At 41.0% G+C, this 144,179-nt stretch overlaps 2 protein-coding genes and 1 long non-coding RNA gene across 14 annotated transcripts; 1 reads left to right on the plus strand and 2 right to left on the minus strand.

The window, feature by feature from the left end:
• Positions 1 to 23,939: 23,939 nt before the first annotated feature.
• FCRL5 (Fc receptor like 5) lies at positions 23,940 to 62,270 on the minus strand. 6 transcript variants are annotated; one of them, XM_063624908.1, is made up of 18 exons: positions 62,068 to 62,251; positions 59,250 to 59,270; positions 58,486 to 58,541; positions 57,789 to 58,043; positions 55,715 to 55,966; positions 55,146 to 55,430; positions 53,761 to 54,039; positions 49,988 to 50,266; positions 45,508 to 45,786; positions 38,188 to 38,466; positions 34,843 to 35,121; positions 31,580 to 31,855; positions 30,994 to 31,110; positions 30,295 to 30,322; positions 29,253 to 29,335; positions 28,983 to 29,041; positions 26,401 to 26,432; positions 23,940 to 26,323 (listed from the first exon to the last, which is right to left on the minus strand). In XM_063624908.1, exons 3-18 carry the CDS (start codon positions 58,496 to 58,498, stop codon positions 26,161 to 26,163), a joined length of 2,958 nt encoding a protein of 985 aa, XP_063480978.1. In that variant the 5' UTR covers positions 58,499 to 58,541; positions 59,250 to 59,270; positions 62,068 to 62,251; the 3' UTR covers positions 23,940 to 26,160. The 6 variants fall into 6 exon arrangements, with proteins under 6 accessions (XP_063480978.1, XP_063480979.1, XP_063480977.1 ...); XM_063624909.1 differs by lacking the exon at positions 58,486 to 58,541 and having other exon boundaries at positions 28,983 to 29,051; positions 62,068 to 62,270; XM_063624907.1 differs by lacking the exon at positions 58,486 to 58,541 and having other exon boundaries at positions 62,068 to 62,264.
• Positions 62,271 to 62,432: 162 nt separating this feature from the next.
• Positions 62,433 to 81,868, plus strand: LOC134733940 (uncharacterized). The gene is made up of 3 exons (XR_010117423.1): positions 62,433 to 62,549; positions 77,708 to 78,613; positions 80,484 to 81,868. It is a non-coding gene; the product is annotated as an uncharacterized lncRNA (long non-coding RNA).
• A 1,579-nt stretch (positions 81,869 to 83,447) lies between these two features.
• Positions 83,448 to 107,471, minus strand: FCRL4 (Fc receptor like 4). 7 transcript variants are annotated; one of them, XM_063624915.1, is made up of 12 exons: positions 107,267 to 107,471; positions 105,684 to 105,704; positions 98,172 to 98,426; positions 96,834 to 97,088; positions 96,253 to 96,537; positions 95,148 to 95,435; positions 90,477 to 90,590; positions 89,306 to 89,333; positions 87,734 to 87,816; positions 87,438 to 87,506; positions 84,669 to 84,700; positions 83,448 to 84,580 (listed from the first exon to the last, which is right to left on the minus strand). In XM_063624915.1, exons 1-12 carry the CDS (start codon positions 107,295 to 107,297, stop codon positions 84,470 to 84,472), a joined length of 1,572 nt encoding a protein of 523 aa, XP_063480985.1. In that variant the 5' UTR covers positions 107,298 to 107,471; the 3' UTR covers positions 83,448 to 84,469. The 7 variants fall into 7 exon arrangements, 6 of the variants coding, with proteins under 6 accessions (XP_063480985.1, XP_063480984.1, XP_063480983.1 ...); XM_063624914.1 differs by having other exon boundaries at positions 90,477 to 90,605; positions 98,172 to 98,423; positions 107,267 to 107,438; XM_063624913.1 differs by having other exon boundaries at positions 90,477 to 90,605; positions 107,267 to 107,438.
• Between the last annotated feature and the right edge of the window lie 36,708 nt (positions 107,472 to 144,179).

Consider the following 144,179-nt stretch of genomic DNA (forward strand, 5'->3'; position numbering starts at 1 on the left):
ATCGCGCCACTGCACTTCAGCCTGGGTGACAGAGCAAGACTCCGTCTCAAAAAAAAAAAAAAAAAAAGCTCTACGAACAGCACAACACACAAACAACAGGGCATCTTCTACTCCCTCCCTTCCCCCATTCTTCCTAGGAGAGACAGGGCTGAGCCATAGTTGGACAATATCGCCACTTAGTGGCTGTGATCAGAATTGCCCAAAAGACCAACAGTTTCTGGATTTGAGGAAAAAAGGGAAAGCATTTAAAGAAGAGGTGTTGGGATTCTGAGAGGCCATTTGGCATTATGGAAAGTGACTGGGCACTGGCACCCAGAAAACCAGGTTCAGGTCCCAGCCTTGCCAAATATTAGCTGTTTGATCCTAATCAAGTTATGTAACTTCTCTAAGCATCAGTTTCCTCATGTATAAAATGGAGACAAGAATTGTCATCTCATTAGATGAATGCTGGGTAAGTGTTTATTGCCTTTATCTTGCTCCCGACCCTCTTCCAGCCCCCTCTCCCATCCTGATAAACATCACCTTCCTGGTTCCTGACCCCCTCAGTAGTTCTCCTGGCCACATCTTTTTGACTTTATTTTTCAGATGTAGAACCTAATTTCCCCTAAACCCTTTACCCCTCATGGGGAGAACCTCAAAGTCTACAGTTTTTGTCCTCAGTATCTTAGGTTTAAAAACTCTACATTCTTATACTATTTATAACAGACTCCTGGTGACACATTCGTGGTGACAAAATTATGTGGACAATGATCTGTAAAGCAGAAAGCAAGTTATTCATTTATAATAGAAAAGATACTCCTGTCTGGGGCTGGGCACCAAGTCAGCAAACCAAGATACTCCCCATTAATAAGGGAGTATCTTCCAAATAAGAAGGGCTCTTGCTGGACACAGACTCCGAGATGGTCAGGGTGAGGGACTGTTTCTCCCACATTCAGGAACACTCAGAGACTCCGTGACCCCGGCTGGAAACACCTCCCTGGTGGGCAGATGCCTGTGACCCTGCCCCGAGGACACGTGCCCATCAGCCTCGCTTCCGAGCTGACCAACACCTTCCAAGTATTGAGCCCTCCCTAGATGGGCCGAGCCTTAGTCAGCTGGTCTGGGAAAGCCCGGGCTTTAGAACTGCACGGAATTGGGTCTGAATCTCATTTCCCACTAATTACCTTGGTGACCCGGGACAGATTGCTGAACTTGCCTGAGCCTGTGAGCTCATCACAATGGAGCACAAGCACCCACTTCAGGGAGTGTCTGCGTTTAGTAAGTGAGGCCCTGTGCGTCCCCAGTGAGGTCCCCGGCAGATGTTCAGCCAGTGCTCCTATTTCATTCTGAACTCCGCATCTAGGAGATCCTTCCTCCGTTTTGAAGGTGCTGGCTTTACCACCAGGCCAGAGTCCAGGGCGCCCCCTCGTGGCTCTGCATTTTCCAATTTTTTTCTTCAAAATAAAGCTATTGGACCGGATTGGTGGCTCACACCTGTAATCCCAGCACTTTGGAAGGCAGAAGAGGAGGATGGCTTGAGCCCAGAAGTTTGAAACCAGCATAGGCAACACAATGAGACCTCGTCTCTACAAAAAAAAAAAAAAAAAAAAAAAAAATCTAAAAATTATCTGGGCGTGGTGGTGCACACCTGTGGTCCTTGTTACTTGGTAGGCTGAGGTGAGAGGATCGTTTGAGCTAGGGAGGTCGAGGCTGCAGTAAGCACTGATAGCACCACTGCACTCCAGTTGGGGCAACAGAGGGAGACCCTGTCTCAAAAAAAAAATGTCCTTGAGGATAGGAGACACCTGAGGATAGATACACACGAATTCTTTTAGTCAACTTATTTCTGCATTTTAAAATATGAACCACTGAAACCCATTTACAATGAAAGAAAATTTTAAAAGTGTATATTTATAACACTGCCCTTCACACCCCCAGTGGATTCTTCACTCATCAGAAAGAAATGTCATTAAACCTAAGCAAATGGATAAGCTGAATAGATTATATATTTGTTTCCAAAGGACTAGAAAGAACAGGTTATGATAAAGGCTATTATTTCAAATGAACATTAGGAAATCAAGGGGAACTGTATAAATGTGTGCCCAGGGTCACAGCATCTGGGATAGAGTTAAGTGTGTGGCATGATCCCAATCACCTCACCAACCAAAATACCAATCAGAGATAAGACAAGGCTAATAATGAGGCAGAAGCCCTCACTCCCGTCTGGGATTTGGTTAGAGAGTGCAGCCCTGTTCTTGCCAGGACCCTCACTCGGCACGAGCTCCATCAAGGAGTGGATGTTTTCTCCCTTACTGGCCTTCAGAGACCTTCATACCCCACAAATGATGTTGGCTGCTGTTGCCAAAGTCCTCAAAACCTCCCTACACGGGAGATGGAAGAAGCTCTCCTGTGCAGAGATGGCTCTCCTGGGGCTGAACACTTCCATCTACTGAGATCTGCCCTGAGTGTCCTCATGACCTGGAGGGAGATCTGGCCCCTGCCCATCACACCCATGTAACCACTCTGCTCTCTGTCCACCCCTTCTTTCCCCTGGACCTTCTGGCCAGGGAATGTGCAGAGGAAAGGAGGGAAGTACACTGTCCCCATTCTCTGTAGGGTGGGCAGAGGCAGGAGGGCCCACTTATCAGAATCTAACCATGCAAAGAGCATCCCCACTCCCACCCAGAAAAAATGTCTACTACTAATTGATTGGCCTGGGTGTCCCTATCCTTGGGGCTTTGAAATAGGTTTTATCCCTTTTGGAAAGCTGTCCCCACCAAAGGACAAAATCTGCTCCTCTAACAAATGTATTTGCAGGCTTCTGAATAATCTCTGGGGGCCCTGGGCATCTGCTGTACGTGTTTACATCTGGCTGTGTGTTCCCTGGCATACTTCATTCAGTTAACAGTCATTTAGTGCCTACTATGTACAAGGATATGAGGCTAAGCACTTGATGTGCATTATCTCAATTCCCAGAACAACTCTTTGTGGTGGGTATAATCAATGTATTCACTTTATAGATGAGAAAAGCAAGGTTTAGAGGATCAAAGGGACTTAAGACCCAAGGCTGGTAAATACTGGAGCAAAAATTCAAACTCAGGTCAGTCTGGCCCCATATCACTTGTTCTATACTTACAATACAATCTTTAAAAAGAAAACAAATTAGCTTGGACATAATTTACATACCATATATTTCCCCCTTTAAAGTGTACATTTCAATACTTTTTAATATATTCACAAGTTTGTGCTGCCATCAAAAGAGTCCATTTTAGGACATTTTCATTACCTCAAAAAAAGTTTGTATCCTTCAGCCATCCACCCATTTTCCCCTATTCCCCATCTTTCCTCGGCCCTGGTTAACCACTAATCTAATTTCTCTCTATATAGTGTTTCCTATTCTGGACTTTCATAGGAGTGGAATCAAATAGATGTGGTCTTTTGTGCCTGGCTTCTTTAATTCAGCACAAGATTTCAAGGTTCATCAGTGTTGTTTTATGTATCAGTACTAATATTTCATTGAATGGATATATAATTTTTTAAATCTATTCACTCATCCATTGTTTGTTTCCACCATTTGGCTATTGTGAACAATGCTGCTATAAACACTCATGTGCAAGTTTCTGTGTGAACATGTGTTTTCATTTCTCTTGGGTATATGCCTAGAAGTGGAACTGCTGGATTATATGGTAAAATTCTATGTTCAATCATATGAGAAACTGACAGACTGCCTTCTAACACAGCTGCACTTCACCATCAATGTATGAGGGCTTCAATTTCTCCACATCTTTGCCAGCACTTGTTGTTATGAACTTTTTGATTCTAGCTATCCTGATGGATGTGAAGTGGTATCTCAAGGTTTTGGTTTGCATTTTCCTGATGACTAATGCTGTCAAGCACCTTTTCATGTGTGTATTGGCCATTTGTATATCTTCTTTGGCGAAATGCCTATTAGATCATTTGCCTATTTGTAAATTAGGTTATTTGTCTTTTTATTGTTCAGTTGTGACAGTTATTCATATATCCTGGATAAAAATACCTTATCACATATACAAATGCAAATAATTTCTCCCATCTGTGGATTATCTTTCCATTTCCTTTTACAAAACTATGTCCATGTTTTATTGTATTGTTACATTCTCTACCTTTAAAAAAGTAGTTTGAACATAAAGGTCTTGAAGGCTCAAGGTGGGGACCCTGGTAGGGACTGACCACAGGTGCCAGAAAAGGATTTGCTCAGAGTCTTCTTAGAAATCTTCTGTTTTTCACAATTCCAGGATGGGGTAAAAAGTGATAGTTTCACTCCACATCCCCAGATGGGCTCATCTGATGATGAGAAAACAGCCCTTCATGGAGCATATGTATGCAGAGAGAACCACACGTTCAAAGCAACAGGCACACGTAACTTTTAATTACAAATAATATATGGTTCAGAAGCAAAACAGTGCAGATGAGATGTAGTATGAAGGAGCTGGGAACCGGGAGGAAATGGACGTGACATTCCAGGCAGAGGCAGTGGTGTGTGAGAAGGTCTGAGATAGGAGGGAGCAGGTGTGATTCAGGGGCTGATGGCTTCTATTGAGGTCCAGTTTACATCCAGTACAATTCATCAGTTTAAAGTATATTAACAAAGTTTCCTTGTGTTTCTTAGAGAAAAATTTTAACTTTTCTACAACCGCGTATTAGATTCATGTACTGTTTTTCTTCTTACATGGGAATGGGGGACAGTCTGGCCTGGTCTGTCATTTTTCTGATGATATCATGAGTCAAACCATGTCTCCCCTTTCTGTTTGCATCTTCCCCCTGGAACTTAAGTTGAGAGAGACACATGTTGATGTTGATGTTCTCTGCTTAGCTACTGTGTAGACACAGATGGGTTTAGAGGCTGGACTGTGGGTAGCTATCTTCTGAAAGCTTAGTTTCTGTGGTCTTTCTCTGAATTTTTTGGAAACATTTGTACTTCAGGTCAATGTCCTGGGCTTATGCAGTATTTTCCAGCGACAGCAGTGCCCCATTGATGTACATGTCTGTGAGTGTGCATGTGTATTTTAATTTCTGAAAGACCTACCACCTTGGTATCCAGTATTATTTGTGTTACTATGTCTGGGAGCAGAGCCTAAAGAAAACAGCAAGGGCCGGGTGCAGTGGCTCACGCCTGTAATCCCAGCACTTTGGGAGGCTGAGGTGGGCAGATCACAAGGTCAGGAGTTCTAGACCAGCCTGGCCAGCATGGTGAAACCCTGTCTCTACTAAAAAACCAAAAATTAACCAGGCATGGTGGTGCGCATCTGTAATCCCAGCTACTCAGGAGGCTGAGGCAGGAGAATCACTTGAATCCAGGAGGCAGAGGTTGTAGTGAGCCAAGATCATGTCACTGCATTCCAGCCTGGGTGATAGAGCGAGCCTCTGTCAGAAAGAAAGAAAGAAAGAGAGAGAGAGAGGAAGGAAGGAAGGAAGGAAGGAAGGAAGGAAGGAAACAGCATGCTCATTGCAAACCCTTTTGGGGTAAGGATAAAGAGCTTTGCAGAAACTACAAAGTTTGTTTCCTGAAACAAAAGGCAGAGTAGGGTATCTTGGCTGTTATAGGGCTGAGATTTGGGTTCACTTGGAATTGAGCCATTCTTCACTCTTGAGATGCTTACTCAGTGCAGATCAGCTCTCACTGTAGATGTTAGAGAGACCTGTAATTACAATGGAATATTTGGGAATTTTTCTAACAGATGCCTAGTTGCATCCTCACATTTCTTGGTGTGTGCAGCACCACTGTGGGAAAGAGCTGGTAGCATGGGTGAATTAATGGGACTCTTCTCCTTATCTGTTAATTTGCAGAGGCTGGGGAGGGATGGAACCCACACATGGATTCCCAGCTTCCCAGTTGTGCTCCCAGGATATGATGCTGTTCTGCTTAAGACTCCTTTCAGAACTTGCACCTGAAGGCCCGGACCTGCGATGGCTGAGCTGAGCTGAGCAGGGCAGGGCAGGGGGGGTAACCCATGTATTTGGCCTCATAGTTGAGATCCAGTGTCAGCAGCTGATGGTTCTGGAGTATGTTGCCTCTGATGATAAAGCTGGTGGAGGCAGGTGTATTGGGGCCTTAAGACCACAGAGACCTACAGGGCAGAGGGGAAGCAGCTGCACCACTTGACCCAAGTTGCACCTGGTGGCGGTGTCAGGAAGGATGGAGCAGACCTGGTAGTTTCTGCTCCACAAGGTCTGGCTAGCTCTCATTCACGGAAGGACACAAAGAAAATATTAATAGCTACTGCAATAGTTTGTGTTTATATATAACTCCTTTAGGGAAATATTTCAAAGGTAATTAGCATTACAATGAATCAATACAGCAAAGGATTGTGGAAAATGGGGTATAAATGAATTGAATTATTGGAGTTGTATTATTCAATGTATTGGCACATGAAAAGGATGGGTTGATGATTTTTAAAAGAGCTAATGTTTAAGTAGGAGTTTTAAAAATTACTGAAATGACGGTCCATCATGTGTACAGTAAATAGACTTAAGTCCATGACCAGTAGATCAAAAAAATGTGAATGCACATTAGTAATGTTAAAAAGTCCAAATTATCCATTTAGTTCCAGTAAAATAACATTACCTAGCACATTATATTAACTTGAATTTTATTGCTGTTTCTATTTCTATACTTTTAATTTTATTGTTTTGAGATAAGCATACGGTGTATAGATTTCGTGTTTGTATGCCTTTGAGTAATGTGATAGTAAAACAATTTAAGTCAAAATTGGGGTTCAAAGGGCATGATGTTTCACTTTTAACAGGGGACTCATTCTCAGCCCTCACGCTAGTGTCTGCCACGCATAGTGTCAGTGACACCTAGTGGTTCAAGCAAGAACTGCAACTTCATTGAATGGTGGACGATTTCAAAGAAAAACAGGTTCTCTTCTTGGATAAGCCTGTTGATCCCTTTGATGAGGTGTTGAAATGAGGGACTACCAGTCCCCGGTGTCTCCCATATTGGCCTGTTCCACACTGACTCTTCAGCTATTTGAAGCAAATTTATGGAGGAGGGAATGACACTTCGTATACTAGGAACAGAATGTAGAAACTAATGATGACTTTTAGAGTGAGAAAGTTTTCAGGAAGACATTTCTAACAATTAGAGTGGTTCAACAATGTACACCACGAAAGCCACTAAGCCATGATTTTAGGATCACTTGGCAGTCTGCTAGGCTCATTCACTAGCTAAGCCATCTACATCACACCAACCTCGTAGAACACACAATTCAATTTTTTTATATTTGTAAATTTATGAATTGCTACGTGCTAGAGAACTTCAGGCAATTTATGAATGATCAAATCCACTGATTACAGAATTCCAAAGGTCATCATGGTCTTTACAATGATCTGTCCTCAGCAGCCTGTGCCTGACCCATTCCCATTACCATGCCTGCTTTCCCACCCAAGTTCAAAGCCATTCTGAAAAAGTTGCTTGCAGCATCATGGAGGCACCAACACCTCTGAACTCTCATAATTGTCTTTCTGCATACTGGAATTGGGGGAAGGGAGAGGAAGAGGGGAGAAGTGAAAATAAACCAAGCTTGCAGCACCTTCGGCACTAATCATGAGGTCTGCTGCTCTCTAACTGCTTCCCCACAGTTGTTTGGTGCCTATGGCCTCAGAATCATGTAGATCCTCTTAAAAGACTATAGCTCCTATCAACTGTTCTATAAATAACAATTTGAAATGTTATGTTTTCCCTTTGAGATATTCCCTCAGGTCTTGCATACTGATGAAACTACTGACTCAGTGGGTCTGAATGATTCCAGGAGCAGCTGACTCATCAAAATATGCAGTTTCCAAATGCTGATTATTTCTCCCCTCTTACCCCGACCAATCAACAACCCCAATTTTCTGGCCTCTCACCCCGCATGATATCCTTAAAAACCCCAGCCCAGAACTTCTCAGGGAGATGGATTTGAGGATCTTCTTCTATCTCCTCACTCAGTGCCCTGATCATTAAACTCTTTCTCTGCTGCAAACCCTGCTGACTTAGTGTAATTGGTCTGTTACGGCACAGCAGTCATAGGAAACTATTGGTCCTTTAACAGTAGGTACCATTAATATATTCATATTTCCATTTTAGAAAGATGTGAAACTACTTTTCATAAGTTGTCCAGGCACACCCAGTAAGAAAGTGACAGAACTGGGCATCTGTCTGCAGAGCCTGCACACTCAACTTCTGTTCTTAGAGTGTGTCTCCAGATGGTGGTCACAGTTATGACCCACAAACTTGTCATCATTCCTAGGCCACATGAAGCCCTTCCAATCTTTGCAGGATATTAGACCCACCTGTGTCTCCAGACAGACCATCCCTACCTTCAAATGGAATGCCTGGAATTTCATTCAATTGTGCTCTGCAGTGTTGCCAGAGGTTCCCCAGATTGGCCCAGAGGTCAGCATACTCTCAGGCAAAAAGGATGCAGTGTCACTTGATTCCAAGGAAACTCTTGTCAAGTTTAGGCAGGTCACACATGGGCAGGAAATCAAACATGAAGAGGATGGTCAGGTTCCCCAGCACAACATGCCCAGGGAGAGAGCACCTGCCACAAACAGCTCAGGGCCAGGGGAATCATAGCTGAGAATCAAAATGCAGAAATCATTTGCATCTGATCCTTCTCAATTCTGGAAAGCCTGGAATCCAGAGGCGTCATGATCCCCTTAATTTATTAGGCTGCCTCCTTCATTTAATGAGAATTGTCTTGTTAACCCCATTCTCAGGTCTGTAGAACCATGACAGTTGTTTTCAAATATCTCTCTTGAACACAGGTTCTTCTTATCTCAGGATCGCCATAAATCTCCTCTTTGTAAACAGGACTTTGGTCACAATCATACTTGGAATGAATATCTCATAACCTCTTAACTGCATTTTGCTCATGACCTTGATAATTTTATCACATTTGTTTGAAACAACTTTATATTGCCATTGCTCTTCTTCCTGGCCTCTGTGGATTTTTCCTGAAGTCATCATAGTTGAAGGGCTTCACCCTTGTGAGGGTGTTTGTGCGTGCTACGCCTCTGTTATCATTGAGTTTGCACTGTAAATCTATAGCTCAAACTCCTATGTCTCCAACTGCACGTATTGTGACACATTAAGTACAAGGCCACCTTTGACTCCTTCATCGTCACAAAGGTGCAATTCTTTCCCTATCTGTTTGCAATTTGGAGCACATCTGTTCTTTTCTCCAGGGCAATGACTCTCAAACTCTAGGCTGCATCAGAATCACCTGGAAGGCCTGCTGAACCACAGATTGCTGGGCCCCACCCATAGAAAAAAAAATAACAGAGAGGGGGGTGGGAGGGGATAGGATGAGAGGGAAGAAAAAAAAGAAACAACTAGAGTTATCACGTCATAGACTCAATGGTGAAATATGTATTTATTGTCTGTCAGTGGCAAAAGCTTTCAGGACTTCTGTCACTTCACTGCTAAGAGTTCCTCCAGCCTCTGCTTGGTTAATTCCAGGGAAGGAGAAACCCACTGCTTCCCAGGCTGGCACCTTCAGCCTTGGGGAGCTGAGACGAGTCACACCCCATGAGGGATGCAGGGTGACAACCAGGAAGTCAGAGTTACCCCTGATGACAGCTCCTTCTCTTATGTCCTTTGGTTGTGAACCTCTTTTCCTACCATCATCTCTGGCAGCCACTGATGTGTTTGCTGTCCCCATAGTTTTGTCTTGTAAGAGTGTCGTCAAAATGTAATCATGCAGTTTGCAGTTTTTTTTGAGAACAGCTTCTTTTGCTTGGCATAATGCATTTGAGAGTCATCCATGTGAGACAGCCAGGTGGGAGGGGGCTCCTCAGAAAAACTCCTACCAGCCTGCACAGTAGGGTGGAGCCACAGAAGTTTGTGCTCTTTCCAGTGGGGAGGAGTCAGGCCCCTCCTCTTCCTTTGTGGAACCTGGGATGTGAAGGGTGGGAAGGAAATGCTCCAGCAGGGACTCTGGCCTTCCAAGAGTCCTTCTTTGCCCTTTTCCTTTCTTTTTACCTAATACAACCCTGTCTTACTCACCATTTAAATTGTCTGCAAGCCTGAATTTTCATGGCCATGGGACAAAGAACCCTGTTTTTAGCTGAACTAAGGAAAAGTTCTGCAACATTTTTGGCGCACAACGTTGGGCCACAAAAGCAGTGAGTGAAATGCGGACTCAAAACCTCTCAATGTTGCTCCTAAGCCTTTTCATCCTTGGACTTCTGAGGGTGGGGGAAAACACGCCCCCAACCCCCTTAGCTCCTGGGACTTTTCATGGCATTTCCCTTCCTTTTCAGGACCCACTGGTGAGCAGCAGCTCCCCGCTGCTCTCCCCTCCCTGCTGGGGCTGGGATGCATGGCCCAAGGGTCCCACACAGCCAGTTGGCTGGCATTCTCCACCACAAGCAGCTGGAGACTTCCCCTTCTCTGTCCAAAGGGTTCAGCTCCATTGGACACTAATTAAGCTTTTCTCTTCGTGGGGAAACCACTTGCCTAAGAATAAGAGGTTCCTCCCAAGATTTTTAAACTATTCTCTCTTTTTCCCTCTTCTCTACCCTATCAGCAGTTAAGTTTCAAGCAAGTTTTTTTTTTTTGTTTGTTTGTCTTGTTTTGTTTTAGAAGACGTTTTACTAGGCTAAGTCCCCCAACTATCACTATCACTGTTTGTACTCTCCATAAAGTTTTGGTTGTGAAAAAGAATCTCATGGAGACTGGGTTTTCTTCTGCCTGTCTGTGTATTGTGTGTAATGTCTAAGTAATTTGTCCTAAAGAAAGACAAGTGCTTGAATCAAGTATTTTTTTAAGGGAAGTTAAAAGTTGCGGTACCTTTCAGTTCACGTGACTTTAATCTTTGAGAAATAAAAGCAGCCTTAAAGATTATTGGTAAAATGCTGGTGTCATTAAAATGTAAATAGATGAACTAAATTATGCAGGTCAGATGCAAGGTTTGGTAAGTGTTTTGAGGTTACAAACTGCTCTTTGGATTTTGAGAACTGTGCCTTTCCTGCTTTACAATTGGTAGGGCCTAGGGACATATGGAACTAACCATGCCCTTAATTTAGAAGGCAAACCTTGGCTGCAGTTAGCACACAATTAAAGCAATTTACCAAGTTTTACCTTAAAGTTAAAAATGTCTAGGAGTTAATTGAAACTACTAGAAATAGATTTACATGCAAGGTGTGTAAGAACAGTAACATTTGTTTTTTAGTAAAAGGTTATAAGAAAGCATGGAAATGTAAACTTTTGCCTAGGGTTAAAGGATTGTTTTGAGTTAGATATGAAAAGCTGAAAGTTCAAAGAAGTGGTGAAAGAATTGTGGAAATTAATCTTGCAGAAGAGGTTCTCTGTGTGAACATATTAATTAAATTCAAAGGGGTTATAAAAAGTTTCTGCTTCTTTAAATTTCTAAGTCATCATTTTGGCAAAAAGTTTATGGTAATCTAGAACTTTATTCAAGTGCTTTAAACACATTTAACAGCCTTCCCAAAATCAAACTTAAGTTTCAAAATTGTCTTTCCTGACACCTAGCTTTTCAGATGCTTCAGAGCACCCCTGAAGTGTCCAGAAAAGACAGGTAAACAGGATTATTTGACATGTTTAGGTACATGGGGTTGCCAAAATGATGTTCAATTTTCTTTAGGTTATGTTCTTGGAGAATAATGCTAATATATGTTCCAAAATTGTGTGGAATTTCTAAAATTCTAATTTCTGAATTCTGAGTATATGCTATCAATCATAATTAAAGTTTTTTATATTAAGTTATTGTGAACCACGGAGATAACCAAACCTCTTTGTCAATTATGTTTCTAACTGTAACTGCCCTAGACATTTTGCTATTCACAGATAATTGTTGTTTTGTTTTAATCCTTTAAAAGACGGTTTATAATGAACTATAGAATTTTAACAGGTACTCTCAAATACAGGCTTCTGATAACTTTAGAGATTATAATACTAGAATAAAGGAAAACATACAGGATTCATGAAGAGCTGAAATGTTCATGAATGTCAAGCAAAACAAGAGTTAACTAAATGGACTGAACTTGGAAAGCTGAAGCAACCTTTTTGACTTTTGCTTAGAATATTGCTGATCCTTGTTTTGTTTTTCAGAGTCAAGGAAACTTATTTTGAAATATTTATAGCCTTTAGTAATTAAGTAAGGTATGTTGATGAAAAGAGTCAAACTCTGTAAAATATTTTAAGAGATTTATTCTGAGCCAAATATGAGTAACCATGGCCTGTAACACAGCCCTCAGCAGGTCCTAAGAACATGTGCCCAAGGTGGTTGGGGTACAGCCTGGTTTTATATATTTTAGGAGGCATGAGACATCAATTAAATACATTTAAGAAATACATTGGTTTGGTTCAGAAAGGCAGGACAACTCAAAGCAGGGGCTTCCAGGCTATAGGTAAATTTAAATATTTTCTGGTTGACAATTGTTTGAGTTTGTCTGAAGACCTGGGATTAATGAAAAGGAATGTTCAGGTTAAGATAAAGGATTGTGGAGACCAAGTTTTATTGTGCAGAGGAAACTCTCAGATAGCAGACTTTAGAGATAGCAGGTTGTAAAATGTTTCTTATTGGACTTAAAAAGGTGCCTGGCTCTTAGTTGATTATCTCCTGGGTCTGGGAAGGAAGGAAAACAAAGGGGAAATGGGATTTTCTATAGAATGTGGATTTTTCCCATAAGAGACTCTGCAGGTCAATTTCAAGGTATGGCAAGAAAATATATTTTGGGGTTAAACATTTCGATTTTCTTCCTTATTATGCCAGAGTCAGATTGGAAAGTAAGTCATGATATACAGGGTTAAAATAAAGCCCATCTGATGAGAATTTATGGTTTGTAGGGCATGACTCGTTAGACCCTTTGGGTAGGAATGTGGGCAAGATAAAGAATCAGAGCTTAGTCCTCAGGTATATACATGTTTGTTTCTCTCTGCCTGGTTCCTCTAGACTTTGGAAACTATCTGTGAGTATTTTTATGGCAATATAGTTTTTTTCATCAGTGCACCAAGAATCCATTTTTCTTTTGCAACAGGACCCAATTAGAAAAAATGGTTATTCTACAAGGGTTTGACTGGAAGGGCATACTTCCCTTTAAGGAGTCAAGCTTGACTTACAGAGCCAATAAAAGCCTCATGGAAGAGTGGCCTCACACCTTCCCCTACACAGTCTCTGTACAAGGTTCCTGACCTGTGGTCAGTAAAGAATGTGACTTTCTAACAAGTCTAGGAGCTCCAAGTTTATCTTGGGACCTTAAAAGGAGAGGACCGTGCAACTCACAGGTATTTGAGGATACAAACCCATGGCTGGGTTGGTTCAGCTTTAAAAGGTCTTATCTGAGATGCCTTGTGGAACAGAATTCCATCAAGGCCAATCCAAAAGTCCTATGTAGAAATAATTATTCTTGTTGCACTTTATGGAAATAATCAGGCCTAGTATAAAACCGAAGTCTATTTTGCAAACCCTCAGTCCTATGATGATTTGTTTTTTAACAAACATGAGGACTACAGAGAGAGAAATTATGTTTCAAAGCTTATCATATATTTGTCATTAAATTCTAAACACACTAGTTGTTTGTAAGTTTTCGCCTACATTTTAGGATAACCCTGCTTGTTCCTGTGAACCAGCCAGTAATCTCTAGCTGCAGCTCAGAAAGAACAGGAAGGATGGGTAATGTAGAAATCTGGATCGATATTCTAGTTCTGAGCAATTATCCTGCAAATCCTGCCAGGTGATGGAAATAAATAGGATGCCCATCATGTGAAGGTTTCTCTTTTGGGAAAGTAACACCAAGGGAGCTAACCAAAGCCAAGGACCATGCATCCAAATCCTAGCAAGCATAACTGTAGCCACCAGTTATCTGGGTGTGTCACAAGACATCCTTTTCTTTCCCATCTTGGAGGAGGACTCAGTTCCACAGTTTCACCTTAGCATTTGGCTTATGATAAGGAGTCCATGCAACCCCCTGAAAAACATTTTTGTCCCAAACTCAATTCCAAGCTTCAGGTCAATGCTATAAGAAAGAGAACTGGGCCAGGCGCGGTGGCTGACGCCCGTAATCCCAGCACTTTGGGAGGCCGAGGCGGGTGGATCATGAGGTCAGGAGATCGAGACCATCCTGGCTAACACAGTGAAACTCCATCCCTACTAAAAATACAAAAAATTAGCCAGGCTTGGTGGCAGGCGCCTGTAGTCCCAGCTACTCGGGAGGCTGAGGCAGGAGAATGGTGTGAACCTGGGAGGCAGAGCTTGCGGTGAGCCGAGATCTTGCCACTGCACTCCAGCCTGGGTGAGAGAGCAAGACTCTGTCTCAAAAAAAAAAAAAAAAAAGAAAGAAAGAGAACGGGATCTAACAGATCTAGAGGCAGGCAACTACAAAGGTTAAAAGGCACAGCGCAGGTGAGCGTGGCTAATTCCTGCCGATTAAGCCAACCCCAAGCTTGCTATTTCATGGATAAAGGCCACGTTAACGTCCATGCCATAAATGAGATACAGGGAACTCCAAGGCTAGCAACAGCAGGGGCGATACGGCATACATGGGTAAGAGTGGATGATTCCCACCCCTAAGGGCCCCCTGCTTCATGGGTGCAAGCCACTTTGGCAATCATGCAGGACCCGCCTAGGTCGTCGGGACTTGGGGATGCAAGGACGGAAGAGGAAAGAGGACACTCTTCCTTCTCTCCGTCACATGCCCCAGGTATCTGCTAGGAAGAGAAGGGAGCCAGGGATGTCTGCTCCCCTCTTTCTAGATGGATAGCCATTCATCTTCAGTCTATACCCCTTTCAAATGCGCCCCGAACCTCTGGGACTCCTTTAACAGGTGCCTCTTTTTTTCCTTTCTCCTTCTCTGTCCTCTCTTCACTAATAGGTAATTGCGTCTCTGTACTACAAGACACTCCCTTCAGATGCATCCTACAAACTGGAAAGAGTTAATTTCCCAAACCTTAAACTGGTTGGCTTAGGATTGGGCTCAGGGGAAGGGAACCCAGAAGCCCAACATGCTGGCAAAAGGGTAAAGTATTTTAACCAACTGGGCTTTTGGCCTCCCTCTTCCTGTGCAAACTGGTAAAAGGCCTCAGAATTTTTGAGCTGTCCTTAACCCTCCCCTTGTTTCATATTGATACATGTTTTCTAATAACATAGTTTGTCTCTTCTTGCCTTCAGGCCATCAAACTCCAAATAGTCGTGCAACTGGAGCCTCTGACAATGTCCCCTTCTGCTGGGAAACTTTAAATAGACCTTTGAGGGAGCTCGGACTGTTGTTTCCCCAAAACAGCGTCCCCTGTCAGCAGGAAGCAGTTAAGCTGGGTCTTCATCCTTATCCTTAATCTAACAAAAGTTTGATGTACTTCTTTAGAAAGGGGAATGAGACAGCCGGGTGGGAGGGGGCTCCCCGGAAAAACTCTAACCAGCCTGTGCACTGGGGTAGAGCCACAGAAGTTCACACCCTTTGTGGGGAGGAGTCGGGCCCCTCCTCTTCCTGTGTGGAACCTGTGATTCCAAGGGCAGGCGGGAAGCGCTCTAGCGGGGACTCTGGCCTTGCAAGAGTTCCTGTTTGCTCCTTTTCTTCCTCTTTACCCAATAAAAGCCTGTCTTAATCACCATTAAAATTGTGTGTGAGCCTGAATTTTCGTGACCATGGGACAAAGAACCCCATTTTTAGCTGAACGAAGAAAAAGTCCTGCCACGCATGTTGTTGTGTGTTTCTGGAGTTTGTTCATTTTTTTAGTTGCTGAATAGGATTCCATTGTATGGAATTTGTCCAATTTGTTTATCCATTTCCCTATTAAGGGGTATTTGGGTTGTTTCCAGTTTTGGGTGACTATAAACAAAACTGCTAAAAATATACATGCATAGGTTCTTCTGTAAATCTTAGCTTTCATTTCATTTGGGTAAAACCTAGGGGGGAATTTCTGGGTTGTACAGCAAGTGTATGCTTAACTTAATAGGAAATTGCCAAACTGAGAAGCAGTTTCTAAAATGTTTATGAATATTTTAGTCTTCAGAACTGCTCGGGGTGGGTACTGCTATTATCCCACTCCCAGGTGAGGATGCTCAGCTCTCCTGGGCTGAGCAGCTTGCTGCAGTCACAAAGTTGGCACTCAGATCTAGGGAAGGTGGGCTCAGGCACTCTCGCTTGATGCAAGTACTGCTCTCTGCTTCAGTTTCTGTTTTCTCAGGACTGGCTTCCTTTGCTTTCTCACAGTCTCTGCCCTCCTAATGCAGGCTGGCCCAGCCCAGCCTTCTGTGAACCTCCTCCATCAGGACATTTTCCCCGTGGTGGTGCCATTTGGGGCTGCCCATGCCCTGAGAACTGCAGCTGTGTGCCGAATGCCAGCTCTGCTGCTGGCAAGCCACTGGCCTCCAGCTGCTGCTTCCCTTTGCCCCATTCCCTGTCAGGGTCCCAGAGAAACAGATCAGTCATCTCTCCTGGCTACTCTGCCCAGAGCCCCGCACAGCCCAGGGACCTAGTGACACCTATTGGCCATTTGTTAGAACTGTGGCTGTACTTGAGTTCAATGTGCAACAAGAAGGCTCTGATGCAGCTTCGCATTAAATAGGCACATACGTGGCAAAAGGATACGTGCTCGTGTTTAAAAATTCAAATAGCTGGTACAGACATACAATAAAAAGTAAAGTTTCTCCTCCCTATAGCTCGCGTTTACTCCTGTGATTAGCGTTTTCTGTTTTTAGTTATCTGGTCAGCACACAAATATAAATAACATGATAATACATGTAAATCCTTGATTTATGCACTTTAGATAGCGTGTTAGTCCATTCTCTCTTGCTATAAAGACATGTTTGAGACTGGATAATTTATAAAGAAAAGAGGTTTAATAGCTCACAGTTCTTCAGGCTGCACAGGAGGCATGATGCTGGCATCTGCTCAGCTTCTGAGACGCTTCCGGAAACTTACCATCATGACCGAAGGCAAAGTGGGAGCAGGTGCATCACATGGCCATAGCGGGAGCAAGAGAGAGAGGGAGAGTGTAGGGGGAGGTGCCACACACTTGTAAACAACCAGATCTCACAAGAACTCACTATTGTGAAGACATTACCAAGGGGGAATGGTGCTAAACCATTCATGAGAAATCTGCCCCAGAGATCCAATCACCTCCCACTGGGCCCCACCTCCAACACTGGGGATTACATTTTAGAATGAGATTTGGGCAAGGACACACATCCAAACTATTCTAGATGGTGTCTATTAACTACATTGTAGGAAAGATCAAGAATTTAGGGCATTATAAGGCTTTCCTGTCTTCCTGTCCCATTTACTTCCTGGATTCAATCTGTAATACGACTAGGTTTTTCTAATGGCTAGATTTATGCTGTAAAAAAAGTACCTAAATTTCAGTTTCTTTTTCTTTTCTTTCTTTTTTTTTTTTTTTCTTGAGACGGAGTCTCACTCTCTCACCTAGGCTGGAGTGCAGTGGAGAAATTTTGGCTCACTGCAACCTCCACCGCCCAGGTTCAAGCAATTCTCCTGCCTCAGCCTCCTGAGTAGCTGGGATTACAGGCGCGTGCCACCATGCCTGGCTAATTTTTGTATTTTTATTAGTGACAGGGTTGTACCATGTTGACCAGGCTGGTCTCAAACTCCTGGCACAAATGATTCACCGGCCTTGGTCTCCCAAAGTGCTGGGATTACAGCTGTAAGTCACCACACCCAGCCAAATCTCAATTTTTTGGTGTATTATTTTTAGAAAAAGTCTATATTGATTCTCCACTACACACACACACATACACAAAGTTAGTGCATGTAAACTTTCCTCTGTTCTCCACCTCCAGATTTCTGTGAGCCATAATATTACTTTTCTGTTGCACATGTTTATAGAATTTGAATACTGAAGTAGCCATAATTAAGTGTTCTGCACTTGAAGTTGATTCTAAAAATTGAAAACCCTTAAATAGTATTTAAGGCATTATGATTATGTAAACACGATTCACTGCAGAACGAAGTACTGTGATTAGGCCCACAGAAAAGGAAATAAAATACTATGTAATTAAACCTTGGGCACTCAAAGGAGAATGTTCTATGAATAAAGGTCTCTTTTCTCCACTCCATTAATTATCCAGTTACCCACACTTCAGTTGCTTCAAATTTGAACCACGACTTTCTTAGACTGCCTTGTTTTCCCTGGATTTTTAATTGTCATTCTATTTGCTGTAATTTTTATTGAAGAATCACATATCTCATCTGATTGTTTAGAATTGACTTAGACCTGCTTAGAATCTTTATTCTGTGTTCTTATTTCTATAATTTCTGGAGTGGAAGTGACTTGCTCTGGTGGAAGTGGCACAGTTTTCACCGAGTCCTCTGACTTTTTGGATGCATTTTTTTCTGGGGCTGCTGTGTAGCTGTCAGCTTGGATTTTTTTCTGGCACACCTGAGTCCTACATTCTCATGGATCTTGTGACATTTTCTTTCTTGGATTTTATTTTTATTGTTAAAGTTTAGATTTGCTGGAACATGTGCTACATCAGTATAACATGGTGGTTAAGAATGGGCCTCCTGAGTTTAAAATCTTGCTTCATATTAATCCTGTGGCCTTGAATAACTGGATCTCAGCACTGTGGCATCTTCAGCTGTAAAACAGGCACAATACAGCTCTCTTCTAAGTTATTTTGAGATGGAGTGGGACAATATGTATAGTACTGTTAGGACAATGACCAATAAATGATATATCTAATATTTTGGTGGATTTTGCAAGGGAGAGAAGTAAAGGGATGTGCTCATTTGGCCATCCTGAATTGGCAGACAAGACATATTTCTGAAGAAGTCAAGAAGGCCCACCTCGTCACTATGCACATCCTCAATGCCCTCATGCCATCCTCTATGCCAATGACTGACATGTACGTCTCCAGAGCTCCCTCCTCAATCCAGCCTTCCATCGCTGACTGTCTCCTTGACATCTCCACCTTCATGTCCATTGCTCAAAACCAAACTTCTGATCCTCTCCCCTAACTTGTTCCACTTACAGTGTTCTCCACCTCAGGATGGAGCTGTCATCCTTCTAGAATCTCAGGCCAAATATTTTGGAATCATGTTGATTCTTTTCTTTCTCTTGAATCTTCATTTCATCCATCAGAAAATTCTGGATACTTTAGCTTCAAGATATGCCCAGTATTCCATCACTTCTGACCCCACCATCTCAACTGTCATGGTCTCTCACCTGGATGGTGTAGTGGTCTCCTAACTGGCCCCCCTGCCTCCACGTGGCTCTCTGCTGTCTAGCCCCAAATTTGTTGGGTGTGATCCTATTTTATGCCCTCTTCTTGGGGCACTCCTCCCTCTGACACCCGTAGGCTGTCCAAATGGCCATGGAACATTTCATGCCTTTGTTCAGATCACCGTCTCCGTAAGGACTTCCTCGACCACTCTTTATTGTTGCAGCCTCCTCTGGGCATCCTAATCCTCCTATTTGGCTCTATTTCTTCTTTTTCATGGTGCATGCCACCTTCTAAATCATGACATAAGTTACATACTTATCATGTTTAGCATTCACTGTTTCCCCTGCTAGAATGTCAGCTCCTTGAGGGCAGAATTTTTTTAATCTGCTTTGTTTACCAATGTATTCCAAGTACTTAGTACAGCAAGCACCTGGCTCAGTTGCCTGTACAGAATATGAATACATATGAATAAGAATTCTCAGTTGTAGGCAAAACTGAGGATATGTGTAGTAGCAAGGTGGGTCTTCTTGATGACTTCTCAGCAATTCTCAGTTGTAGGCACTGAATATGAATTCATACTAAATAAGAACACATACTCAGTGAAGGAATTTGCAAATGATAGTGAGGAGAGTGGAGGAGCTCCCACACTGCCTTGCCCCACGGTTTAGCTGTTGAAGGTGACACCTGAAGGAGGCGGTTTGGCTAAGTACAGGGAGCAGACTCTCCTTAAGGGTAAGAGTGACAGGGAGGTCACTTTCAGAGTGCAAGAAGGGTGACAGGAAACATGAGCATGCACAGGGCCTGATGGTCTCAAGGGCCCCTTCAAGCTCTAACCTTCAGTGATTTCAGGCCAGGTGAGGTGCTGAGCTCCCTGGCCTCAGAGGCATTCCAGCATAGGCTGGCTGATGTCTCAGCAGGGATGCTGTGGAGGGGCCCAAGCATGAGAAAAGTACAAGAAGTGGATGCCCTCAAGGCCTTCTCTAGTGATAAGACTTGAAAATTAGACAACTCACCCCTCCCTGACCACTCCCACACCCCAAAGCCTGAAGCCTGGAGTCCCTGGGCCAGCTGGGGAGGGTCCTCCTGAGCCATTCCCTGACCCTCCGTACACCTCTGTTACCCGATGGTTATGGCCACAGCACCTCCTCCTCATTCCCTTCCCACGCAGAGCTCATTCCATTTTTGGTGAGGCCAGGTGACAGTGACCCTGACAGAGAGCACAGCCTGGTCAGATGGAAGGAAGGCAAGCGAGGGGCACATGCCTCTCAGCCTTACTCTCCCATGTCTTCCCCCAACTCTCCTCCATCCACCAACATGGCCACAAGGCCGCCTCTGGACCAGATCTTCCATCGGGTTTGCTCTGTGGTGCCCCACTTGGAGACACAGGTGGATGTGGTGTTCAGAGGTGTGGGACAAACGCATAAGATGGACGAGAGCAATGATGGAGAGATGGGAAGGGAGGCTGAGGCCGGGCATGGAGGACACGTCCCTGAGGCACCCAGCAGCCTGAACACTCTCATTTTATCTCTTTTCATCAGAGTCCTTAATCTCTTAAACTGCCTGATGCCAAGAAACGTAGAGCTGCAGGATATGCTGGGCCCCATGCACGAAATTTGTATTTATTCAAAGCCTTCTTATAAGCAAACATGTTCTTTTGTCAATAAGTGACCCGGAAGAGTGTCTCTGGGGACATCACCCCTTTGCTTTTATTTCTCTGGTAAATGATTAAAGAACATTCAAGTCAGAAAGATTTTATGAATTTATGTAATCCCTGAAATGCTGAGTTTATGCATTCCCACACCTCCCATCTAATTATCCCATTCCCCTCACATTAAAAAGAAGACCAGATTATTTTCCAACATTTTCTTCTGAAGCATGCTTTTTTTTTTTTTTTTTTTTTTTTGAGACGGAGTCTCGCCCTGTCACCCAGGCTGGAGTGCAGTGGCACAATCTCGGCTCACTGCAAGCTCCGCCTCTGGGTTCATGCCATTCTCCTGCCTCAGCCTCTTGAGTATCTGGGACTACAAGCGCCCGCCACCATGCCCGGCTAATTTTTTATATTTTTAGTAGAGACGGGGTTTCACTGTGTTAGCCAGGATGGTCTCCATCTCCTGACCTCGTGATCCACCCGCCTTGGCCTCCCAAAGTGCTGGGATTACAGGCGTCAGCCACTGCACCTGGCCCTGAAGTATGTTTTTGCAATTCAGCAGCTGCTCCACTGTAATGATGGGGGAGGGACCAAGAAAGGCAAACAGAAAGCAATGCAAACTTTGTAACAAACACAGGCACCTCCCCACCTGCTTCCATGAACACCTGTATGGTGTTTACTCAAACCTTACCTCCTTCCATACGTAATTCAGTCAAGCAGCTGTTCTTTTCCAGTTTTATAGACGAGGTAACCAGAGCTCAGAGAGGTTAAACAGCAACGGGTAGTGGCCTGTACAGGAGCCAGGCCTTCCGGCTCCAAGTCTCATGTGCTGTTTTCCTGCTTCACAGTTGCCTCTCCCCAAATAGGATTCTGTGGCCCATGATACTCACTGAGGACATTTGGTGAAGTGACAAGCGTGGACTCCGGGGATGCACAGTTCTAGCTCTGACTTACTATTGTGTGGTCTTAGGCTAAACTAATTTCTTTAAGTCTCAGTTACCTCATCTGTAAAATAGGAATGTGGCAGGCCAATTCTCCCTGATAGTCACACAGACAGGCCTGCATGACACACAGACAGGCCTGCATAGCACCCCAGCTACACAGACAAATTTGCACAGCACTGCCTTAACACGGAGCAAATAGTTAAACCTACGGAAATCGGTGCCCAGATATCAAAGCTGGAAATGAAACATATGGTCAGTAGGAGCCTTGCATGGGCTTCTCCCTAACCTGGAGCAAGCCAAAATAATAGAGACAGTCATAGATTCCTAGTGCCAGGACCTGTCTCTGGTCAATGAAATCTGAGACAAGTCAAGGTAACAGAGGCAGCTGTTTGAATAGATTCATTGGAGAGTCTAAGACAGCTCTCTGGACCAAGCCGTAAAGGAGATGAGAGAAATAATCACTCCAGTACCACAGTAGACAGGCCTTGAAGTTATTGGGGGCCTTTTAATTGGACTTAGCAAGCTTTTTTTTTTGCCTCTGACCTTCTAGTTGAAACAAAATTAGTTACCAATAGACTTAGGTGAATGCTATACTGCACAGAGGCACATAACCCCAACCTATATAAGCACTAAGAAAATTGTAACACTTTGAGTTGGACTGATAGAATTATCTCTGGCCTTCTCACTGTATCTGGTTACAGCAGTAAATTCCCTTCTTTCCTAGTTTGTCTGCTTCTCATTATTGGGCCTTGAGAAAATGCAGCCGAACTCAGCTTGGTTCCAGGAACAGGGACAGTAATGGATACGTATTGCATAGGCCTGTTATGCACCCTAATTAAGATAATTTATGCAAAAAGCTTAGCATAAGGTATGACACATTAATTCCTTAATAAGTAGTAGTTATTCTTATGGCAAGCTCTCTGTTGAGTGGGCAGTGTTAATCAGAGGAGATTGGAAGAGGGGAAAGACAATAAAGTTGGTTAGTTGAGGTAAAATTAGGAGACATGAAACAGGTCAGCTAGATGTCAAAGAGACAGGTGGACTTTGAGAAGTGACGAAAGACAAAACAAAAAGAAGAAGTGGGCATAATCTTCGAATATTTCTTTTAACCACAAACATGAGGGAAGCCAAGCCTCTCTTCTCTTTGAGTAGACCCTAAAAGTAACAGCTTAGAGATCTGAACCAACTGAGAAACAACCCCAAAAAATGTGTGGAGCCGAGAGACCACCTTTGTGATTGTGATGGTTAAGTTTATGTGTCAACTTGACTGGGCCACAGAGTGTCCAGACATTTGGGCAAACATGATTCTGAGTGTTTTGTGAGGGTCTCTCTGGGTGAGATGAACATGTGAATAATTAGACTAAATAGAGCAGATTGCCCTCCCTAATGTGGATGGGGACCATCCAGTCTGTTGAAGGCCTGAATAAAACAAAAGGGCTGATTCTTCCTCTTGTAAGGGGGAACTCTTCCTGCCTTGGGCTGGGACATGAGTTTTTCAGCCTTTAGACTCAAACTGAAAAATGGCCCTTCTTGGGTCTTGAGCTTGCTGGCATTTGGACTGAAAGAAACTATACTATTGGCTCTCCCGCTTGCTGACTGCAGATCTTAGGATATGTCAGCCTCTACAGTCACAAAAGCCACACTGCTCTCCTAGTATGTGGGGCTGTCCCCTCAAAGAAACATTCTGCCTCTGTGGAGCCTCCTGAGGCCACTGCTGGGCAGTTGAGATTTTGTCCCTCTAGAACTCGAGTCCTCTCCAGGCCACACTATATTCGAGGCTGAGGTTTGCTCTTTGTTTGCCCATTCTAAATTAAAGATAGACCCATTTCACTGGGTCTGTCCTATCCCAGGCTAAAGCATGGGGTATTTGTTCACTTTCTCCTTCCTCTTCACTCAGGACCAGCACAAGGCTGCAAACTAGAAAAATGTGTCTGTTCTAAAGACGGAAGCCTTCCCTCTCACGGAAGTCCAGCCTCAAGAGCAGACGCTTAGCCTGCCCATTTGGTTCTCACACCCTTGTTAATCATTGTGTTTGTCAGTGTTCTCTAGAGAAACAGAACCAACAGGATGTGTGTGCTTGTGTGTGTGTGGTTTTTCTGTGTGTACTCACATGCACCCATGAGGTAACCACACAGATATACACCTCATCTGTGTACACAAACACATATACGTTTATACACACACATACACACGCACACATACAGAGAGATTGGTTTATTAGAATGAATTAGCTCTTGCGACTGTAGAGGCTGACACATCTCAAGAGCTGCAGTCAGCAAGCTGGAGATCCAGGAGATCCAACAGTGTAGTTTCTTTCAGTCCATATGCCAGCAAGCTCAAGACCCAAGAAGAGCCATTTTTCAGTTTGCATCTGAAAGCAGAAAAACTTATGTCCCAGCCCAAAGCAGGAGGAGTTCCCCCTTACTTGAGGAAGAATCAGCCCTTTTGTTATATTCAGGCCTTCAACAGACTGGACGGGGTCCATCCACGTTAGGGTGGAGTTGGTTCTGCCACTGTGCAGTTATCATTCTGAGATGAGGGTACCTTACTCTCCCAAAGAGACATTCTAAATTTCCTCTTTTGAGCCTGGTGCTTCCGCCTTCTCAGAACTGCATAGGGTGTGAGCTTTGTTGGTGATGTGACCTCCAGAACAGACTGTGAACAGATTTTTTTTCTTTAATCCTGAGCCTATGCTTGCTGCTGTCCTTCTTGACTTTCAACTAGGCCTAAAAAAGCGGCCTCGGTGGGAATGCATTTCTCTTGCTCCACTTCTATTTTAGTTGCATATCTGTAGTGACAACAAATGCCTCCAGCCTTGTGCTCTACAAGGCTGCACTGGGCTGCATATAGGCTCCTGTCTCAGGTGTCTGGTTTCCTCCTTGAAAGGTTGGGGCAGCAGAGCCAGCCCTGTCTATCTGGGCAAGGCCCTGACACTTGGAAGCATGAAAAGCCATGTGGCAGGTGGAGTGAGCTTCCAATGCCCTTGGAAGGATTTTATTTCAGGGCCATGGGGCTTAAAAGTGATCACTGTACAATCCACTGGGAGCAAAGATCAAGATAAGGTGTGACAGACATCATAAAAGTGGAAGAGAACATCCCATTGTTCAGAGATGGGAGAACAACTCTGAATGGAGAGGGCTCAGGTTGTATACATTCACCCTTTTCATGGGAAAGTGTGAGGCCTGAGGTGAGGAGACAAAGATAGTGGCAGCTACTTTCCCCTTCCCAGGGTGGCTGATGAAAGCCATCATGTTACAGAGAAGCTCTCTCAGCAACAGCAGCTGGTGGTGCTGTGGCCAAGGGCTGGCCAGGGAGCAGCATGATCCGTGTGAATCGAGTTGGGCCCTGGGCAGCCAGAGCCACACACTGCCTCTCCATGGGCCTCTGCTGAGACCTACAGGGCCTCACATGCATGCAGTGTGGTCCCAGGACCAGCAGCGTCAGCATCCCCTGGGAGCATGTTAGAATGGCAGTCTCAGCTCTACACAGACCCACCGAATCAGTATCTGTATTTTCACAGGATCCTCCGGTGATCCACAAGCACATGAAAGTGTGAGAAGCCCTTCCTCTTGCTGGACAGTTTCCTTATCCAAGCTCCTTCTCTTCCATTATTTCTTACTCAGGGAAGCCAAAATACCTCCTGGATTTCCTAGTGAGCACACTGGATTTTATGCCAGTTTGATTATCCACAGTTTTCTTCCTCATTCATTCATTCATTCAGTCAAATAGTAATTGAGCACCTCCTGTGTTCCAGTGCGTGTTCTGTCTGCACCCCTGGTCCTCCTGGCCTTGACTTGCTGGGTTACTTCTGTTAGGATGGGAGGTACTTGGGACCTGGTATATGAAAGCCACTTACTTGGGCAGGTAGACACTGACACATGAGCAGGAGAGAAATTACCTTGGTGTCAAGTGCCGACCTTAGAGTTTGAGACAGGTGGAGGATTGTGAAATGCAGCCCCCGTGGGGAGATCCATTACATGTCCTGTGTGCACAGGCTGTGTGCTGTCCCATTTGGCAGCACACTGCAGTAGCCCCACCAGGCTGATGACAATTGAGAAATGCATCCACCCAAAGCAGGAACTCTGTGTTGGAGTTGAGGAGCACCTGAGCTGTTAGGCCAGCCCGGCATCTCCTGAAGGCCCACTCTCCCTTTGTGTGGTAAGACCCCCTCTGTGGGGGTGTGATGGGAGCACTACTCAGAATAGCAACCACAGCTGAAGCCCACTAAGGAAGCCAGGAGATGTGCTGGGCCCTGGGGTGGGAGCACCTCGCCGCTGGATTAAACAAACTGCCAGTCAGGGCTGTAACTAGGAAATAGGTGAGAGTCTAGCAGGGCTCTGCATTCTGGTCAGACTGAGAATGAGGACATGTGAAACAAAGGCCAGTAGATATGATCTGGGGCAGCCTAAATCTTCCCACTTCAATGCTTCTCCTCCCACAAGGGGAACTTTGGGGTGCAGAGGCTGAAACAGCAGTTGGAGAGATGTGTGGACTCATCTGTGAGGAGCTGAGGAAGCCAAGAACAGGGATCTGGAGACCGGGGTTGACACCACCTTAACTTCAGAGTAGATGATAGGGGAACGCTAGGAGGCAAGAGCACATGCGTGAGCACCAGGGTGGGCCTGGGGGTGGGGGAGGGCATGCAGAAGGGGAGACTCACCTTGTTCCTGAGATGCCTGGGGTCAGAGGCCACTGTGGAAAGAGGAAAGTGTTCAGTTGTGGAAGACTGGCCTGGAGCTCTCCCCTTGCGCCTGCGCTGTCAGGCCGGCCCTGAGCCTCCCGGAGGCCAGCTCTCCCTCTGCGCGGTGTCAGCCACTCCTCTTGGTTGGTGCTCACCCTGTCCCACTCCATTCCTAACTCCCTCAGCCTCTCAGCACTGACAGACCCTCCCTTCAACACCCCTTCACACTTTGTGGCCCACTGTGAGCTGCCTCGAGGCTCTCGAGAGAAAGACATTTGTCTTTTATCTTGTTAGTTATTTGAGCATAATTGGTATTATTGTTCTGGGAAGGTGTGGCGGGTGCAAGGTTTACAGAGCACACTCCATCAGGGTCTAGGCCACCTGAAACTGAGCCTGCCGCCTGCCTTGTCACCTCTGTGGCTGGGGGAAGCCACTCAAGATCTCTTGCCTCGGTTGCCTCATCTATATGATGGGAATAAAAATATCCTCTGCCTGTAAGGTTGTGGTGAAGCTATATGAGTTTACACATATGTGTGTGCACATGTATCTGTTGGTCTGTGCATATATTATTTCTATCATCTATCATGTGTTGAGCAGTTTCTATGTGTCAGGTACAGTCCTGATTGCTATATTCAATACAGTTTCTCTCTCTCTATTATCATATGTATGCATGCCATAGTTCTATATAAGAACTATGACATATAGTTCTAACAGCTATGCATACAAATGTAGTATATTTACTTATTACACTTATAGAACTATACCCAGTGCAAAATAGGAACTATTCAGCACATGATAGATATTATAAATTATTATTGTTATATTATCATCAAACTGGAGAGAAATGTGACATTCTCCAGACAAGGCCCTGCCCTTTTGGCTTGGAATGAGGATCAGGACTCCCAGGAATTGCACAAAGAAGCAGAGTTTGGTCCAGAGTTTGAACTCTGGAGAAGACTGTTTGGTGATTGACTGTAAGATTTCAGGCAAGTCATTTAAGGTGTCTATGCCTGGTTTCCTCATCGGTAAAATGTGAGTAGTAACAGCGCATACCTCAAAGGGGCTTGTAAGAGTGAATGAGTTCGCATGTCTCAGAGAGGTGCTATAGAACCAAGAATGAGGCACAAACACAAGTCACTTGACTTTATATAAGAAAAATTGGAAAACCAGAGAGGGAAGCACACTGGCTAAAATCACGCAGCACTTTTTATGAAGCAGAGGTAGAAAGAAAAGCCTGCCCCGAAGGATTTTGTTCTTCTTTCCTGCTCTGAGTAAGGAGGCAGCCGGGCTGGGATTCCCTCATTTCAAACCACCGACTGTGAGTGAGGGCTGATGACACAGCCAGACCTCCAGCATGTAGTCATCGTCACAGCTGCTCAACCCTCTGCAGTTTCAACAGCATTTCCACACCTATTTTCTCATTTAGTCCCCACAGTTACCCCATGAAACAGCATAGTAGCTGTAATAATGTGCCCCCAAAGATGTCACACCCTAATTGCTGCAACCTGTGACTATATTACCCTAAATGGAAAAGAGGACCTTTCAGATGTGATTAGGATTACAGACCCTGAGATAGGGAGATTATTCTGGGTTATCCAGATGAGCCCAATATACTCATATGACTCCCTAAAACCCAAAGACTTTTCTCAGGTGAGGTCAGAAGGAGGCCTGTCTACGGAATAATGGTTAGAGAAATGTGACTTTGCTGGCTTTGGGAAAGGAAGGGGACACCGGCCCAGGAAACTGGATGGGCCTCCAGGGAGGAACACAGCCCTGCCAACACCGTGATTTTAGCCCAGTGAGACCGGTGTCAGACTTCTGACCCACAGAGCTGTAAGATGATAAATTTGTACTGTTTCATCCCCCCAAATTTATGGTAATTTGTCACAGCAACAATCAGAAACTAGTACAGGTAGGTAGGTGTTATGGACTAAATATTTGTGTTGCTCTCCAAATGTATGGGTTAAAACCTAATCCCCAATGTGATGGCATTTGGAGGTGGAGCCTTTGGCTGACAATTATGTCATGATGATTATCATGATGAGACACGAGAGATGATCTCTCCCTCTCTCTCTGCTGTGTGGGGGATACAGCAAGGAGTCATCTGTCTGGAAACTGGGAATAGGGCCCTCACTAAGAACCTGACCACGCTGGCACCTTGATCTTGGACTTCCAGCCTCCAGAATTGTGAGAAATAGATATTAGTTCTTTAAGTCACCTAGTTTATGGTACACTGTTACAGGAGCCAGAACTAAGACAGTAGGGAAGTAGTCACAGTTTATGGATAGGGATACTGAAGCTCTGAGAGGTTAAGCGAATGCCCAAAAAGATAGTTTTGTTATTCAGGTTATACTGGGGCTCTCTGCAGAGAATAGGGAAAGGAGAGTGCAGGGGAGGCTTGGATTCACCTGAAGCAGCGTAGGCACAAATAAAGAAGTCCTATGACCCAGTGGGAGGGGCGGCTCTATGCTTGTCTGGCTCAGATCTGCTGAGGGGGTAGAAACTGAGCTATACTGTCTAAGTTGAGGGTGGGCCAGAACAGAGACATCCTTGGGTCTTACCTGCATGTTTCTTTTTCTCCTGGATGATCCGTACTTCTGAGTAAACCACATTTTCTCCTCTAGGATTTACTTAGAAAGAAGTTGAAGTTTCAGAGGATGCTGAGGTTCTTGCCTCTTGTTAGAGATACTTCCTCCTCCCCCAGCCAGTCTCTTTTCTGGAAGGACTAAAGCCCTCTAGGCCTTCAGCATAGTCCCTCCCCATCTCCTGCCCCACCCCTTTCCCACACCAGCCCTCTGGCTTCTGCCAGATGCAGGATCCTTGGGCCTCACCATTACTGTACACTGGTTGCAACTCTTCCCAGGCTGGTACATTGTGATAGGTGGGCTCTCGGGAGTCCGAGTCTGAAGGGCTCCTGTGAGACAGAGAAACGTGAATGTTTCTTTGGAATCCAGACAAAGTAGCTATAATGATCACTCCCAGTGAGTGACTTCTTACTGCAGGGTGGCTGCCAGGCCAACATGAACAAGTACAAAACAAATTGCCCATGGGCATTCTATTATGAATCATAATCATATTATATATGTTTCCAGGCTTTATGGTCATCTAGTATGTAACAGGCATGGTGCTGATGCTTACAGCAATACGATGTTAGTTCTATTTCATCCTCGTTTTGTAGCTGAAACAAATGGAGGCTCCAAGAAGTGACTTATGAAGATCATGTAATCAGAAAGGGGATGAGCCAAGGCTCAAAGCTGGCTCCAAAGCCTGCATGCTCAGAGAGATCAGTGACCAGAAGTCTCCGAGGTGCTCTACATGGTTTGGATGCTGCTATCGTGGGCTTGCCCAAGGATAGCTGTGAGCCTTTGTGAGGCTCCTAAAGTCAGCCTTAGGGATACAAGATGGTGGCCCCTTCTTCACAGGGACTACCTCCTGCTGGCAGAGTGACCTCTCTGGGTGGCCAAGTTGTGCAGCTCCATCTTCTAAGTTGTTACCACAAGAGGTGTTGATGAGATCAGCATCTTCAGAGATTTCTAGGTTGACTGAGCTAAGGTCATCTCAAGATATGGAAAGACTTGGTGGTCATAGTGGTCATTCAGACAACCAAGCCAACCATGGTCCAAGGATGTGGGTTAATAAATGAAAAGGCAATTAATACTTGATGAGATAACAGCCCATATAGCTAAGGGGGTGGGTGCAAAAGTCCTGGGAATTGCCTTGAGATATCCCCAGGGAGGTACAACAGGTAGTGGCCACACCCCAGCTCAGCAGCACCTGGCAGAAACTGTGCTCTTGGTAATCATCAGATTCAATTCCATTTTTCCACCCTGTGGACATTTCACTAATCACACAGGAATGCAGCTCAGCTCTTACCTGGCGGGGTCAGAGGCAGGCTTTCCCCCTGTAAAGGAAAGCAGAGAAGCATTGGATTCAGGAAGATGAGACCCTCAGTGGGGGCACAGCTCAGGCAAGGCTCACTTAGAAACTGCCAGGAGTTGCTGTCACTGAAGGCTGAATCCTTCTTTGTTATGCCCCAGGGAGGTAGCAGATTGGGCAAAAAGTACTGACCCTGCCAGAGGGGTTTGCTAAGATGTGAAACAGGAGTCCACAATCCATAATCCTTTAACCTGGAGATTTTAAACATAATGATTGGTAGCTGCAGGCAGGAAAACAGACTTGATCAACTATAAAAATAGTGTACATTAAAAAAATCGAAAATTACCAAATCCTATCTGGTTTCTATTTTCATTTCTATTTCTCCGAGTTTTTCTCCTTTTCTTCCCATTCGTTGGCGGGGGCGTCTTGTAAGGGTCGAGAGGAAGACACTCTGTAGTTTATGATTTTGGATAAACTACATCTTATCAAGATGTCTCCCACCTTATAGGTCTGTTTTGGAAACTGTGCATTTGGTAAAAGCAATTCTGGAGGACCCAGAGGGAAAGGAAGAGGATTGAGGGACAGAGCGGATGAGCTCTTGCGAGCCTGGGATGGTCACAAAGGCAGCATGAGGCCCAAGGGAACGTTGCCGGGAAGGGCATGAACTCAAGCCACGGTGTGTCCAGAGTCACCCACCTGCTTTTCTCGAGAGCCAGCAGTAGAGCAGCAGTGCCCCAGCAGCAAGGCCTGCTATGCTGAGCAGGACCCCGGTGACGCCTGTGGCAAAAGGGCCACTTCCGTTCGCGGTCAGCCCTGAGGGGGAGACCCTGTGTGTGAGCCAGAGGAGAGGTTGTGGTCTGGAACTGCCCGCTCCCGGAAGCTGCTGCCTGGGCCTGAGGGTGAACCTAGGTGAGCAGGGCCTCAGCAGCTAAGCAGGGGCTGGTGTGGCACAGAAGATGGCTCCCGTCTTTGTGAGGAAGCCCTCTCTGCGCCTGAGGCAAGTGTCCAGGGTCAGGGTGGCCGGTGGCAAGTGAGAGAGGAGGCAGCCAGGTGAGGAGCTCTAAAGTCAGTGGCGCGCTTGCCCCACGCCCGCCAACCCGCGCTCTCAGCCCCAACGCCATCACTTCAGAAGCACTTCAGGAAATATAACAGTTTAGAGAGCCGCCAGCTGTGTTACTTCTCCCTGAGGAGTGCCTTCCTGATCAAGCACTGTGAAGGTTATCAGAGGGTCCACGGAGGAAACATTTTGTCTGCATCTGTGGCCCGGGCACGGGAAACTTACCTGTGATATAAAGTGTCACTGTCTCACTGCGCTGGGCCCCGAGGCCATTGTCGGCCTCACAGGAGTAGTTTCCAGAGTGTTCTGCAGTCAGAGAGAGGTTGAAGGACGCTCCTCCAGAGAGGGCCGAGCTATTTCCTAGGGTGACATCCTCATGATAAAACCGGTACAGGATCAGGGGAGAGCCTCTCAGGGCCTCACAGTGAAGCTCCAGCAGGTCCCCCACCACAGCCTGGGCCCCGGGAGCCCTGAGGGTGAGGACGGGGCGAGACACCGGAACTGAAAGAGAACAAAAAGTCAACAACAGTTTCTGCTTCTAACGTATGTGTAAGAAACAAAAGGTATCATAAACAAATGTAAAAAGTCATATTTCAATCTTGGAAAGTAGATTAAAATATAGATGATAAAGCTAATTACTTTGACCTACTAATAGTTTTCAGTGTACAAAAATATCCAATAGAAAACTGTAAAAAGTGTATAAATCACTGAAAACTTCAAACAGACAATAAATATATAAAAAGATTCTCATCTTCATTACTAATTAACTAAACACAAAGACAACCATACAACACTATTCTTTTTTCTATTTTTCAGGTTGGCAAAGCTTAAATAGACTGATCATACTGATTAGCTTGTAGATAAACAGGCACCTACATACGCCCTAGGTGGTAATAGAAATTTAACACACTTCCTTGAATGGCAATTTGGCAATATCTACAAAATTTAAAGTGCACATAAACTTTGACCCAACAAATCTACTTCTAGTGGGCCAGGTGTAGTGGCTCACACCTGTAATCCCAGCGATTTGGGAGTGTGAGGCAGGAGGATCACTTGAGACCAGGAGTTCAAGTCCTACTTGTAGGACCATCTCCTTTAGGGATACTGACTTAAAATATGCCAATATATTTCTACAAGAATTTCTATTGTAGCATTTTTATAAGAGTTAAAAATTAGAGACAACCTACTGGATTAGGTAATGAAATGTGAATGATATCCAAGATGCATTTCTTAAACAAAAGTCAGGATGTATTTTTAAGTTAAAAAATGCAACTGGCATAACTATATGTGTAACATTATTCTAGCTTTCTAAAAATTATATACATTTAGGTTTGTAGAATATTTCTAGAAGCATACACATGAAACAATTAACAGTGGTTATGTCTGGAGAATATGTGCATAAGAAGTGACATGAGCAGGTAGAAAGAGACCTTTGTTTTCAATATTGGCACTTTTGTATTATTTGATTTTTTCATCACAAAGATTCACATGTTCTTTCAGAATAACAAATTACTAAAAACTAAAATGTTGTGTTAAAAAGTGGCCACAATGGATGAGAAAATGTCATCATGTATCAGACTAATGTGAAGAGTTAGAGAGGACCATGCTTCAACCTGGCTTTACCCTGGCTAGCTGTGTGTCTGCAAGCTAGTTACTTCACTTCTCTAAACCTCAGTTTCTTTTCTGCAAACAGGGGATACAATGGCTTAAAATTTATCCTTACATGTTTATCTTAATAATTAAATGAGATATTGCATATTAAACATTTAGCACAGAGCCTGGAACCTGGTGAGGGCTCAGTGAGTGTTGATGATGATGCCACTGGTCATGATGATAATAAGAAATAATATTTCCTTTTCTGGCAGTTCCTGGTCTCTATCACCTGGGTCCTAGTTTCAGGATTCAGACACAATTCATTCAGGCTGAGCAAGAAACCCTTTAGTTGCGATAACAGCAGCAGCAGAAATAACATGCATTTGCGACAGAGAATTATAGAAACAAGGGAGTGAGGATGAGCAGAAAACCATGAAATCATAAGTATAGAATGTGGAAGGTATGATGTGTTGGCTTGCTGTATTGTGAGGAAAGATGGAGGAGCCCTCGGTCCATGGTACATGCCTGTGTGCTGGCTCTAAGGGATAGGTGTGTAAACTGTGTGGGGAGAGCCCCTGCAAATCTCAGGAAAATTGTCGAGGTTGGTGCTGCTGGTGGGGGAAGAAGAATGAGCTGACTGAATGGGAAAACCCAAATCTAAAGTCATCACATCCTGGATAACAATGAGATAGTTGCACTGGCTACTTTGTGAGATGCTGGATCCTGGGTTGGCATGCCTAGATCAACCTGCTTATGTGACTCTGTCTATTCCTTATGATACCCAGGCACATTGCCAAAGGGAATAAGAGCATCAGCGTATATTTTGCTTTACATGACTGGAATGGTGATTGCATACCATTGTATGGTCTCCTGTTTCTCCAGGATATATTCCAGGAGCAGGTACAACCTGCTTTTACTTTTGCACATCTCCTTCTAGGAACCTGTAAGTCTGCATAATCCATATTCCCTGTCTACCAAAATCATAGACTTCTAGCACAAGGGATGATCATGATTTTCATCTAGTCTGATTTTCCCACTTTATGGGTGTGGTAATTGAGGTCAACATGGGAAAAGGTGCTTGGCCAATGTCATACAGCTAGTTATCTTCAGAGCCAAGTCTAGAAGATTCATCTCAACACCACTTAGCATACTTTTGCTAAACACCAGGTCCCTCTAAACAGAGGTTTCAAAGTTTGGCTTGTAGGAGTTCATCACCAAAAAGATTCAAAGCTCACTAGAAGCAGCTTTCCTTGGGTTATTACACTTAATTGAAAGAGATCAAAGAACAGCTTTGAGAATACAGGAATTTGGTTGATGGATGTCCATTTCCATTCCATGTCATCCTGCTCCCCATTCTCCACCCTGGTCACCTGTGTCCCTTGCTTTAAAGATCACCGAGTGTGTCTCTGAAGGGCTGTACACATAGCTCATGTTAACATAGGATTTTTAATGTGGAAATGTAAGGAACATTTACATCCCCAGTAATGAAAGAAACTCAAGAGTAGAGGCTTGTTAGAAGTCAATGAGAGAAGAATCTGAACAAGAAACAGCCTAATCTTTTCTAGGGCAGAGAAACATATACTCAGAATTCTTTGGTTTCACTTTCATATAATAATTTCAGTTCAGAATATAGTTTATGTTCTAAAAAAGTTTTATTTGCATTTTTAGTGAGGTGCTTTGATCACATTCAAGAAGACTGCTGGGAAACATCAGATTCCTGGAACCATACCACAAAGGATCCGAGACTTTCACAGGGAGGTTCTGCAGGCACGAAGTGTGCTGGGATGCCACACAAGCAAACAGCCCTGAGGAGCTCTGTGGCTCCATTTTCAGCTGTGGGGAGAGCAGGCACAGTCAGTTCTTGGATGTGCTGCTGGTGGGCAGGGCCCACTCACCTGCAACTTTCAGTGTCACCATCTCACTGCGCTGGGCCTCCAGACCATTGTCCGCCTCACAGGAGTAGATTCCAGAATGTTCTGTAGTCAGAGAGAGGTTGAAGGAGGCTCCTTCTCCAGAGGAGGCCGAGATCTTACCCAGGGTGACATCTTCATGATAAAACCAGTACAGGATTGGGGGAGAGCCTCTCAGGGCCTCACAGTGAAGCTCCAGCAGGTCCCCCACCACAGCCTGGGCCCTGGGAGCCCTGAAGGTGAGGATGGGACGAGATACTGGAACTGAGGGACGAAAAACATTATGTATCAGCTGCTTCTGCTAAAATATATTCCTTCATGCTAAAGACATTTCAAATGGAAAAATGTTTTTCTCAGTTTTTAATGCCCTTGTGACATTACTCAAAACTCAGCAACATTTTCAGATCTCCAGAAAGAACAACATTTGTGTAGTGCTATAAACAGCTTGGAATACTGGAATATACAAACTCAAATGTGTTTGAAGAATGTGAAAACAAAGATTAAACTGAAACTCAGGTGTCTTAGAGGTAAAAAGACAGTTGGAGAGAGGAGAAATCGGTTCAACAGAAAATGAAGAACAGGAGAGACTTGCTGCTTACATCACCAGGGATGTAATTGCATCTGGGCTGCATCGGAAATAGGGCACACAAGAGAATGAGTATTGTCAAGTTATTTGCTCATTTTTACATTCATGTATCCATCAAAAATTAATTGAACAAAAATTTTTTAAAAAGTTGAGCAAAAATAAAAATTAATTGAGCATTTAATAAGACCCAAGAATGGCATGACATGCTAGGGAATCAGTGATGAGAAAGACATAGTTGCTGGTCTCATAGAGCCTACAATCTAAAAGGATGAGAGGCAGCAATTAAATAAAAATACAGTAAATTAGAATTAAAACTTTGATAATTGATAAAGGACAGGGTGCTATGAAATGTATGTGTTAGTCAAGGAAAGCTTCCTCACAAAATGACTTTTGAAATTAACATTGAAATTAATCAGTTGATGATGGAGGTGGAGAGTGCACCAGGCAGGCAAACAGTATGTGCAAAGGCCCTGAGTTGGGAATAAGACTGGCACATTTGAATTATTGAAATAAAGTGGCATCATGCTGAGAAGAGTCTGCAAAGTACCATGAAATAGGAGACAGGAGATCTAGGCTGGACTTTATAAGCCATGAAAGGATTTTGATCCTTCTTCACAGAGCAATGGGAAGTCTATAAGTCTATCTATGCAGGGCTGTGAGATGATCAATTTGTCCCTTTTAAAAGACCATTTTGACCTCTGTGCATGAAATGGACTGTGGTGGAACAGAAGTGGAATTGAGGGATAGATGAGTGGCACTGTAGTAGTCAAAATGATGGTGGACTTGTCTAGATAGAGGTGGTAGAGATAGAGACCCAAGAAATATTTAGGAAGTCAAATCAACAAGACTTAATGATTAACTGGCTGTGAGGGGTGAGGAAGAGAAATGTTGAGGAAGAGAAATGTTGAGGAAGACTCCTCTGTTTCTGATTTGTGTATCTGTTGAGAAGAGATGTGTTTCACAGAGGTAGGAACCCTTGAAAGAGGAAGAAAATGTCAGCAGTTCAGTTTTAGAGATGCTCAGATTGATATGCTTTTGAGATATTTGAGTGAAGATATGTCATGTGCAGATGCTCAAGTGGGAGGTCCCTTTTAGAGATAGAAGTTTAGGAATCATTATTTATAGATGACAAGGCCATTTATACATGACATACCCAGGATCATCCAGAGAAAGGATTTAGATAAGCGGGCATAAGTCAAAGTTCTGGAACATGCCAATGCTTAAAGGTTTTCTATAAAAGGAGGAGCCAGTAAAGAAGACTGAAGAAGTGGCCAGGGAGAGAAGAGAGCCAGAAGAAGATAGATTCACTGAAGGGAGGGTTTCAAGGAGGAAGAAATGGTAAACAACATGGAATACATCTGATATGTCAAGGAAGATGAGGTTTGAAAAATGGCCATTGGATTTAAAGCCTTGAAGGTCATCGGTGACCTTTGTGAGAAACACTTTGGTGGAGAGCTTGGAAAAACCTAGTAGATTAGAGCCTAGTGGACAATGAGGACATGGAGACAACCTGGGTAACTGACTGTTTTTGGAAGTTTAGCCATGAAGGGGTAGTGTATGGAGGCATAAGTGGGACCAAGAGAGCATTTTCCTTGGATATGGGAGAGATGTACCATGTTACATGCCAGTGCAAAGGATCCTACAGAGACAGAGATGTTGGGGCCACAGAAGAGAAAGGGATAATCAGTTGTATAGCTTCTGAGAATGCACAAAATGATGAAATCTGGAGACCAGATGGAGATGTTCACCTACAGGGAGGGAAGTCCTCTCCTCTATATTTTAGGAAGAGGAGAGATGAGTTACTGGGTGGATACAGAGCTAGACACTCAATTTGGTGGTGGGAGTGGAGGGGGTTATTGTTTAGTGGAGTAGGGAATTAGTGGAGGTATTAATGACCTGGGAGTTCTGTCAAGGTCTGAGAACAATAGTGATAGGAGGGGCTGACGCAAGCAGAATGCCAGGGGGTGGTTGTCAGATAATAAGGGCTTAAAATTGTCCTTTTGGAGATGAAGTTGTGTATGTATGTGGGAGTGGCTGACTGGTGTGGAGAGGATAGGCCATGGTGTTAAGGGGGTTATACATGTGACCATGAGACTCACGAAATGATGGCAGATTGTGGTGTATGGAGAAGGACTGAAAGTACAGTGCCAAAGCCTTCATTGAGAATGGGCATAACTAGGAATCTGCCTGTGACAAGGATGCATGGAAGATCTTGATGTTGCTGAATGGAACAGGAGCAGGTAAGGAGGCAGAAGAATTATGTCTTCTATGAAGTGTCTTACGTGGGAACCCAACCCACTCTGGGACAGGGGCAGGAGAGGCTAGAGAGAAATGTGTGAGCCAATAAGAGAATTGTGTTGGCCTCTTTATTGATTGGCAGACAGAGAAAACCACAACTAAATCTCTTCCAAGGTGAAGCACACAGAACTTTATAACTTTCTTTCTTACTATCACTGTTGGCCAGAATATAGTTTGTATTTGGAAAGCCTTTACTCCTATGTTAGGGGAATTTTGGTCATGGTGGCTGGACTGCTGCTAGCAGGAAAAGTACAGCAAGGGAAGGGAAGGTGCAAGTTCCTGAACGCGTAGGATACAAAATTCAGTGATGGAGGCTGTGTAGGCACCAAGCCTGACAAGATGTCACACAGCAAATGACTCTAGAAACCGTACCTCCGATCTTGGCTACTGGTAAAGTTAGGGGAGATGGTCTTTTTATTTTTGTGCTGCTGGTTAGGTCAACTTACCTATAACACTGAGTGATATTGTGTCACTGTGCTGGGCCACTAGGCCATTGTTGGCCTCACATGAGTAGTTTCCAGAATGTTCTGCAGTCAGAGAGAGGTTGAAAGAAGCTTCTCCTCCAGAGGGGGCTGAGCTGCTCCCCAGGGTGACATCCTCATGATAAAACCAGTACAGGATTGGGGGAGAGCCTCTCAGGGCCTCACAGTGAAGCTCCAGCAGGTCCCCCACCACAGCCTGGGCCCTGGGAACCCTGAGGGTGAGGATGGGGCGAGACACTGGAACTGAGAGAGAAAATGAGTTAGGGACACATGTATTTTTAAAATTAAAAATAGCTCTTTGTCCTAGCCAGAACAATCAGACAAGAGAAAGAAATAAAGGACATCCAAATTGGTAAAGAGGAAGAAGTCAAACCGTTGCTGTTCACTGATGACATGATTGTATACCTCGGAAACCCTAAAGACTCATCCAGAAAGCTCCTAGATCTGATAAATGAATTCACTAAAGTTTCAGGACACAAAATCAATGTACACAAATCGGTAGCACTGCTATATACCAACAGTGACCAAGCTGAGAATCAAATAAAAAATTCAAACTTGTTTATGACACCTACAAAAAATAAAATACTTAGAAATACGCCTTCACAAGTAAGTGAAAGATATCTATAAGAAAAACTATAAAACACTGCTGTAAGAAATCGCAGATGACACAATCAAATGGAAACACATCCCATTCTCATGGATGGGTAGAATCAATATTGTGAAAATGGCCATCTACCAAAAGCAATCTATAAATTCAATGCAATTCCCATCAAAATACCACATAACTCTTCACAGAACTAGAAAAAACAATCCTAATATTCATATGGAACAAAAAAAGAGCCTACATAGCCAAAGCAAGACTAAGCAAAAAGAACAAATCTGGAGGCATCACATTACCTGACTTTGAACTATACTACAAGGCTATAGTTACCAGAACAGCACGGTACTGGTATAAAAATAGACCGGTAGACCAATGGAAGGAGAGAACACAGAAATAAAGCCAAATACTTACAGCCAACTGATCTTTGATAAAGGAAACAAAAACATAAAATGAGGAAAGAGCACCCTATGCAACAAATGGTGCTGGGATCATTGGCAAGCCACATGTAGAAGAATGAAACTGGATCCTCATCTCTCACCTTACACAAAAATCAACTCAAGATGGATCAAAGACATAAATCTGAAACCCAAAACCATATAAACCCTGGAATATACTTAAAAAAACTCTTCTAGACATTGGCTTAGGCAGAGTTCATGGCCAAGAACCCAAAGCAAATGCAACAAAAACAATAATAAATAGATGGGTCTGAATTAAACTTAAAAGCTTCTGCACAGCAAAAGAAATAATCAGCAGAGTAAACAGACAACCCATAGAGTGGGAGAAAATATTCACAGACTATGCATCTGACATTGGACCAGTATCCAGAATCAACAAAGAACTCAAACAAATCATCAGGAAAAAACAGTCACATCAAAAAGTGGGCAAAGGACATGAATAGAATATTTTCAAAAGAAGATACACAAATTGCCAGCAAACACGTAAGCATGCTCGACATCACTATCAAGGAAATTCAAATGAAAACCACAATGTGATACCATCTTACTCCTGCAAGAATGGTCATAATTAAAAAAACAAAAAATAATAGATGTTGGCATGAATGTGGTGTAAAGGGAACAGTTTTACACTACTGGTGGGAATGTAAACTATTACAACCACTGTGAAAACAGTATGGAGATTCCTTAAAGAACTAAAAGTAGAACTACCATTTCATCCAGCAATCTCACTACTGAGTATCTACCCAGAGGAAAAGAAGTCGTTATATGAAAAAGACACTTGCACAAACGTGTTTATAGCAGCACAACTCATGATTGCAAAACTATGGAACCAGCCCAAATGCCCATCAATTAAGGGGTAGATAAAGAAAATGTTATATATATGCATGTGCGTGTGTGTGTGTGTGTGTGTGTACACTATGGAATACTACTCAGCCATAAAAAGGAACAAAATAATGGCATTCACAGCAACCTGGATGGAGTTGGAGACCATTATTCTAAGTAACTCAGGAATGGAAAACCAAACATTGTATGTTCTCACTTATCAGTGGGAGCTAAGCTATGAGGATGCAAAGTCCTAAGAATAATATAATAGATTCTGCAGATTCAGTGGCAGAGTGAGAGTGGGGTGAGGGATAAAGTACTACACACTGGGTTCAGTGTACACTGCTCTGGTAATGAGTGCACCAAAATCTCGGAAATTACTACTAAAGAACTTACTTATGTAACCAAACACCACCTGGTCCCCAAAACTACTGAAATTTTTAAAAAAATGAAAAACCCAGCTATTCATTTAATAAAATCAAACTTTACAGAATTATCTACGTAAAAATAAAAAGTTTTACCATTTTCTTTATTTTTTTCAGAAATTACTTCTGTTAAGTATTTGGTGATACTTTCTAGATCTTTTCTATGTATAAGTACACTCATAGACACATAAATAAATACATTAAAAGCACACACATGCATGGGATCACAATAACATACTTGTCTACAACCTGCTTTTTCCCCTTAGCAATATATTATGGGCATCTTTCTGTGGTATTACTTAAAAAACTACATCACTAACTTTTAAAACTCATCTTTATTAAAGCATAATTTACACACAATAAAGTACAACTTTTACATTTACAACTTGATAATTTTGGAAATATATTACCTGATTTTATTTTATTTTATTTTATTTTATTTTATTTTATTTTTTTGAGTCAGAGTTTCACTCTTGTTGCCCAGGCTGGAGTGCAATGGCGCGAGCTCGGCTCAGCACAAACTCCGCCATCCGGGTTGAAGCGATTCTCCTGCCTCAGCCTCCCGAATAGCTGGAATTACAGGCATGCACAACCATACCCGGCTAATTTTGTATTTCTAGTAGAGACAGGGTTTCTCCATGTTGGTCAGGCTGGTTTTGAACTCCCAACCTCCTGCCCGCCTCGGCCTCCCAAAGTGCTGGGATTACAGGCGAGAGCCACCGTGCCCAGCCTACCTGATTATTCTTAACAATGACAAAGTATTCCATTGTATAGATATTCTATAATAGATTTAAGCATTTTCCCATTAATGGATGTTTGGGATGTTGTTGTTTCTTAAATGTCAAGTAATGCTGTGTTAAGTAATTCTGTAGATATATTTTTGTATATTTACACATGCATTTCTTAGGATAAATTCTTAGACATGGGATTTCTGGGATGAAGTATACAAACATTTTAAGTAATAACATATAATGTCAAATTGTTCTTCTAAAAGACTGGACCTTTTAAAATACAAAAGTACAGGCAACCAAAGCAAATATTAGACAAGTGGGATTACACCAAGCTGGAAAGAATTTGCACATCAAAGGAAACAATTAACAGAGTAAAAAGACAACTTATAGAACAGGAGAAAACATTTGCAAAATATATGTCTGACAAGGTGTTAATATCCAGAATATATAAAGAACTTAACAGGAAAAAACCAAACAAGCTGATTAAAAAATGGGCAAAAGACTTTAACAGACATTTCTCTAAAGAAGACATAAAAATGGACAACAGGTACATGAAAAAATGCTCAATATCACTAATTATTGGGGAAATACAATTAAAACGCCAATGAAGTATAACCTCACTCCAGTTAGAATGACTGTTAACAAAAAGTCAGAAGAAAACAAGTGTTGGTTAGGTTGTGGAGAGGAAGGATCCCTTACATTGCTGGTGGCATTGTAAATTAGTACAGCCACTACAAGAAACGGCATGGAAGTTTCTCAATAAAATAAAAATAGAGCTACCATATTATCCAGCAATTTCACTGCTGGGTGGATATTCAAAGGAAATAAAGTCACTATGTTGAAGAGATATCTGCACTCTCAAGTTTATTGCAGCCCTGTTCACAATAGCCAACATATACAAGCAATCTAAATGCCCCCCAGCAGATGAATAAATAAATAAAATGTGGAATATATACACAATGGAATAGTATTCAGCCATAAAAAATAATGAAATCCTGTGATTTGCAGCAATATGAAAAGACCTGGAGGATGTCATATTTAATGAAATTAGCCAGGCACAGACAGACTGATACTGCATGATTTCACTCATATTTTGAATCTAAAAAAAACAAAGTTGATACTATAGAAGCAGAGAATAGAACTGTGGTTATCAGAGACTGGGGAGGGGAGAGGGAAGAGGAGGATAGGGAGAAGTTGGTCAATGGGTATAAAGTTGTAATTCAACAGGAGGAATAAATTCTGTTCTATTGGACAGTAGGGTGATGACGGTTAACAGTCAGTTATAATACATTACAAAAAAGCTAGAAGAGAGGCTTTTGAATGTTTTTATTCCAAAGAAATGATAAATGCATGAGATGATGGGTACATTAAATATCCTAATTTGATCATTATATACCATGTATATGTATCAAAATATCAAAATGTACTTCCATAAATATATATAATTACAATGTGTCAAGACGAAAAGGTTGAACCAATTGACACTTGTAATAATGGTGTGTGAGAGTTTCTATTTCCTCTTTCCCTGATCATTTATGATCATATCAATGCACAGGTTTATTTTTATTATTTATTTTTTTGTCAGTCCTAACATCTATGGTTGCGCCATCCGAAGAATTCACTTGTTCTCTCCTATGTGACCCTACAGGCTACTAGTTGGTTTTCCATGGAATTTTAGTGAGGTATAAGCCATTAATGATAAGTAACTGTTGACAAAGTATTCAGAAACGATTTACAAAATGGACATTTTGAAATCTGTCACCAATTTTTTAAAACTGTCCATTCTTTTTGAATTGTGAAATAATTCACAATTTACTCTGAAATAATAATAATCATGAGAAAATGATTGTTCCTTTACTTCCTCTCCTTCTTATGACTAACTGATTTTTCTTTGTTACATTTTTTTTTTTTTTTTGAGACAGAGTCTTGCTCCGTCACCCAGACTGGAGTGCAGTGGCGCAGTCTCGGCTCACTGCAAACTCCGCCTCCCGGGTTCACGCCATTCTCCTGCCTCAGCCTCTCCGAGTAGCTGGGACTACAGGCGCCCGCCAACACGCCCGGCTAATTTTTTTGTATTTTTAGTAGAGACGGGGTTTCACCGTGGTCTCGATCTCCTGACCTCGTGATCCGCCCGCCTCGGCCTCCCAAAGTGCTGGGATTACAAGCGTGAGCCACTGCGCCCGGCTTGTTACATTTTTTTTTTACATTTTCAGTGTTCATAATAGTTACTTTCTATTCTGTGACCATAATTCTCACAGTTGATTAGCCTTTGTTTCTACATCTAAATCAGTGGTTTCCAATTTTGTCTACACAATACTCTCACTTGAGGTTGTGTCAAAACATATTGATTCTGTGGCCCCATCTGTGAGATTCTGAATTGAATTAGTCTGGAGAGGGGCTTAGTAATGTGTCTTTTATAAAGGTCTTTGATGAGTCTAATGTGCAGCCAGGGTTGAGAGCCAGTCATAATGTGGTTTCCTCATTATGAGTCTTTTATATTCATTTACATCTTGTTGGGCTAGATTTTGTCATTAGGTGGTTTTTCCAGAAGGCTTAGTGCATTCTCAGTTTCCTGAATCCCTGTATTTTTGATGATGCCTTTTTGATATAAAATTTTCAGTTATTATTCGTCCCTCGCAGGTCCAAGTCTGGACCTCCTCTCTCTTTGGTATTGAGTGTGCTGCAAAGTCTAAGACTAACTTCATATTTTTCTTTCTGAGATGACTGCTTTTTTCCCCATAATCATATACACATATATATTTTTTTAACCTCAAAGGTCAATAACTTCATAAACATATATGTTCTGATCTACATATTCAAGTTTTCTTTACTTCTCAACAATTTCTACTACATCTTTGAGCTTCATTTTACTCCGGTTCAATTTTCTCAGGGTCTCCATTTTAATTATCCACATAACTGGATAACGGGGGGGGGCTCCATTGTCTGATTTCCATATTATAATTTTTGCCTTTATTTCTGTATCTTTCTACTTTGTATTCTGTATTGTTTTCTCAAATTGGTTCTTCATTCAATTAACGGTTTTCAAAGGTATCCATTCTATTCTTACTGCTTCAAATTGGTATTTCATTTATAAAATAGCTTTGTTTTTTTTTCCTCTTAGGCTTTGCTAGATGATTTTTAAAAATCCTCTCTTATCATCTTGTCATATCATCTGTCCACTAAATTACAAATGTTGACTGAGGACCTACTGTGTGCCAAATACTAAGTAGGCACAGGGATGTTGTGGAGACCAAGATGGATGAAGTTATGTTCTCATGAAGCTTACATTCTACTGGCATTAAGGGTGACAGTCAAGGAACAGAAAATAAAGAGGCTTAAGATGCTGCTAAATATGAGAAGAAAGCAAAACATGGATAAAAACATGGTAATGGGATACAGAATGAGTGAAGTCTAGAAGCTTCCTAGATAGATTTGGCTCTGACTTTGGAGTAGTCTCAGAACATTCACATTTTAAAAATAACCTCTTTACTCAACAAGTTATGCTAGGGGCATGTCTGACACATCAGGCTTAAGATTTTTCTATCATACAATTTTGCTTCTCTGAAAAGAAAATAAACTTTCCCCCAGTTTCTAATAAACAAAGATTCAAGTAAAAACAGAAACAGCTTAACTCCTATAATGACACCAAATCATACACATACAATTTGCACACGTTTGTTGAATGTATGTCATACTTCAACAATAGTTTTTTAAAATAATGCAATAAAATGATACTGATTTTAGCGGGTTAGGAAACAAGAGATCATAAAAACTCCAGAAGTTTGAGGAGCTGGTTCCTAGGGAGCCATTTCCCCCTTTGTTCACCAGCAGTTTTCCCCAAATCTACCATAAGATTGGAAATCCTTTGGAGAATTTAAGGTCTTGACCAATATTTATCTATAAGACTGTGCTTGTAGCTAAGTTTATATGTAAATGTCAGTAGAGAAGTAGGACACGCTCTGTGCATCAAGAAAAATTGGCATACTGTTAGAACATACAAGGAATGAGGAGAAAATACAATAAATAAGTTCATTTGGTAAAAGCTGGGGAATCTACTGAGCTGTTTTAGGGGTCTGGCTGAGCCAGGACTTATGAGGACTGAGAACCCCTGCTAGTTAGTTGAGGAGGAAGCCAAGAAGCGGATTAAGTTGACTAGGGGAGGAAACTGGACAGTGCAAACAGATTTTTAAAGGAATGGGTGAGAAAGAACTCGGCCAGGGATGGGTGATTGGCAGGAACCCAGCACTTACCAGTGACAAAAAGGCTCACCGCCTTACTGCGCTGGGGACCAAAGCCATTGTCAGCTGTGCAGTAGTAATTCCCTGAATGTCCTTCAGTCAGAGAGAAGCTGAAGGACACTCTTCCCACAGAGGGTGTTGAGCTGCTCCCCAGGGGCACGTCCTCATGATAAAACTGGTATAGGATTCGTGGGGAACCTCTCTGGACCTCACAGTGAAGTGTCACAGTGGCTCCTTCAAAAGTCAGGGCCTCAGCAGAGTTGAGGGTGAGGACAGGAAGAGACACAGGGACTGAGGAAGAGAAAAATTGAGTCAAGATTTGCTTTTGCCTCTTACTGTAGATTTCAACACTTGGCCAGTGCAGATGCCCAGTCTCCAGTCCAGGATCTCCAGGCTTCACCTACCTGGAGGGCAGCCAAGCAACTTCTCAGGTTTCTCTGACCAGCAGCCCTCCATGCTGATCTTTCCCTATCTGTTCATTTTTCCAGCAGACCAATAGTCTCTTCTTCTCTCATGGCTCCTCTTGTAGTGTGATCTGCCTCCCTTTTGCAGAGGAGATGATGCTTTCAAGGAAGAAATTCCTTGTCTTGCCACCACCAGACTCACTTGCACTGCTCCTCACTTCTTCCTGCAACCATGCAGGCTTCCCTGCAACCATGGAAGAGCCACGCCTGGCCTGCCCAAGGGGGATTTTCCTATGTCTCTTGACCTTGTGCACATCTGCCTCTGTCCTAAACATAAAGTCCTTACCTCTTTTGGCTTCTTTCAAACTACATTTTGGTGTGTTTAACTATCTCCATATAAGAAAAACTATCAAACAATAGAAAAACAACCTTATTTGTATTTGAAGTTCCTCACAGTTGGTTTCTCCACTTTTCTGTGGACAACCTTCTGGAAGAAGTGACCTACATTTATCATCTCTACTTCTTTATCTCATATCTCATATGCATATTCTGTCCATTACAACTCGGTTTTTACCCGCAATAATCTACTAAAGCTGATTTTTCATGTTTATGAATGTAGTAATGATGATAATGATAAATACAAAAAAGATATTTGTTATAATGACATTATAGTGCTTTTAAGTTCTGGTGTGTGTATATTTGTCAGATGTAATTTGTAAATATCTATATGTATAAAGACACTAAGTTAATCATCAAAACAATTCAATGAGGTGGGTACTATTGTTGTCCCTATGTCACAGATGAAAATACTGAGGCCCCGAGTGGTTGAGTCACACAGCTAGTAATTGAAGAGGCAGCAGTCAAACCCAGGTATTCTGGTTCTAGTCTGTGTTCTTCTGCCAAAGGGTACTTTGTGGCTAAATTCACTGGATGTGACTCAGTTTTTTTTTTTTTTTTTTTGAGATGGAGTCTTACTGTGTCACCCAGGCTGAAGTTCAGTGGCATGATCTCAGCTCACTGCAAACTTTGCCTCCTGAATTCAAGCAATTCTCCTGCCTCAGCCTCCCGAGTAGCTGGCGTTACAGGTGACTGCCACCACACCTGGCTAATTTTTGTATTTTTAGCAGACACAGGATTTCACTATGTTGGCCAGGCTGGTCTCAAACTCCTGACCTCAGGTGATCCACCTGCCTCAGCCTCCCAAAGTGCTGGAATTACAGGCATAAGCCACCTCTCCTGGTCGTGACTCAGTTTTTATCTTTCATCATCTCTTAGCTTTGCCTTATCCAAACTGGCTCACTATCATCTGCTTAGAACATGTTCTACCCTTGGTGACAGTGGGGCACACTCTCATAGTGAGTGCCTTTTCCCTTGGCCAGAGTCCTTCCTTCTCATGTCCCATTTCCTCTACTGGGACTAGACTGGGGGTTCTGTCCAGCTGGACACTCCCTTGTTGTGCCCCCTCCTTCACTCCTGGCTGCTCCTCAAACAGGTTGGTCTATGACCTGATCCTCACTGTACTGCTGGAGTGGTTTTCCCCAACATTTAAAACCTTCATGGAGCCCAGATTGCCCTGCAGAATATGGCTCAATCCCTTACTCTGCTTCTAAGTAGGTTCTAACGATGTTGTCTTCCCCAACCTTATCCTGCGGTTCTCTACTGTTCTGTCTATGCTTCAGTCATCAAGAACTGACCACTCTCCAGTTCTTTGAAAGTGTCTTCCCTCCCTCACCACAATCCTCTTCTCCATCAGGTCTCATCTTGTTGCGGGAAGTCAGGGACCCTGAACGGAGGGACCAGCTGAAGCCATGGCAGAAGAACATAAATTGTGAAGATTTCATGGACATTTATGAGTTCCCCAAATTAATGCTTTTATAATTTCTTAAGCCTGTCTTTACTGCAATCTCTGAACATAAATTGTGAAGATTTCATGGACACTTACCACTTCCCCAATCAATACCCTTGTGATTTCCTATGCCTGTCTTTAGTCTTTACTTTAATCTCTTAATCCCATCATCTTTGTAAGATGAGGATGAATGTCACCTCAAGACCCTGTGATAATTGCGTTAACTGCACAAATTGTTTAAACAAGATGAAATCTGGGCACCTTGAAAAAAGAACAGGATAACAGCAATGTTCAGGGAACAAGGGAGATAACCTTAAACTCTGGCTGCCTGTGAGCCGGGCGGAACAGAGCCATATTTTTCTTCTCTCAAAAGCAAATAGGAGAAATATCGCTGAATTATTTTTCTCAGCAAGGAACATCCCTGAGAAAGAGAATTCGTCCCTAAGGGGAGGCCTCTGAAATGGCCGCTTTGGGGATGGCTGTCTTATGATCGTAGCTAGGGGATGAAAGAAGCTCCGGTCTTCTGTAGTGCTCCCAGGCTTATTAGCACGAGGAAATTCCCGCCTAATAAATTTTGGTCAGACCGGTTGTCTGCTCTCAAACCCTGTCTCCTGATAAGATGTTATCAATGACAATGCGTGCCCGAAGCTTCATTAGCAATTTTAATTTCACCCTGGTCCTGTGGTCCTGTGATCTCACCCTGCGTCTATTTGCCTTGTGATACTTTATTACCTTGTGAAGCATGTGATCTCTGTGAGCCACACCCTATTTGTACACTCCCTCCCCTTTTGAAAATCACTAATAAAAACTTGCTGGTTTTTCGGCTCAGGGGGCACCACGGAATCTGCTGACATGTGATGTCTCCCCCAGACACTCAGCTTTAAAATTTCTCTCTTTTGTACTCTGTCCCTTTATTTCTCAGACCAGCTGACACTTAGGGAAAATAGAAAAGAACCTACATGAAATATCGGGGGTGAATTTCCCCCGACATCATCTCAAATTCCAAGAATTGTTTTCTCACTTCCCAACTCAGATTGGCTTGCCTTTCATCTGCTCCTGCGGCCACCAGGTACTTCTAAACTTAGGTTGATGTTTTCTCTATAACTTGTCTGCATTTGCTATTAGCCCCTATGAACTGTGTGGGCAGGGCCAGGTTAGTGTAGTCTTAGATGCATCCTTAGATATCAGTATAGTCTGGTCCATGGAATATATGCAATCAGCATTTATTAGGTGAAGAAGTGGGTCATTGAATAGGACTTTAAACATCTCTGAGTGTATTTGATCATGATGTCCCTGTCTCCACTTTCCTTGGGCCTCTGAATGTTAGGGGTATTGTTCTTTTTCTATATCATTTGATGTCTCCCCCTGGGTTCCCTGGTCCTCTTCTTTATAATCACACACATCCATGTGGGATGGACTGGATTCTTGCTTGTCTTCCAAGCTGGTATTATTGTTTTACAGGAGAGGAAACTGAGGCCGCTTCCAGGACCAACCAAGACTGGACTCTCTGTCTCCAGTATAGACCGAAATCACACTGTCTCCTTCAACACTGAACCTGGCCATTTAGCCACACATGGATGGTTCAAAACTGAGATCCAGAGCTCAAAGGAAACCTTTTTGATGTCATAACTATTTGACAGCTACCTGAGTAGCCATGAGGGCGTTAAGCCAAGCAAGCAGAGGTTAAGCTGTCTCCTGGCCTGCCCCCAGCCTGCTGCTGTCTGTGCCTTTCTTACCTAGTGCCCAATCAACCCTAAAAAAGGCTTGAGCAAGGGAGACATGTTGGATTAACTGTGATCCAGCGACTTGTCTTTGTGTCTTACATGACTTTGCATCCGGTTATTCATTGATGTCTGATGTTAACTGGACAGGGGACATTTCTGTGCTCCTGAGAACTGAGTCTGAGTCTATATCTACTAATTTAGTAAATGAAAATCAGGCATCTGGCAGATCTACAGGACAAGTGGAGAGCACGAGAAAAGCAATTGGCTGCTCAGAATTTGAGGAGCAGGGAAAAGAAAGCTGCTGCATCATTAGGCAGGGTGGGAAGGCACCCAGACTGCAATGGGATGAGGCTCAAGGAGCAGACAGCTGGTTCAGTGAGCTAGAGAGTGGAGGAGGATATTAGGTTGTTCCAAGAAAGAAACAGAGGATATTGGAAGGTACATGCTGACTTCTGAAGGGCTGGGTGAGAGAGGACTCTTGGCCAGGAGTGGGTGATCGGCAGGAACCCAGGGCTTACCAGTGACGGAGAGGCTCACTGCCTCACTGCGCTGGGGGCCAAAGCCATTGTCAGCTGTGCAGTAGTAGTTCCCTGAATGCTCTGCAGTCAGAGAGAAGCTGATAGCCACTCCTCCTGCAGAGTTCGCCGACCTATTCCCCAGGGCAGCATCCTCGTGATGAAACTGGTACAGGATGGGGAGTGAACCTCTCTGAGCTTCACAGTGAAGTGTCACCTTGGCTCCCTCAAAAGTCAGGTCCTCAGCAGAGCTGAGGGTGAGGACAGGATGAGACACAGGGACTGAGAGAGAGAAAAAATTAGTCAAGATTTGCTTCTGCCTCTTGCTGTAGATTTCGTAAAAGGAAAATAAATCTTGGGAACCCCAAATCGCTAAGCCAAAGGGAAAAGTCAAGCTGGGCACTATTTCAGGCAAACCTGCCTTTTATTTTATTCCTTAATAAGATAACTTCAAAGACTTTTTTAAAAGCTACATACCTCCCTCAAAATTTGTCCACTGAAATATTTCTTTGTGGGCCCCAAGATCTTTACCCTAAAATAGTTCTGTTTTAAATGGTTCTGTTTTACTCTAACAATGTAAATTGATAGCTGATTTTCACAAGTGCAGGACAAAAGACAGAACTTTAAGTCATTCCTGCTTACAGGAGACAAATGCATATCTGATTGTTTCCCTGACTTAAAAATGCAGACTCACTGGGCTAAAGGAAGACAGAAGTGACTATTCCTCTGCCCCTCTCTCAGATGTAAATTGTGTATTCTGCTAAAGGTTGATCAAAGACTCAAAAGAATGCAACTGTTTTTCTGTTATTTACACATACTTTTTAAAAAATTTCTTCCTTTTTCTCCAGTATCTTCCCTTTCACCTTTAAACATTGAAACCCTCAAAATCATCTTTGGAGAAGGCAGGGAGCTGAATCTGGGGCACATGTCCTTAGCCATGGCAAAATATACTATCCAAATTGACTGAGACCTGTCTCAGATAGTTTTTGGTTCACAGATTCAATGTTTCACCTATGCTGATGTTCAGTCTCCAGTCCACAGGCTCCACCCACCTGCAGGGTGACCCAGTCACTTCCCAGGCTACTCTCACCATCTCTCCTGTCCTCCATGCTAGTCATTCCCTATCTCTTCCTTTTCCATCAGATCTCTTGTCTTTTCTTCTTTCCCAGCTCCCCTTATTGTAGGACCTGCCTCTCTTGTGCAGAGCTGTTGCTCTCAAAGAAGAATTCCCTTGTCTTTCCACTAGAGGAACCACACCCTTACCTACACCATCTCCTCACTGCGTACTGTGCCCGGAAACTATGGAAAAGCCCTCCTTGGCCTGCCTGGGGGGATTTTCTTGTCTTTTCATCCTTGTGCACACCTGCCTCTATCCTAGATAAAACGTTTTTACCTCTACTGGCTTCTTGCAAACACCATTTGCATGTGTTTAACCCTCTCCATGTTAAAAAAGAAAAACCATCAGACAATAGAAAAACAACCCTATTTGCATTTGAAGTTCCTCACAGTCGGTTTCTCCACCTTTCTGTAGTCAGTCTTCTGGAAGAAGTGACCTACCTTTAAATCTCTACTTCTTTGTCTCATATATCATATGCATGTTTTGTCCATTACAACTCGGTTTATATCCCCAACAATCTACTAAAGTGGATTTTCATGTTTTGGAATATAATTATGATGATAAAGATAAAAATAATAAAATAGATGTTTGTTATAATGACACTATAGTGTCTTTAACTAAGTTCTGTTGTGTGTGTATTTGTTGGATGTAATTTGTAAATATTGATATATAGAGAGACACTAATTTAATCATCAAAGCAATTCATTGAGGTGGATACAATTGTTGCCCCTATTTCACAGATGAAGATGCTGAGGACCCAAGTGGTTGAGTCACACAGCTAGTAAGTGAAGAGGCAGCAGTCAAACCCAGGTATTCTGATTCTAGTCTGTCTTCTGCCAAAGAGTACTTTGTGGCCAAATTCACTGGATGTGACTCAGTTTTTATCTTTCATCATCTCTTAGCTTTGCCTTATCCAAACCAGCTCCCTGTCTTCTGCTTAGAACACATTCTGCCCTTGGTGACAGTGGGGCACACTCTCACGGTGCCTCTTGCCTCGACCAGAGTCCTTCCTTCTCAAGTCCCATCTCCTCTACTGGGACTGGCCTGGGGGTTCGGTCCAGCTGGACACTCTCTTGATGAGCCCTCTCCTTCACTCCTGGCTGCCCCCCAAACTGGCTGTTCTATGACTCGTTTCTCACTGTGCTGCTGGAGTGGTTTTCCCCAAGATTTAAAGCATTCATGGAGCCCAGATTGCCCGGCAGAATATGGCCCAAGCCTTTACTCTGCTTCTAAATATGGTCTAACCATACCTTCCTCTCCAACCTCATCCTACCTTTCTCCACTGTTCAGTCTGTGCTGCAGTCGTCAAGAACCGACTGCCTCTCCAGTTCCTGGAACATGTCTTCCCTCCCTCACCACAATCCTCTTCTCCTGAAATGTTCCCACTCATCCTCAGGTCTCAACTCACACATGAGTTCTTCCAAGAAATTTTTTCTCACTTCCCAGCTCAGATTGGCATGCCTTTCCATCTGCTCCTGCAGCCACCAGGTACTTCTATCCTCAGGTAGATCTTTTCTCTATTACTTGTCTGTTTTTGCTATTAGCCCCTGCAAACTGTGTGGGCAGGGCCAGGTTAGTGTAGCCTTAGATGCATCCTTAGATGTCGCTACAGTCTGTTCCATGGAATATATGCAATCAGTGTTTATTAGGTGAAGGAATGAATCATTGAATAGAATTTTATACATCTCTGAGCATGTTTGATCATGATGTCACTGTTTCCACTTTCCTTGGGCCTCTGAATGTCAGGGACACTGTTCTCTTTCTACGTCATTTGATGTCTCCTTCTGGGTTCCCTGGTCCTCTCCTTTATAATCTCACACATCCATGTGGGAGGGACTGGATTCTTGCTTGTCTTCCAAGCTGGTATTATTGTTTTACAAGAGAGGAAACTGATGCTGCTTCCAGGCCCAACCCAGACTGGACTCTCTGTCACCAGTATAGACCCAAATCACACTGTCTCCTTCAACATTGGACCTGGCATTCAGCCATGCATGGATGGTTCAAAATTGAGATCCAAAGCTCAGTGGAAACCTTTTTGATGTCATAACTATTTGGCAGCCACCTGAATAGCTCTGAGGGCATTAAGCCAAGCAAGTAGAGGTGAAGCTATCTCCTGGCCTGCCCGCAGCCCACCATTGCCTGTGCCTTTCTTACCTACTGCCTATCAACTCTAAAAAAGGCTTGAACAAGAAGGACATGCTGGGTTAACTATGATCCAGCGACTTGTCTTTGTGTCTTACATGTCTTTGCCTCTGGTTTATTGATTAATGTCTGATATTAACAGAACAAGAGATACCTCTGTGCTCCTGGAAATTGAGTCTGTGTCTACTGAGAATAATATAGTGAATGAAAATCAGGCATCTGGGGAGCCACAGGACAAGTGGAAAGCACAAGAAAAGCACTTGGCTTCTCAGAAATTGGGGGCGAGGGGATAGAAAACCGCTGCACCATCAGGCAGGGGTATGAAGGCACATAGACTGCAATTCAACGAGACTCAAGAGGCAGGCAGCTGGTTCAGTGAGCTGGAGAGTGGAGGAGGACATTCAGTTTTCCCAAGAAAGAAACCGAGGATACTGGAAGGTATATGCCGACTTCTGAAGGGCGGGGTGAGACAGGACTCGGGCCAGAGGTGGGTGATTGGCAGAAATGCAGGGCTTACCAGTGACTGAGAGGCTCACAGCCTTACTGGGCGTGGCACCAAGGCCATTGTCAGCTGTGCAGTAGTAGTTCCCTGAATGCTCTGTAGTCAGTGAGAAGCTGATGGATGCTCCCCTTTCACAGCGGACTGACTTGTGCCTCAGGGGGACACTCTCATGATAAAACCTGTACAAAGTGCGCAGAGAATCTTCCTGGGTTTCACAGTGAAGTGTCACCTTGGTTCCCTCAAAATTCAGAGCCTTTTCAGGGCTGAGAGTGAGGACAGGATGAGATGCGGGGACTGAGCAAGAGAAAAAATTAGTCAAGAATTGCTTTTGCCTCTTACTGTAGATTACAAGGCATGGCCAATGCAAATACCCAGTCTCCAGTCTCCACCCTTACCTTGCTGCCATCAGAACCACACACCCTTACCTGCACCTGCTTCTTGCTCCTTCCCTCTGCCCTATGACTATGGAACGTTGCACCTGAAGTGTCCAATTATTCTGAGTCTTCTTTCCTATTCCTGTTCATTTCTCCTTCACTTGCATTGGCCTCAGGGATTTATTTGCTGTTGATAGTTTTTCCTTAAAGATTAGCATAGTCTTCTAGAGCTTTTTCTTCTGCTCCTAATCTCTCCCTTGGCTCAGACTGACCTTCTTTCTCAGGTGAGAAAACTGAGTCAGGGAGAGACTAGGAGACCTGCCTGTGTAGGCTGTTTTCAGGGCCAGCCAGGGCCAGAGTTGGTGTCCTGACTCCTAGTCTGGTGATGACCACATTGTCTCCTTAGAAGTGAGCCTGGAGTTTGCCATGAGTGGAGGGGTGACACAGGGATCTACAGAAGCTGTTTTTCCCTCATCACTGTAACTACCACAATAGCTTTGAAGGAAGGATGGTGCTGTATACTAGTAAGGGAGGTGATGTAATCTGGCATGCATATTTATACTCATAACTAGGGAATGGTAAACCTCCAGACTTACGTATTTGGAGTAACTATGATGTTGCAACCTGTTTTTGTATCCTACGGGAAATGTCAATAAGTAATGTTAATTGGGACAACAGATACCTCTGTACCCCAGAGTCATAGAGCTATGCCACAGCCCATGCCTTATCCCTATGGGACTAGAAGAAAAAAAATGATGTCAGGGAAAAGAACCCTGTGAGAGAAAAGAAAGAATTGTATTTAATGGCATTGAAAGAAAAGAAAAATAGACCTTTCTTTTCTTGGATTTTCCTGGGTCTAAGATCTTCTAAGATGTTCACAAGAGTAGAGGTCTCTTTGCTTGCACAACTCCCATTCTCATAGGTACGAGTTTTTTCTACAGAGACTGGTGACCCAAGCTGATATGCAGTTCTGTCCCACTTTTCCAGCCCTCTCTGCAGCAAATCTCAGATTCCACCAACACTTACTCTGCACCTGTATCCAAGATCTCGGGCTGTTAGATATGATGCCGTAAGGCGTTGTTGCTGCCTGACACCAGTAGAACCCTGAATCTTTACTCCACATGGCAGTAATCTGGAACTTCGAGGACAGACTGCAGCCTGATCCCAGGGTCTGGTCATCTCTGAAGAAGCAGAACCGGAGCGTGACATCTGACCTCTCTAGAGAGAGCTGGGTCTCACAGGTCAGGGTCACTGGGCTCCCGCTGATGGGCTGGAAGGAGCTGGCTCTCAGCACTGGACGTGTAAATGGCTCTAGAAAGAAGAATCACAACAGTCCCAGAGCAATGAGGCTGGAACTGCTTTGGAGAAAAACACACTTCAAGCAGCAACACATCCAAAAGCAGGCAAAGAAAGGAATGCCATTGATCCTTAGCTTCCTTCAGCCCAAAGCACTACTATACTTCCTCTGGTCCTTGCAGGAATGTGCCCTGTGGTTTAGTGGTATTCCAGTCCACCCTTTTCCTCCTGTTCTATCTCTACGACCCCAAGGAATCTCCTTTTGACCAACTCACTTAACAAAATAATGAACACTTTACCTTGGACTTGGATTTTGACTGTGTTGGAAGAAACAGGGCAACAACTTTCCTTGTATCCAGTACAGCGATATGCACCATTGTCCTTGAGACTTGCATTAGGAATATGGAAGTCAGTTCTTTTATTAAGGAATGCCACGACATCATCATTCTTGTAAATAGTATTATTAAGTGTTACTTCCGCCTTTGCCCGGCACCTCAGAACCACAGGGTCTCCTTCAAACACGGAAAGTGGAGCTTGCAGGATCAGGGAAGCTATGAGAAACATAACAGAGTTATTTGGTTTATCCTATTGTTTCCCCTTTCTTTTCATTGTTTTTCCAAGTAGATTTTATGTAAAAAAAATGGGTTGGGAAAAAGAACTCTTAAAATAATTATCATTTCTTTTTTTCTGATTTAAAAATGAACACATACACTTGAGAAAAGTTGAAAAGCAGAAATGTAGGTAAAATCACCTACCATCTCACCACCCATATTTCAGTATATGTTTTTCCCATTTTCTCTTCCACTTTCAAGTACTTGAGAGCTCATGTGTATTTCTTTTATGGAATAATAATAATATTTGTAGATTTGATAACTTTCCTTTCATTTATTATGCTATGAACACTTTCCTATGTCATTAGTATCATTATTGAACCTGATTTTAATGTTCACAAAGTTTTCCTTCACTGGCAGTAATGTAATTTCTTTAATGAGTTTTTTTTTTTTTTTTTTGAGACGGAGTCTCGCACTTTCGCCCAGGCCAGACTGCAGTGGTGCTATCTCGGCTCACTGCAAGCTCCGCCTCCCGGGTTCATGCCATTCTCCTGCCTCAGCCTCCCGAGTAGCTGGGACTACAGGCGCCCGCCACCAAGCCCGGCTAATTTTTTGTGTTTTTAGTAGAGACGGGGTTTCACCGTGTTAGCCAAGATGGTCTCGATCTCCTGACCTCGTGATCTGCCCACCTCGGCCTCCCAAAGTGCTGGGATTACAGGCATGAACCACCGTGCCCAGCCGAGTATTCTTTTTTTAAATCATGTTAAGGTCTGCCATTTTCAGGGATGGATATCTATGATTGTTTCAGTAGGCAAATTCTTAAGAGAGGGATTGTTAAGTCAAAGAATTAAGCATTTTTACTTATTCCTTGCTAGTACACTGCTTCCACTACATTAAAAAATGATATAACTTCAACTTCAAAACAGGCGGCTTTAGGACAAAAAAGGAAATATCTCTTCCATTATCTTTCTTTCTCTGTGTATTTATCTGCCTATGCATTATCTACCCATAAGTATGAACAATTCTCCTGCCACTTATTATTCCAAGTAAATAATATGACTTAAAACTATACATAGACGCCAGGCGCAGTGGCTCATACCTGTAATCCCAGCACTTTGAGAAGCTTAGGTGAGCAGATCACTTGAGTCCAGGAGTTCAACATTACCCTGGGCAGCATGAGGAAATCCCATCTCTACTAAGAATACAAAAATTAGCCAGATGTGATGGCGGGTTCTTGTAGTCCTACTTACTAGGGATACCGAGGTGGGAGAATTGCTTGAACCCGGGAGACGGAAGTTGCAGTGAGCCGAGATAACACCACTGCACTCCAGCCTGGGTGACAGAGCGCAACTCCATTTCAAAAAACAAAACAAAACAAAACCAAAAAACTATACATAGATTCAGGAACCATTCAAATAAATTAGTCCTCAGACTTTCTGGTACTGGAGAAGCCTGTAAAAAATACAAATTGCTGGACCCCACTTCTATGGATTTCGATTGAATAAGCATAGGTAGGCCCTGAGTATCTGTATGATTGATAAGCTGCCCAGGCTTTCTGACTCAAATCAAACTTTAAGAACCACAAGTTTAGAGACATTAATCCACTCAAGTAAAAATTCTAATCATTTTAGTGTTTAAAATTAAGCAGCTAATCCCATTCCCTGTCTGGTTGCATTCTGAGCGTTTTACTCTCTCTGTCTTACCACGGTGTGAAATAAAATTGTCCACTCATGAAGGGTCTGAGGTAAACTGTAATAACAGCTAGAGAGAAACATGGGCTGAATTGATTTCTAAAGTTGGTGCGTCTTTCACGCTCTCTCACCTGAAGAAAAGTCCAAGTGCACAGGGCTACTGAGATCAGAGCCCTGGGCCTGGCATCTGTACTCTCCAGATTCCTGAACCTCAAGGGTATTGTCTGGGGTTTCTCTTGGTATTTCTTTCCCAAGGTACCGATGGTACCATTTTGTTTTCTGTGGTGAGTAGAAGCGAAATCCCTTGCAAGTCAGAGTCACTCTCTCTCCTTGAAAGACTGTGGTCCATGGAGGCTGGAGGAAAATAACGGACCGGTGTGTCGTTGCTGAAGAGGAAAGAGAAAAGGAGTCTGAGGTGCAGGCTCCTGCAGGCCCAGCCTCAGGGCCTCCTGCTGCATAGCCTGGAGGACCTGGGTTTGGAGGATCTGAAAGAGGTCCTCTGGGAGGGTCACTGATAGCTCAAAGCTCCCTGTCAGCCAGTGGCCCTCACCTCACCCAAGGGAGAAATTGCCCAGGGGATGGCAATGAGCAAAATGATTTCAGGAGAGTGACACCAGCAGGATTCGCCATCAAATATCACAGTTAGGTAGCCTTACATGGAAGTGGGTCCCAGAGAAAATCAACGCTGCCCTGTCATTTCATCATGTTCATACACTCATAAGAAACTCCAAAGGTTATGTTAAAATCACAATTTTGCACTTTCTCTAAGAGAATAAATCATATTATCTTAAGATTTGTCCCTGAGAAAACTTTGAGAGCTCAACTTACCTAACATCTTCATTTTGTAGATGATGATTCGAATGCCCAGAAGAATCCCATCATAGCTAATTGTGTCAGAGCAAGGAAGGGACAAGTCACTTACTGGCATCCAGAGGTGACCAGGACAAGGTTACAGCTGGGGCCACTGATTAGGACATGGAGAGGGGTTGTAGAGGGTTCTTGCTATTCATGGGTTCTCAATTATCCACTCTGAGCCAAAGGAATGGCTTTAAGAGCCAGAACTAATTAAATGTGGAATGCAGATAACTTGTCTTCTCCCCATCTCCCCTTTCTGTGCCTTTCTTTTTTGTAAGGACCCAGTTGTTGGATGTCCTGGAGGATTTTACTCCAAAGTGTAGAGAATGCAGCATTCCTGCTGGCATCAGCACAGTGGGATGTTTTCAGGGGATTTTTCTGGCTCGCTAATGGAGAGGATCCTATCCTGAGTCCAGTATGCTTGCCATGGAGTTGAAGATGTCCTGCCTGGCCAAATGGGGTCTGTTGGCAATAACAGTAAATGCAGGGCTTAGCAAAGGCCAGGAGCTGCTTGGGCAGCTCCCCTTCCCCCAGGGAGGATCGGAGGGTGACCATGGAGCCATCCTGGCCCTTGGGCGATGCCAAAAAATCAGGCATCACTTTCAAATCCCTGCTGACCTCAGCAAGAAAACAGGAGATATTAGAGAGCTCAGGCAGCCATCACAAATGTTTTCTATTTATTAGGAAGAGACACTCTTAACCAGAGACGCTGAAGAGCCAAAGACAGGAGAACTCACCAAACTGTCCACTGACAGGAGCTGCAAAAAATAAGAGCCAGAGATGAGCACAGAACCATGATTATTTTGTTTTAAGAAAATAATCCTTTTTTTTACCCATGCATGTATTGCTTGTCCCTTTAAATAATTCATTTAAAAACTCTAATAATTATTCATCAAATGTATATATATACACATATATATACACATATATATACATATATATGTACATATGTTATATACATATATATATATGGCATGGTATTTGGACTTTTACAATGAATTTTAAAAATGGTATCTGCCCTCAAAAAGTTGACTAGTGGAAAAACAGAAACACGATTTAAAATAATATAACACAGGGTGTAAGTGCAATAACAGAGATACACATGGGGTATGTTGGGGGCAGAAGGGCCACCTAGTCCAGTGTGTAGGATATATGTGTGTGTGCATAGAGTGTGTGTTTGTGTGTACATGTGTTGAACAGGATGGGTGGATCCTTGAAGGTACCTGAAGGAGATGATACTTCACAAAACTGTGAGTGAGAATATGCATCTGCAGGTGGATGTTAGCATTTGTGTGTGGTGAGAGGCGATGGGGAGGGTAATCAAGGTAGAAAGGGCACAGAAGTGGAGAAATGACATTGGGACTCAGGAGTTGGGAGTGTTGGGGGAAATAAGACCAGAGAAGCATGCAGGGCCTGAGTAAGTGGTTCTAATTTTATTATAAAAGTCATAAGGAGTCATGGAATGGTTTCAAGGAGGAGATTGACAAGGTTAGAATTTCAAACTTTGATGGAGCCCTCTGTCAGTGGACAGAATTTAATGGGACAATATGAAGCAGGAAGACTGATTGGAAGGCAGGGCAAGGAAATGGACATGAATTAAGCCTCCCTTGGGCACCAGACTCCAGGCTATACTCTTTTCATGAGATCATTGAATCCAAGGGCTTGCTGTCATCATGCCTAATTTTTAAACAATCAACTGATGCTCAGATTATTTAGATCTGATGCTCAGCCCAAGAGATGGTAATGTGTAATTTTTGTCAGAGTATTTATGCAAATTATCTTCATTATCTGCTTGTTTATTTTCCCTTCTCTATAATGCAAGCTCTATGAGACCTAGGACTTTTCTTATGTTCACCATATATCCTCCAGGACCTATAACAGTGGCTGGCATGTAAAAGATATTCCTTTAATATTCACTAAATATATTTTTGTTGTATAAAGAATTAATTGAAGAACTAGGTTAATAATATAGGGGTAGAAGGATAGAGATTTGAGAAATGGGTAATGAAGAGAGAGAGGACACAAAACTGGCAGGTTTATCAATTGAGTAGATATTCTGCATATGGGTTGATTTATTTATTCAACAGATTTTTGGAATGCCAATCATACTCCAGAGCAAGGCAATAGAAATCCAGGAGTGTGTGAGAGACACATCATCCCTGTCCACATGAGGCTGTTGGAGACTTATCCAAACTTAAGTGTTTTACTGAGAACACAAATTATTCACCATTCACCTGAATATTTCGGCTTCCTTGCTCTTTGCATTGTTTTAAATGAAGCTAATATTTTTGTGAGTGGTTTCTTTATGGTCTGCATTTACATAGGTTATTTCCTATAACCATGCCAATAATCCTATGAGGTAAGCACTAGGATTAACCCCATTTTGTAGACCAGGAATCTCGTAGCCAGTAGGTGGCAGGATGAAGTTTTGAACCTAGATCCTGTTTGACTCCAGAGCCCATGTTATAAACTTTGCCCTCTCATGCCCAGGACCTGGCCATTACCCACATTGTGTGGGGCCACACTGAGATGTGTTTCTGCTTCAGGAATTACAGTCCATGCACCTTCCAACTATGAGGTCCTCTTTTCTTATATCATTCCCGCTCCATTTCTGCTCCTCTAGCTCCTACTCACCTCTAAGTTTCATGAAGTCTTTACTAGCTATTTTGAATACAGTTTATTATCTGCCTACAGCATTCATTGGTAACTTTGCCTGGACAATTATTTAACTGGGATCTTGTTGCATAGCTGCTTGAAGGAAAGTACATTAGCCTTGCTGGAAGCCCTTCTATGTCATGACTTTCCAGAACACAGACATAGTGTCTCCTGTGGACTCTTGTTGTTCAGCACCTGGTACAATACTGTGCATAGATATTACTAAACACATTTGCTGAACAAATAAATAAACATATTTAATTCTAATATTTAAACTTTAGTAAAAATCAACCAGTTCGCACATATGAGTTGATAGAGACTTATGCACACCCACAGGGACAAAGAGAAAGTCATGTGCTTTAGATTTATCCTTGCTTTGTCCACCTACTCCTCTGCGACCTCCTCCACTCCATGTTCTTAATCAGCCAATTGCTGCAGTGGTTTGCAATTATGTGCAAGAGAAAGAGCTATCTTTCCCCTTAGAAACCTTGCGCTCTCATGCTCGGGGCCAGGATCTGGCCTTGTCATACAAGGAATAAATACATCTCCTCTGCAGAGAGGAGAGTAGGCTCTTCTATGAATAAGACAATATGAACAAACGAACATGAAACATTTTCTGGACTTTATGAAGTACTTTTTAAAGAAAAAAAATGAAATTTTAATTGTCATGGTTACTGTGGTTTCCTACTCTGTAAGATTGAAAATTCCTTCTAGCTGTGACCATTTTCTTTGGCCCCAAGAGAAAGTCCTGAGCTACAGAGTAAAGTTCAAAAATACAGTCTCCTAATGTAGGAAAGATTCTCTCAGCAGGGCCTGAGCCCCAAGAAAGGACCAGGCCTGTGGTGGAGAGAGAAGCTGTCCAAACCCCACCCAGGGCCCATGGTGAGCCCTTTTACTCACCCAGGACCAGTAATATCACCCACAGCAGCATGAAGACCTGGACCACCAAGGGCTGAGATCAAAAGAGAAGTTTTCTCAAGTCCAAAACAGTTCTGGACTTGATCTTACAGTCAGGACACTGCACACCAGCTCTAAGGAGCACATCTGCGAAGCTGCGCTCTCAAAAAGAGCAGAATGCATTAGTGAATTGAAAAAAGGAAGTGGGAGTACCTGTCTTCAGCTACTAATCACAGTTTCCTACCCGATGATCAAAGGGAAAAAAAAAAGTTAAGGTTTTAAAAAATCAAATACCCTTGACCCTACAGTTTTGCTATTGGGAAATTACCCTGAAGGAAGTATCTGAAGAGAGTTCTATAAGAACGTTTATTGTAGCATTCATTATTGCCTAAGCAGTGGAAACAAAACAAAAAACCACGATATGGGGACTGTTTAAGAATATTCTGACTCATCCGTACGATGACAAGCAATCGTTAAAGAATAAGGTAAATCTGAACATGCCAAGAAGGCAAGACCACCTTGTTTGATGTGAAGAGACTAAAAGTGAGATATAGATTGGTTTTGTAGTATTATCCCACTGGGTAAATATAAAAAATAGGATATATGTGTACATCAACTCTTTTAAGTATACTTGCTTCTTTTCCTGGAAAGTACACACAAAAATATTGATTATGTTTGAGGAGCAATAGGTGGGAAGAAGACAATTTATTTTATGTATTTCCGTACTGTTTGATTTTTTTTAAAAATATTACCAGGTGAATGTATAGCTCTTGCAATTTTCTAAAAGTCAAGTTTCCATCCTGGTATACTGGTCAACAGAGGTTCCTAAGGCATTGCCTGCCATGAGGAGTGCCAGTTTCTTTCTTTCAAATATTTTCCCACCCTTTCTCTCTGGGCCCATACCTTGGTCTTCCTAAGGGGGCATTTAATTTTATATCTACAAATGCACATCACCTTAGGTATATTATGTCACATCCGACCCACTGCACCCTGAGGCAAGAAAACCATACAGGGGTTACAGGGGTGAATAGAGATTAAGAGGAGAACTTCAAAGGGAACATAGAGTCTTTACCTACTTTTGGTGCTAAAACAAATAATGCTGCTATGAACATTCTAGTATACATTTACTGGGGCATGTGCACACATAATTCTATTGGGTATATACCTGGGAGTGGAATTCCTGGCTCATAAGGTATGCATGTATTCAGTTTAGGAAGTATTACCAAATTATTTTCCCAAGTGGTTGTGCCAGTTCACACCACACCCACCAACCAATGTATGAGAGTTATCATTGTTCTAAAATTCTGGCTTATATTGGTATTGTCATCTAGTAATATCTGGCCATTCTGCTAGAATTATCTCAATGTGGTTTTAATTTGTATGTCTCTGGTGAATTTGAGAATGAGCATTTTTTCAAAGTCTAATTGGTGATGTAGATATCCTTTTTATGTGCAATCTCTGTTCAAATATTTCCTCATTTTTCTCTTAACTTTCAGTGTTTCTCTTCCTGTTTTGTAGTTATTTTAAACTCTGAATATAAACCCTTTGTTGGATATATGTATTGCAAATGTCTTCCTTCAATCTGTGGCTTGCTTCTTTGCTCATTGATAGTGCCTTTTGATGAACAACCATTCTAACTTTGACATAGTCCAGCTTATCAATCTTTTCCTTTGTGGTTAGAGATTTTTGCATCCCTTCTAAGAAAGTTAGTCTACTCCAAGATCGTAAAGATACTCTCCCAGGTTATCTTCTAGAAACTTTATTTTTTACCATTTATTTTATATTTATAATAGCATTGCAATTGATTTTTGTGTACAGTTTGAGTGTTTATATTCACTTTTAACGTAAATACAGATAATTTACCCAGCCCTATTTGTTGAAAGTTGATTTTTTTTCCACAGTACAGTGAAATTTCACCTTTGTTATAAAACAAAAAGCCATGTAGGTCTATTTTTGGAAACTCCTTTCTTGTCCATTAGTCTATTTTGTCTATCCTCATGCCAATATCACACTCTTCTAATTATTGTTGCTTTATAATAACTCTTATTAACTGATAGTTTAAGTCATAAAATGCTGTTCTTCTTCAAAATTATTATGGCTATCTTTGGCTTTTTGTATTTTTTTATACATTTAAAAATCACCTAGTCAATTCCTGTCCCCTCTCTCCCCAGAAGCCTAGTAGACTTTTAATAACTGGGATTGCATTGGATTTATAAGTTAATTTGTATAAATTAGAAAAGATTTAGTCTCCCAATCCATAAACATAAATATTCCCTCATTTATTTAGGTTAACTTGACATTCTTACAGTAATTTTCTGTAGCTTTGCCTGTGGAAAGTATATCTTTTGGTAGGTTTATCCTTAGATTATTGATATGTTTTTGATGATATTGTAAGTGACATCATTAGATTTTTTTCTAAATGTATATTGGTATATAGAAATATAATGCTTTTTTGTTTTACTGACCATTATTTTTATTTTTATTTTTTTGAGGCAGAGTTTCGCTCTTGTCCCCCAGGCTGGAGTGCACTGGCGCAATCTTGGCTCATTGCAACCTCCATCTCCCAAGTTCAAGTGATTCTCCTGCCTTAGCCTCCCAAGTAGCTGGGGTTATAGGTGTCTGCCACCACGCCCAGGTAATTTTTGTATTTTTAGTAGAGATGAGGTTTCACCATGTTGGCCAGGCTGGCCTCAAACTCCTGACCTCAAGTGATCTGCCCACCTTGGCCTCTGAAAGTGCTAGGATTACAAGCATGGGCCACCATGCCCGGCCTTATTGACCTTTTAATATCTACTAAAATTGATGAATTTACTTATTAATTTTAATAGTTTATCTTTAGGTTATTTTAGATTTCATGCAAACACAATCATATAATGATAGTTTTATTCATTATTTTTAATACATAAACTTCCTTTTATCTCACTTATTGCACTGACTAGGAACTCAAACATGATACTAAAGAGAAGTGGTAATATCAGGTGTCCTGTCTTAGTCTCACAGAAAAAGCTCTTAATATTTCAATATTAAATATAATATTTTCTGTAATTTTTTTGGCAAATACTATGTATCAGATTAAATACCTTTCCTCATATTTCTAATTTGCTAAGAAATTTTCTTTTTTTCCCAAATAACGGATCCTGTTTCAGTAAATAACTTTTATTGCCTCTATTAATATGATCATATGATTATTTAATTTTATTATTAATATGATGAATTACATGGATGATTATAAATGTAAAATCAACTGTGCATGCCAACTTGGCCATGATGTGTTATCTTTTTTATGTATTCTTGAATTTGACTTATAAATTTGCTGTGCTTTTTAGCATTTGTGTTCATGAGAAAGATGGACCAATTTTCTTTCTTGACAAATTTTAGTAACAAAATTGTATTGGTCTCATAAGCAAGCTCCTTCTTTTTCTATTCTCGTGAAGGGCTTGTGCAAGATAGATGTTATTTCTTCCTTAAATGTTTGGAAGATTTTACTGGTAAAGATACTTAGGCTTGGAACCTTCACTGGAGGAGGGCAAATTACGGATTTGATTTTTAAAACTGATATGAGATTATTTAGATACTTTATTTCTTCTTGTGCCAGTTTTGATATGTTGTATATTTTTAGGAATTTGCTTATCGATTATTTCCAAGTCTATTGGCACAACATTATTTTCAATGTCCTCATTTATTTTTTAATATATTTGAGATCTGTAGTAATGTTTTTTATTTTTTCGCTCATAATATTGATAACTGTCTTCTCTTTGTCATTGTATTTTTTTTATTCTTGATCAGTCTGTAGAGGGAATCATCAATTGAATTAGCCTTTTCAAAGAACCTTTTGGCTTTGTTGATTTTTTGGCATTGTATGTTAATTTTCTATTTCATTAATTTCTCCTTTTTTCTTTAATATTTACTTCATTTTACCTTTTAAAAGTTAACTTGCTTTTTAAAAACTTTTTACAGGGATAATTAGGTCTTTGATTTTTTAATCTTTTATTTTCCAATATGCTATACAGTTTTGTCTAAGTGTGGCTGCAATGTCTAAGTTTTGACATGTCATATCTCTATGATCATTTTGTTAAAAATATTATTAATTTCCATTAGGGTGTTCCTTCTGGCCAACGGGTTGTTTTGAAGTGTATTGTTTCTTTTCCTAATAGAGATTTTCATTTTTGTTGATATTAATCTCTAGTTTAATTCCACTGTAGTCTGAGAACATATTTTGTGATTTCAGTCTTTTGAAATATGTTGAAATTTGCTTTATGGGCTAGTATATAGTCACGTTTTGTAAATTTTCCTATATTTGCAAATATTGGTGCAGCATTTCATTTCTGTCAATTACATAATTCTATATTCTATATTCTATATTGTGTTATTCAAATATCCTATGGTCTTACTCTTTTTTCTAATATTCTATAAGTTACCAAGAGAATTATGTTAGAGTTTTCCATTATCATGGTGAATTTGTCAACTTCCTTTTTATTTCTGTCTTTTTTTGTTTTATATTTTGAAGTTATTTTATGAAGCGCTTACACATTTAGAATTGTTACCTCTTCCTGATAAGTTGACACACTTGCCATTATTAAATATCTCTCTTTATCTCTGTTCCTTGCCTGAAAGCCACACTGAGAGAGTCTCATCTACATCTGGACTTGATTCAGTTGACTGGATGCCATACTTAAAAACCTGAATCTGATGCTGTGTTTGCTATAATGTGATTAAGGACGTTCAGCTAATCTGAGTATCTAGTTGAGCATGGTCCATTTATTGAACCATTGTTGTTTTAAGTCACAAGGTTTTAGCTTTTTTTTTTTTTTAATGCAGCAATAGATAACTGAAATGGGCTTATTCCATCATGTTTAGGAATGTTCTTTTTTATCATTAAGTGATAATCCAGTTATCTCTAGTAATGTTTGTTTTAAAATTTATTTTTCTTATTAGGTCAAACTTGTGAATCACGGTATTCAAATCCACATCTTTTCTAATTTTAATCTACCTCAACTCTTGATTTCTTTTATAGCATAGCTTTTGGGTGCTTTAATTTTATCTATTCTTTGTGATTTTTATAATTGTATAGTTTTATTTCTCTTGAAATAAAGACATTTACTGCTCACAGAATACCCGTATGCTCCACATTGTTCAGCTCTCATATAGTAGAGGACCATGTGACTAGATGTGTCCTACAGGCTGTGAGAGGAAGTAGTATAAGTTATTTCCAGGCTGATGTATACAAGAGCAGGCATGAAATGCCCCTGTATCACTTCTCTTGCTATTGGCACCAAACAGCCTATGTGATTCAGACAGTGCAGGTACTAAATGGTGAAGCCTCTATGAGCCTGGATCTGTTGCCAATTCATGTTGGACATGTAACTTGAGTTAAAATAAGCTATTATGTGTTGAGTCACTCAATTTTTAGGGTTGTTTCAAACTGTCTTCTTCTCACTAAAACATGCTACCGGAACAGTTCTAAATTACCATTTTTTCCAGCCTTACTGGAAACTATTTTGGTGCTCTTCATTAAATGCAAATCTAACTTTTGGCTTGAGATACGTAATTGTTATTATATTAAGAAAAAGGTCCGGCCGGGCACGGTGGCTCACATCTGTAATCCCAGCACTTTGGGAGGCCGAGGCAGGTGGATCACGAGGTCAGGAGATCAAGATCATCCTGGCTAACATGATAAAACCCCATCTCTACTAAAAATACAAAAACTTAGCTGGGCGTGGTGGTACATGTCTGTAGTCCCAGCTACTCGGGAGGCTGAGGCAGGAGAATCGCTTGAACCCAGGAGGCGAAGGTTGCAGTGAGCCAAGATTGCGCCACTGCACTCCAGCCTGGGTGGGAAAGCGAGACTCCATCTCAAAAAAAAAAAAAAAAAAATCCTTTTAGTTTTAATTTTTGTGTACCTCAGGACCTTTTAAGTAAATTGCAATTATTCATTCTTTGAAAGTTAGAAAGATTTATCTTTGAAACTATCTTATACTGATAGGTTTCTTAAATATAATTGTTCCTTGGAAACTGTTTAAAATTTTACTATGATTTATCTGTTTAAATTTTCTTTTTTTTTTATACTTTAAGATTTAGGGTACAGGTGCACACCGTGCATGTTAGTTACATGTGTATACATGTGCCATGTTGGTGTGCTGCACCCATTAACTCGTCATTTAACATTAGGTATATCTCCAAACGCTATCCCTCCCTCCTCCCCCCACCCAACAACAGGCCCTGGCGTGTGATGCTCTCCTTCCTGTGTCCATGTGTTCTCATTGTTCAATTCCCACCTATGAATGAGAACATGCGGTGTTTGGTTTTTTGTCCTTGCGATAGTTTGCTGAGAATGATGGTTTCCAGCTTCATCCATGTCCCTACAAAGGACATGAACTCATCATTTTTTATGGCTGCATAGTATTCCATGGTGTATATGTGCCACATTTTCTTAATCCAGTCTATCATTGTTGGACATTTGGGTTGGTTCCAAGTCTTTGCTATTGTGAATATTGCCGCAATAAACATACGTGTGCATGTGTCTTTATAGCAGCATGATTTATAATCCTTGGGGTATATACCCAGTAATGGGATTGCTGTGTCAAATGGTATTTCTAGTTCTAGATCCCTGAGTAATTACCACACTGACTTCCACAATGGTTGGTCTGATTTAATACTTTATTATTTTAGCTGAATTGGACTGGTTTGATATTAATGTCATGATTCTTGTTCTTATTTGTTTGCATGGCTGTACGCTTTTGTCACCATTTTATCATGTCTCAGGCTACTTTGTTTTAGAATTATTTCTTGCATATAATATATGCTTGGGTTTTGTTTTTAGATTATAAATCTATTTCTTTGATAAAATTATCATATTTCCACATTTATAAGACAAAGGTTGTTGGTCTTAACTCTGTTATCTAATTCATGTTATCAAACTTTTTCTTTTAAATGTTTTATTTTCTTTCAATCCTTTGTATTTTTAAAGAGGGTACAGCACTGCTCATGTTTTGAAAGAATTATAGTTTGTTCTTAGTTATCCCAGTGGTTAACCTTGTAACTGTAGTATTCTTATAGCTATCTTTCTTGATTAGACAATATCTACTTATTTCCTATTAAAAAAGAAAGGAATCGGCCTGCTATTACTTTGTCCCATATGTTTTCATATCCTCCACCTCCTGATTTTATTGTTAATAGTGTAATTTCTATATTCTCAGGGTTTATAACATTTACACTGTGTTCTATAACCATAATTCTCACAATTGCCTGATTTTAGTGTTATATTTAATTGAATTCAATACTCATCATAGGTTTTAAGTCATGTTTTGTCTTAAAGTGCCACAGTCATGGAGTTCTTGCATGTTAGAAAGTATGTCTTTGCTTTATTCCTGAAATACATCTGGATTTAAAATTCTTGGGTTAATCTTTCTTCTCTTGAGGGTCTTTAAACATTAGACTTTTGTCTTCTAGTTTTGAACGCAGCTATGAGTTTAAAGACAGCTTTTTCCCCTCCTCCACATAACTTGACTTTTTTCTGGTTGTCCACCAAATTCTTCAATTTTTTTTTTTTTTTTGAGATGGAGTCTCTTTTTGTCACCCAGGCTGGAGTGCAGTGGCACCATCTCAGCTCACTGCAACCTCTACCTCCTAGGTTCAAGTGATTTTCCTGCCTCAGCCTGCTGAGTAGCTGGGATTGCAGGCATGTGCCACCACACTCAGCTAATTTTGTATTTTTAGTAGAGATGAGGATTTGCCATATTGGCCAGGCTGGTCTTGAGCTCACGACTTTAGGTGATCTATCCACCTTGGCCTCCCAAAGTCCACCAAATTCTTTTTTAAAAAATCTCTGAAGTATAGTAACTTTATCCAAATATGTCGTGTTGCTAATTCTGTATCAGTTTTCTGGATGTTTTTTTCTATTATATCTTTAAATATTTTTTATTTGCATTTATTCTGTTGGCTTCAGAATACCACTTATGGGATGGGAATATTGGATATCTTTTATCTGTCACTTATACCAGTTATTTTGTCTGTCATAATTTAAACCTTTTTTTCTTTCCTGTTTTGTTTAGTTTTATCAAATCCACCTTTCATTACTATATTTTCAGCAATTTTTACTCATTTTTTGTTTTCTGATTTTAATATGGCTGATTTTCCTCTTCTGTTTTTTGAGTTTTATTAATTTACCCTCAATATTCTTCTGTTTCTGCTAAATTTTTTCAAGCCCAAATTGTCATTATATGAAAAAGAGAGTTTATTTTTAAAATTTCTCTGATGTCATGGAGAAGAAGTTGTCTGATTTTTTCCGGGTGGCTGGGTGGTGTTGTGCTTCCTCTGTCTATGCTCTTTTACTGCCTATGCTTTTTCATTCTATCTACATGCCTGAATCCCACGCTAGTGATAGTCTGATTATGGCTTATCTCTCAACAAGGGCCACACTTTCCCAGCTCTCTATTGACTGAAGAGCAGCTTGTGGGACAAGCTGGGGTATGAGCTGAGGCAGCAGACAGCTCAGACCTAGGTATTTTGCTTCCGAACATTTCCTCGCCATCTCTGCCATGTTTTCTTTCTTGAGAATCAAGAGGTGGTCCACCTGGCTTAGCATGACATCCTGTAGTTCATAGATTTTTTCCGTGTGGTGATTTAGCATGTACTTCTCTTCAGCGAATAATGTTCACACCTGCAAAGCTAGTACTGTGTACCATCTCTCCTCACGTCTGCAAAGTGCCTCATTCTGACTGGATGTCCCTGCTTTTTTGAGTGTTCTGTGGGACTTGAGGATGCTCCTACTGTCTCCATACTCCCAACACCTTGTCTTCTGAGTATGGGTTTACTGGTTTGGAGCTTCAGGACTTTGCCCCTTACTGTTGGAAAACTTGGAGCTTTTCCTGTAGTTGTGTATTGGAGCCTGTGTTTCCTGCCACCTCATTTCTTCCCTTGGTTTTGTTTGAATTTCAATTTCACTGTGATTAGAAGCTGCCCTCCGGAGTTTATAAGTTGAGGAATGTGGGTTTTCAAAAGTTTCACTGAAGATGGAGTTTCTTTTTTTTTGTTTTTTGTTTGTTTGTTTGTTTGTTGGTCATTTGTGGTTGGTTTCAGTAAGTAAAATGTGGTAGATATGCCTTTTTCTCAACTGAAGGAGATCCTTACCCTTATCTCAATAATAGTTACCATATATTGGATGATAACTGTAACACAGCATCACACCAGATACTTTGTAAATATTACCTTATTTAACCTTTGAATCAACAGGGAAAAAACACAGAAAATATTCTTTCAGGCAGGTATTTTTATCCTCATTTTATAGATGAGAAAAACTGAAGTTCAAAGAAATTGCATACTTTACTTTCAAGCACCTTGTAAGCCAAAAGACACAATTAGTGGTAGACAGCTGTCTGAGCATGAGCTTGAAAAATGCAATAAAGAGATTCTACAGTCACAGGTATCTGAACAGGAATCTAGATGCAAGATCTTTCTACAGCCAGCTGTAGCAGCAGCAGGGGCCATGGTTTAATGGTTACCTCTCGAGAGCAATTACTAGGAGCCTATTTTGGTGACAGTAAATGGAAAATTATGGTTCTGAAGTTTATAAATAAACACTGTACTATTTACAACACAGAACGATAAAAACTAAAGGTTCTTGGAGGGCGTATTTAAACAGGCAGTGTGGAATTAACCACAGCAATCTCATGATCACTGAGTGGGCTTGGAGTAGCTCTCTGGCTCTGTCAGTCAGTTTCGAGAGTGGGCAGAGCCTCTCAGGAGCTCCTGGAGGGATGAGCAGAATTTTGTATGCTGACAAGCAGGATGCTGTGGCCACAGAGTGTGCTGTGGTAAAGGGGGAGAGAGAGTTGATACAGATGAAGAGAAAGTGTTGGCAGTGAAAACAAATCTGGGCAAAGCGAAGCTTTAATTTCTTAAATGTTAATATTGGATTTTCCTGAGGGAAAGTCTTACAGGCAATGTTCTGTCACGATGGAGAGGTGAAGGAGCACGGGCACTGTTACCAGAAAAACTCAGGGCTCTGCCACTCACTAGCTAGGTGACCCTGAGCAAATTATTAAACTTGAGCTTGAGCGTCTTCGTCCTAAAAATGAGGACCACCATGCCCACCTCACTAGGCTGGTGTGAAAAATCACAGGAGATAACTCAATATATTCAAAACCTTTGTCTGCATAACACCGAAATCTCTTGCTTTTTCAAAGTTCTATTCACTTTCTGCACTTCAGCCTTTCTACCAGTTGTCTTTACTTGTGGTAATGCATGCTTATTAAAAATCCCTGGGTGACCGCCTATATATTTAACAGCTCTATTGATGTACAATATTTAATGATAATATTCTCTCGTTTTATCACCATCATCTAATTTTAGAACATTTTCACTACCTCAGAAAGAAACCTGGCATCCATTTGCAGTCACTTTCAATTCCCACCAACAACCCAGGCAACTAACTGATTACCATTTGACTTTCTTTCTCTGTAGAGTTGCCTATTTTTTGAACACAGAAATGAATTCATATAATTTGTTCCCTTTTGTATCTGGCTTCTTTCACTGAGTATAAAGTTTCTGAGGCTCATCCATAAAATGGCATACATCACTACTTTGTGAATTTGTATTTTGCAGTTTAAATCCTCTAGAGCAGTATAATAAGGTTTAGTAAGAATTTATTGGGGGACAGGCACAGTGGCTTATGCCTGTAATCCCTGCACTTTGGGAGGTATAGGCAGGAGGATCGCTTGAGCCCAGGAATTTGAGACGAGCCTGGGCGATATAGTGAGACCCTGTCTGTACAACAGATGCAAAAAGTAGCCAGGCATGGTGGTGCCTGCCTGTAGTCCCAGCTAATTGGAAGGCTGAGGCAGAAGGATTGCTTGAGCCTGGGAGGTTGAGGCTGCAGGGGGCTGAGATTGTACCACTGTACTCCAGCCTGAGCTATAGAGGGAAAGCCTATCTCAAAAAGGGGAAGAAGAAAAAAGAATCTACTGGAATATTTCACAATTTTCTGAGTGTACTACCTATACCAACCTGAGTGTGATAAATAAAGGCAACAGCTAGAGATGAGGAAAGAAAATGTCTTGATGTCTACCATAAGTAGCTGCTCAGACTTCCTGGGCATGCCACTCATGCTTCTGGGTTACGTTGCATTCTTGCTGCTAATTTTGCAACTACATTCAAAAGGAATATTTGGTCAGATTAAATTGGCCCCTTGACCTTTGTCCCTGAATGCTGGCCATCCTCTTTTTTTGTGCTGTGGCTTTGCTTACTTGAATAGGGTTCTAGGAACAAAAGCTCTCCAGCCTTCAAACTCTTTGCTAGTTCTCCAATATGTGCCCATTCCCACACCTAAATCAACCCGTGGATACTTCCTGTTATTTTGTTTGTATTGACTTTTTTCTTCCTTATTAATTTAGCTACCTGCTTATATTTAGGAAAAAGAATAATTGAAATAGGGATGTATCATTAGGTTTATTAAGCAAATCTCCTCCCATCTTAGGATACATACTGGGCCTGCCAAGGTGACTCTCATCTAAAATCTCTGCGAAAAGACTCTTCTCTTCTTTGTGGCTCTTCTCCCACTCAGCCGTCTCAATACAGCATTGGTCTTGTTTATTCAGATGCTGATCCTTGGCAATGGAGAAAGCTTGTTATAAACATAGGTTTTGAGCTGGGCATGTTGGCCCATGCCTGTAATCCTAGCACTTTGGGAGGTTGAGGTGGGTAGATTGCTTGAGCCCAGGAGTTCAAGATCAGCCTGGGCAATATGGCAAAACCCCGTCCCTACAAAAAGTAAAAAAATAAAAAATTAGCCAGGTGTTGTGGCGTGTGCCTGTAGTTCCAGCTACTTGGGAGGCTGAGCTGGGAGGATCTCTTGAGCTTGGGAGGTGGAAGTTGCAGTGAGCCGAGATTTTGCCACTGCACTGCAGTCTGGAGGACAGAGTGAGACCCTGTCTCAAAAATAAATACATAAATAATAAATACGAGCATAGATTTTGGAATCGGACAGACGTGAAACTGAATCTTAGCTCTGTCACTGTCTAGGTGACTGTGGGAAAATTTTTGCAAGATTTTGATCCCAGTTTTTTCATTTATAAAGCAGGTGTTGGTTATACTTGCCTTCTAGTTGTTGTCAGGATTAAATGAGATGTTTGTAAAGTATATATTACAAGTACATAGCAGAAGGTGCATACATAGCAGTTATAAAGTGTATCGGCCTACCACCCTGAACTCTTGCCTTAGTTTTTCTTTCCATTCACACAATTACTATTTCATCAAGGCTGTTCTTAGTCCAGAGCTTTCAGGCTCAGTAGCCTCCTAAACCCAGCACAGTCATGGTCAGAAATTCCAATGACAGGTTGAAATAGTTAAAAATAATTTATTAAAAGAGAGTAAGAACTTGTTTGGGGCCTGTTTAATTCTAGAAGATCAGTTCCCTATTGGAGAGCCCTCCTACCAGCCTTTTGTGACTTGATGAAAATATCCAACCATAGCTGGCTTCCTTGGATATGTCTGGTGTGGTCACACAGGGCCCAGCACTCAGAAGGGCCCTGAGCTTGGTATAATGCTTTGTTGTTGCCATCTTGAAACTTGTAATAGTTCTATCTTTGAACTTGTGTTTGGTACATGAAGTCTAATTGGATAAGAGTTTGTGCATGAGCTGAGGAGATACTTGCAATATGCATGTCCACATTTGCAATATCACATGATCACAGAATTTCTAGTGCACCCACAACGAGTGGGACTTTAGTGAGATGCAAAGCAAGTACAAGGTAAGTGTATGACATCAATGACCGACAACCCTAAGAAGACATCACTTTCCATTTGATCCAGATCTTGCTTCTCATATAGAAAGAAGGCAGTGGTGTTTCTAAGAAACAAAGAGCCAAGAAACTCTATCTATTGTATCTTTCTTATGTTACGTCCCTTTATTAGCTAATCACTTTCATTGAAAATAACAGAAGGAAAGGGAAAGATAGGGCAACCTGGAGTTGTTTTACCTTTCACTCCTTCCATTCTTATCAGTAAACCAAAGGTAGAAAGTGTTGTTAGAATGTGCACGTATCAAGAAATAAAATAAAAAAGAATTGTGTATTTTTCTGAATTTTGTAGCATTTCCACTCTTCTGATAAGAACAAAATGCCTGTGTGTATAAGCTACGAAGTATGTATTGTCTAATTTTAATAATCCTGCATACTAATTAAATGCTTTTATAGTGCAAAATATAAAGATGAACAGTAAAAATTCACACTGATCATTTAAAATGTCATTTTTTTCTTCTTTTAGAATGACATTAAATAGCAAATAAAAAGCATCATGACAAGTTAAGGGAGAGACCATGGAATAAAGGAAAAAGTGCCTTTAATGGCACCTTTTTTCTTGCTTTTTGAACAAAGGGACTTGCATTTTCTTTTTGCACTGAGCCCCACAAATCATGTAGCCAGTTTTGCATGTAACTGTGTTCTCTTTTCTGCAGTCCCTGGGTAACTGCCAGGGGAGGACTTTGGCTTTTTTAAGAGGTAATAGAATAGATGTGTTCTCAGAGAAGGAAGGCCCTATGCAGATAAACTTCCTTCCTTTTTTAATGAAAACCCTCATTATTAAACCAGAAAATAGAAGCCAACTGGTTTGAGGCTTTCCCCTTGTCCCCTCAGCTTATGTAAATATTTGAGGTGTTATTTTTCCATGGCTCTGGGAAGTCCGATGGCCCAACACACTTTTGCATAAACATAAATGATATATTTATCTTGAGGTTCCTCTTTCTGCAAGTGTAGGGCTAACATTTGGGTGGGGGCTGTGGGTTGTTTTTTTTTTTTTTTGAGACAGTTTCGCTCTGTCGCTCAGTCTGGAGTGCAGTGGCACAATCTGCACCAGCCATTCTCCTGCCCCATCCTCCTGAATAGCTGGGACTACAGGCGCCCGCCACCACTCCGGCTAATTTTTTGTATTTTTAGTAGAGACGGGGTTTCACCATGTTAGCCAGAATGGTCTCGATCCCCTGACCTCGTGATCCGCCCACCTTGGCCTCCCAAAGTGCTGAGATTACAAGCATGAGCCATTGCGCCTGGCCTGGGCGGGGGCTGTTTTTAAATCTTATCTCAAGTTCATGTCGGCTTTGGAGATTTCATTAAACATGACAAGCGAGAATTTGGGATGGAGCTAATGTACACTGAAGGCTGATGGTGTGCACACGGGAATCATAGGTTATACGGCACTGGTCACAGAGATTACATAGGAACACTTTCTACCTTGACTCAAGAATAGAGGCAAGAAATTGTCAAAGGCAATTTTTTGTTTTTAGTTAAGACACAAAGTGATATTCTGGGAGAAAGAAAGCCAATATGAATCTCAAAGTTTCTAGAAATTGTTTTGGGAACAGATTTGGAAAATTGAATCATGGGGCATAAAATGCAACATTAATAGAAAAAGAATGAAACTGCAATATGACCAAGGAGCTTTTAGATTATGCCGCAGTCTCTCTTCACTTACGGCACATCATTCCCCTGATTGTCAAAGCCAAATTCCTGGGAGTCAGCCTAGACTGTCTCCTTCACCTCCAATCAATCACTACTTTTACTGTTTCCTACAAAACAAGTTTTGCACCCCTCTACTCTAGCACATCTGTGGCTCTGGCCCTCTTTTTCTAACCTAGGTGATAGTCACAGCAACCAACCACCCTCCCTACCACCAGCTAGTCTCTTCTACCTTAAAGTGATTTGTTACACAACCATCAGGAGAATCTATCTGAAGCACAAACCTGGATATGTTGCTTGATTAAGCACTTCAGCGGCTTTCAATTGTTATAAGATGAAGCTCCTGATTATGGCACCAAGGCCTGCTAGGGTCTCACCCTCTCTGGACTGACATGATTTTCCAGTAAAGAGAATTTTATTCTGCAAATATACTAAATTGCTTGTAATTTCTTGAACACATGTTATTGTCTTATGCGTCTGCACATTTTCTATCAGTCTAAAGTCATTTTCTTCATTCCCCTGCCCATCCTCTCCGTGTCTAATATTCCAACTCCATCTCCTTTTGCTCTTCTTTCTGTTCCCTCTTGCCTTCTCAAACTTCCTTTTCTTCCTGAGAGCTAACATTTATTAAATGCTTACTATGTAATTATGCTGTGCTTAAGATTTCACACATTTAAATGAGCCGAGATCATGCCACTGTACTCCAGCCTGGGTGACAGAGTGAGACTCTGTCTCAAAAAAAAAAAAAAAAAAAAGATTTCACGCATTTAATCCTCACGATAAGTTTATAGGTTCAAGTTTATTATATTTTACTGTTATTCCCATTATTTAAGTATTAAAAATGGGTTGGAGAGTTTGAGTGACTTAACTAAGCCTACTAATTCTTACCTGAATTTGAACTCAGCTTTTCATGACTCCACATGTCGCTGTCTTAATGTCTGTGTGCTATATCCTCCAGTAAAATTTCCCTGAAGGTTTCCCTTTGCTGAGTATGGCAGTTACTTTCCAGGATGATAAGCAGATCTGTATCCTCTACTTCTTGGGCCATAGCTAGACTATTTTCCCACACCTTGAGATAGGCAAGGAACTGTGATCGAATTCTGGCAGATTAAATGTGGGAAGGATGAATGCATGCCACTTTCAGGAATGGCCTCTAGAGTCTCCTGGATCATCTGCCACACTCCCTCTTTTTGCAGAGAATTTGGAAGTCCTGAAGATGGTGGTACCATGAGATTTAAGGAGCCTAGGAACCTGAATGACCATGTGGAGCAGCAGAGCCTTGCCTTTCACCCTGGGAGCAAGTGATGGGATGTTTTGTTTTAGAGAGCTCCTAAGATTTCTAGGATAATCAGTTAAAACTGCTAGAGTTATCTTCCCTAACACATAGACTTAGTGCCTATTACTTCTAATGTTACTTTCGTATTATATGGAAATTATGTCTTTATGCATCTATCTCTTCCAGTACATTACTGGGGAAATTTCACAAAGAGAGACACTTTTCCCCCTAACCTGTATGTTGGTCAAGAGAGACACATTTTTCTGATCAAAGATTGTGTTTGGTATGCCAAGTGTTCAATAAATGTTTGTTGACCTAGAAACATATCAGTAGTAAATACCAATACTAATAATTAACATGTATTTGGTGCTTATATGAGAAAGGCACAGGCACTTACACTCATTGCTTTATATAATCCTCATAATTCACAAATGTTACTTAAGTGCTTACCATATATTGGTTTCTGTAGGATGCAGTGGGTATACATTAGTGAACAAGACAGATAAAAGTTCCTGTCTTCATAAAGCATAAATAATAGGTGAAATGATCAGATAAAGAAGTGAGAAAAAATTAGAATATTAGGTGCTGAAAAGCGCATTGGAGAAACATGAAGTAGAGTAGGATGAAGGAGGCTGATAATGGTTGGGGCATGTTGCTATTCTAAACATGCGGCAACAGAAGACCTCCTAAAAAAGACAGCATTTGAACAGGCACTGAAGGTTATGAGGTCGCAGACAGTGGCTGCCGGGGGAAGAGCATTACAGCCAGAGAGAATGGCAAGTTCAAAAGCTTGGAAGAAGAAATGCGCTCACAGCAGCTGTACAAGGTAGGTGTTATCTTCACTTTGCACAGAAGGAAATAAAACCCTGAAAATGTAAGTAACTTGTCTAAGGGCTTATACTAACAAGTGGGACATTATAGACTTGAACTAAATTCTCTTGAATTTAAAAATCTATATGCTGTTTTGATACACTCCCTCTGTCTGCAGCTTTTAGTAATTACACTAAAAGAATACACACACACACACACACACACACACACACACACACACACACACACACACACCATTCTAAAAGAAACATGGTGGTAGATACTGAAGAATAACTGTTTAATTGCAATTTAAGCTCTTTCTAGAATGACTTCTTGTTCAATAGGAAGTAGAAGGGTAAAGCAAGGGTCTTTGCATATAGCCTCTTTTTCACTAAACAGACCACCTACAAGACTCAGAAGTGAGCTTGAATCTACTGAAGTCATAACTGTGTGGCTCTTCTTGAAGCTGGGTGATGCCAAGTGGATATTTTGCTTCTTTGGAGCTATGGCCTTTGGTCAGTCTAATCCTGTAGTACCGAGTAGCAGTTATGCAGCTTTTTGACTTGAGAACTTTTGCAGTAGCAGCAGAGGCCCCATGGATCTTGAGTCAGCTGTGGTGACAGTGGCTGCCCTCTTGTTAGGCTAATTTGGCAGTTTGCTTCTGGAAGTTGTTCCTAGAGGCTCAGCCTACAGCCTTACTCTCTAGTCTTTCCACTAATACCCTAAACAAATTCCTTTCTTCATAAATTAGTTAGGGTAGACTCTGTTGTCTGCCACTGAACCCTGACTGGTACAGCAACTGGCACAAAAATGGGGTGAATATGATTCTCTTCGATGATTCCAAGCAGGCTCCCAGTTTACTTTCATTTGTATGCATATGGCCTGCTCACCTATTTTGTTCCCATGATCCAAAGTTTTTTTTCTTTTTTTTTTTTTTGAGAAGTCTCACTCTGTCACCCAGGCTGGAGTGCAGTGGCACGATCTTGGCTCACTGCAAGGTCCGCCTCCCGGGTTCATGCCATTCTCCTGCCTCAGCCTCCCCAGTAGCTGGGACTACAGGCTCCCACCACCACGCCTGGCTAATTTTTTGTATTTTTTAGTAGAGACGGGGTTTCACCGTGTAAGCCAGGATGGTCTCACTCTCCTGACCTCGTGATCTGCCCGCCTTGGCCTCCCAAAGTGCTGGGATTACAGGTGTGAGCCACCATGCCCGGCCCCAAAGTTCTTTTCAGTCATAGTATTGTCATTACCATTTTCTCATTATTGTAGCCATGCCTTCTTTGGTCTCTGCTACTCTGAGACTCCATCATAATCAGGGAGCCTACTTGTGAGGCAGTGTCTTCACCTTTGTCCTTGACCTATTTCTATTATACTTTTCACAGGTGCTGGTACTTTTATCACTAATGTATTTTTCAAAGCTCTGTGGAAATACCCCTTTAAGAGATATAGGGTACATGTGAATGGGACATGTATGATATATCCATCACAACAATCCCATCTCTATAAATCTTTGAATTCTTCCCCTACGTTATACCAAGGACTTGTTATTATCTCAACTTTATTTTTCCAAGGCCATTGTTGCCTACAGATTTTGATCTACCAAGAGAGAAACTAATTAGAATCACTCCCAGCTGCTTGATCTAGTCCATTGAGTCGAGAGTCTCTTCCAAGTGTATCTGTATCAATTCATTTAGCCTCAAACAGAATTATATTCATCTATCCTTGGTCTACTATTCTTAGCAAAATATACAGATTTCTGCTGTTAAAATTAATAGTTAAAGAAATTCTTTTAAATCTAGTTCTTCCTTTTTGGGGATTTATTGTGCAATTGGGTGTCTGTAACATATTGGGATAGTAAATTAAATTGTTGTTTCTGTTCTTTTAAGGAAGAACCCAACATTTGATAGGCCTCTGGATCTTGGAAGCAACAGACATCACATTTGATTGCCTATTCTGACTCAATAACTGGATAACTCACAAACCTATCATCTTCGAGTGGGCCCCTGAGCAAGCAAGAGGTCTTTAGCTTGTCTAAGCTACAGTGCAAGCAGCACTGACCTTAGCTTTTAGGATCCAGCATACCCAAAGAGCCCAAAACTGTCATGGCTGGTCAGGATGTTGTGTAAAGTCTACAGCAAGGCTCTACAGGAGAATCACAGTTGAGAACCATAAAATTTTGGAGCAAAACTATGTTCTCTTCAAGTAACTTTTCTTTTTCACTGAACACTTGAACATGGCCCACCAGAGACCTGAGCTGTTCCCCATGAACTGGAAGCTGTCTGATCCACAAAGCAAAATTTCATAATATATTGAGGATTATTCCATCCTTAAGTGGAAGTGATTTGCAGGATGTCTCACTCCAGAATGTTCTGAAAGCAATGGTAAGTTGAATAAACAGTGAATAGCTCATATTCTGCTGCTCTTTTACCTCTCTCTTTCCAGCAACTATGACCTGGTGGTGAGTTCCCTATGACCAACTGACAGAGGAGGAAAAAACAGTCTATCCTGGTTTAAATACGCCCTCACATCAGCTGAGGGTGACAATTGCAACACCACAACCACACTTGGGAATGCCTGGAGGATTGTGACAAAGATGGGTATTCCCAGTGGTCCACTTTGCCTGGAAGATGAGATGTCCAGAGGTGAGGCTTTCCTCTGATTCATGAGCAGTGGCTAGTGTTTGGAGCTGTATGGGCAGGAATTTGGAAAGAATACAACTGCAAGATTAGGGAAGAATTATATTGTTGGACCTCTTCAAATGGATCCAGAGTACGAGAATATTTGTGTCTTATGAGAATACTCACCCAAGGCCTTACTGAGGAAGATCTCAGTAATCAGGAGGCTGTGATCACCTGCTCTGGCTGAATGTCAGGCAGCCTCTTTTTCCAGTTACTCCAGCGATTGCTCAAAGGGCTCACTAATGAAGCGGCCTTGGTGGAAGGTGCAGAGTTTATGGAAGGATTCAGTAACATAAGCATGTACTCACCCAGGGCCACTCTGACCACTGCTAAGTGCCCAGTTGACATACATAGAGGCCAAACCTGAGCCTCTGAAGGAGAGTCAGATCCTCAGGGGCCTGTGTACTCTGTGGTTGTGGATTATTTGCATTGGATCCTTTCCATCATGGAGAGGGCAATGATTTTCCTTATTGAAATAGTTGATTCATTCATTCAAAAATATCGATTAAACACATGCTATGTACCAGGCAGAGTTCTAGGTACTTGGGATATATCAATAAACAAAGAGAACAAAGTTTGTTGCCCTTAAGAAATCTAGTTTTTTGAGATGATATGCAGTAAGTGTAGTAAATCAGCAACATTTGTTTCAAAGTATGTTTGAAAGTGATAAGTGCTATGGAAAGAAAGCAAATCAAGGTAATGGAGACTGGAGGTGCTGAAGATGGGGGGAAGTAGTTTCCAAATTTACATGTGACTGAAAGCCTTGAGTCACCAGGGCAGACCTCAAAGCCTTGGTGGATATCAGGCAGGAAGAGCATTCTAAGCAGAGAGCAGCCCATGCAAAGGCCTCAAGCAGGCATTTACCTGGTGTGTGCAAGAAGCAGTACAGAAGGCAGCGCTTCCTCAGGGAAGTGCTAAGGGGAAGAATGGCAGGAGACTGGAGGCAATGGGAGCGATCAGGTGGAGCCTTGTGGGCACTTAGGGCATCTGGCTTTCATTGTAAGAGAGTGGGGAGGCACTGCAGGGTTTTGAGCACAGTGACTGCAGTGCTGAGAATGGGCTGTGGGGACGAAAGGGAAAAAGAAGGGAGACACGAAGCCACCACTGTAACAGAAGTGAGCAGCCCCTCAGACAAGAGTAGAATAATGGGGTAGTATAACGAGGTGGTCTTCTGGGTGTAGATATTTTAACTCTTTATTATGGAAAATTAAAACATGCAAAAGTAAAGACTATCATAAGCCTCTTCTTCTTCTCATAATGTACCCATCACTCAGCTCCAGAAATGGTGCACATATGACTGATCCTACTACATCTATACCCACCCACTTCCTACCCACCCTCACCTCATCGGGTTATTTCAAACCAAATCACATCATTTCATCTACTAATTTCATGTACACTGAATCTACGTTAATAAGCTTTAATCTAATACTTCAGTATAAACTCTAAAAGTGAATATCCTTTTGCTTTTATAAAAACATCACTACAATAAACTATCACTTATATCCAAAACACACAACAATTTCTTAATATTAGTGTACAAATTTTTCATAGTATTTCATGGGTAGTTTTTTTTTTCTTAATTTGAGTCAGGATCCAAACAAGATCCACACATTCCTTTTGGTTGATATGTCTCAAGTCTAATTTAATTTATATGTCTTCTCCTTTTCTTTTTCTCTTTTTTTTGGGGTGATACATGTGACAAATTCAAACATTCATATAATTTGTAAAGATCAAATCAGTGTAATTGGGATATCTGTGACCTTAAATATTTGTCTTTTCTTTATGTTGAAAATATTCTAATTACTTTTCTTCATTTTTCTTTTCTTCTCTCTCCCTTTCTTCCTCCCTCTCTTCTCTTCTTTTTATTTCATTTTTTTTGCTATTTATTTGTTATGGAAGCCAGGTCATTTGCCCTATAGAACTTTTTCTCAGTTTGTGTTTTGCTGGTTGCAATCCCATAATGTTATTTAAACAAATTCCTTTTCTCCATGCATTTTCTGTAAAACAAGTATTCAGTTAGAAAGACTTGAATGGATTCAGTTTTAACATTTGGGGCATGGATGCTTTGTAGGTGGTATTGTACACTTTCATCAGGAGACCTCTAGTATTTGGCTGCTGGTTTTTGTCAATTATTTAACCAGTAGGTGTATCATGAAACATCCATACAAATTTGTGGCTTCCTATTTCTTTTATTCCTTCTTCATTTATTGCAAGAATTATTCTCACATAAACTAATTAGTAACTCAAAGACACAGTTCCTACAAGAAAAGCAACCTTATTTCCTTTGAGAAGGGAATGGTATTTAAAGAATAAAACCTTTCTGCAAGGAGTGCTTATTGCTAAGGGGTTGGTAATTATTTCTAGGCCTTTTCAGTGAACAGACGTAGGAAATATTTATCTTTTTTTTAAGGCAGAGTTTATTATGAGTTTATACTAATATTTTAAGTTCAAATTTAGGTTTGGAGAGTTGGTACTTAAGTTTTTAATTTTATATTTGTGTCTCTTTTCTCCAGTGTTGCAAATCTTCGTCCCTAACGACATTAACATAATTATCATTTGCTTTTGGAAGCGCAGCCTAGAGCTTGCATCTCCAGCTCTTCTGATGTCCTCTTTTAAATTCCTCTCTCTGTAAACCATTTCAGATGGGTTCTTTCATCTGCAACTGAATCCTGACAGTGTAAACTGTGTGGGCAGAAGTGAAGGGGCTTTTCATTGTTTGCACAGTACCTGTGCAGCCACTCACAGTTAAACAAACTGATGCAAGTGAGTCCCCAGTGAGATAATTGTTGTAGATGTATTAAGCAGAGATCCAGGTCACCCAGTCTTTTTCATCTCTGTGCAAATCCCAATTCACCAAAATTTATGCTTCTGTTTTTCAAAAACAGTCCTTCTCTCTCTTTATCCCCCTTCTCTAAAGCAGACCCTAGGGAATATATTAGGTCAGGCCCACAGCAAATACTACAGGGTCTTCTCTTAACTGTGGATCCTGGTAATTTTAGTGAAGTCTTTCAGAGGCCATTCCATCCCAACATCAGAGTAGATGAATGAGTATTCCTGGGAGTGAATGCATATGCATGAGAAGAATTAGAAAGCTGGAATGAGTTGATCATTCCAGGGGCTGCAAGGACTGCACTGGGCCTGGGACTTTGGATAAGGGACAAATCACATGAGTAGGACATTCTCATAACTTTTCATTCTTGTAATTTTTCATTCTCGTAACTTTCTTCATCCTTAGAGCTGACTTTTCCAGCTGAGTTATCTGGGTGTTGTGTCTTTACCTCAGAGTAGACAACTGAGACATCCTGAAATGGAAGAAAGAAGTGGAAACCGAGAGGGAGTGTGAGGCTGCAGGTAATGGTGGAGATAAAATTGTGGGGAAATGAAACTCACCTTATCCTCTAGAAGTGTCCTGGAGTTATTAGCTGTGGAGAGAAAGAGAATCACTGGACTATGGGCATAAGGATGCACTTAGAACTGAGTCTGTTAGCTGATGCCCTAGAGTCTGGGAGCCACTGGGCCCTGTCCATTGATTGTCATGTTTTCTCCACCTCATCCCCTAACATGTCCTGCAATACATTTGACTTTCTGTTCTACCATTTCTTAACCCAGCCCTCTGCAAGTTCTTTTCAAGCTCCATTGATCTGTAAAGTCCTCCATCAATACCACACTAAGAAACCTCACACCCTTCCTCTACCAGACATTGAGAGATTTTTTTTTATTAGTTTTAGTTCTTGCTTCTCTTAACTTACAAAACTGTCATCTCACCACCCCCGATTGTTTGGCAAGTTCCCGTTAGAGTGCTCCATATGTATGCCCTGTGAGAAAACCTCTCTCCTACATTAACAAGTTCTAGTTCTTGATTTTTATTGCCATGATTTCCTAGAATTGGAGCCAGAGTGAGAGGTAAGTTTGGCAGATATGATTTGGTGGACCATGCATATTAAAAATTAAGAGTCTCAGAGTAAAAGGTAGAATTATCAGAGCAGCAGAGCAATTTTATGGAGACAGAGAGCCTGAAAAAAAGGTACACTCTGGGGCACTTGAGGTTTCTCTCTGTTTCTTACTGTATTGTTACCATATTCTTACCCCAAATCTTTAGGGGTTACAGATATTTTTAATAACATGATGAAAGCTATGTAGTCTCCCCAGAATAATGGTCATATGCACAAAACTTTGCATATGATTTCAGGGGCTTCATGTAAACCTTAAGGAACAGGTGAAGAAACCATTCTACAAATCATTAATACTTCAAGTGTCTGAAATGTAACTAGGCCATCAACAGAATGCTTGGCTTAAATGGTGTTTTGATAAATATGTCAAGGAAAGAGTATGAAGAAAAGCAAAATGATCAAGATAGCTCTATAAGATAAGATGTACTCAATCAACCCAAGAAAGCTAGTGACCATTCTAATGCTGCCATTCAAAGGGGATCCTGATTAATGGAGGTGGCTCAGGGAGCAAAGTGAAAGACAAAACAAGTGATCAGGTGATGTATGTTGGTCAAATATAGTCATAGGCTGTGCATGCAGAAAATACAGCAAGACAGAAGACTTGGTCTTAGCTTTGTCCGTTACTGGCTTTGTGACCTTGAGAAAGTCCTTCTCTGAGTCTTATGTATAATACTTCATTTTCATAGAACACCTTCAGCATCAGGTTACAACTAAAATTCCTAGATTTTAACTTCCCAAGTGAGGTGCCATGGGTAGATTTATACAAGAAATAGAGAGAATTGCTTGTTTCCTTGACTCTAAGAACCCGGGTTAATCAACCAAAGCAAGGAAGTGTGGGGAGGAAAAAAATAAGAAGATTTGTTGAAGCGATGTCTTTAGAAAGATGGATGCGTTTATGTCCAATGTGTCTCTGCTTTAGCTTTCTGAGGTGAGAGTAGCAGGTTATAGCCTCCAGCCTGGTGAAGAAGATCTCAGAAATTCCTCTTGAACTTCTGAAGTGATTTTGAAGTGATTTCCCTGATACTGGGATATAGAGCTCCCACCTCAGAAAGCCAAAGTGGACCACAGGTTGCAGTTACCTAGAGAGGTATTTTTCTAACAACAGATCTCAATTCATTAGTGGGTCTTAAAATGGGGTCTGAACAGAATTAAAGAAGTGAAGTAGAACTTCAAGAAACAATTCGCTTATTGTGGCCAAAACGGACTAACAGGGACTGGATTTATCTTCCCATTTTAAACAGTGAGAAAAAAGGACAAAACAGTGGTTTTCAGATATTGCACCAGTTTATCACTAAGCTGTGCATGGACTTGGGAATTCAGAAAGAGCCTGGCTTCTGGCTTGAAGCCTTGTTGACTTGAAGTGACAGAGACCAACAGTTCTGTTTTACTGAAGCAGCTAGAATTTGCAGGACAGTACGAGAGAGACAGGAGGAAAACAGATCCAAAGCTCCAGAAGTCTGCAGAGAGTTCTCCTCAAGTCTTTGGCTGAATACTGACAGGCATAGTTGTAAGATGAAAGTATCTTAGGCCAGGGTAAGAACTACCAGAAAAGAATAGGCAGAATAATACCAGAAGCTGATGCAGATCTTGTAGTTAATGGACCATCTGATGTAGAATCCCCAGAAATGCATTGCTTTACTATCAGGCTAGATTAACCCTACTCTAAAGGTTGCTCGAGACTTGCCCTAACAAAGCTTAAAAGCAAGCCTCAAAAGGATCCAACTCATTCCAAATAACTTACCTTGCTCCAATATAAAATTTAGAATCTGACAGTAATTAGAGGAATACAATACTGTAAAAATCACATTTTCTAGCACTTAATTAAAAATGCCATGCATATATACACATATATATACATATATGTATAGATAGTCTCAGCACAGTGCTTACCACATAGTAGACATTTTACAAACATTTATTCATTCAGACCTAAGGGAGACCTTAGTACATACGTTATAATGATCACAATATCTATCCAAAGGATGCTTAACTTTTATCCTGATCATCAGCAAAAGTATACTGTGTATATTTCAGTGCCTATCTTCCCTCCTTAGAATCTAAGCTCTCCACTGCAGGGGTTTTTGTCTGCCTTGTTTACTGGTTGACTTCCCATACTTACAATAGTACCTAGCACATAGGAGGTGCTCAGTAAATATTTGTTGAATGAATGAATATAGTTTGCAGCCAGAATCTCTTCCCTAAGACGTACCTTCCCCTTCTTCTCCCAGCCGAATAGTCTGGATCTCAGCGTATATCAAATCTTTCTTTTTGAGGTGTACTGGAAAGAAAAGACATTTTCAAGGCTGTTGCTGTTAGTATTAAAGTGCTACAGATGCCTCTTCCTAAGCATCATCTCCACTCTTCTTGGACACATAATGGAACAATTATCTGGGAATATCTGGATTTGGGACACTTTAGGGAGTCCAGGGGCATTTCCCAGGGCCGAAAGCGCATTATCTTTCCATGGCTGAGGCCAGGAACAGCTTCCTAGAGGGGAATCCTCACCATCGACATGCAACGACTGAAGCTCCACCTGGGCAGGGCAGATGGAATGGGAGGACTCTCCTGGGCCTGGAGCGGGAGGGAGCCTGTGAGACACAGAAACACATAATAATCCCTGGAACATTGTAACATGCAGGAGAGTGAGATACCCAGGCAGAGCAGCAGAGGAGAAAGAGGATTTGGAGAAAGTCATCAGCCAATAGGGAACTGGAAAGCCTGAATGGTTTAATCAGAGTTTCAATAGGTCTATATAGAGTGAGATTTTTCCTTTTAAAGAAACCCTGGGGCTGTGGTATGGACAGGCTGCCTGGAAACAAGGTTAGGGAGTCTCTGACATCATAGTAACAATCATCGTCTCATAGTTAGAGTGATTACTCTTGATTGGTTAAAAAATACTGGCTTTCCACCCTGGGCAACATAGTAAGATGTTGTCTCTACACAGAATAAAATAAAGTTGGCCAGGCATGGTGGCATGAGCCTGTAGTCCTCGATACTTGGGAAGCTGAGGTGGGAGGATTGCTTGAGCCTGGCAGGTTGAGACTGCAGTAAACTGAGATGATGCCATTGCACTCCAGCCTGGGTGACAGAGCCGGATCCTGTCTCAAATATATACATATTGGCTTCTTCATCATCAGGAAGTAGTGATTAAATGTCTTTACTTTATGTTGGCCTGGTGCAGTGGCTCACACCTGTAATCCCAGCACTTTGGGAGGCTGAGGTGGGCAGATCTCTTGAGGCCAGGAGTTTGAGACCAGCCCAGCCAACATGGTGAAACCTGGTCTCTACTAAAAATACAAAAATGAGCTAGACGTGGTGGCTCACGCCTGTAATCCCAGCTACTTGGGAAGCTGAGGCACAAGACTCACTTGAACCTGGGAGGCGGAGGTTGCCGTGAGCTAAGATTGTGCCACTGCACTCCAGCCTGGGTGAAAATAAATGAATAAATAAATAAATAAATAAATACATACATACATACATACATACATAAATACATAAAATGTCTTTACATTGTAATGTCTGTACAATCCAAGAAGGAATTAGACATAATCCACACTCCTATTCCTAACCTAAGACTGAGACACTGACATAGAAAGAGGAAGATGACAGTATTTTCCAAATGGAAGTTAAGGATATAACGTTTAATGAGTATATATGAGTGTATGGTGCAAAAAGAAGATTATTAGAAACGGAGTTCTCTGGAAAACCTAGAACATTTGTAGAAAATCTAGACTCTAGTCATTGTATGCATAGTTATAGTAACACATTGTCTAACTTAATCATAGTACAAGAAATATTCTGTGCCAACCCAGAAAATTTATAACCTTTGGTATTATCCATTTAGATGAGTAGGTTAAGGTCAAATATGAAATCTATTATTTTGCATGTATTGCAAACTATTAGCTGACAAGCAAAGTTCTAGGAAGCTTCATTTCTGACCAATTCATGGAGTGTGAAAATGGAATATCTAGCCACAGGGCCAAAGAGGTATAACTTGACCTAATTTCGTAACCCCACAGTTTTGCATATTGTGTACTTGGGAAACTAAAAAGGAACTGGCAGAAACTGAGGTCTCACCTGGTTTCGTCTCCCAAGAAACCAGCTCCTGAAAAATAAAGCAAAGACGCATTTTTGTCAGCAGAGGGAGCCCTTTCTCAATGACTTCACATAACACGAGCTATCTAAGAGAGGTAATCAAGACAGTCAATTCAAACACCTGCCCAGTCCTGGGTTTTCATGAAAATGAGGTGAAGAAAAGATTGAACAAAGCATATAACTTGTTGAGGCCAGGACTGCACACTCCTGAGTTAAATATGCAATTGTTTGAGAATTTATTAAGACTCACGTCTGTGTTGAAATCCCTCAGGAAACATTACATATAACCAAAGTGTCACTTGGAGAGCAGTGAGCTGTGGGTGAACTTTGAGGAACATCTGTGGCCATGCCCAGAGGAGCATCGGGCTCTGACTCAGCCTCACTAAGGAGAATTGGTCAGAGGTCCAAAGCTCCCTACCTCCAGCTCAATGCAGGACACACAGAAGGTGCTGTCAGGAGTCTGGAAAGTTGAATTGAATTAAGAGACAGAGTTGCAGGATGTGGGTAATTATTCTAGAGCTGAAAAAGGTTCTGCTCCTGTCTTCTACACCAGGTTTCTTGGCATCTAAAGCCAGCCTGAGGTGGGCTGAGGCAAGAAGCCTTTGCAAGTACACAGCAAACAGTGCCTGGGACAGACCATCTCCAAGAGGCAGGGGAGGCTGACCTGAGGAGAGAGGGGCCGCTGGAGCACAAGATGGCAGGCTCAAGCTCAGACCCAGAAAAGCCCCTGAGGGGACAGAAGGATAAAATTAGCCAGCTATTATTCTCAGTCATTTCTGCAGAGCTCTTTAGTGCGTTTTGAATCTCCATTTATGGTGGAGTTAGGATAGGCTAAAGTATCTAAATGGCCAGTCTGTATGAACCAAAGAAATTGCCTAAGTAAACTGTTCAGATCAAGTGTTTGGAACTTTACATTAAAAATTTCACTCTTCCTCCCCTTCACTGAGACAGCCAATCAGACTTGATATGAGCAGCTCTCATTCATGGCCTCTGTTTGCAAAACTGCCCCTTAAGGAAAGGACGGACATGAGTGTGTGTGAACGCTGGGAGTGGAGACTGGGGAGTGGTGGCCTGGTGGCCACTGAGGCTGGCTGCATGCTGAGTTCAGGGGAAGGGACAGGGCAGGAACTGTGGCAAAGAAAAGAGCACAAACCTGACTTCCTCCGGCGCCAGCAGTGAAACAGCAGGGCCATAGCCAGGAGAAGAGCACTGAGCAGCCCCCCAGTGGCTCCTGCAGCGACAAGGCCATCTCTGTTGCCTGGGGTCTCTAAGGGGAAAGGACCTGTGTGAATCTCAGTGGAGAGGTTCAGGGCTTGGGATTGCCTTTTCCTCAGCTTGGTTGGGTAGTGAACCCTGGAAGAGAGAAGAATCTAAAGGACTAGGACTCATAAAGACATCTTGGGCCAGGTTTTGGCCAGAAAAGCTCACATTGGGTGGGCCAGGGCCTGAATGGAAGAGGAAACAGCAGCTCCCTCCACCTTCAGTGAATCATTTTAGAAACGAACAATTTAGGGGAAATCCTAATGTTGTATTCTGGTAAGCTGGCTTCCTGCAAATTGCCCCCAGACACCTGGAGAGATACTGTGGGATCGTGGCTTGGCAGCACCTAACTTAGGAACAGCAAACTGCCTGAGAGAGAATGAAAATCGCACCACTGATTAGGGTACCAACTGAACCAATAGTAACTCTGAGATTGCTTTGCATTGGGACACCATGATGAAATGGCATCAGCCTCCTTCCTTATAGAAGCCTGTGCCTGTGTGCTCTGAAGGGCAGGAGAGAAAAAAAAGGATGGAAAAGTACACATAATCAATAAATTGTTAGAGGCGTTTGATGTTTCCATGGGGTCCATTCCCCTATCCTTTCATCCACGGAAAAGGAGGTTTCATTCAATTTACTCATTTATACAACAAATATTTGCTGAGGCTTCCCTGTGCCGGGCATTGACCTAACCCTTGAAGATACAACAGTGCACAAGACATTAAAGTCCCTGCTCTTGAGTTTATAATCCAGGGAGGGGAGACAAGCAATAAACAAATAAATAAATTTATATCATACCCTGTAGTGATGAGCTAAAGAGCAAAAAGCATGAGAGAGGGACAGAGAGTAGAGAGTGGGGGGTGGCACTTTCCCATATGTATTCTTGGTCCCCAGGTAAACCAAATTCAGACCTCAGACACAGGTACCACAGAATTGACAGAGAACATGCAGGTAGTAGAACAACAGCAACACCGACCATGATTTCCGTTTATTTTCATCTATGATTTTGGGCACAAAGGAGCCACTGGCCAGGAGTGGCTGGTGACATTTCTGATATTATCCTTCCCTCCTCAACAATGCCAACAAACCTGCCCTTTGACCTATGAGTGGTTCCACCAATAGACATTATTCAGTGGACAGCCAGCCCAGCTTCCCAGCCACAACAGCTGAAAGAGTAGGGTGGAGAGCAGGACAGAAATCTAAGGACAGAGAGGCTTGGCCACTACATTCTGTATTGAATCTTTCCCCATTACCTGCTGGGGCATCCGCCTGTGCAAAATCAGAATCAGCCACGCCCAGGCCTAGGATTCTAGACTCAAAGGGCAGAAAGCAAGTTACTCTACCTTCCTGGTAACCCTGTTTCCTAAAAGAAATGGCTACTTTGGGGAAAGTAATTGAAATTTGTCTCAGTTAGAAAGGCACAGATTCTAAATCCAGGTTGTTGGATTAGAATCCCAGCTCCTCAGCTTACTCACTGTGTGGGCAGGGAAAATTATTTAATCTCCCTTTGCCTCAGTTTTCTATTTACTGTTGTAAATGAGTTAATACATGTAAAGTGCTTTGAACAGTGCCTGCCACTTAAGTGTTACATCTAGGGAAATACTAGTTCATATTTTGTGGTCCTGACACCATGCCCTAGATTCTCAGGAAATTCAGGCTGCTCTCTGATTAGCTTAGAGGACACCTCCATAGGTTAAGCCTGCTCCCACACAGCCCTACCCCAGACAACCTCAGTCCATGCTATGGATTGTTTTGTGTCCTTCTCCCCCAGATTCATACGCTGAAGCTCTAACCCCAATGTGATGGTATTTGGAGATAGGGCCTTTGAGAGGTAATTAGATTTAGATGAAATCATGAGGGTGGGGCCCCAAAGATAGGGTTAGTGCCCTTCTAAGAAGAAACACCAGAAAGGTTGTCCTGCTCTCTCTCTCTGCCATGTGAGGACACAGCAAGCAGGTAGCCTTCTGTAAGCCAGAAAGAGAGCCCTCACAAGAATCCAAATTATATTAGTGCACTAATCCCAGACTTCCAGCCTCCAGAACTATGAGGAAATAGATTTCTGTTGTTTAAGGCCCCCAGTCCCTGGTATTTGGTTATGGCAGTTCAAGCTGCCTGAGACAGCCGACCTTAGCCCAGTGCATGAGGCTACTGCAGAGTTTCTCTCTTTGCTATATATTCTCTTATTTCTAAGCACAGGGATTTTGCATGAAGTCCATGATTAAAAAATATTTAGGAGGGAATTCCTATTCCATCAAACATCACTGGATCCTTGACATCTGTTTAATCTTTGAGATCATCTGTTTCCTTAACAGATGTTGACACCTGCTTTCCAGGGCTGTCATGAGAATAAAATGAAATGATACATGTGAAGTGGCCAGTTGACTGCCTGGATCAGGAGAAGCTGATCCATTCTAATGACCTTAACCCCGAAAAGGAAGAGGAGTAATTTATACTTACCGACAGATTCACTGTTATCTCCTCAGAGATTATAATCTTTGACTTCCTGAGGTAAACTTTTCAGAATAAGAGCCTTCCTGCAGAAGAAACACCCTCTACCATCAGTGTTACTCCGGATTTCAGAGCATTCAGGAGTCTTTAGAGGGAGACCTTGGCAGCTTGCAGTTTTGCTAATCCCTTCTTCCTCTCCCCTAATCTGATTCTTGAAATGTCATTGAGCCCTGGAATTCAAGACCAGACTGGGCAACATAGTGAGAACCTTTCTCTATGAAAAATAAATTTAAAAAAATAGCTGGCCATGGTGGCACATGCCTGTAGTCCCAGCTATTTGAGAGGCTGAGGTGGGCGGACCGCTTGAACCCAGAAGGTCAAAGCTGCAGTGAGCCAAGATCACGCCACTGAACTCCACTCTGGACAACAGACAGAGACCCCGTCTTAAAAAAAAAAGTCATTGAAATGACATTAGCTCAGTCTCAGTCCTTCTCTGCTGGGAATTACAACCGGTGATGTTCCCAGATTGAGATGCAGACTGCTGTGGTACTTAGTTCTGGGGAAACACCTCAGTCCTTAACCTGGTGGGCCCTGCTTGATCATAAGACTTGCCTCGAGGGAGTTGAAGGGAAAGTTGAGCCGCATCTGTGCCATTAGCATAGCAACCCCTTGCTGGAGCCTCTGACTAAATTGTTCAGGTTTATGGCTTTGACCATCAGAGCTGACTTTGTATAAACAGTGCAGCTGTTTTGGGGGAGCAGTTCCCAAAATTTAGAAGTTGGAAATATTATAAGGATCCGGAAAGAAAACTTTAAAAAGTATCTGCTGAATAGATAGAATACTAACAGGTTATGTCCCACAAATTGAGCAGGAAAATGTTTCAAGAAGGAGGGAGGGATCAATTGTATCAAAAGCTGGAGGTAGGTCGAATCAAATGGGAACAGTTTTCCACTGGCCTTAGAAATATGGAGATCATTAGTAATTTTGGTGGAGTGAGGCAAGCCTGGTGGTGATGGATTTAAGAAAAAATCAGGGAGGTAAGGAGAGTGAATTGAGGAGTTTTATTATATAGAAAAGCAGGGAAATCTAGCTTTCCAGTAACTTAATAAAAGCTAACTTCTTTCTTTCCCCTTTCCTTTCCTTTCTTTCCTTCCTTTCCTTCCTTTCCCTTTCTTTCTCTTTCTTTCCTTCCTTCCTTCCTTCTCTTTCTCTTTCTTTCTTTCTTTCTTTCTTTCTTTCTTTCTTTCTTTCTTTCTTTCTTTCTTTCTTCTTTCTTCTTTCTTTCTTCTTTCTTTCTTTCTTTCCTTCCTTCTTTCTTTCTTTCCTTCCTTCTTTCGCTCCTTCCTTCCTTCCTTCCTTCCTTCTTCTTTCTTTTATTTTCAGAGAGCCAGGAATACAACTAAACCTGAGGTTGAGGAGGAATTGAAGCCCAGTAAAGACCACTTCCTTAGTGCCAAGGTAGCTGAGTGACAACATAGATTGGCCCAGTGTGGCTTCTCAGGGATGGAAGAAGAGATGTATATGAGCTAAACCTGTGATATCCCAAAGTAAGGCTTCTCTCCTCAATGGACAAAAGTGGGCTCTGTATCTGCTCTCCATGCTTCTTGTGAGTTTTCTGACCCACATACAATTTGGCTGCCGAGAATCCCTCAGGATTCTATTATAGTAATGAAGTAAAGGAATGCCTTGTGCTTTTTGTTCTGTGGACTTGAGACTGCGGATCTGATGTGTGTGGTGTGTGTGAATGATTTACTGAAAGGAGAGGTGTAGTTGATACTGTAGGATGACAGGGTAGGGTGACAGAGCTGTGCCCCACCCAGAAACACTGCTAATGACGTAAGGCTCCTCTTGGAGATGAACACACAATGGATCCACACACAGACAAACAAAATCACCTCCAAAAAGCAAAATGGCTCCCAGCCAGCATTACCTCACTACAGGACCTTACTCTGATCTGAGCGAGTTATTAATATTCTAATGGAAGAAATTGTTTATCACAGTGGAGCATGGCAAAATGGAAACAGAAAGAGCAGAGTCACAGGGTAATGTTAGCTATCACCCTTAATTTGAGGAAGTTTGCTGAGAATAAATAAGGTCAATAGAGGCTAAAACTCACCTCTCACAGTGACATTCAGCACTGCGCTCTGGACAGGGCCGTAGCTGTTGTCTGCTGTACAGTAGTATTCCCCTGCATGGCTCTGTCTGACGGCAGGGAGCTCCAGCTCTGCTCTCAGGGAATGCTGAGTTTTCCTTCCCAGACTCTCCTGCGTGTCCTTTCGGTGCCAGGAGAACGTGGTGTCCCCTGTGCCTTCAGCCACGGAGCAGACAAGGACCAGCATCTCCCCTTCAACCGCCTGGCCCCCTGAGGGCTGGGTCTCCAGGAGCACCCCAGACACAGGGATCCCTATGTGAAAATGAGACCACAGGTGGGGGTCAGGTGTGAAGGAGGGCAGGGCTAGGTAGCTGGGGTGTTGGGCAGGGTTACTTTTTATGTGACTTCAAGATATACTCTTCAGCAGGCACTAACATTGTGGCCAACAGACCACAAATTTAGCACTGAGAATATCACTAAATGTGATAAGCTTTTCCATCCTGATATACGAGGCCCCAGGAAAGAAAAAAGGACTAACCCTGAAGAAGCATTTGGGTTTTGTCTGACATCCTGGTTGGAGGTCTGAGTTGTTTTGAGGGACAGGTAATAGCAATAGCGGCCATCATGGCACTAGGCTGGACCACATCTGTTTTCAAAAGTCATAATTTTGTACCTAAGTGATATTTATTGGGCCTATCTGTCTATCTCTCCTTCTTTTCTGCTGTACACATCATAGACACTCACATTGTTCGTTGCTACTGACCAGGAAAAGGTGGATGCTTGTCTTCTAAATAGTTATCCTTAAGATCTAGCCATTCTAGAATCTGCCAATTCCCTAGCAGGGCACCCTATTTTCTTGTTTTGTTTTGTTTTCCATAGCTCTCAAACCTAACTCCATGAGTCAGCTGTGATTCTGAAGTGATAGAATTTCAAAGGAAGACTGAGTTTTTAGGAAAATGGAGGTAGAAAAGAAGTCATGTATTTCTTTTATTATAGTACTTCACTTCTTGGCCTAAGCCTGGTGCCTCTGTCAGGATGATAAAACCTGTCTCTGTTACATAGTCCCTATGCCTACAGAGCTCGAGGGGCAGAGAGAGGCAGGGAAGATGCCTGACTCTCCAACACTCACGCTGCACGTGGATCTGTAGCGAGAGACTGTGCTTGTGGATGTTACCCATCACTGTTTCAGCACTACACCAATAGGATCCTGAGTTTTCTCTCCAGACGGTTGGGAGCTGGAGCTCCGGGGACCTGCTCCAGTCTGACAGGTTGACCCCGTCATCTCTGAAGAAGATGAAGTGAAGTGGGGTGTCCGACCGCTCTGGAGGAAGCTGTGTTTCACAGCTCAGGTTTACAGAATTCCCCTCTGTAGGCTGAGAGTCTGTAGCTTTCAGCTCTGGCTGTGGAAATAGTTCTAGAGAGAAGAGGTAAATCAAGTTCTGAGTATTTAGGACTCTGGGAGAGACAGGTTTGGATGCTCAGTCACAGGAAACTTCAGACACACAGCAAGACAAACTTATCAAGCCCTCTATCACAGTTTTCTTCCACAGGATTATTCAGGTCCAATCACCCCACTGTCTCTGCCTCTTAGAGGATTTGTGCCTCTCATCTATCCAGAGTTTCAATAGTAACCCATAAATTCTTTCCTTACATGCTCAGTTTCCTATCTCTCTCATTACTAAGCAAATCTATATGAACTGAAAGATTCACCTTGAATTTTAATCATTTTGAAATTTGATCTAAATACATCATTCTCGTCTCCATATCCAAAGCATCGATAATTGCCATTGTTATTTGAACTTGCTTGTGGGACAAGAAGATCCCAGCTTTTATTAGAAATGGAAAGAATGTTTCCATTCCAAGTATATTTCACAGCAGTCAATTTCTCTTTCCTCCTTCTGTGGCATCTCAGAACCAATGTGTCACCTTCAAACACAGAATACGGGGCCTGCAGGATTAAGGAGTCTGGAAAAGACACAGAGAGAAGATCGTCATTCAAAGCATTCCTGCTACCTCCTCCTTTTCTTGAATTACAAAGGCTTTATTGTTTTCTTCTTTCTTCCACAGGATGTAGTCTCCCGATCCAAGCTCACGAAACTCCTCCTGAATCAGTGTAACATGCTTCAGGTACAATTCCTAAATAAATCCCAGGCGCAACTATTTTATCATTCAAAGTCAGATTCCAAAGATAAGGAGTCTAATACGGAGAATAAAAGCTGAGAGAAGGTGTGATCAAAATCTCTGAGATGATAGAGTACAGCAGAACTTAACACCAACCTGCTCACAGAGTCTCAGGCAGGAGCTATGAAAGAAGTGGCACTTGGAGAACCATATGAGGATCTCTTCCTGGACATTGGAGTGTGATTTGTAGCAGGATTCTTGTCAGAGACACAGCCTAGGTTCAAGGGACAGTGGATGTGGTCCTCTATGGAAATTCCATGCTGTTCAGATTCTAATGATTCTAATTTGAGGTTAGCTATATCTCTTCTTTCTTAGATGACTGTGTTGAATGCCTACTCCTGTAGACCATGCCCTTGGAAGTGACCAAAATCATTATCTATCAGGTAAAACTGGACAGGAGGAGCTGTGGGAGCTTGATGCCAATCAGAGGGAAAACTAGGAATGAGGAAGGGACACATAATAACGGGTGGGGATAAAAAGCATCAGGTTAGAGATTTCCCACCTCTGAGCTCCTTCGATGGCACTTTTGTCCTCAGCACAGTTACGTGTGTGTAATTTCTCCCTTATGAGGCTATAAAGCCCTGCAGGGCAGGATCTCAGACGGCTTCATTTTTGTACTCCCTAAAACTAACTCATTTTCTTGACTGTGTAATTGTGTGGGGATGTCGATTAATATTAACCATTTAAACTCAAGTTTCAATAGTAGTTTGAAAAACATGTGTAGACATCGGAGGGAAAATGTGAAACTAAAGGAGCTGGGATCGAGGGTTAGAGAGGAATGAAAGACCCCAGTTCGTGGAACCTCCCGGGAGCTAAGATAAATTGAAACCATTTATAAAGTTTCAACTAATTCACCTTCTTTCTCACCTGAAGAAAAGAGCAAGTGCACAGGGTTACTTCGTGGGGAGCCCCGGGCCTGGCATCTGTACAGTCCAGATTGCCGAACCTCGAGGGTGTTTCCTGGGGTCAGGGTCAACTTTTCTCCCCAGGGGTGCCGATGATACCATGTTGTTTTCTCTGTTGCATAGAATTGAAATCCATTGCAAGTCAGAGTCACTCTCTCTCCTTTGAAGAATGTGGTCCATGGAGGATGAACGGAAATCACAGGTTTGTGTGCAGCTGCTGAGGAGGAAAGAGTGATAGGTCTGAGGTGGAGGTGCCTGCGGTCCCAGCTGCAGTGGCTTGTGTGGGTTACAGTGGAGGACATGGCTTGGGAGATCCCTAAGAGGCCCCCGGATGACTTCTGTTTCCCCAGGTTGCAGGTGAGCTGTGCTCACCTCCTCCAGAGTGCAGTGGCGCTCAGTGGCCTATAGCAGCAGATTGGCCTTTCAGAGGGAGGGCAGCCCTGGCAGGATCCACTCAGCAGTGATAGATGATGGGAGGCTTGCAAACCCTCTTACTTGTTTCAGTGAACCAGGTCCTCAGGTAGATAGCTGGAAATTGCATTTTTCCTGGACTCTCACCTGGGATCTTGGTGTTAACAGAGACCTCTCTAAGATGAGTTCTTGTGTGTGAAGGGTACCAGAAAATGCCATCTCCAGGTTTGTCTCTTTGGCATATGGATTATTTTGAGCTAAAGGCCATTGAGAATCACCAGAAACAGGAAAAGTTCTAAAAGCAAGGCACAAGTTTTCCTTTATAAGTAAAAAAGGAAGTTTTCCCTTATAAAGGAAATTTCCTTTTGTAAATGTGTCTCCTTCTCCCATACCAGGAAGAGGAAGACTCTTAACAACTTTCATCAATAGAGAAGGCATTGACTTAAATATGCATAAAAACCCTTGTTTACCATGTTTTTCCTAGTTCACCTGCCAGAGCTTGCCTCCCCAACCCAGAAGCCCAAAACTCCTTTCCCTTCACTTAATCCAAGATGGTATACAGGTTGAGTATACCTTATTCAAAACACTTTGGAACAGAAGGGTTTTAGAGTTTGAGTTTTTTTCAGATTTTGGAACATATGCATAAACCAAATATCTGAAATATGAAATGCTCCAATAAGCATTTCTTTTGATCATCATGTCAGTGCTTAAAAACTTTCAGATTTTGGATTTCAGATATTTGGATGAGGGATATTCAACCTGTATAAATCTCAATCATCTGGTTGCCTCCTTGAGCCATTTTTTTCTTTGTAAATTCCCCTGTGTATGTACATAATTAAAACTTTTTTTCACTTGTTAGTCTGTCTTTTTTTTTTTTTTAGACAAAGTCTCACTCTGTCAACCAGGCTGGAGTACAGTGGTGCAATCTCGGCTCACTGCAACCTCTGCCTCCCAGATTCAAGCGATTCTCCTGCCTCAGCCTCCTTAACAGCTGGGGCTAAAGGCGAGTGCCACCATACCCAGCTAACTTTTTGTATTTTTAGTAGAGACAGGGTTTCACCTTCTTAGCCAGGATGGTCTCCATCTCCTGACCTCGTGATCCACCTGCTTCAGCCTCCCAAAGTGCTGGAATTGCAGGCGTGAGCCACCACGCTTGGTCTAATATATCTTTTATCAAGTTAATTTATGGGCCCCAGAAAATTAACCTGTAGGGATCAAGAGAAAACTTTTTCTTTGCCCTCTTAAGGTTTGCTGAAAAATCAACTGATGAAAAGCAGATTCATAGGAGAAATGGCCTACAAATTTATTAACATGTACACGGAAGAATTACAGAGTGATTCCCCAAATACACTAATAAGGCCCAGATACTTACACAGCCATTTTTAGAGGGGAGTGGGGAGAGGGGGAATGTAGGTAACTCTTTTGAAGGGCAATAAATAATGACTATGGTGAATTAATGGATAAATGGTTCTATTTGGAAGATGAATGAGCCTGAAGGGTAGATGTTTTCTTGTGATAGGGTCTGTTCAGGTGTGGTTACACCTGTCAGTCTTCTTTTCTACAGTAGAGAGAAGGGAAGAACAACTGTTCTTACTGGTGGGTTGGTTTGGTCTTTAGGTGGATAGGGAAAAGTTTCTTCTGTTGATCTTTAAAGGCCTTTAATTCAAAATACTAGTTATACCAGGTGGCCATATTTTGGGGTGAAATATTTTGGTTTTCTTCAAACCTAACACAGATAGAGAGAAATTTTTTCCCTCCCGTACATGTAGCATGAGCATGTGGTGGGATAGGGATAGGGGTTGTAGATGGAGTGAATATAGAAATTGGGAGGTCAATTAGACAGTTATGGAAAGGGGTTTAAGTTATATTTTTACTGACGAGAAATATGTATGGGAGAGGTAAGCAGGCTCTGTCTGTCATAAGAAATATATCCAGATAGCTGCAGACAATAAGAGTGGGGAGAGGTAGGTGTTCCTAACTTCCCAGACCTCAAAGGCACTCTCTTGTGACAGTAAAATACTAACCCTACATGAAGGTAGGCCCTAAAATCTTTGAGGCGTTGGTGGATAGAAACTGAAGAATTCAAGGATAATACAAATTAAAAATAAGAGGCTTAATTCTCCCTGCCAAAAGTAAGAGACTTCTCTTCCTCTTTCAGAATTTCTTTCTCTGTCCTTTTCAAATGCATATAAATGTTTATATTGGTTAAATAACCAAGACAGCATGGTACTGGTACCAAAATAGATATATAGACCAATGGAATGGAACAGAGGTCTCAGAAATGACACCATACATCTACAACCATCTGATCTTCGACAAACCTGACAAAAATATGAAATGGGGAAAGGATTCCCTATTTAATAAATGGTGCTGGGAAAACTGGCTAGCCATATGTAGAAAGCTGAAACTGGATCCCTTCCTTACACCTTATACAAAAATTAACTCAAGATGGATTAAAGACTTAAATGGAAGACCTAAAAACCATAAAAACTCTAGAAGAAAACCTAGGCAATACCATTCAGGACATAGGCATGGGCAAAGACTTCATGACTAAAACACCAAAAGCAATGGCAACAAAAGCCAAAATTGACAAATGGGATCTAATTAAACTGAAGAGCTTCTGCACAGCAAAAGAAACTATCATCAGAGTGAACAGGCAACCTACAGAATGGGAGAAAATTTTTGCAATCTACCCATCTGACAAAGGGCTAATATCCAGAATCTACAAAGAACTTAAATTTACAAGAAAAGACAACCCATCAAAAAGTGGGCAAAGGATATGAACAGACACTTCTCAAAAGAAGACATTTATGTAGCCAACAGACACATGAAAAAATGCTCATCATCACTGGTCACCAGAGAAATGCAAATCAAAACCACGATGAGATGCCATCTCATACCAGTTAGAATGGCGATCATTAAAAAGTCAGGAAACAACAGATTCTGGTGAGGATGTGGAGAAATAGAAAGGCTTTTACACTGTTGGTGGGAGTGTAAATTAGTTCAACAATTGTGGAAGATAGTATGACAATTCCTCAAGGATCTAAAACTAGAAATACCATTTGACCCAGCAATCCCATTACTGGGTATATACCCAAAGGATTATAAATCATGCTACTATAAAGACACATGTACATGTATGTTTATTGTAGCACTGTTCACAATAGCAAAGACTTAGAACCAATCAAAATGTCCATCAGTGATAGACTGGATTAAGAAAATGTGGCACATACACACCATGGAATACTATGCAGCCATAAAAAAGGATGAGTTCATGTCCTTTGCAGGGACATGGATGAAGCTGGAAAACATCATTCTCGGCAACCTATCACAAGGACAGAAAACCAAACACTGCATGTTCTCACTCGTAGGTGGGAATTGAACAATGAGAACACATGGACACAGGGCAGGAAGCATCACACACTGGGACCTGTCAGGGGTTGGAGGGCTGGGGGACGGATAGCATTAGGAGAAATACCTAATGTAAATGACAAGTTGATGGGTGCAGCAAACCAACATGGCACATGTATGCATAGGTAACAAACCTGCATGTTGTGCACATGTATCCTAGAACTTATAGTATAATAATAATAAAAAAGTAAGCCTATTGCCTGGCTCACATCCCAGGGAAGTCCTGGGAACCACCTTTTTGAATACAAGCATCTAGATAGTTCCTCTGTCTCTCTCAGTCCCTGTGGGAGAGTAAGGACCTAACTTTGGTGGGCTCGACTTTCTCCAATGTGCTAAACTACCTGCTGTTGTAAAGACAGAAGTTTGTTTCCCTTCAGTTACTTAAGACAGGTTGTCTCCCCAGTTACCAGGATAAAGTTAAGATGAACTAGTAGAAGAAAAGGTGCTGTCAGGCCCTCTTACTTGAGGCCTAGTTATTGTTTATCTTGAAAACATGTAAGCACGTGCTGTATCTAATTGGCTGTATGAGGGGGTGGAATTCCTTTCTGACTTTGCAGCTTCTTAGTGGATTGTCTGTGATGCTCATCATATTCTGGCTTGTTGCTTATTCAATAATACCTACTTTCTCTACTACCGCTGTGGGGAGGATTTCTGAGTTGGGAGGAGATTTTGTTTTTAATTATATGTCTTCTAAGAAGAAACTGTTTCTGAGGCCCTTTTTAATCTGAATGTTTATTTTCTGAGTTTTGTAGTTCTGACTTTGTGCCGGCTAACAATAAAAGTAACTACAACACAAATTATTCACTATTAGAAACATTCACTCAAACGTCCTTACCAATATAACACTACTATCCAGCCTTCTCCAAGATAAGTGCTTTGGTAGGCTAATCTTTCAGTGGGTGTACAAATGAAAATTGATTGCTATTTTATTTTATTTTATTTTATTTTTTTTTTGAGACGGAGTCTTGCACTCCAGGCTGGAGTGCAGTGGCCCCATCTCAGGTCACTGCAAGCTCCGCCTCCCAGGCCAGGTTCACGCCATTCTCCTGCCTCAGCCTCCGGAGTAGCTGGGACTACAGGCATCCACCACTACGCCTGGCTAATTTTTTTTTTTTTGTATTTTTAGTAGAGACGGGGTTTCACCGTGTTAGCCAGGATGGTCTCGATCTCCTGACCTCGTGATCCGCCCGTCTCGGCCTCCCAAAGAGCTGGGATTACAGGCTTGAGCCACCGCGCCCGGCCTTTGATTGCTATTTTAGATTCTGTTGAAGATGTAGTAATTTATAAACTTGGTAAAAGTTATGTGGAACCACTGCTCTGATGACTCATAAAATCACTAAAGAGTATGGCAGATCAAGACCTGTTAACGATTATGAAGGAGAAATCAATAATAGGGAAAACACTTGCTTGGCCTTCAAAAGTCAGTCCCAATGCTCTCCTCTCTAACCTTCTGCCCACTAATGTGTTTGAAAAAATGAAGTATTAACTTTCCCACCTACATGATCCAGGTCTGAATAAAGGGATGTCAGAGAAATAATGCTAGGGATGGACTAGGGAATAGGGATTCTGGGAAAATGTTCTTCCTTTATTTGAAGGAAGAGATGCACACTGGGTGCTCTTTGACAGCTTCACTTCCCTTCTCCACCTGCCTCCCTACTTCTCCCCACTTTCTGCCTTGAACAAAGTCATGATGCCTGGAGCTGTGGCAGCTACCACATTTTGAAAAGTCAATATTAGATTCATGCTTTGCCCTACAAATTGCCTATGGTAATGTAACTTCTGTCAATATTAGATTCATGCTTTGCCCTACAAATTGCCTATGGTAATGTAACTTCTGTGAAGTAGAAAATCAAACAAATTGTTTTCATTTGTATTAATTTTCAAAAATAAAGTCTCAATTTTGGGGATTGCTATTTACTATGAAATTTTTAATAGAATAAATTATTTTCTTCTTGGAACCTTTTTTACTCAGATGAGGACTGTCTACATTTAAGGATTTTCAGGCAATTGCTTTTTTATAGCTTAAAGCTTTAAACGTTCTTGCCTTTGTCCAGAAGAACTTCCCAAATAGATCTTTTAGTTACATCTAAATGTGAAGAAAATGCCCTTTCTCTGTTTGGGGGGAAAAAAAGAAAACTGTAAAATAACCCAACTGCGTGTTTTACATGAAGAAGCTAAATGTTCTGTTTGGTAAGGTGAAACATCTGTGTGTCTCTGCAGAATTTATTTTATTTTATTTTTCAGATGGAGTCTTACTCCTGCCCAGGCTGGACTGCAGTGGCCTGATCTCAGCTCACTGCAACGTCTACCTCCTGGGTTCAAGTGATTCTCCTGCCTCAGCCTCCTGAGTAACTGGGATTACAGGCATGTGCCACCACAACTGGCTATCTTTTTGTATTTTCAGTAGAGATGAGGTTTCACCATGTTGTCCAGGCTGGTCTTGAGCTCCTGACCTGAAGTGATCCACCCACCTCAGCCTCCTGAAGTGCTGGGATTATAGGCATGAGCCACTGTGCCTAGCCTCTGCAGACACTTTTTAAAAAGAAAATTCTGTCTTTAAAGGTTTGGACAGAATACCCTATGTCATCAGTGGGAATGGGGCTGTGTTTCTGCTGAAGAGGATAGAAAACCCTACCAGCTATATTCCTGGGAAGCACCTGGATGCAGGGCCATTGGGACTTAGGCAATAGGTCTTCTACTGGAGGGAAGGAGAGTTGATTTCCTTTGATGTGTGCAACTAGACTCTTCTTTGCCCTGAGGAAGCTGGCCCTGCTATGTGCAGGTGGCCCTATGGCCAGGAAGGGACATAACTTTTCATGGCCTTTGTGTGTTTGAGACTGAGTTGATGGGCTCTGAGATTAACCACATCACTAGCTGTAGTTAATTCAAGACACTTTTTGTATTTCATTTCCCCATTCTAGAACCATTAGCAAGGTCTGCCAAGTTATAATCTTGTCTCAGGAAGGGTGTGTGGGAAACAGGCTGTGTCCATGGCACTGAGGAGGGGAAGAACAGCAGAGTTAGGAGCTGCAAGAGACAGTGCACCTCAAGGTGGCCAAGGCCCTTGCTGGCTCCAGCAGCTCCTAGGGTGCTCTATAGGAATGGCCAAAACACCTGTGAGGCAGCTCCCTATAGAGAAGATGGGGCTTTTTGCTGACCAGTAGGATAGATGGAGACTCAGAGTCATCATAATTTGAGCTATTAACAGAGAAGTGTGTCTCCATGGGATGCAGAAGTTGGGGATAAATTTGTTACACATGATTAGTGGAAAAGCTGCTGAAGCCCCAGCCTCCCCCTCTGAAGTATTGGCTTATTTCTACCCTTTTCCTCTCGGGATGCTATGCACTCCATCAGGCTTGGCTAGAATCCCACATCAGGCGGGGTGGCAGCTCCTCCTCCTGTGGACGCTGTGACATATATCCCAGGCCCTGCCATGTTTAGCCAGCACAATGGCAGTTTTGGTTTAAGAGGGTGACCCCCAAATAGCCTGATTCTTAGGGTCAGGGTCACCACACGAGCTGATGTCTCCACATCCCTGCAGCCCTCAGGAAAAGGAAGAAATGGACAACAGGGACTCTTGGAAGTATTTGAGATAAAATATAGTTATTAGGATATCTAGAAACATAAAGGAGCAAAGAAAATAAGGACTTACCAGATTGTCCACAGACTGGAGCTGAAAGAGAGTAAAGAGCCAGCCATCAGTGCAGGCGAGGAGTCCCAAACTATTCACCCTGAGAGCCCACACACTCATATGCTACTTCCAACCAAGAGGAAGAGAAACATGTTCCATTCCATCCATCCCAGCGGGGAAACACAGTGGCCAGATGCTCAGGCTGTGGACTCAGACAGTCTGGTTTGAATTTTAGCTGTATGACCCAGGGCAAACCACATGAACTTTCAAGTCTCAGTTTTCTCATTTGAAAAATGAGGCTCATGAAAGCGACCTCATAGTAATACTGTAATGAGTTAGATCAGTAAGATTTCAATTAATGGCTGCTGTCATTAATTTTTTAGTATGGGGCTGCTGCGGTTCCCTCTTCTCTTGACTCAGAACACTTATTATCATAGCTAATTTGGAACTCAAAATGAGACAGACAGTAGGGGGTAGCAGTTGAAAGCCTAGTTTCCAAAGTTAGATTATGAGTTTGAATCCTGACTCTGCCACTGTACTAGCTGCATAAACCTTAAGGACAAGACCAACATCTTTGTGCCTTCATTTCCTCATTTGTAAATGGGAGTTATAAAAGTTCCACCTGATCAAATGTTAGAGAATTGGATAAATTTATACGTGGAGTACCCTTAGAAAAGTGGGATGTAGCCAGGGATCAGCAAAAATTAATTGACATCCTCACACATTGTCTTGTAACTATTTGTGTAACATTTTTCTCATATTGTCGAGTCAGATGCTCTTGCATGTGTACATTGAGGTTCTATTGAGAATGTCACCTCTTGAGGGCAGAATCTGTGTCCTTCAGGTCTCCATATCCTCTGTGGTGCCCAGCAGTGTGGTATGCCAAGTATACCCATCCATTCACTCCTTAGTTCCCATCATATACCAATCACACTAACAGGTCTTCCCTTAGTTGGGGTCTGGGGATCAGGTGGGAACTAGAAAAATATGCTTAATAAATATTTAATGTACAACAGACTGATTGTTCTTTAATTCCCTAGCTTGAGCAACTAGGAAATCCGTGCCTCATTTGGACAAACACTGACAAGTGGTACAAAAGCAGGAAGAAAAAGATCAAAGGGAAACCATCTTATCTCTTCTCTTCTCATGCTCTTTGCAAACATCAGAACAGGTTTGATCTTAGAATACAGAGAAGGAAATAACTATTCTTAGCAGGTGATCCTTTCTACCTGAGTTCACAATCAGGACTTGATCCTTCACAAAGAACTCAGTCCATCTTTTCCTCTGGGTCCTCATGCTCTGTGACTTAGGGACTGAACCTAGCCATAGGTTTCTTTTTACATAAACAAAATAAGTCCATTTGGGGGTAAAATGATTTTCCATAGGCAATTCATAGCAAAAGTAGGTAAGAAATACATCTTTGGAAATCAATTATTATCATTTTCCCCTTCTACCAGTAAATCCTTATCTTTCCTTTTTGTTCATTTTCTGCTGTTCTAAAATGGGAGTAAAAATCCATGATTGCAGCAGCCCAGAAAAGAGGACTTTTGCTCATGGTGAGGCTCAGCTTTGCAGCAAGCAGAGGTCTACTCTCCATCACTTACCAAAGACCAGCAAGGACGCCCACAGCAGCATGGAAGCCTGCTCCAGGGTTGGAGAAGGAGTTCTGAGGAGACAAGCCAGGTCAGCCCAGATTACCAAAGTAGCACTTGCCTACACCAGCACCAGCAGTGAGCTCAGTAAGCTTCTTCTCTGCATAAAGCTGATTGAGATAATGAAGTGAAAGGGGGAAGTAGAGGAATCTTTCTGAAAACACCAAACAGCAATGTGGACCAGTGTGAGAGAATCCAGACCACAAAAATCAAAATTTAATAGAATTAAGTACTGCTGTGACATCCTGGGGTGAATCACTTCTCAAGGCTAAAGCTACCCTATTTTCAGAACTCTCTAGGCTCTGTCTTTCAAGGAAATCACAACCTATTCTCTCTGCTACCAGAGATGAGGTGAGATTGCAGGCCTATTGAAATCCACATCATCTAAGGATGTCCCTGAACCTCCCCAGAGATGAAGCATTTCTCATTCAACACAGAAAAGGCCTCCGCTGACCGCTGACGCCTCTACCGGAACACCTCCAGCAGGCCATCTGTAGACCTGATGAAACATCTCAATCACAAGACAACTCTCACCTTGTCTGATATATATGAAAATATCCTGACTCATCAGTCCCGGGGAAGCCACAAGTTTTGATCTGAGTAGAAGGCAAGCTCAGGAGTAAATTATAGCCCCATCATGCTCTTCCTAGATAATAGGCCATAACATTTCTACTTAATGTCCTAGAATCCAAAATTTGCTACAGGAATGTCTTGGCAAATATATATTGATTGAAATACATATGCCTGGTATCTGGTGGCAGAGAGAAGAAGTTGTGATTTCCTTGAAAGACAAGAGGCTAGAGAGTTCTGAAAATATGATGGCTTTAGCCTTGAGAAGTGATTCACGTCAGGATGTCAGAGTGGGTATTTAAATAATTCTATTAAATTTTGATTTTTGCCATTTGGATTCTTTCACACTGGGCGACATGCTGTTTGGTGTTTTAAGAAACATCTAATGCTCTCCCTACCCATAACAAACCTGCACACTCTGCTCATACATCCCAGAACCTAAAAAAAAATTAAGAAAAAACCGGAAAAATCCATAGTGACGTTTTTTTGGTACATATAACATTTTGGTATGTATAACTCTTTAAAACTTTTTTATGCTATTATCTTGTGTATATATATAAATAAAAAATGTTAATGGCAAAAAAAAGAAACACCATGGTGTTTCAGGTATGGTGCCAGGTGCTGGAAGTACAGTTTTAATCAAGACTTGGAAAGCTTTCATTCTGGTGGAGAAGACAGCAAGTCAACAGGAAATTACACACAAGTGAATTGTATGTAATTTCTGAGAGTCTAGGAGGGAAATCTGACCCAGTTCTAGGGATGCACAAGAGGCTTCCTTGAGGAAGTAACATCCAAGCTGAAAGAATATCATTCCAAGACTGAGAGATTAGCAGGGACTAAGATGGAAGGCAGTTATCGTGACCATCATCATCACATCAAGATATCTGTGATTAGATAATAGACATAGGATGGATTAAGAGTGGTCTGTATTTTTCTAATATAATGTTTTTCTATATATCTGTAATAATTTATTTCTAACTAGGGTTTGTACTGAACATCAACTATATTTTAGACAATGTCCATGGCCTTAGAAGAATAAAAAGGTGAATAAAGTGCATCTCTCTTAAAGACTTTAAAAAAAATCAATGTGGTAAGGGCCAGAGTAGACATAGACACAAGGAACCATAGAGACATTGAGCTGCCAAGGCGGCACACGGGTCCTTTGTCTCCTTGCCTTGTGACCTTGCATCTTTCAGCTGCCTTCATTTGTCCCAGGAGGAGCAAGGGTATAAAATGGCAGTCAAGAACCTGATCTGTAGAATCCCATATATCTGGATGAAATCTTGACTTCACCTCTTGCTAGTTGGGTGACTCTGGTCAAACACTTAGCCTCTTTCACACTGGTAAAAAGGAGATAAAAATAATGTCCAGCTGAAGTGGATGTTGATATTGATGTTTGTATGAATACATTAATGACATAGAACTCTCAGCTCAGTCCCTGTGCTGAGAACTATTCTGTAATACTAGAAGTAACAAGTATAATGAACTAGAAAGCACTTTATAATTGACATAATATCCTACCAATATTTTTATATTCCTTATAACACTGGAAAATAGTATTTAGCATGAGTTTAGAACTCCAATATTTATTGACGGACTAAGGATTGAGGGGAAGTTGAAATCATATTGCCTGTTTTCTTGTTTCTACCATAAGTTTTGTTGAATGAATAGATTTCAATTAGCAAAATAAAATTTCACATTTATGATGTTATACAAGATTTCCAAACACAAAAATCATATTTATTTACAACTACTGTGTAAATGTTTAAGTTTACGTCAGTCAAGTACTATTTTTGTTGTTGTATTTAAGTCACTGACAGAAATATTTTAGTTATTGTTGCCAGAAGTGTGGTTTGTACTTTGAAACATCAGCCAGGAAGTATATATGCCACGATTTATTAAGCAATTGCTTGACTAACCAGGAACTTTTAGATTTTATATTAATAAAGGACAAAAATAATTGTTTTCAATGAGAATGTAAGAAACTGAAAATTTGAAACTTTTCTAATTTTTTTTTGAAAAACATTTAAACCTTTACAGTTTAAAAAATAAATTTTCATTTTGGGGTAATTCTAGATTTATATAAAATAGTAAGGATAATACAAAGAGTTCCCATATAGGAAGCCCTTACCTGTTTCAATTTCCCCTGCAGTTGCCATTTCACATCATGGGGCTACATTTGTCAAAACTAAGAAACCAAGATTACTACATTACTATTAATTACAGGCTTTATCCAGCTTGTTTCAGTTTTCCATTGATACCTTTTTCCTCTTCTGGTATCCCCTCTAAGATACTACATTACATTTAGTTATCTTTGCTCACAGACATCTCTTCTCCATCTGTGAGTTTCTCAGTGTTTCCTTGTTTTTCATGGCCTTGACAGTTTTGAGGAGTACTGGTTAGGTAGTCTGTGGTGTCTTTCAATCTGGGTTTGTCTGATGTTTTGGTCATGATTAAACTGGGGTTATGAGTTTTCACAAAGAATACTGCAGCTGTAGAGTGTCCTTCTCATCACATTGGGGGTATGGAATCTCAACATGACTTATCACTGGTAATGTAAATTGTGATCACTTGGTTAAGGTAGTGTTTGCCAGGTTTCTTCAATGTAAAATTACTGTTTGTCTTTTTCTATATTCTTTTGTTTGGGAGCAAGTCCAGTCCACAGTCAGGGTGAGAGGTGAAGTGGGGGGATTTGTCTCCTTGTTCTTATTTACTTATTCATGTATTCATCCATTCAATCATTTATTTATACCACTATGGATTTGTATATTTACTTTAAACTTTGGTAACAATATAATGCTTTATTTATTTTGTTGCTCAAATTGGTCCAGCTTTGGTGATTGGGAGCTCTTTCAGGTCAGCTTCTTTGTGCCTTTGACAAACCCTCATCCTTTTCCTTGCTGGAACATTTCTGTACTCTCTGGCACTACGAGATGCTCCTGGCTCATCTTACATTTTCCTGCCCCAACTCTAGAATCAGCCACTTCTTCAAGGAGCCCCAATTCCTTTCAGTAGAGATTGATATTTAGAAACCAAGAGCTGAGTGCTGAGTATGGTCTTTACTACTACGGGAGAATCATACATTTTTAGCTATGTGACAGGGAGTCTGTGGTCTTGTCAGTGCTTTATGGGTGGGAAAAATACTGGAGAGATAAATTTGTTGTTCTTGTTATTAAAAGACTCTTCTCCCAAATCAGTGGCTATATACATAATGATTTCTATAGCCATTTGTTAGTGATGGAGGAACAGCCGCTTGGAGTAATCAATCAACTTTGAACTTCAAAGAAAAGGCAGTGAATAAGCTCAATTGCATTTATTTGTAGGCTGGTGCCATCTAGAAGCCGCATTTTATTTTCCATGACTACAGATAGTAATATTTCTAGCCTTCAATGCTAAAATATAATCTCCTTTGTTTTAGAGACTTTTCCGAGATGATTTCTTTGTTCTAAGTCGAGACTCTTCTATTTTCATGAACATACAGATCTTTTTGCTCAAAAACTTGTCCAAAGTGAGAACAGAATCGCAGGTTGTTAGTGCCCTCTATTCCAGATTCATAGATCCACAGTTATGTAGTAGAGGGTGTGAAATGTACACCAGATTTGAACTGTAAGGCCTGGCTATGGTTTTGCTTCATCACTTACAAGCTATGTAGCTCAAGGCAAATCCATTTTGTTACTTGGAGACGTTAACACGAAAACTTTCATTTCCTCAATATTTTTATTTCAAACAATTTTAAACCTTTCAAAAAATGGCAAGAATAGTACAATAAATACTTACCTGCTCTTCACTGAGAGTTATCAGTTATTAACATTTAGCCATATTTGGTCAGCTTTTTCCTGAGGGTTGACCAAGGCAGTGCTGTTTGAGGGATGTGTCAGAAGCTTGGATGTGCAGGCTGGCTCGTTCCAATGTATTGTACTGTGGGATGGAGCTGGGAGCAGGAAGAGAAGTAGGAAGCTGTAAGCTTGAAACAGGAGACCAGAGCCTGCTTTCCTTATCATGCCTTGTTCTAGTATAAAATTCCCATGATCTTAAAATGTTATATTTGAACCCAGATTTCTAGGTCATTATGAAGGTATAGTTGTCAAAGTAGGAGAATAAAGCACACCTTATTAGCTTGTTAGATTGATTTATAACTTTTTTTTTTTTTTTGAGACAGAGTCTAGCTCTGTCGCCCAGGCTGGAGCCCAGTAGCGCGACCTCCGCTCACTCTAAGCTCCGCCTCCCGGGTTCCCGCCATTCTCCTGCCTCAGCCTCCCGAGTAGTGGGGACTACAGGCGCCCGCCACTACGCCTGGCTAATTTTTTATATTTTTAGTAGAGACGGGGTTTCACCTGTGTTAGCCAGGATGATCTCGATCTCCTAACCTCGTGATCCCCCAGCCTCGGCCTCCCAAAGTGCTGGAATTACAGGCGTGAGCCACTGTGCCCGGCAGATTTATAACTTTTAAATCCTCAGATTTATACTAGGAAGACCTCAACTTGCACTGTTGCCGGGGCCTCTGCAAAAGTTAGGGAGGCACAGAACACCTACCTAGAAGGGGAAGGGAGATACTACTTTTCCATTAATTCACTTTATGTAGAAACTGATTTTCTGCTACATTCATTTCTATTGGCCAAAACTGAGTTAATTTCTTGAAAAAGAATCACCAAAATAAAAGTTTTAAAATCATAACTTTTAGATTTAAAGATTTCTCAAACCGGGCAATTTATTAGACTGGATATTGAAGAATTTAAAAATTAGGTGCTAAAGTAAAATCACGCATCCACTGGTAAACAACATTAAGCTAAGCATTTTATGGCTTCCAAATTTTATCTATAACTACTCATTTTTAGCTGGAACTGCACATCACAAAAACATTCAACAGAGAAATTTGCCTTAGAGAGGTGTATTTAAAAAATTAAACTGGACGATGAGCTCCATTTCATGGGAATGGAGGAAGTTTACATTTTACTGATTAACCCTGGTTTGATTACTTTTTGTAGATTGGTGCCCCAGCATCAGTTTTAATCTGATTCAGCCCATTTCAGAGGGTGCAAATTCAAAACCTATAGGAGCCAGATAGGCAATGTAGAATGAAGAAAGTAATGTGTAAGAAAAACTAACTGCCAAAATTTAATAAAATTTGATTATTTTTGCTGAACTATTGGATACGTATGTAACATAATACAAACATTTATTAGAGGTTATATTTTAAATCCACATTTGAAAAATACAAATTGGAATGCAGACACAATTTTTAATTTTTCCTTTTATTATTTATTATTTCTGAACTGGGGATTAAAAGTTGACATCTCTTCTTTTGCACCAAGAAATCAGTGGCAAAACTTAAATTTCACAGTTTATATGCAACACAGGATTCAGTTTTGTATCCTTTAGATGGTTGCAATATTTAGTTTTATTGTTTTATAAAGGCAAATTGCTGTTTGCAAATGTAGGCACTTTGCCCATGGATAGAAACTTTGCACAATAGTTTTATATTTAGGATAGCTTCTTCTGAGATATTTGTAGATTTCTGGCATTCCTACATTGCCATATTGTTTTTCAGTATTGTCTTCCCTACTTCTATATTTATTGCTATTTGTAACTCTTCAGCCCCGCCATCAATATTAATTGAAAAAAGCCAATTCAACCATGCTGGTTTATTTTTAGATTTTTACTTTCTGAATTCACTTTTCAATTCAGCAATTTAGGATATGTAATTCAATCCTTTTATTTCTGGAAACTGATTTCAGTGAATAGGATTATAATTTTCGGTAACTATTCATAAATGTTTATCTGAGAAAGATTCAAAGTGTTTAAATGGGTTGTATTGTTCAATAAAAAGGCCAAGTATTTGATCTAATCTTTGGTAAGGAGCCAAGACCAATATTGTTCATTGGGTGAAATGAAGGAATTTTTTTTTTTTTTCAATTCACCGTGCCACAAGCAAGCCACCTAAAATTCATGTATAGCTGATCACCATACTTTGCATCTAATTCACTAAGTAAAGTGCTAACCCGTCTGTGCTTCTAACGTCAGGAATATATCTAATTCATGGTTTTAATTACTGAGTTTGAGATATGCTCTGTTTTTAACTCGTTAGTGCAGAGTGATTCCGGTGGATAATATAATAAGATTTAAGTTATCTGTCATTACAAAACATTACCATCTTCAATTTAAATTTCATAACAAGTTCAATGTTAGCACCCATCACAATAGGGTCACCTCTCTATTCTGTTTACTAATTTGTCCAGACTACATTCAACTCTTCAGGACCCATGGTAGATTATAAAAATGGCCACAAATTCTTCCCTTCCCTGAATCCATATATTTGCAATGTGACTTTGTAGCTATTTACATGGAGAAGTGGAATTTGTTTCTCTAGCTCTTGAATATGTTTTGGCCTGGTATCTTTGTGACATGATAAGCAATATGTCTTGGTCTCTGTCAATGGTAATCAAATTTGATGAGTAAAATCAATATCACTTGTTGTCATCATTCTTGTCTTGAGAACATCTGCAGGGCTGAAGTGGTGAGGAGACTCCTCCAATCCTCAATCTCTGGTCCCTTACCCACATGTCTTCTCCCCCTTGAGTCTAGTTCTGAAACATCAACCCAAAGGAAATAATTATCATTGCAGTACACTGGCTACAGCTGGGCAACTAGGTGCTATCTAGGGCTGAGTGGACCCCTATGACAGCAAGAAAAATAAAACATGATATTTTGACTGAGACATAAATGAGAATGGGAGATAAACTGGGAAGAAAGAGGGTTGAGAGAGAAGATCTCAGAAAATCAGTAGTCAAGAAAAATAAAGGTCCTCTATGAGTAATGGGGTAATGTAATTTGTGTAGGGCTTTTCAGCATGGACATTTAGGTGGAGGAGAAACAGGAAGAGGGCAGAGGGTGGTGGAGGGAATACCTTAGCTGGAGGAGCAGACTGGCAACTGGACACTCACAACCACAATTCTCCACCTTGCTTGGCTTTAAAATTAATGATATCAGTAGGTTAAAAGTAAGAGAAGAGAAAAAAAGATATGCCATGCAAATCTTGATCAAAGTGATGTCAGGAAGATGGCAGACTAGAAGGTATTCTGCTCATAGATATGAGTTTGTAAAAGCCCAGTGGAGCTAAAGATCTAAGAAGGACATTTTGAGAGTGCAGACAGATATCCAGGTGGCTGATCTGCCTTGCCAGTATTGCTTCTGGGTTCAAGCCCAGAAATAATCCAGTGCCCTAAGGGGGTTAATTACTTCTCTGTTTGGCTTTGAATTTGCAAGCAAAACTACCTGTCAAGGGTCTGAGAAGAAATTGTGCACACCAGTGCCTTGGCAGAAAGGTTCATCTGTTTGCTGATACCAATCTTGGCAGTGAACCTGAAAGTTGCCTGGTTGCCCTGCTACAGCCTTCTTCAGCTGAGGTCCCACATCAGAACTGCTTATATAAGGACCCAGAGGAAGATTCACCCATACCTCATAGTCTGGGAGTTTAACCCTTACCAATGGGCTCCTTAGCCTCTATCCTATAGCAGATCCCAGGGGGGCCCAGTCTTAGCTCTGGTTCCTCTTGATACAGATGGGGAACTATCTCATCTGTTCTCAGACCTGCTAAAATATGCATATCTGACTGGATGAATGAGACGGGCTCTCCAGCCTCTATACTACAGAGGGTCCTGAGGGGTCTCAGTCTCAGCTCTGGCACCTCCTATTGCAATCTGGGAACTATCTCAGCTGTGCAGGAACTTGCTGGGAAAGGGATGCCAATCAAGGCCACCAGGGCAGACTTTTGGCCCAAGGCCCTGGCCAGTGTTTTCATGCAGCCCAGTACTTTCCTTGGGTCTTCTCCAGATCCACGTGGGCTGGAAAGCTGTGTCAGAGTCCTCATGAGACTCACAGAAAGCCTGAGATTAGAAAATCTTCTTAGTGCTGAGACAACTGCAGTAGTCACACGGTCAGGGAACACAACCGTCAGAAAGCTTAGAATGCCTAGAAGGACCTCTGAAGAAGGACAGGCACACAAAAAGCCAGACTGTGAATAACAAGACACATACTTAACATCTTAATGTGCACACATTGTTGCACTTCCACAAGTATCAAGAAACTTCAGAGAAATATGACCTCACCAATGAGACAAAATAAGACACCAGAAACTGACCCTAAAGTAATGGAGATGTGTGATTTGTAAGACAAAAAAATCCCAAATAGCTATTTTAAGGAAACTCAAAAAACTTCAGGAAAACACAGAGAACCAATTCATAAATTTATCAGATAAATTTAATAGAGAGATTGAAATAATAACAAAAATCATAATCCCTGGAGCTGAAAATGCAATAAATGAAACAAAAAATGCAGTGGAGATTATCACAGAATTGATCAAACAGAATGATCAGTGAGCTTGAAGACAGTTTACTTGAAAGTACACAGTCAGAGGAGAAAAATGAAAGAATAAAAAGGAATAAACAAAGCATATGGTATCTATGGGACGACATCAAAAGCAAATACTCAGGTTATTCAAGTGAAAAAGGGAACTGGAGAAAGGCAAAGTTGTATTATTATTGTGTTATTATAGTGTTATTATTTAAAGAAATAATAATGGAAGCGTTTTCAAACCTTGAAAAGCTAGATATAGATAAGTAATAGATGATGATGATAATTAGATAGATAGATCCAGATATTGATGTACCTATATATTCAGGTATAGGAAGGTCAAAGATTCCAATCAGATTCAACCCAAATTATAATGGCACAAGACAAGTTGTAACTGAAAAAGAAGATCCTGAAAGCAGTGAGAGAAGAACGCAAATAACATATGAGGGAAATTCAATACACCTGGCAGTAGACTTCTTAGCAGAAAGTCTACAAGCCAAAAGAGAGTGGGATGATATATTCAGAGTGCTAAGTTAGGCGCGTGGGAACCCATGAATACTGTGCCAAGCACAGTTATCTTTTAGGAATAAAGGAGACAAAGACTTTCCCAGAACCCCTTCTGGCCCCCCAAGTAAGTAAAGAAATTTATCAGACCTTTTCTATAAGAAATGCTAAATCGTGATTGTTATAGTAACAATTTGTTAAGAGACAGATAATAGAAAAATAAAAATAGACTGTAACACCATAATAGTGGAGTGCTTCGACATCCCATTTATGGCCATATGCAGATCTTCCAGGCAGAAAATCAACAAAGAAACATCAGAGTTAAATATTTTCTAGGCCAATTGGACCTAACACGCATTTACAGAACATTTCACCCAACTGCTGCAAAATACAGATTTTTCTCACCAGCACATGAACATTCTACAGGATAGACCATATTTTAGATCACAAAACAAGTCTTAACAATTTTCAAAAAGTAAAATCATAGCAAGTATCTTTTCTGACCTCAATGGAATAAAACTAGAAATAACAAGAGAAACGAAACCTGCACAAATACCTGGATATTAGACAACGTGTTCCTGATAGATCAATGGTTCAATTAATAAATTAAGAAATTTAAACACTTATTGAAAAAAATGAAAATAGAAGCACCACATATTAGAATCTGTGTTATATAGCAAAAGAGGTACCAAGATTGAACCATAAAGAAACAGAAAAACAGAATAGATCAATAAGAGGTAATGAGATGGAAGCAGTAATAAAAACCCTCCCATCAAAGAAAATCAAAGGACCTGATGGATTTATTGCTGAATTCCACAAAACATTTGAAGAAGAACTAATACCAATTCTACTCAAACTATTTCAATAATCAAAGAGGAGGGAATACAACCAAACACATTTTAGAAGGCCGGAAATACTCTGATATAAAAACCAGAAAAAGAAAGAACAAAAAAACTATAGGCTAACATCTCTGATGAACATAGATGTAAAATCCACAACAAAACACTAGCAAACAGAATTCAGCAACACATTAGAAAGATCGTTCACCATAGTCAAATAGGATACATTCCAGGGATGCAAAGATATTTCACTATATGCAAATCAATAAACATGATAACGTTACATCAACAGAATGAAGGACAAAAAAAGTAGGATCATTACAGTAGATGCCGAAAATCATCTGATAAAATTCAACACCTCTTCATGATAAAAACCCTGAACAAATTGGGTATAGAAGGAACATATTACAATGCAATAAAAGCCATATAACAAGGCTATAGCTAATATTAAACTGAACAAAAAAAATTGAAAGCCTTTCTACTAATATCTGGAGGCAGATAATGAAGCCTATATTCACCACTTTTAGTCAATATAGGACTGAAAGTTCTAACCAGAACAGTTAAGCAAGTGAATAAAAGAACGGGCATCCAAATTGAAAGAAGTTGAATCTCCCTTGTTTGCAGATAACCTGATCTTATATTAAGAAAAACCTAAAGACTCCACGAAAAAACTCTTAGAATTGATAAATGAGCTTAGTAAAGTTGCAGAATATAAAATCAACATATAAAAATCAGTAGAATTTCTACCTGCTAATAGCATCCAATCTAAAAAATAAATTTTAAAAATCTCACTTAAAATAGATACAAAGAATATAAAATACCTAGAAATCAATTAAACCAAAGAAGTGAAAGATCTTCACAAGGAAAAATATAAAACACTGATGAAAATCATTGAAGAGGGCACACAAAATGGAAAGATATTACATGCCCATGAATTGAAAGAATTAATCTTGTTACAATGTCTGTAGTGCTTGAAATGATCTACAAATTCAATGCAATTTCTATGAAAATACCAATGACATTTTTCACAGAAATATATAAAAACAATCCTCATCCTAGCAATCGGAGAAGAGAAAGAAATAACGGGCATCTAAATTGGAAAAGAGAAAGTCAAACTATTGCTGTTCGCCATATAATTGATACCAAGAAAACCCTAAAGACTCACCTAAAAAGCTCTAGATCTGATAAACGAATTTAGTAAAGCCTCAGGTTACAAAATCAATGTACACAAATCAGTAGCACTGCTATACACCAACAATGACCAACCTCAGAATCAAATCAAGAACTTGGTCCCTTTTATAACAAATACAAGAAATAAGTAAAACACCTAGAAATATACTTAACTAAGGAGATGAAAGGTCTCTACAAGGAAAACTACAAAACACTGCTGAAAGAAATAATAGAAGACAAAAACAAATGGAGACATATCCCATGCTTATACTTAGGAAGAATCAATACTATGAAATGACCATACTGTCCAAAGCAATCTACAGATTAAATGCAATTCCCATCAAAATACTACCACCATTTTTTCACAGAACTAGAAAAAAAAAATCCTAAAATTCATATGGAATCAAAAAAGAGCCTGCATAGCCAGAGCAATACTAAGCAAAAAGAAGAAATACGGAGGCATCACCTTACCAGACTTCAAATTATACAAGGCTATAGTTACCAAAACAGCATGTTACTTGTATAAAAATGGCACATATACCAATGGAACAGCATAGAGAACCCAGAAATAAAGCCAAATACAGCCCACTGATCTTCAATAAAGCAAACAAAAATACAAATTGGGGAAAGGACGACCATTCAATAAATGGTGCTGAGAAAATGGGCAAGCCACATGCAGAAGAATGAAACTGGATCTCTATCTCTCACCTTATACAAAAACCAACCCAAGATGGATCAAAGACTTAAATCTAAAACCTAAAACCATAAAAAATTCTAGAAGATAAAATCAGAAAACCTCTTCTAGACATTAGCTTAGGCAAAGAATTCATGACTAAGAATCCAAAGGCAAATGCAACAAAACCAAAAATTAAATAAATAAGACTTAATTAAACTAAAAACTTCTGCACAACAACAGAAATAATCAGCAAACAGACTACCCAGAGTGGGAGAAAACATTCGCAAACTATGCATCCAACAAAGGGCTAGTATCCGAATCAATGAGGAGCTCAAACAAATCAGCAAGAAAAAAAAAAAATCACATCAAAAAGTTGGGAAAGAACATGAATATACATTTCTCCAAAAAAGATACACGAGTAGCCAAGAGACATATGAAAAAATGTTTAACATCACTAATCATCAGATAAATGCAAATTAAAACCACAATGAGATACCACCTTACCCTTACAAGAATGGCCATAATTAAAAGGTCAAAAAATGATAGATGTTAGAATGAATGTAGTGAAAAGGGAACACTTTTTTTTTTCCAGGTTTAAAATTTTTATTTGTTTTTTTTCAATATCTTTTTTAAAATTTTATTTTATTATTATACTTTAGGTTTTAGGGTACATGTGCACAATGTGCAGGTTTGTTACATATGTATCCATGTGCCATGTTGGTTTGCTGCACCCATTAACTAGTCATTTAGCATTAGGTATATCTCCCAATGCTGTCCCTCCCCCCTTCCCCCACCCCACAACAGTCCTCGGAGTGTGATGTTCAAAGGGAACACTTTTAAACTGCTGGTGGCAATGTAAATTAGTGCAACCACTATGGAAAACAACATAAAGATTCCTTAACTAAAAGTAGATCTACCATTCAATCCAGCAATCCCACTACTGGGTATCTACCCAGAGGAAAAGCAGTCACTATATGAAAAAGATACTTGCACACACATGTTTATAGCAGCACAATTTGCAATTGCAAAGATATGGAACCAACCTAAGTGCCCATCAACCAACCAATGAGTAGATAAAGAAAATGTTATATATATATATATATATATACACATTTATATATACATAGATATCCATGTTATATATATATATATAGGTTATATATATGTTACATATCTATATATACATATATATCCATGTGTATATATATATATGTGTATATATATATATAAAACATGGAATACTACTCAGCCATAAAAAGGAACAAAATAATGTCTTTTGGAACAACTTGGATGGAGCTGGAGGCCATTATTCTAAGTGAATTAACTGAGGATTGGAAAACCAAATACCATATGTTTTCACTTGTAAGTGGGAACCAAGCTATGAGGACGAAAAGTCACAAGAGTGATATAATAGACTTTGGGGACTCGGGAGATGGTTTGGAAGTGGATGGGGATAAACAATTATTTATTGGATACAGTGTACACTGCTCAGGTGATGGGTGCACTAAAATCTCAGAATTCACTTCTAAAGAACTTATCCATGTAGACAAAAACTACCTGTATCCAAAAACTACTGAGAAATAGAAAGAAAAAATATCCTCAAATTTGCATAGAACCACAAGAGACCTTGAATAGCTATAGCAATCTTGAGCAAAAAGAACAAAGCTGAAGGCTTCACACTATCTGACTTCAAAATTTACTACAAAGCTATAGTAACCAAAACCGGGTAGTACTCACATAGAGAGATACACACAGACAAATGGAATAGAACAGATAATCCAGAAGCAAATCTACACATTTACAGCCAACTCACTTTCAAAAAAGCACCAAGAACATATATTTGGGAAGTGATGGCCTCCTTAATAAATGGTGCTGTAAGAATTGGATATTCGTACACAGAAGAGTGAAACTAGATTCCCATCACTCGCCATATACAAAAATCAACTCCAAATGTATTAAAGATTTAAGTGTAAGAACTGAAACTATTAAATTACTGAAACATTAGGGAAACACTCCAGGACATTGGTCTGGGCGTAGATTTTTTGGGTAAGGCCTCAAAAGCGCAAGCCACTAAAACAAAAATAGACAAATGGGATTTTATGAAGATAAAAAGCTTCTTCACAGCAAAGAAAACAAAGTGAAGAGACAACTTACAGAAGGAGAGAAAACATTTGCAAACTATCCACCTGACAGGAGATTAATAACCAGAACACATAAGGAAGGCAAGTGACTCAATAGTAAAACAAACACATAATCTGGTTAAAAATAAATAATAACCTGAATAGACATTTCTCAAAAGAAGACATGCAAATCACCAGCTAGTATATGAAAAAACGCTCAACATCACTAGTCATCAGGGAAATACAAATCAAAACCACAGTGAGATATTATTTTATCCCAGTTAGAATGGCTATTAACAAAAAGACAAAAAGCAGTAAACGACGGCAAGGATGTGGAGAAAGGGAAACACTTTTGCACTGTTGATAAGAATATAAATTAGCATAGCCACTATGGAGAACAGAATGGAAGTTTTTCAAAAAGCTTAAACGAGATCTACCATGAGATCCAAAAATCCCACTGCCTGGTATATATTCAAAGAAGGGAAATCAATATATCAAAGAGGCATCTGCACTCTCAAGTTTATTGCAGCACTATTCACAATAGATAATATATGGAATTGTCAACAGATTGTCAACAGATGAACAGATAATGTGATATATATGCACAATAGGATATTATTCATCCATAAGAAAGAATGAAACCCTGTCATTTTCAGTGACACAGATAGAGCTGGGATCATCATATCAAGTAAAATAAATCAGGCACAGAAAGATAATTATTGCATGTTCTAACTCATATATGGGAGGTTATAAAGTGGATTTCACTGAGGTAGAGAGTAGAATGATAGTTACCAGAAGCTGGGAAAAGAAGGGGAATGAGGGAATAAAGAGAAGTTGGTTAATGGGCACTAAAATGCAGTCAGATAGAAGGAATAAGTTCTAATATTTGATAGTGCAATACAGAAATTATAGCTAAAAGTAGTTTGATGTATATTTCAAAATAGCTAGAAGAGAAAACTTTCAATGTTTCCAACAGAAAAGAAAGACAAACGTTTGAGGTGATGGATATCCCAGTTAACATGATTTGATCATTGCATATTGTATACATATGTCAAAATATCACATGTATCCCAAAATATATACACTATGCTGTATTAATAAAAATACAAAATTTCCCTTAAAGAGCTGAAATGGCTAATTAGTATCAGAGAAAGCAAACTTTATAGCACAATGAGGGAAAAAGAGGGATATCACATAATGATGAACAAGTTAACTCACCAACGAGAAACAACAATCTCAAATGTGCCGGCACTGAAAACAGAGGTTCAAAAAATGAAGCAAAACCTGACAAAACTTAAAATAGAAATAGAGAAACCTACCATTAGAATAAGAGATTTTAACACTTCTTTGAACTGGTAGAGGGAAAATCAGCATGAATATAGAACTGAATACCACCATCAACCACCTAGACACAATTAATATTAATAAAACACTCCACCAAATAGCAGCAAAAAACACATTCTTTTCAATGGCACATGAGAAGTTCACTAAGATATGTCCTATCCTGGGTCATAAAACAAATGTGACAAATATAATGTAAGCCATATTCTCTGATTGTAATGGAATTAGACTACAACTTTCTAACAGAAAGATAACAGAAATATCTCCAAACACTTAGAAATTATATAAGATATCTCTAAGCATTCAGTGGGTCAAAGAGGGAGTCTGAAAGGAAGTTACAACCTATCTGAACTAAATGAAAATGAAAATATGATGTATAAAATTAGTGGGATGCAGCTGAAGAAGTGCTTAAAGGGAAATTGGTAGGATTAAAGGCTTACATTAGATAAGAAGAAATGTCTCATTAGAAATTTAAATTTGCACATTCTGAATAGAGAGAAAAGTAAAAGTAAAAACCCAGATAAAGTAGAAGAAAGGAAATAGTAAAGATAGGAGTAGAAATGAATGAAACAATAAAAATATTCCATCTCACCACTTTTATTTAAAATTGTAGTTCAAGTCCTATTAAGTGCAGTAAGGCAAAAAAAAGAGACAAAGTTATATGGTTTGGAAAGTGGAGAAAATCCTATTATCTGTAGATAACATGTTTATCCACATAGAAAACCTTCTAGAACCAACAAATGAGCTTAGTAAGATGTACTAGGCCATTCTTGTGTTGATATAAAGGAATACCTGAGACTGGATAATTCACAAAGAAAAGAGTTTGTTTAACTGGCTCACTGTTTTGCAGACTTTATAGGAAGCGTGGTGCTGGCATCTGCTTCTGCTGTGGCCTTAGGAAGCTTATAATCACGGCAGAAGGTGACAGAGAGCCAGCATGTTACATAGCTAGAGCAGGAGCAAGAGAGAGAAGGGGAAGGTCCCAAACTAGTTGAGTGAGAAGTCACTTATCACCAAGGGGATGGTACTAAACCATTCATGAGGGATCTGCCCCCATGATCTGATCACCTTCCACCAGGCCTCCCTTCTAACATAGGGAAAAGTTTGGATTCTAAGATTTGGGAGTCCATTTGAGGTCCTTGAAGGGGTGTGCAGAGAGGAGGATAATCTCTCCAGGCCTGTAAAACGGACTAGAGGGGAGGACAGGGCTGTGGTGGCATGTAGCCCTGTTAAGCTTTGTAGCACTGATCCTGGACTTGTGTACTCACCTTCAATCTCATCTGTCTCTCTTACCATTCAGTATAAATTGAAAATATGAATCATTTTTTCATGCAAGTTGGGGGCACTTCCTCCATGGATTATTTGGAAAATAATATTACTGTCCATTATAGTGCATCTCAGTGTCCCCTGGAAAGAAAAATACCTGCTTCTTGCCCACCAGCAAGGCTAAACTTCTGGAACCCTAAAGGGGAAGGAGCCACGTTCAGAACATGTACTTGAAAAATTTAGGGAGAAAATGCTGCTCCCTAACTCATCTAGTAGGTGACTATGTCCTCGGGTGCTTAGAATCGTTGTTTAACATGTAACCTTCATGGTTTGGGATGATCTCAGTTATAATTCACACATAGTGGCATGACTGGAAGCTAGTGTGTGTGGGTTGTGTATTTGTGTGTATTTACACGTTCATGTGTCTGTGGTGCATGTATGTGTGTCCTTTAAAGAGCCTGGGGATGAGGGATAATAAACTTGCCTGGTTCCCCTCTAAACTCTGGGAATCTGACTATTGCAGGTGGAACTGCAGGCTAGGCTGGGGAGATTGAAGAGAAGAGACAGACAAGGTTTTTTTTGTTTGCATTAAAAATTGAGCAAATCGCAGGTTGTCTTGTTTGCATGAGGAATAGAGGTAGTCGTGGGGATAGGTGAGAGAAGAAGATAATTTTTAATACCTTTTTGTAGGACCAGTTAAATCACCTGAAACTATTCTAACCTTTCCCATGAGATGAATACCAGTTTATTGCCAGATAACACACACAATGATAGTTTCTGCTTTCATTTCCTGTAACAAATAATGCATCTTTCTTTTCTCCAAGTTCCATATAATAAAACAAAGAACCTGCCATGTTGCAAAATAGTGTGATGAGGGACAAGTGAAGAACATCAAAAGGGCCCATGAGCAGGTCTGGGCCTAGGGACAGAGGTGAGGAAGAAGATGCCACAGAATGTGGAGAAGCTGAGATGGTGTGTGATGGCTTAGGGAGCTCTGCTACAATGTCCTCACCAATAGGTGCTAGAAGCAGCCAAAGTTTAATTATTCCTTTCCTCTCTCTTAAGATTGTGACAATAAAATGAAACCATTGCATGTGAGGTGCTTAGCAATGGATCTGACACATTCTAGGTCCTTGATCAATTGCCCCGGGGGGCTAGGAGAGGAAGGAGCCAAGGATAATACCCAGGTTCCTGGTTGGGGCCATTTGCTGAGAATGAGAACACAGAAATAGGCTAGAAGGTAAAGATAAAGCAGTGAACACACCGAGCGTGAGGCGCCAGTGGAGACGTCTAGTAGAGTGCTGAATGCAGGGTCTGATGCTAAGCAGAGGGTAGGGGGTGGAGATACAGATGTGGGCATCAGCAGCATGGGAATGAACACTGAAAGTAGGGAAGTAGATGTCCTAGTGAGAACACAAAATATGAGATGAAAATTGGCTCATGACAAGACCCAGCGCTTGAGGGGAGGGTGGAGGTGCAGAAAGAGGAGGCAGCAAAGGAGCCTGAGAATGGTGGAGGACAGGATCCAGGAGAGGGTGATATCAGGGAAACCAAGGAAGAGAGTTCTCACAAAGAGAAAGAGAAAGGGGTCAACAGTGCCAAATGCTGGGCGGTTCCTGGTCACCTGGTGGAGTTCTGAGGAGTACTTGCTTGTGGGAGAAGTTCGAGGATTCAGTGTCTTGGAGCAAGTGTAGAAGTCTAGCTGTGACATGGAAGATGAAGAAACAGGAGATAGTTGCAGGGTGAGGTTAAGGGGATGCTGAAAGGGGAGAGTCCTGAGAATGTTTAAGGGCTGTAGCAAAGGAGTGAGCAGGGTCCATGGAACACACCAGAAAAAGGGGAGCTGCATCAGAGATCAGTGTTCCTGAAACAGTGGGAGGAAAAGAGACTTGAGCCACAGGAGAAGGCACTCACTTTAGATGACAGGAGCACACTGCTTTGTGTGGGGACAGGAGAGAGTTAGGACAGATGAATATAAAGTCAGGTCAGTGGGAAGTGTGCTGGTAGGAACTTGAAGACATTACTTTCTACTGTTCATTTTTCTCTGAAAAATGGGAGGTTCTGTCATTTGCCATGAGTAATAAGGTAGGTTGGTGTCTTAGTCTGCTCCGGCTGCCATGACAGAACACCATAGACTGAATAGGTTAAACAACAGAAATTTATTTTTTCACAATACTGGGGGTTGGACATCCAAGATCAGGAAGCCAGCATGGTTGGGTTCTGGTGAGTTCTCTCTTTCTGGCTTGCAGATGGCTGCCTTCTTAGCATGTGCTCATAATGTGGCTAGAGAGTGATGGGGTGGGCTGGGGGTGGGTGGGGGAGAGAGAGAGAGAGGGAGAGGGAGAGATTCGTCTTATTAGAGACCACTAATCCCATCACAAAGACTCCACCCTCATGATCTCATCTAACCTAGTTACTTCCCAAAGGTCTGATCTCCAAACACCATCACACTGGGCTTTAGGGATCCAACATGAGAATTTTGGGAGGTGAGAGTAATACATTTCAGTCAGTCCATAGCAGATGGAAGTTTGAGAGAATGTGAGAGGCAGTCAGCAGAAAGATGAAAATGTGGGCTCCGGATTCAAACTACCTGGATTTAAATCCTGGTTCTGATACTTCCTAGCTGTGAGGACTTGAGAAATGACTTAGTCTTTCTATGTCTCTTCCTTCATAATCTGTAAATGGGGATAGTGACATCTATCTCACAGAGTGCTTATGAGGATTAGATGAGTTAAAACATCCAGAATGCTTAGAAGAGTCATGGCGCATAGGAAGCACTCAATATGTGATAGCTATTATTAGTTTATATTATCTTTAGCTGTCATGCACTTAACTGATTGTTGAATGGTGTTAACATTTTGTTGTGGTTAGGTATGGTGAATTTGTGATAGGTCATCCAGAAGACTGGTGATTCTGTTAGGCAGTGTGAGTGTTGTGCAGAGGCTGGATCAATACAAGGTTCATGATTTGTTAAGTAGGTAAGACCTGGTGGTAGTGAAACAGAGGTATTTAGGAGCCTGGCTGGAACGTTTGATGTGTTTATCCATGGGGTTTTAGCAGGGTAGTAAAAGAGGTGTGCTAGATATGGTGAGCAGGTACTCAATGGAGTTCCTCTACCCTGGAGGCAGTAAAGTGAACCCCACTTTTACCAGGCTTTGCGGCAGCTGGGGCTCTGAATGTGATTTAAGCTTCATTGTCAGAGGTGGGATTGGAGATTGGAAGTGAGGCAGAAGTCACCCTTTTGCTTTTTCTGCCCTTCTGTGTTAAGGACAGCGATGGTGTCACTGGATTTTCTGCCATAGCAGAGGCCCACATGTCTCTCTCTATGTCTGTGGGTGTTGGGAGAAAAGGTGTTGGTCTTTGATTTTTCTTGAATCAATGTGCATTTGGAAGGTATTACATGGCTCTGCAGCCAGCAGTGCTGGTGGTGACTTCCTGACCCTGAATCAGAGCTGGTTATGTGCAGCCAGGTATTCTAGTTGATGTATGCATGGGTGCTGATGCCATGCAGTGTGAGTACAGGAATTTGGCTAGAGAAAATGTCTGAGTTTGTTTTTGGTGAGAAGTGACCAGGAGGTTGGTAAATAGATGACTGCAATAAGGAGATGTAGAGTGTGGTATAGTCAAATATATCCTCAAAGGACTGGGTATCAAACATTTTGTGGAGAAACTGTGACTGGATACAACAGAGAAGAGTAAAGAAGCCTTGACTACCTCTCTATCCTAAAATATGTGAGTGTCATAAAATGATTGACAATCTTTTGAGAAGTTCAAGGGAGAGAGGGAGAGACAGTCTCCAGTTAAGGATAACCCTTTTTGCATTTATTCAAAAAAAATTTAGTTTTGTGCATTGTATCTTTTCTTCTTCAGTTGTGTTTTATATTTGGTTGTAATATATCATGTATTTTAATATGTTGACCTTAAATTCAGGACAGTTAAATGAATTCTGTTATGCAAATATTGTATATTATATTATTAATGTTTATATTAAGCTGATATTAATACAATCCAGGTATGTATGAATTAATATGTCAATTGTAATCCCCAGGAAAACCACTTAGAAAATAACTACAAAATATATAGTATAAGAAGGGAACTAAAATGACACCATACAAAATAATTGTTTAATATGAAAAAGGTGAAAATGTAGGAATAAATAATTATGGTAATTGTAAACATACATATACACAACTAACAAAAGAGCCTTAAAAGATGAGGCAAAAACTGACAGAATCAAAAGTATGAATAGATAATTCAACAATAGCAATTAAAGACTTTAATAAAACAATTTCAATAATGGCTAGAAAATCTATTCAGAAAATAGAAGACAATAGAATACCCTAAACCAGTTAGACCTAACAGAAGTTTGTTGAACACTTCATCTTCCTTCTTTTGAACTGATTGTTCGCTATTGAGCTAATCACACATTCTTTTCAACTGTACATGGAATGTTCTTTCAAAAAGACAACATATTAGGCCATAAAACTTTATTTCATAAGCTTCAATAAACTTAAAAAGTGTGAAATCATACAAAGTATGTTCTCCAAAGCCAATGGAATGAAATTAGAAATCAGTAACAATAAGACATTGGGAAAAATCACACATCTATGAAAATTTAAAAATGTGCTCTTCAACAACTAAAGTGTCAAAGAGGAAATAAGAATGGAATTAGAAAATACTTTGAGATGAAAAAGTCTGGAAACACAACATACCAAAACTTATAGGATATATTGAAAGCAGTATGCAGAGGGCAGCTTATAGCTATTAATGGCTATGTTAAACAAAAGGAAAGATCTTAGATCAATAACTTAACCTTCCAACTTAAGAATCTAGAAAAAGAATAGCAAACCAAACCCAAAGCAAGTAGAAGGAAGAAAATATAAAGATTAAATATTCCATTGTATGCATATACTACATTTTGTTCATTCATTCATTAGATGATGAACATTTCAGTTATTTTCACCTTTATTATGAATAATGTCATATTTTTATATAAATATGATTTCAATTTTGTTGGAAGTTTACTGGGGAGTGGAATTGCTCGGTCATGTGTGAGCTGTATGATTAACATTTTGAGAAACTGCTAAACTGCTTTCCAATGTGGCTGCATCATTTCACATTCCCTCCAGCAATAAATGAGGGTTCTGATTTTTCCATATGCTTGTCAGCATTTGGTATTGTGTGACTTTTAAATTATAATATCGTGGTAGATATAAAGAAATATCTCATTGTGACTTTGATTTTCATTTCTTTAATAGCTAATGATGTGAAATATTTTTCCACATCATTTGAGATATGTCTATTCAAATTATTTGCTCATTAAAAAATATTGAGTTATTTATGTTCTTATCATTTACTTATAAGAGCTCTTTATATTTTCTGTATAGTAGACTCTTAAAAATTATATGATTTGCAAATATTTTGTTCCATTTCCTGGGTCATCATTCACTTTCTTGATAATGTTCTTATGCTGCATAAAAGTTTTTAATTTTGTTGAAGTCCAATTTATCTGTTTTTTTCTTTGGTTGTTTGTGTTTTTGGTATCATATCTAAAAAACTACTGCCTAATAAACAAATAATTTCATTCATGAATGTTTTCAGCTATGTTTTTCTTAGAGTTTTTTAGTTTTAGCTCTTACAATCTAGTCTTTGATACATTTTGAATTAATTTTTGTTTATGGTATGAGGTATGTTGTATTTTCAAGTTTTTTAAAAAAATCTTAAAGTGTTTTCTAATTCCACTCTGATTTCTTCTTTGACACTTTGGTTGTTGAAGAGTACCTTTTTAAATTTTCACAGATTTGTGATTTTCCCAAATTTCTTATCATTATTGATTTCTAATTTCATCCTATTGAATTGTTCTGGCACCCTTGTTGAAAATCAATTGACTATTGATGGGTGGATTTATTTCTGGGCTTTCAGTTTTATTCCTGTAATCAATCCTCATGCCAGTGCTATGTCATCTTGATTATTTTAGCTTTCTGTTAAGTTTTGAAATTGTGAAGTGTGTCTTCTGTCTTTATTCATATGATTATGTGGGCATAAAGGAAGTCTACAAGTTGAAACAGTTAACAGTGGTTATTTTCTGAGATCTTTTTTTTTTTTGTATCATCAGATTCTCTGCAATCCTTATCAGAAAAAGAGATTGTCTATTACAGATTTTTAGCACGCAAGTGACATGGTCAGTGCTGTGCTCCAAATAGATAAAGCCACATTATGCCACCAAGAGGCTTGTCATCTTGGTAACCAGTTATAGTTTTTATGTCCATGCTCCCCCTTTTGCATTCTATTGTGTTGAAACAACCCCTTCAGGATCTTTATTGAAACCACTCCTAATCATCTCTGGATTTGTGTAGACAGTACAGGCAAAGTGACCTTTTGGTCTAACTGATCCAAATGAACAGTCCTTTGAATTGCTTACAACCCTGGCTGTTCATTAGACCACATGCAGAGCTTTTTTTTTTTTTTTTGAGACGGAGTCTTGCCCTGTCGCCCAGGCTGAAGTGCAGTGGCATGATCTCGGCTCACTGCAAGCTCAGCCTCCCAGTTTCACGCCATTCTCCTGCCTCAGCCTCCCGAGTAGCTGGGACTACAGGCGCCCGCCACCACGCCATGCAGAGCTTTTAAAAACACAGATGCCCGGACCCTATCCCCAAACTGTGGATCATCTGTGTTTCTTAAAAAGTCAATATGCAATTCTCATGCATAACTGCACTTGAGAACTCAAACATGTGGTTTTTGTGGAATCTTCATAAAATTCAAATGGGAATGTATGTGGCAAGGAGAGGCTGATAGCTTGTCTTCCAAGACAATCCTCAGCATGTCCTCAGTGTACAGCACAATAATTAATGGCTGAGGAATGAATGAATGAATGATGAGACCCCACAGGTTGGCCTTATACTGGTGTGTTCACCAAGGTTCTGAGCCTGACCCTCAGACCCTGAGACTGAGCCTAGTGGCTCCATGCTCCATCAAATAATGTCCAAAGCTGACCTGTCTTGGAGATGCAAAATCTTGCTAACAGATGTGATAAACTGTGAATAGATGAGTCCAGAATGCATATTTATTAATTGACAGTAAGAGGTATACTTGTCAACTGCACTGGATATTTCTGTTACCCTAACGAGTGCACCCTCTTTCCAAAGACAGACAACATGGGAAACTAAGACATCCATAAGTTGCTTGGCGAGCTGGGAGTCAGGGCCAGTGAGCAGATGCTGCTAGTGTGGATTCTGCTGACAATCTGGAGTCTGAGCTTTTCTTGTACATTGTAGGACTTACCGGATCAGGGCAATATGACTTAGTGGATCAGTGCAAAATAATCTCCTCCGGCTTAACAGGGCACTTTATTTGTCTCTGTCACTTACCTTTCTTTGTGCTTCATTTCTTATTATCTGTCTTTCTGACTGACATATTGTTTCTTAGGTCATGTGAGATTAAGTCTTACCCTGGATGGTAAACTAGAATTTCTATACCTCTCCTGTGATCTAGGTATAGAGAATTACATTTAACTGCTAAAATGCAAACAAACAAAACCACCCCACCATATTTCCCTTACTTCTAAATTCTTAGTAAAGGGAGTGGAGGAGGAGGACATTCCTCAATGTATCACATACCACATAGTACCTGCTGAATCACCAAACCGCATTGGTAAACAGACCCAATGAGAAAAACTGTGAACTGGTGAATGGGATTCTGTAGCTCTCAAGGTTAGAATCTTCACCAAATTTATCACTTAGCCTTTGAGCAAGCTGCTCTCACATATGAAGCAGCCAAACAACAAGAACAAACTCTAAGAGATATAATATACAATTAACATCTATTTAGTGTAAAATACTCACTAAATGCACAATTTCTAGAAAAACTTACATTACTTAAATTGATTTACATGTGTGTACAAACCTCAAAAAACCAACACAGGAAATATTGTAAAAGTTCTATTAGTCTTTTCTCTTTCAAGGGCTTAAGGACCAAATCCTACTGACAGTGGATTCACTCAAACTTGTAATGAATAGATCATTTTTGTAATAACAAATACAATGCACATCTTGGCAGAAGGTAGAAAGCTTTCATTTATGGTTCAGAAAACTTGACGAACAAGGAATAAAGTCCCATCCAGTTGTCAAGGCTGCTTGGGTAGTTCTCACTTCCCTTCTGCTGGAAACTTTTTCCTGGTGAGTTAGACTTCCAACTTCCCAAGGAGCCCAAGGAGCACAAGGCCTTTTGCAAGCATCGTCCACGGTAATGGGAATAAGAGTGAAGTTCTAGACCCTGTTGGGTCAGGCACAGAGCAGGGAGAGAGAGGCCACTGGGTGACTGGGTCCTGGGGCTGCCATGCTTCCTACAGGGGACTGGCTCAGTACCAGGCACTCTGCTCCACCTGAAAGTTTGTGGCTGGGAATAAGTCTATGTGATTTTTGTCAAAGAGAGTTACCTAGAATCTAAGAATGTGTTGTTGGAAGGAAACTTACCATAAAGTCCTGCCCCCTCCTGCACTTATAACACCCCTATCAAGTGGCTATGGTTGTGCTTATGCCCCACCAATGACAGGGACCTCAGTGTGTCCTAAGGCTTCCATTCCATTTTTGTATGACTCTGACCATAGAAAGCTCTTCTCTAATATTATGAGTTAAAACTTGCCTTTCTCTAACTTCTTCATGTTTTCCAGTTGAAATCACTTGCTACAAATATGACTCATCACACACACAGTGGCTGTTCAAGTAAGATTCAGAGCAGAGCAGAGGTAAGTGCCTAGTATAACTGTTCTTTTCTCTTCCTAAAACCCCTGATTCCATCCCTTCCCCGGATAGTTTCCTGGGGCATATGCAAATTTTTACTATTGGTGGGTCTTCCCAGCTGGCATTTATTGTCCAGAGGTGGCAAGGTTGGCATGGGATGGTCAGCACAACTCCCCTTCCCCCAATCACCAGGAAATGAAGTGTCTTCTGAGCTGAGTATATTCACCTTTCTTGGCACATTTTTGAGCCCAACATACTTCCCCAAGGTTTTTGGTGGCAGTTTTCTGGTCCACATAGTTGCTGACCACACAAGTGAGGCCGGCATTATACTGGCTCGGGGGCAGGCTCACAGCCAGTGTCCATGGGTTGGGGGCTGGTCCTAGTGTCCCTCTCTGCTCCAACTCCCTGGGGAGGCCCTGGCTCTCTCAGGTCATGTTCAGGTCATCTGTGGTCCGTGGAATCTTTCACTCCATGGTGAGGTTGCACCAGCCTGGTGTAATGGATGACGACTCAGCCAGGATCTGGGGGAGGGGCACAGACTCTGGGAAGGAGGGAATAAAATAATAATTATTATTATTCTAAGGCATGTTCTTCATTGATTATCTAACTTAGTTTCAGAGCACCTTGATGAGCAGGCAAGATATTTCACAGCCAAAGAAACCAAGATTTGAAGAAGTAAAATAGTTTGCCCAAAGTCATATCCTGAGAAACTGCCACAGAACCCCAGATTTAGAGAAGGCGCAGCAGCCAAAGTCTCGTAGCTTCCTCCACCACTTGTGTGTCCCCTGCCTGTACTACACACAGCTGAATCCACATTCATTGCCCTTCAAATGCCTCATCAGATCCTTTACAATCCCCAGAGAACTTGGAGGGTACAATAAAACCTCTTGGGAAAATGCCTTCCACCGAAGAATTTGCAAAGCTAGTTCTGAAAACTGGGTTTGAGATTCTTAAGCTCTCATTTATATTGAAGGCATAAAAACTTAGGATTTAGAGATCATGGGAAAAAAAGTTCTTTGGAAAGAGCTATGCTATGAGTTCCCTCCACACCCCATGGGTACCTACCCTTCACCTCAAGCCTGGTGAGAGGGGCATCAATGAGACCATTCAGAGAACTTGATGTGTGTCCCCTGAAGCTTGGGGATGCGCTGGACAGGTGCTTGACTCACATCTGAGAAATTCAAGTGGGAGATGCTGCTGAAACAGCCTATGGCCTCAGAGTCAGGATCGCCAGTGGGGAAACTGCATCCCCACTGAGGAGTCAAATGAACCTGCTTTTCATCTGCTGGACACGGGACCTTAAAAGAATTTGTCAAGAGGGTCACTTGAGGAGCAATAGAACCCTAGTAGGGAAAGTCTGTATGAAAATGGACAAGCCAGAAAACAGGGGCCAAAGAGAGAGTCATCAGTGGTCACCCTGAGAGTGCATTGTAAATGACAAAGTAGGTGACAGATTTGCAGCATGGGTGAAAAAGGCTATCTATCCAGGGAAGCTATGAAAATGCCCTGGGGGAGAAAGAATTAGCCTGGACACTATCAAGGCCAGAGAACCAACTGATGACCACGTAGAACTACTCAGGAAGGCCTTTCTCATCTCTTTCATCTCCGTCCTCTTTACTGCTTCTCCCTACCTGTCCTCATGGAGTTAGGGGAAGGAGGTCCATCTTTTGGCTCTTCTGTCACCTTTGTAGGTGTTTGCAGGGAATTTTGTCCTGTTCTTTGGGTATCACTCTCCACATCTGCTGCTAATGGGACTAGTCCTGCTTGGCTGGGAATGGGGTGGGCAGGTGCTGCTGACACCTGTGGTTCCTGACACAGCCTCTGTAGTGAGGTTCATGCACTCTGATATTCCTTATTTGAGCTCAGGCATCTTCTGGCCCACGACCCCTCTCAATAATTCATTTTTCTGTGGAGGCCCAAGAGAACTGCAGAATCTCCCAGCATCATGCACAAGCTGAGAACTTGTAGCACTTCTAGAGGCCCTTGTTCTTCTGACACATACCATGCCCCAATTTCTGCTCAACAGGGCCCCCTGGGAGGAGGCCCTGCCCTCCCTTGTCAAAGGCAAGTGGGACCTAATCCCCCTGCCTTTGTTTTTCCTGTCAACCTATCTGGAGGTCCTATCACCTGGCCTGCTCTGTTCCCTTCTGCCCCACAGCGCCCTCTGTTGAGCCCTAGGAAATGGTGATATCAAGTCCCTTCTAAGTCATAATCAGAGTCTCAACTTTAGGCATTTCTTCAATGCTTACTTAGATCCAGAACGTTATATATAGATGGTGGAAAATTACTCACATACATATCTTACCTGGCATTTTTTTTAGTTTGTGACTTGGAAGAACTCTATCCTCTGAATCTACAATCTTTGGTTTGGAACACACAAATCTATTTTTTTTCTATCAATAAAATTTAGTTCTTGCCCATTTTGGCAGTCAAAAGGTGAACACTGAGTTCTGCATTCTCAGTAGGGTTCTAACCTCTGCCTGAAGTAATGGCTGCCTGCATCCCAAATGTTGGACATTTGTGGGCAACAAGAATTACAGAAATGGAAAAGATACTTTGGAAACTTCCAGAGAAGAAGGCACTTGAACTGACTCAGTAAGCCCCTCCTAACACTCTGACCACACAATAGTGCTTGATAAAAACATAACCAAAATATTTTAATTATGTAACTTAGGTTCAGGAAAACTCCAGGTACAGAAACAAGAGGGAACTCAATGCTAAGGGGGTGAGTGGGATTTGAAGATCTGGAGACCCAAGAAGTTATCAGAACCAGAAGCAGACCTTAGAGGCCCACGTTTTATATCCCTACATGAGGATGAAGTCTAGGCTGTGCTTGTGCTTGTAGTGAAGCTGCGCAAACCAGATGAGGGGTTGGGGTGGATATAGGAGGAGAATGAGTCTGTCTTCTCATTTGGGAAACCAGGTTGGGGAATGCCACCTGTCCTGTCTTAAAGATGGAATCGGTGAGAAATTGGAATCCAGTCTGGCACAGTGCATGAGTGTGGACATTAATTTTCACTTTGTGCTAGAACTTTGAGCCCAGAAACTACCTTAAAAATAGATGAAACCTATAGGACCCCAGCAGTGGAAACAATAAACCCATGAGGAGACTTCCTCAGCTCAGGGCACAGTGTGGGCTCTTGTAAAGAACAATCACTGCTGAAGATATGATAACAGGAAAAAATTACCAACATGTTAGGAAATGAACAAGCTTCTGACAGAGAGTTAGCAAAGGCCACTAACAAGAAGTCTCAGTCTGGGAACCACAGTTAACAGAGAAGTTTGCAACAGAGCTTCAGAAAACCGTGCTTAAACTCTAGAAAGAGCTAAAGGGAGAAGTCAAGACTGTAATATAAAACAAAACATTTTGAAGAAAAAACAGGCAGGAGGGAATGAGAAGGAAAAATCTTAAGCAAAGAAACAGGTAAAAGACATAACAAATATTAAAAAGTATTGATGGCAAATATATATCTATATAGTCAGATAATATTTCAAACTTAGTAAGGAAGTAAATCCAGGTAGTCATAACTTGGGAGCCTGTGCCTGTCGGAAGTGGACCTCCGTTGACTGAGAATATCTCACTAAGGGCCACAGTGGGATCAGGTGCCTTCAGGAACCACTGGGGCAGGAGATGCTCTATCCCCAGCGACGGAAGCAGAAGGCTTGGTTAGCCCCAGACACCTTCTCTAGACATGGGCTTCTCACTTTTCCCAAGGGTCTTTAGTCATTTCTTATACACATTGTTTTCTTCGAAGCATTGATTGTATCATAAATATTATATTATTAATTTTCTGTTTTTTAAATTTATTGATTGGTCTAACTCAGCTCTTCATTTGGCACTGGTTTTGCCTATGATTGGGTCAGCTATCAACCTGAATAAATATATTACACACTATAGACAAAGATAAAATTGTGCAATAAACAGAGGTAGAAAAGACAGGTTATCTACGAAAGAATGAAAGGAAAATTACAACACAGCAGGATTATAAATGTATAATGTCATCAGACATTATATCATCTGTGTCCTCCACAGCCTCTATAGCACAATTATGGACACCCAATAAATATCTGATTATTTTGCAATATGAAAGGGCAAATTTAGAGAGATTTAGCAAAGATCCAGAAGTCTTGAGATTTCTTGGAGTCTGTTGAAAATCATTCCACTCCTAATGCCCTAGCGGAAAGAAGAGCTCAAGATAGCACCAGAATCTGTCTAGAATAGACCTCTGCTCCCACTTAGAGGAAAAAAGGAACTAAGATGTAGGCAATGTCCCTACTCTACCCTCCTCTTTCTGTCTCCAATATCCCCTTTTACAAAAACTTACTCTGCACACAAATTTGGGATCTCAGGCTCCGTTTTCTGACCGCGTGAGCCACAGTATCTATCTCGCACCAGAAGGACCCTGAATCTTCACTCCGCATGGCACTGATCTGGAACTTCGGGGAGCTGCTCCAGCCTGATCCCAGGGTCTGGCCATCTCTGAAGAAGCAGAACTGGGGCAAGACTTCTGATCTCTCTAGAGAGAGCCGGGTCTCACAGGTCAGGGTCACTGGGCTCCCATTGGTGGGCTGGGAGGAGCTGGCTCTCGGCACTGGATGTGAAAACAGCTCTAGAGAGAAGAATCACAACAGTCCCAGAGCAATGAGGCTGAGATGTGCTCTGGAGAAAAACACACTTCAAGCAGCAGCACATCCAAAAGCAGGCAAAGAAATGGGTGCCATCAATCCCTGGCTTCCTTCAGCCCAAAGCACTACTGTACTTCTTTTGGTCCTTGCAGGAATATACCCTGAGGTTTAATGGTATTCCAGCCCATCCTTTTCCTCCTGTTCTACCTTTATGTCCCCAGGGAGTCTCCTTTTGACCAACTCACTTCACAAAATAATGAAGGCTTTACCTTGGACTTGGATTTTGACTATGTTGGAAGAAACAGAGAAATTACTTCCGTTAAATCCAGTAAAGTGATATGCACCATTGTCCTTGAGACTTGCGTGATGAATATGGAAGTCAGAGCTTTTATTAAGGAATGCCAGGACGTTACCATTCTTGTACATAGTATTCAGTGTTACTTCCACCTTTGCCCGGCACCTCAGAACCACGAAGTCTCCTTCAAACACAGGAAGTGGAGCTTGCAGGATCAGCGAAGCTATGAGAAACACAACAGCAGTTATTTGGTTCATCTCATCGTTTCCCTTTTCCTCTCATTGTTTTTCCAAATAGACTGTATTTCAAAAAATGGGTTGGGAAAAAGGATAATTACAATACTTATAATTTCTTTTTTTCTGTTTAAACACATGAGCTTTGAGAAAAGTTCAAAAGCAAAAAGTTCAAAGGTAAAAATCACCTAATGTCTCACCAGCCACATTTTGGCATATGTTTTTCCAGTTTTCTCTTCCATCTCCATATACTTGACAGTCTATGTGTGTTTTTTATGGAATAGGAATTATAGTTATAGATATGAAAACTTGTTTTTCAATTAGTATCTTATGAAAATTTTTCTATGTTATTAATATCATTCCTGAATCTGACTTTCAGTGGCCACAAAATGTTCCCTAAATGGCTGTAATGTAATTTATTTAATGAGTCTTATTCTTGACAATTTAGGGTCTGCAGTTTTCAGGGATGGACACCTATGATTGTTTCAGAAGGCAAATTCTTAAGAGAGAGATTGTTAAGTTAAAGAGCATAAGCATTTGATTTGTTCCTTGCTATCACACTGCTTCTTTTCTCACTAAATTAAAGGACTTTAGGATGACATGGTTTCAATTTCAAAACAGGTGGTTTTAGGGCAAAAAAGGAAATGTCTCTTCCTTTACCTCTCATTCTCTACTTCTCCATCATCTCTCTCTCTCTCTTTCTTTCTCTAAATAGAAAATAATACTCCTGCTACTTATTATTGCAAATAAATAGTATGGCTTAAAACTATACATAGATTCAGGAATCCTTCAAATAAATTACTCCTCAAATATTCTTTTACTAAAGCAGCTTGCAAAAATACAAATTCCTGGGCCCTACTCTTATAGCATTTTACTCAGTAAATATAGGATAGGTCCTGAGTATCTGCATGATTAATAAGCTGCTCAAGATATGTGGCTCAAACTGATCTTTAAGAACCACGAGTTTAGAGACATTAATGCACTCAGTAGAAATTGCAGTGTTTGCATGGTTCATCCATGTAAACTTTAGTTGATATTTATGATAATTATGTCCTTCTAGATACACCACTTGAAGTCAGTGTCCCATGGGCTGAAGGAGTTTTATACAGATAACTTAAATTTTCATCATTTTAATATTTAAACTTAAGTAGCTAATCCCATTCCCTGTCTGGTTGTATTCCGAGCTTTTTACTCTCTCCCTGTCTTACCACAGTGTGAAATAAAATTGTCCACTCACAAAAGGTCTGAAGCAAACTTACACATGTAACCAAATACCACTTGTTCCCCAAAACTTTTGAAATTAAAAAAAAATGAAAAACCCAGCTCTTCATTTAATAAAATCAAACTTTACAGAATTACCTAAGTAAAAATAAAATGTTTTACCATTTTCTTTATGTTTCAGAAATTGTCTTTGTTGAGTATTTGGTAATACTTTCTTGATCTTTTCTATGTGTAAGTACACACATATAGACACATAAATAAATACATTAAAAGCACACATGTGCATGGGATCACAATAATACTGGTCTACAACCTGCTTTTTTCCCTTAGCAATATATTATGGGCATCTTTCTGTGGTATTACTTAAAGATCTAAATCTCTAACTTTTAAAACTCATGTTTATTAAGGCATAATTTACACACAATAAAGTACAACACTTAAATTTGCAACTTGATAATTTTGGATAAATATTACCTGATCATTCTTAGCAATGACAAAGTATTCCATTGTATAGATATGCTATAATACATTTAAGTATTTTTCCATTAGTGGATGTTTGGGATGTTGATGCTTCTTAAATGTCAAGTAATGCTGCTTTAAGTAATTCTGTAGGTATATTATTGTACATTTACACATGCATTTCTTAGGATAAATTCTTAAACATGGAATTTCTGGGATGAAATATACAAACATTTTAAGTTATATATCGTCAAATTGTTCTTCTAAAAGACTGGACCTTTTAAAATACGGAAGTACAGGCAACAAAAGCAAACATTAGACAAGTGGGATTACATCAAGCTGAAAAGAATTTGCACAGCAAAGGAAACAATTAACAGGGTAAAGAGACAACTTACAGAATGGGAGAAAATATTTGCAAAGTATACATCTGACAAGGTGTTAATATCCAGAATATATAAAGAACTTAACAGGAAAAAACCAAACAAGCTGATTAAAAAATGGGCAAAAGACTTTAACAGACATTTCTCTAAAGAAGACATAAAAATGGACAACAGGTGCATGAAAAAACATGCTCAGTATCACTCATTATTGGGGAAATACAAACCAAAACTCCAGTGAGGTACCACCTCATTCCAGCTAGAATGACTGTTAGCAAAATGTCAAAAGAAAACAAGTGTTGGTTAGGTTGTGGAGAGGAAGGAACCCTTACATTGCTGGTGGCATTGTAAATTAGTACAGCCACTACAAGAAACAGCATGGAAGTTTCTCAATAAAATGAAAATAGAGCTACCATATTATCCAGCAATTTCGCTGCTGGGTGGATATTCAAAGGAAATAAAGTCACTATGTTGAAGAGATATCTGCCCTCTCAAGTTTATTGCAGCACTATTCACAATAGCCAAGATATAGAAGCAATCTAAGTGTCCACCAACAGATGAATGGATAAATAAAATGTGGTATATATACACAATGGAATAGTATTCAGCCATAAAAAATAACGGAATCCTGTGATTTGCAGCAATATGAAAAGACCTGGAGGATGTCATATTTAATGAAATTAGCCAGGCACAGAAAGACTGATACTGCATGATTTCACTCATATTTGGAATCTAAAAAAACCGAAGTTGATATTATAGAAGCAGAGAGTAGAACAGTGGTTATCAGAGACTGGAGAGGGGAGGGGGAAGAGGAGGATAGGGAGAAGTTGGTCAATGTTTGCAAAGTTATAATTAGGAAGAATAAATTCTGTTCTATTGGACAGGAGGGTGATGATGGTTAACAGTCAGGTATAATATATTGCAAAAGAGCTAGAAGAGAGGCTTTTGAATGGTTTTATCCCAAAGAAATGATAAATGCATGAGATGATGGGTACAGTAAATCTCCTAATTTGATCATTATACATCATGTATATGTATCAAAACATCACTTCTATAAATATATACAATTGCAATGTGTCAATTAAGAAGAAAAGGTTGAATCAATTTACACTTGTAATAATGGTGTACGAGAGTTTGTGTTTCTTCTTCCCCTGATCATATATGGCCATATCAATGCACAAGTTTATTTTTATTATTTATTTTTTGTCAATCCTAACATCTATGGTTGCTCGACCCAAATAATTCACTTGTTCTGTCCTATGTGACATTACAGGCTGCTAGTTGGTTTTCCATGGAATTTTAGTGAAGTATAAGCCATTAATAATGAGTTATTGTTGCCAAAGTATTCAGAAATGATTTACAAAATGGACATCTTGAAATCTGTCATTAATTTTTAAAAACTGTCCATTATTTTTCAATTGTGAAATAATTCAAAATTTACTCTGAAATAATAATAATCATGAGAAAATGATTGTTCCTTTGCTTCCTCTTCTTCCTCTGAATAACTGATTTTTCTTTGTTACATTTGTTTTTATATTTTCAGTGTTTATAATAGTTACTTTCTATTCTGTGACCGTAATTCTCACAGTTGATTAGTCTTTGTTTCTATATCTAAATCAGTGGTTTCCAATATTGTCCACAGAATATTCTCACCTGAGGATGTGTCAAAAAATATTGATTCTGCGGCCCCATCTGTGAGATTCTGAATTGAATTAGTCTGGAGAGGGGCTTAGTAATGTGTCTTTTACAAAGGTCTTTGATGAGTCTAATGTGCAGCCAGGGTTGAGAGCCAGTCATAATGTGGTTTCCTCATTATGAGTCCTTTATATTCATTTACATCTTGTTGGGCTAGATTTTGTCATTAGGTGATTTTTCAAGAAGGCTTAGTGGATTCTCAGTTTCCTGAATCCTTGTATTTTTGACAATGCTTTTTTGAGTTGATATAAAATTCTCAGTTATTATTCCTCCCTTGGAGGTCTAAGTCTGGACATCAATCCTCTCTTTTTGGCACTGAGTGCTCTGCAAAGTCTAAGACTAACTTGATATTTTTCTTTCTGAGATGACTGCTTTTTTCCCCATGATCATAAACACATACATGTATTTTTAACCTCAAAGTTCAATAACCTCATCAACATATATGTTCTGATCTACATACTCAAGTTTTCTTTACTTCCCAACAATTTCTACTACATCTTTGAGTTTCATTTTACTCTTTGGTTCAATTTTCTGAGGGTCTCCATTTTAACTATCCACATAACTGGATAACAGGGGGGCTCCATTGTCTGATTTCCATATTATAATTTTTGCCTTTATTTATGTATCTTTCTACTTTGCATTCTGTATTGTTTTCTCCGATCGGTTCTTCATTCAATTAATGGTTTTCAAAGGTATCCATTCTATTCTTATTGCTTCAAATTGGTATTTCATTTCTAAAATAGCTTTTTTTTCTCTCTTGGGCTTTGCTAGATGATTTTTTAAAATCCCCTTTTATCTTCTTGTCATATCATCTGTCCACTATATTACAAATGTTGACTGAGGACCTACTGTGTGCCAAACACTAAGTAGGCACAGGGATGTTGTGGAGACCAAGATGGATGCAGTTCTGTTCTCGTGAAGTTTACATTCCACTGGCATTAAGGGTGACAGTAAAGTAACTGAAAATAAAGAGGCTTAAGATGCTGCTAAATATGAGAAGAAAGTAAAACATGGATAAAAACATGGTAATGGGATACAGAACGCATGAAGTCTAGAAGCTTCCTGGATAGATTTGGCTCTGACTTTGGAGTAGTCTCAGAACATTTGAATTTTAAAAATAACCTCTTTACTCAACAAGTTATACTACGGGCATGTCTGACACATCAGGCTCAAGATTTTTCTATCATACTATTTTGCTTCTCTGAAAAGAAAATAAACTTTCCCCCAGTTTCTACTAAACAAAGATTCAAGTAAAAAAAGAAGCAACTTAGCTTCCAAGAAGACACCAAATCATACACATATAATTTGCACACATTTCTTGAATGTATGTCACACTTCAATAAAAGTTTTTAATAATGCAATAAAATGATACTGATTTTAGTGGATTAGAAAACAAGGGATCATAAAAACTTGGAAGTCTGAGGACCTAGTTCCTAGGGAGCCATTTCCCCCTTTGTTCAAAAGCAGCCTTCTCCAAATCTACCATAGGAGTTCCAACAGCTTCGAAATCCTATGGAGAATTTAAGGTCTTGACCAATATTTATCTATTAGACTGTGCTTGTAGCTAAGTTAATATGTAAATGTCAGTAGAGAAATAGGACATGCTCTGTGCATCAAGAAAAATTGGAGTACTGATATAACATGCAAGAAATGAGAAGAAAATACAATAAAGAAATTCATTTGCTGAAAACTAGGGAAGCTACTGAGCTATTTTAGGGGTCTGGCTGAGCCAGGACTTATGAGGACTGAGAACCCCTGCTAGTTAGTTGAGGAGGAAGCCAAGAAGTGGATTAAGTTGATTAGGGGAGGAAACTGGACAGTGCAAACAGATTTTTAAAGGAATGGGTGAGAAAGAACTCACCAGGGATGGGTGATTGGCAGGAACCCAGCACTTACCGGTGACAAAGAGGCTCACTGCCTCACTGCGCTGGGGATCAAAGCCATTGTCAGCTGTGCAGTAGTAATTCCCTGAATGTCCTTCAGTCAGAGAGAAGCTGAAGGACACTCTTCCCACAGAGGGCGTTGAGCTGTTCCCCAGGGGCACGTCCTCATGATAAAACTGGTATAGGATTCGTGGGGAACCTCTCTGGACCTCACAGTGAAGTGTCACAGTGGCTCCTTCAAAAGTCAGGGCCTCAGCCGAGTTGAGGGTGAGGACAGGAGGAGACACAGGGACTGAGGAAGACAAAAATTGAGTCAAGAGTTGCTTTTGCCTCTTACTGTAGATTTCAACACTTGGCCAGTGCAGATGCCCAGTTTCCAGTCCAGGATCTCCAGGCGTCACCTACCTGGCGGGCAGCCAAGCAACTTCTCAGGTTTCTCTGACCAGCAGCCCTCCATGCTGATCTTTCCCTATCTGTTCATTTTTCCAGCAGACCAATAGTCT

The sequence above is a fragment of the Symphalangus syndactylus genome, chromosome 12 (assembly GCF_028878055.3).
Source record: "Symphalangus syndactylus isolate Jambi chromosome 12, NHGRI_mSymSyn1-v2.1_pri, whole genome shotgun sequence".
In the NCBI taxonomy this organism is placed as follows: Eukaryota; Metazoa; Chordata; class Mammalia; order Primates; family Hylobatidae; genus Symphalangus; species Symphalangus syndactylus.

Excerpts from the sequence above, each read along its gene's own strand:
- FCRL4 (XM_063624913.1), bottom strand. The coding sequence starts at position 107,297 with ATGCTGCTGTGGGCGTCCTTGCTGGTCTTTG. Across the intron at positions 97,089-98,171 it reads GCACTTGCTCTTTTCTTCAG|ACTCCTTAATCCTGCAGGCC; the intron begins GTGAGAAAGAAG and ends TGTCTTTTCCAG. Across the intron at positions 90,606-95,147 it reads GCTGAATGTCACTGTGAGAG|GTCCTTTCCCCTTAGAGACC; the intron begins GTGAGTTTTAGC and ends AGATTCACACAG.
- FCRL5 (XM_063624907.1), bottom strand. The coding sequence starts at position 62,098 with ATGCTGCTGTGGGTGATATTACTGGTCCTGG. Across the intron at positions 54,040-55,145 it reads ATCTTGGATACAGGTGCAGA|TCCCCGCATCTCATCCTGTC; the intron begins GTAAGTGTTGGT and ends TCTCTTGCTCAG. Across the intron at positions 38,467-45,507 it reads GGTGAGCCTTTTTGTCACTG|TTCCAGTGTCTCGCCCCATC; the intron begins GTAAGTGCTGGG and ends TTTCTCTCTCAG.